The 144,179-nt window shown below is 33.8% G+C and overlaps 1 pseudogene; it reads left to right on the top strand.

Moving 5' to 3' along the window:
- Window positions 1-37,244: 37,244 nt before the first annotated feature.
- LOC145284770 (glycogen phosphorylase, liver form pseudogene) lies at window positions 37,245-39,936 on the top strand (annotated as a pseudogene).
- Window positions 39,937-144,179: the final 104,243 nt, after the last annotated feature.

Genomic DNA, 144,179 nt, shown 5'->3' with positions numbered 1-144,179 from the left:
GACTGAACCAAATATTTTTGTTTTGCTTTATGCCTTTGTGTGGATTACAACTATGGCAGGTTTGTCTGACTGAAATGGTCTTTAGCTTGGCAGATGATTTTCAACGTATGCTCACTGATTAACTCCAAAACATTCCAGTAACAAAGATTGATATAAAGTCTAAAATACAGAAGAGCCTTGTGGGTTATATCCATCATTCGTCGTTTTCTGGATTCACATGATGTTTTCAAGAATATTGTTTTCATTGATGATTATCTAATATTACACTTAAATTACTATACATAAGAAATACATGGATTAATCGTAATCCGCAATATAGACTATTGACATAATATAGAAACGGACATTAAAAACATCCGTCAAAAAGTAGCCTAAACTTCATGTAAGAACAAACGGATCCACGAAGGATTGTTGCTTCCTCACAAGGACATACTCATAGCGACCGTGGTTACGACTACATGTGGATTTTGTCGTACTTATTTATCGCTTTATTTTTCTCTTTATTGTGGATGCCTATTTTAAATGACCGAAAAAGGTTTTGATGGCACATACGAACACAGGTGCTGTCATAACAGTGCAAAAACAGTTATTTAGTTAAAACAGCTTTCCTGATAGAACAGTCCTAAAATAACACACAACGTGATTTTGTGTCATCAATTCTGCAATGTTGCATTTCACTCATCAGATCAACACACTATCTATTAGAATCCAACCGTCAAGCCGAACGTTTTGTTGATACGATTAAACATAAATGCAAAGGGAAGTGAACAACAAAAGAGAGAGTTTATGTCTTCCTCCTTCTTCATCGAACGGTGCTTAATAGTGCAGTGAACAATAGGTTGTTACTTGCGGAGAAACTCCTAAGAAGAAAAATATGTATCATACATGGACGTCTTACAACAGTAGGAAATGCAACAAAGTCAGAAAAAAAGGTGTAATTTTCAGTTAGCACATTAGTGTTTCCCAGACTGATTAGTTGACACTATGCCAACATCGAAGGATAAAGCACTGAGACCCCGACTAGTCATCGTCAAGACTGACGGACTGCATAATGATGATGATGATGAGTTGACACTATTTGCCAAACAATCTAGCAGTTCATATGAAAAGGTCAGTAAAAACTCAACATCCAAATAGGTCTTATATGTAGAAAAACATCGCAAGAGTTGGTCAAAGCGCAATTTATTTACATGAGGCACATCCAATTAATATCCAATGTGATAGGTACAGGGTCGTACTAAAAAATGGAGTTGCTATGCCCAGTAGCCTAAGAAATTTTTCAGGGTACAAAATTGTCCTTATTGCATCTCATCAAAAGTTTAAAAAGAAGAAAAAGGACAAAAACATGTAAACATTTCTGTGGAAAACTTTTAACTATAGAAATACATTGCATGCTGGGAATGTTGTCTGACATGCTAGTATCGTTTTCAACACACCTTAATACGTGAAACGAATGCATCTGGCAGATTTTTACACTAGCTTTCTGTGACGGGAGTGATATGCAAAAAAATAATTGCACATTGCTTTTTATTATAGAGTGAATAATTCAATGTTAAGTTAACATTTTCATAAGAGTTATATATTCTTAATTCGTTGACGTAGTCAGCTACGTTATTGCTTTTACAAGCGTGTGAATGCACACATAGCGACAGATAAAATAAATAAAGAGCTCTCGGATACTATGAAAAATGTTTACGTTTGTGGAGATTTAGATTTTGCTTGCATTGGGCAATGCTGATAAAGCTATGATGATAAAGCCGGGATAGAGAAGACTCTCAGTTCGACGGTGTAGTTTCGATCCTGGCTTGAAGCACTTGTTTATCTAGCTGCATTGATGAGGTGTAAACAGAAAAACAGACTGCCTGTGAATGATTATTGCTAAGCGTAAGGCAAAGCTCTTTGTAAATAAACAAACAAATCGATCAGTGTGAAATAGCGGCCAAGTGTTTACATAAATATATATTTGATGATACCCTATATGCCAGAGGATAGAACTGCCGAACTGGGTTTCTCTGTGAATGAATATATATATATATATATATATATATATATATATATATATATATATATATATATATATATAAGTGAAAGTGTCTGTCTCTGTGTGAGTCTGTCTGTGGACATTTCCCTACGCAATAACTCTGTCAATTTTAAGTCTATAGACTTGAAATTTGAGATACAGGTACTGAGATTTGGGAAAATCTTTGTAATCCGTTTTCGGCAATAAATTTGGCTGTTAAGGGGTCAAAGTTCAACGATTTGACCTTTGCGAACTCATCCACCAATTTTGGGTATAAACACTTGAAACTTTTGATATAGGTTCCTTGGGCATGGATCTAACTTAATAAATTGATTTGAGCCCAAAACAATAAATGTTAAGGGGTCATAATAGGAGTCAAAATTAAAAAAAAAAAAATTAACCGCTTCGGTCTCTACCAAATTACTCAGACAATTTCTTGTCTAAACATTTGAAATTTTACGTAAAGGGTATTCAGAGATATAACAAGCTTTTTAATCGGTTTGGGTCGAAAATTTGAGCTATTAATGTATAAATGTATGTATGTTTGCATGTCTGCCTAAAACTTTCGACAGAGGCGACGGATTTTCACAAAGTCAGTATCGTTTTTAAGCTCGACCCTTCAGAGGACAAATACCGAAAACTTGGCTAAAAACATTAATTCCTTCACCCTCAACTGGGCACTTTTCTACAGGGAAGGTTCGCTTTTTTCAGCGATATTTTCGAAAGTCATCCCCTCTTTTCGATTGTCTAGGTTTAATTTAAACCTACGTCACTTCCGGTTTGGCGGTAGTCGTAACAGCAAAGACGTCAGGTTTTTTTCCGTTCTTTTCCTCCTTCGCAGTACGGGTTCGATCCTGCATTCCTACTACCACTTTTTTTTGGGGGGGGGGCTTACCACACATCTCCAAACACCCGGGCAACGCCTGGGCACCATGCTATTATATATATATATATATATATATATATATATATATATATATAGAGAGAGAGAGAGAGAGAGAGAGAGAGAGACAGACAGACAGACAGACAGACAGAGAGAGACAGAGAGAGAGAGAGAGAGAGAGCTAAATAAACGTAAAATTACAAAGACGTCAATTGATATATGTGTTGTTTTACTTCCTTCACTTGGCTTTTTTGTAGATTTATTCTTTCTGTCTTCTTCGCGTATTTTTCTTCTTCGATGTTCATTTGATGTACGTAACGGGCTCGTCACGGCAGGTCACGTGGACGAGAGCTATGCCGCAGCGAATAAATCTCTCGATTTCAATTGGTCGAATTTGACAGATTAATGTAATGGCGCTCATCAATTTGATTTAGATCAATGAAGCACTGCCTTATCTCACCTGACATATCACCTTGCCGTCGACCGAAGATCGAGAAAACTGTCCACCCTACCCACTCCGCCATTAACCGATCTAGGGGAATCTATTTCAGTAGTACCGGCCGAAAGCTGGGGTTAGGGTTAGCTGCTGAATTTAGGGGGTGGCGGCTTGGATGCTGAAACCGAAAGAGGTGGCACCAATAATGGTTTATTTGTTTTATTTTATTTGCGTTCATTTGGAGAAAGGTTTTATTTGGGGTTTTATTTTTGTTGTTGTTGTTGTTGTTGTTGTTGTTGTTTTTGTCCATGACATTTTTTCACATAGATATGTGAATGTATGAGTGCAAAAGAAAGAAGATAAGGAGGTACAATAAAAACAAATAGTATATCAAACAAACATCGATGTACAAGTATCCATACACACAGATGATTTTCAAATTATAACATATATATCAATACAGATATACGCATATATATATAATAAGTATATAAATATATATATATATGTATATATATGTGTGTGTGTGTTTGTGTGTATCTGCGCGTGTCTTTTAGAGTAGGAAACGATAGCAAATATTAGTATCACTTATATGTGTGCATGTGTATGTATTTTTAGATTAGAACATAAAATGTGTCTGAATAAGTGTGTTTCAAAGTACAGAATAATAAAGTAAAATCAGATTATTGCTTAGTGTATGTGTGTATCTATTTGTGGTAGTTGAAAAGCAATATGTGTGTGTGTGTTTATGTATATATATATATATATATATATATATATATATATATATATATATATATATATATACAGGGTGTCCACAAAGTCTGGCTATATTATGTAGTCAGACTTTGTGGAAGCATCCTGTAGATTATGTAGCCAGACTTTGTGGACACCCTGTGTATATATATATATATATATATATATATATATATATATATTTGTGTGTATGAGTGTTCGTGTGCATGAGAGATAGAGTTACTAAATAATATTTAAATACTTTTGTAAAATATTCCAGTAATTATTTCCAACGTGCTCATTATATAAGAAGAACGTTTTATAACTACTACTAATACTACTACTACTAATAATAATAATTATAATAATAATAATACAGCAACTACTACTATTATTACTACTACTACTACTACTACTAATAATAATAATAATAATAAATATAATAATGATAATAATATACGCTAGAGATATCAGAGGGCATGAAACCGCCCACCCATGAGGAGATGGGGACGCTTGTTGAACATGATAGTTACAAATACTCCACGTTAAAAGGAATAAAGCGAAAAGGGGATTAATAAGTGTTGAAAAGTACATAACTCGGAACACAGAAAGATTGGTGATCCCAGCAAGAGACACTGTTAAGAAGGACAATGCAGAAAGTGATAAAACCGAGAAACACCACATAAAAAAGAGGAAAAGGAAAGAGCTTCATCGACAATTTATATATAGTTAGCAGACAAGAGACTCTCGAGAATATTTGAACATGACTAAAAACGGACACATGAACAGAGAAACAGAATCTCTACGGAGAGTTGCACAGAATAACGCGATTAGAATTAACCACATTAAATATAAAATAGATAAAGCCTAGGAAAACAGTACATGTAGACTCTGTGGGCAAGGAAATGAAACAATACACTACATAATAAATGAATACAGCAACTAACTCAAAATATAAAGGTATTAATGACTGCCTGGGGAAGCAACAACTGCACTTCGAACATAAATGGTAATAAATGGTGCAAGTACAAACCGAAGACAATACCGTAAAACGGAAACCACAAAATCAGTTGGGTGCAAACTGATAAATTCATATGGGAGATCGGATATCAAAATAATTGACAAAAATCGTAGATTTTGCCATCCATAACAGGCCACGAAGTAAAGATCAACGATGCAGAAAAACGAAACGAATAAGCAGAACTTGTAAAAGAACTGAATGGACTGTGGAACATGAAGAAAATCAATATAATACAATTAATTCAGTAAAATTACAAGCAGTTCCAACGTACATAGATAAAATACTAGTGATGCGACGAGTAATCAGAATGGGAATCGGGAATCAGAAAAATTCGGAATTTTTTGAGATACTGAAATCGGTATGGGAATCGGAAAAATTATAGCTTAATTTCCGATTCCAAACCGATTCTTCTATATATTTTTTACAATAGAAATGAAACAAGCACAAATTGTTTTTTTTATTTTTTTTTTATTATTATTATTATTATTATTATTATTATTATTATTATTATTATTAGAAGCTGTTCATTTACAATATAAGACTGAGAAGGATCACAGAATGGACTATAAATCTCATTTATAGATTTAAGGTTGATTCATAGAGCTATTTTATTTATTGGTCATTTTTGGGAGATAACTTGCCTATTCCCTTTGTAAAATTTTCGCATCTATTCGGTAAATGTCGAGTCCACTTGATTATTATTAGGTTTTAAATGCTTTGAAGGGTCTTTTTTTATTTCGTTGCCGCAAACTGTAAATTGCCGGTGTCTGTCATCGGCTTCTTTTGAAATAATTGAAGTTTTATGACGCTTTTCGTTGGACACAAGTAAAAAATATAGATGAAAATCATCGACAAGTTTATCAAAATCTTGGATAAACTGCATAAAGAAAAAACTTTCTGAAGATTTTCTTAATTTAAAAGGAAATTACATCTGCATTTAAACTTCCTCAGAAAGAAGAATGGAATTATGACATTTACTACTATAATTAACAGAAAAAGAAAGGAAATGATAAACAAATGTGCAACAAATAAATGTCACGAAAGGAAAGACTTTTATACATACCTGAATAAATTTATTTGTTTAAACTTTTTTTAAGTGTGTTTTTGGTTTAAAACAAACTTTGTGTCTCCTCTTTGAGTGATATTTTTAAAATGGCTGCCCAATAACACTAGCAGTATTGATAAATTAAACAAATGCTGGTAGAAACACATAAATAAATGTTAACAATCGATTGAAAATGGTGCGCTATACAAGTATTTTGTTTATTTTTCGATTTTTGCGCGATTAAGCAAGAAAAGGACGGGAACATTTTATGTGCGAAAGTTTTTCTACACAAAATTTTTAAATAATTGTTTTCTTTCTCTCTCTCTCTCTCTCTCTCTCTCTCTCTCTCTCTCTCTCTCTCTCTCTCTCTCTCTCTCTCTCGTTTTGCCACATAATCATTTAAAAATGTAGAATCCGATTTTGCGGAAGTGATTTAGCTTAAGGGATAATTATATTTTCTGCCGTTATTGTTATTATTATTATTATTATTAGTAGTAGTAGTAGTAGTAGTAGTAGTAGTAGTAGTAGTAGTACCTGTTATTTGTTTTTCTTTAACATTAACACAAAACAATCTAATAACCGACCAGATGCGTATAATTGTTAGAAAAAATATGAACATTTTTCAAAGAGGAAAAGTACAGAATAGTTAACAGAAACTCCTCTTGGTGTTAAAAATGCCTTTTTTAAATAGTATGTTATTACTTAGAAACGCATTACTGGTATGGGAAACGCTTTATTAACAAGTCTCTCCCTACACTGTTTTATCTATTTATTTATTTATTTGTTTATTTTTTTTTGCATACCAGTCGTCGGGTAATTACTTTGGGACGCTAGCATGACAAATTTTAATAAAGTACGCCCAAATGTACAGCAGAGCGCCAAATTTTACTTCGTCATAAAAACAAATTTCTACAGAAAAAACTTATTTTATATTTTTTTCTAGCGAATAGATATAAAAGTACATATGAAAAAACACGTCTATTATTTTTTTTAAATCTAACAACGGAACTGAAATCGATGTTTTGCTTCTAAAACAAAATTTACTTTTCTTTTTAATACCGAGAAAATATTTTTTCTAATCAATAAAAATGAAAAGAAATACTATTTTATAAGAACCTTTATGCATTTATCTAGCCAACAAATATAAATTATATGCAAAAATACGTCTATTATATAAAAATCCTATAAAAGTCCTGAAGTCAATCTTTTGCTTCTAAACCAAAATGAACTTTTTTGATAAATCTCTGTATGGCGTACCGAGAAAATATTTTTTCTAATGAATAAAAATGAATAACATTTATTTTTACAAGAATCTTTAATCGTTGGTGGATTTAAAAAATAATAAACGTAGCTTATATGTAATTTTTAGATAAAAATGTACAGATATTTTTCTGTAGTACTTATAGCGTACGTTTTGGCAAACCAAAATGGCGAACTGAAATCTGGCGTCCTTGTATCTTCGCGTCCTCGCACCCCCAAAACGATTATTTTACGTTTAATGAATATTTGAAAATCATCTTTCACTCTAAATACTAAAATTTTAAGAATATGTTTAAGAACACGTAATCATCTATAAAATAATATTTCTTTATGGGAATGGGAATGTAGCTCAGAATGTTAATCTAAAAAGTTGTCATTATTATTATTATTATTATTATTATTATTATTATTATTATTATTATTATTATTATTACAACATACTACCAAATGTTATTTTTCACAACATTTGACGGAACTTCCTGATATTAACCCCCAGTGACAAAGAAAGAACTGATATTTTAATTGAAAACTTTGCTTTCGTATAAGCTATATCGCCTGAAGAGGTCTCTATTTACTAGTAACTAGCTGATCAAAACATGCTTATGACTGATTTAGCATTTGTTTGCGTAAAATCAAATAAAGTGTATACCCAACTCTACTTCGGTATTGAGCACTCGTAAAACTTCATTGGTTACTTACCCTCTGGAAAGCAATAACCTCAGATTATATATATATATATATATATATATATATGTGTGTGTGTGTGTGTGTGTGTGTGTATGTGTGTGTGTGTGTTGCTTTAGTAAAATGTGTTTTTGCAATTATATTTCACTCTCTATGTACGCCAATCTTTTTTTATTTAGAAGCTGAATGTATATTAAATATAAAAAAGAGCGTATATAAAAGAATAACACTATAGTAACATTAAAAGATCCATTTTTTTTCATGCAAAACATCTCCTTAAGCAGATTACGATTTCAGTACATTCTTTTTACAGATCCGTTTCGTTATGAAGAAAGAAACGGCTATTATTATGGCGAGAGTTTCTCTATTCGTGTATATACTCTTCAGACAAATTAGCAATTCTTTGCTTTGCTGCATGACAATGCAATGCTTCAAGAAGAAGAAGAGTTCATAGAAGACTCAACATCGTGTGCTTGTTCCGGCAGCCATCTGTGTTGCTTTGGAGTCCCGATAGGCAGACAGTAAAGCACTGCAACACTTTTCGCAATCCCGCAGCTGTGCTGGCTTCGACCGTATTCGATTGCCTTTCCGCCTGACTTTGTTAGTAACGCCGAGAAAAGGACTTTGGTAACTGGGCAAACCAAGGTCTTCTTATCACCTGCTAAGACTTGCATTTGAGGATCAACTCTAACTTCCACTGAATAGCCACAGCAGATGCTGTAGTGCATCAGATACAGAAAGCGATTGTCGCTAGAGAGGGCATCGAATATATATATATATATATATATATATATATATATATATATATATATATATACGATAGCAAACTTCTGTCTAACACTAAATTACAAAATATATATGCGTGCATATATATTGTGTAATATAGAAGAAATATATATTGTGTAATATAGAAGAAATAACCATAGTGCTCAATTTCTTATGCAATTGAATATATATGTATATATCATATTTTCAGTACTCTCCAACATTTTCGATAAATTTTTCAAATGAATGTGCATTATCTTGCAACAACCATATATAATTGAACCCTATTTGTGAATTGAGAATAAAACCGTGAATTGGCTGCGAGCATTATTCACTAATTGTTCGAATCCTCTCGTCGCTGGCTGAACTTGTGAAAAGTCCGCTTACAAGTCTTCATGAGCATCTTAATTCACTTTCATGTAAGGGTTAATTCCTGATAGCTTAGAGGATTAGACGCCGGACTGCATATTTTGGTTGAATTCGAGTCTCACGGCTAAAAGTAATTACCACTTCCTGTACTGATTCTTTCATCAGCATTAAACACTAGTCTGTAGATGGTTTTAAAATTATTAATATTTATTGAAAAATATTATAGTTATACGCACACACACGCGTATAGATATAATGCTTATTATCTGGAGATGAGCCTATTTTAAAGTGATACACGATATACCATTGGCGTATTAAGCGATGCTCTTCGTGTAATCAAATCGAGCTTAGGTATTCGGACTGATTGGCGTAATGTGTCATACGGGCGGTCGGGTTTCGATCCTTGCTTGAGGTAGTTGCCTGTCTAGCCACACTGATGAGCTGTGATACAGCGAAAGAGTACTGTATGTGGATGACTACATATATATATATATATATATATATATATATATATATATATATATATATACAGAGAGAGAGAGGGAGAAAGAGACAGAGAGAAAGAGAGAGAGGCAGGGAGATTTTCATCGAGACTGAAATAAACAGTTGAAGAGAGTCTATCTTAAGCGGTCAGACACTTTTGATTTCGTATATATATATATATATATATATATATATATATATATATATATATATATATATATATATATGCGTGTGTGTGTGTGTGTTTGTGTTATTTCTTTATATTCGTATTCACGATTGCTTTTCTGTACAAAGAGGCAACCAATAAATCCGTATTCCTGAAATTCTGATTTTATTACCCTAATGTTTTCATGGCGACCTTTTATAATGTTTAGTCTGCGTGATTGATGGATGGGTGTTGGGTTAAGTGCATTGACTCAGAACAAAATTATGATGGAATATTAATTTGTGCAAAAGAAGTGGTTTCCTTTCATCGTTAAGGTACACACATCTATAAATTGCTTACATATAGACATATGCCTATAAACATTAATATGTGAAAATGTATACTTCTATAAAAAATAGACATAAAATATAGAGAGTAATTTATATACGTCCTAGAGTTGGCATTGGGAATTATATGGCCATGCAATAACTTGGTTTTCAACCATTCAACCAGTTTCCAGTATTGTTATTCGACTGTGTATAACATATTATTTTTAAGGAATTAGATAAGCTGGCATTATGCCATATATTGTTACAGGCTTGATTCAACCTGGCCGCGTATTTCATGTAATGTAACCGCTCAACGAAAGAGGAATTAGTTGATAAGCTAAATAAAAAACTGGCTGTCGTTTTCAAAATGGAGAAGCAACAGAAAACGTTGCTACCTCCCCTAAAAATATTTAATTTTCACAAATAGAGATACTGAAATGGTTTTCTTTATACAAATCAAGAACGATCTTAATTGATGTATATCTTCAATTTCTTTAGTAAAATCGTTTTGTCTGTTGGACAAAAACTGAATGTTATCGAGTAGGTGCCAATTTTTCATATGATATTACGGGAATTTGGCAGTATAACTTTTTTTTTTTTTAAATAAAAAGTTTTGTTGAGACATACACTTTTGGAATAGTAAATGACGATGATATAAACAATTCATAGATATACATATACATATACATGCATATACATATACATAAATATCATTTAATCATAAAATCATTGAACAATAAAAATTAAGTGTTAGTTTAAATTCTTATTAAATACACTTCAATTTTTCATATGATATTACGGGAATTTGGCAGTATAGATAAAACGAAAAGTAATAAAAAAACAAATATATAACAAATAACTGTTACCAAATGCAAGATAAGTTACTCTGAGTAAGGTTTGTTTTGTTTTTTAACTTATTTTAAGTATTTATTTCATTTGAAAAAGTGATAAGTCTTAAATTAGAGCAAGAAAATTACTAACATTAGACGGTTATCTAAGGAGTCTTTATATTCGCTTAAAGATTTTTTCATTATAAAAATATGTTTGAAAAATTATTTAAGTATTTTAGCAAGGTTTTACTCTTTTGTGAAAGTTTAATGCAGTATCATCTCTCTTCGAAATTCTAAATAGGTGTTTGCAAATGAATACAGAATAATCGAGTTGGCACACTGGTTTTCATCGAAGTAAAACAACGTTGAGCTTGGTAAATATCGAGTGGGAATGCCAAGGGCTGTAGGTGAGAGGGCATGATCTCCTCGCTAAAGAAAAACTGAGCAATCTAACGTTGTAAGAATGCGCCCCTTTACCGGGATGTATATGAGGTTGGAGTCAAATTAAAAATTTCATAGAAACGTCCTCTTTGATGAAGATAGTGGGCTCAACGTACTCAGTGTAAAAGAAATTAGATTATTTTGCACATCTAACTTGGACTGTCAATTGACGTTAAACATATATGGAAAACTGAACTCACTACTTGAATCTAACCGATGATTGTTTTTTCAGAACGTCAGTTTCATAATTTATATGATCAATACATACATTATATCGATTCTCTAGATAAACGTTCTGGAGATATCCTATGCATCTTATTTCTGAACTACTTTTGTGGACTACTTTTCAGGCCTTATGAAACATTTTTAATATGCATCTTATATATAATAATTTGATTGCAGAAATTCCCCGCTGGACCAAAGTACACTACACAAAGTACAGTTTTGTTCAAACATACCACATGCAAATTTATTATGTTTAGACTATTAGCCACTATATTATGTAATTGTGAATATCATCTTACACACATTTATTCGCTATTTTAAAACCCTAGATTACATCATACCATCATCACAGCCTCGAAAATCTACAATTGGAGTAGTTGTTATTTTTCCCTCTAAATAAATTTTTTTCCCTACCGCTCTCATTCGTCACCACGAGGTATTATGCATTTGGGTCAGATAAGGGATTTTCCCCTCAATAAAATTAAGTGTTAGTTTAAATTCTTATTAAATACACTTCTGTTTACAATAAACGATATATCGGTGTCGAGACTATTAGCCACTTACTGATTACAGCGTCCTATGATATTTGTACCACGGAAGATGTACAAAGGCGTTATAGTGTAGACACGTTGGCCGGAAGTAAAAGATCAGCTGATTTGATTGCGTGTGAGTCATGTGATCAGGTTAGCTGAATCGTTGAGATTTGGTTTGGACACATAAGACAACGGACGGCTTCCCGTTGTCTCCTCCTCTTCACTGGGGGGACGAACGCTGACGTGTGTAGAAGAAGAACTCACACAGGCCGATTTCACTTTCCACCTTCTGCAGGACATCTGGGAAAAGTGAAATAAACTATAGAACTAATTCCTTGTCTTGGAGTGATTGAATCTACATCCAAAAACAGGTATCAAGTCTCCCTCCAGGACGAGAAATTCCAGATGATCCAACATCGAAGAAGCAGCGGTAGGTTCTGAAAATACGATTCCCTTTATGATACAACATAAATATATAAGATAATCAAACACTCAACCCTTTATTATAGATACAACGTAACACGTCTAGTATATATTTCTATCGTTATAAAGTTTTGGCAGGTTTATATGTTTATGTTATGCCTTAAAAGAGTTGTGTGAGAAATAAGCTGAGGAGGTAGTTATTTGTGTGAATTTTTGAAATTATACTAATAATTTAGATTATTCAGACACTTTTCTTATCTGGAGTATTTTTTTCATAAAGATTTGGCCGATGTAACATCCGACGTTCTTCAAGTGTATTTTGTCGAAATTGGTAATTTTGAAATCAAGAACCTGTGGCGTAATGGATAAAATACTAAGTAAAATTCAGTTCTTAGTGACCTTTTCTGGAGTTTAAATGTTCAATTCTCAATTCATGCAACACTAAGAATACAATTGCGAATTATTTAAAACTTCAATGCAGTTATGACTGATTTCTGAATTCGACTGAAAGATTCTCGAAATCGTCAAGACACATCTAAGAAGATAAGAGGACACATCGACAGAATTTTTTTAGAATAAATCTGTGTCCCTGTGTGTTTGTATCTCTCTCTCTCTCTCTCTCTCTCTCTCTCTCTCTCTCTCTCTCTCTCTCTCTGTTTGTGTGTGTGTGATCGCCATTATTACTATTTATATTAATGGGAAAATTTTGTTTGTAAAAAAATTCTAAAATTTAAGGCTTAAACCTGAGTGAACTTAAGAGGAAATTGAAATTTAGGAAATCTTGCTTAATTATTTAACTTTTTTTAATGGAAAAATTGTGTCTATACTATGCACCGTGAAAACCTGTTAAAATACAAGAAATTGAAATTAGAAGCAAATTTGTCATTTCATAACTAATATCTATTATAAACATGTCATAAACTCGGATGTATATATATATATATTTAGAAAAGACCTAGACCATTTTTTGTCCTTTTGAATATTAATAAATTAAACAAAAGATTGTAAACATTATGGTCTCTCATGCCTAAATATAATGATCGGTTAATTAGTTTAGGAGTAAATCATGTGTATACGAATTCATAAACATATACACACAGCTTTATATAAATAGAGACATTTTTATTAAAAAATCTCTATCATATTTAATAATTTCGATTACGTATTGTTTATAATATTTAATAATGTGAAAAATAATTGTATATAATCTGTTAAATTATTTCAAAGAATCTGAAAATATAAGATTCGACAACAGGAAATCATAAGAATTGATATTGCAACTTAACATGAAGCAAAAAGGAAAAGGCGTTAGAATCGAACCGAATTGATACTATTCTTTTGTTTTCTTCTTGAAGTGTTTCTAAAATAGGATCCATAGACGCAGCTTCCACATTGAAATGGTCGCAGGAACTTACATAAAAATGGAGACATACAAAAGACTTGTAAATTTTTCCTCGGTAGTCAGTTGAATTAATTCAAATTAGTAAACAGGGCAGCCTTTTTAGAGGGAAAAAATGAATTCATCTCAGGGTGTTATTTCTACAGTGAATCGAAAGGCCTACATTTTTCTTTTATCTTGTTTTGAGAAAATAAAGGAAAATATTTCATTATTGTTATTTAATGATTGCTTGAACATTTTATGATTTTTTGTTCATGTTGACATAATTTAGGATGAGATTCACTTAGGCAGAAATATTGTGAGATGTTTGTTAAATGCAAACGACTAGTGTTTTGTTTGTTTAGAACGTATGTTTAGAATGTGTGTCAATATCGTGCTATGGAAGAGAGTATTAAAACAAAATACACGTACATACATATGTTTACTAAGACGCTATTGGAAAATGTGTATTGTATGTGTGCACGCATGCGTCTATTATTGTACGTTTGTGCAGATATATTTCGCAGTTCTTTATATATCAAGATAGATTAAAGTTATTGTAAAACATTGTAAAATACTAATTACTTAGTATTATAGTAATATTAAAATATTTGCCCAATAATACAAATAATCATATATATATATATATATATATATATATATATATATATGTGTGTGTTTGTGTGTGTGTGTGTGTGTGTGTGTGTGTGTGTTGCGGAGAAGTCCACGATCGAATGTTCAAAAATTAAGATATTATTTATTTTCTAAATTCGTCTATTTTTGGCTCATTGTCTTTGCAGTTACGTATATTTTTATTTTCCTTAATTTTCTTTTATTTTTCTTTTGTAGAAATGAGGAAACGCGAGGCTATTATCCAGCTACATTGCGTGGAAAAGACAACCCCAGAGATTGCCAAGCTCTTAAAAGCTCCCAAATAACATTTCGGGATGCACTAACGTACAAGACTTTGGGACAACAGATGTGGATCAGTCATTAGGGAACGAATAAGGAAGAACCCCAAAAGAAGCGTGTGGAAAATGGCTAGGAGCTTGAAAATTGACAGGAAACCCCGTTAAAAGCATTATTAAAGAACATCTCCAGTTGTCCTGCTTGAAGATGACGAACAGACAACAACTCACGACATTGCAGAAACAAAGGAGGTTGGAAAGATCCGAGATTCTCTTGAATCGAATGAAGGATGGCACGGACGCTGGTGAAATCATCTTTTCTTACGAGAAAATTTTCACTGTCAAGGCCAAATTCAACTCGCAGAATGACAGAATTTTGGCAAAGAGCGCGGATAGCATTCCCTATTTCATGAAATCTGTTCCCGTTGCCAAAATCCTGTCTCGATGATGGTTTGGGCTGCCATCTCTGGGAGTTTGAGATTATCTCTCATTTTTGTTAAAGATTGCGCAAAAATTATCGCAACCTCGCACATCGAGGATATTTTGATTCCTGCAAATGTCAAAATGAAGACTCATTTCAAGGATGGGCCTTTTAAATTTCAACAGGACGGTGCGCCTTCTCACACTGCAAATAAAATGCAGAATTGGTGTGAGAGGAAATTTTGATGCTTTTTGGAAGAATGAAATGTGGGCTCCTTTATTTCCAGACTAAAACCCTCTGGACTTTTGTGTCTGGTTCATCTTTGAAAAGGAGACCTGCGCTACAGCTCATGATAATACGGAATCTCTGAAGAAGTCCCTTACGCAAAAATTGGCCAAAATTCTCCAATAGACCCTCCGTGCAGCATTAAAAAGCTTTAGGTGAAGACTTGAACGAATAATTCCAGCCAAGGGTGGCCATATAAAAAATAATTCAGTAGAATTTTTAAATGGGTTACTAAGAAATTGTGTGATGCTTTTATTTAGAATTCAGCCTTTATTAGTTGTTAAATGAACATTTTTACAAGATCGCAGACTTCCCCGCATCATATATATATATATATATATATATATATATATATATATATTATAAAGCCGTATTTCTGTTTGTTTGTTCGTTTGTTCATAATGACGTCATAATATATATATATATATATATATATATATATATATATATATAGTATAACGTCATAAATGTCGTCGTAACAGAGGGGGTAATACATGCCGTCATAGCTCAGGGCAAGTTGTGTGGAAAATATCTAGGAGACTTGCATACTGACCTTCAGTATCGGGCACACAGGTGGGTTCGCGAACAATTTTTGTGAGGTCATAAGTAATGGAGAAATCGTGACAGAAACTCCCCTCATCATCTGTTTTATTTGAGTGGGTTAACTATTCCACATTGTGAACATTGAAGTCTCCGCAAACGTCAATGCTAGCCGAAGGATGAGCAGATAGGATGTGGTCAATTTTCTCATGTTCTTAAAGATAGTAACTCCGCTCTTGTGGGGGCGATAGAGGGCAAATATAAACGCAATCATGTAAGCAAATGCAACCTGGAAGAACATATAGGGTAATTTAGGATCTTCTCTGGAGATATCCTTACCACATGGAAAACCATCTTTAATGTAGGCACATATTCCATGCCCATAGCGATCTTTGGGGTCAGATTTAGATGTTAAGTTAGATTATCCTTTAATTCAAAACTCTTCTATGGAAATTGTCGATCCAATGCCAGTTTCGCTTAGGAATAATAGGTCTGGTTTAGTCTCCTGTAATTGTGTTTCAACTTCTGGAAAGTTGGAACGTAGACCCCTTATGTTGGAAACGGAGACATGGTAGTAGGGGTCTTCGTTGGAAGTTGAAGATCTGGGTTTAATCGTGTTTTTTTCTGGAAACATTTTATGATGGTTATTTGGGATTTGTGAAATAGGTCGACAAACTTGCTTAGAGCAGGGCAGAGAGGGAAAGTAAGAGAGAAAAAGAAACGAAGTGGCTGTAATTCTCTACCTATAAGAACCAGGTACGTCCAAGGATGAAGTATTGCTGCACATCTATGCAGAAGCTGCTAGAAAGGTCATATCATGCCTTGACATAGTTCAGAATAGACTTCGTAGCTTAGTGGGGGATGCCTTTTTCTCTTCCCTGCAACTTCTTTCTCACAGAAGAGACATTGAGACCCTGTCTCTGCTTTATCGTTATTTCCATGACAGGTGCTCGTCTGAGCTCCAATCTATGGTCCCTCTTTTTCAAATATTCGCCAGAAACACTTGTTTGGCTCTAAACACTATTAATAATTTCCCCACTCTTTATCTGTGCCTAAACCTAAACGTAAATTCAATGAACAAAGTTTCTTTCTAAGAACTGCACACTAGTGAGAACTCTTTTCCGTTTACCTGCTTTTCAGCGGACTATAATATGGCCGTCTTCAAGTCCAATGTAAACAAGTTCTTGGGTAGCCGTTCCTCTTAAGTAATCCTATTTACCAAATTTACACTTCACACCATTACTATGATTTTGTCTTTTTGACCACTGTACACTCATTAATCCTTATCCTCGAGTGGCCCATGGGCCTTGATAAGTCGTGATTCCTTTGTAAAAACAAAAGAAAAGAGAAAGCGAGAGCGCGTAAGAAAGATCAATCAATCATTTTTTCTCCTTTCCATCGCGAAAAGATGTGACGTATGGTCGTGGGTGGAGGATTTAAAAAGCCACAGTTAAATTTAAAGAGCACCCTGAAACGTTTTCAGCATACCTCGGAAGTGACGCATCAAGTGAATAGTGAGGAACTAATACTGTCTTCAAGAGAGAAGATAAAGCTTTGGAAAGTGACTTCTTAGAGTTGCACAGAACCATATGCCAGCCTGACAGTAAAATATCCGTGACAAAGAAATAATTATTAAGAAATATTTCATTGCTTGAAAGAGTATGATAACATAAGGGGAGAAGGAACAAAAGAAGACACGGGAATAGAAAAACAAACGTAAATATAGACAAGACTAACATTGTGAATCTTGTTATCGTTCTTGCTTGTCATAGTACCTATTAGATTATGTCATGAAAGGCAAATGACCTAAGTAATGATCACAGTAGTAAGAGACGGCGAAAGGTAAAACTAATTATACGACAAAAAAGCATATATGGCATGCGAAGAGGAAAGAGGAGATATAGTAGAGACAAGAGAGGGAGGTGATCAAAACAAGAGCAGGTGATTAGATAGACACAGAGAAAGAAAAAGTGAGAAAGAAGAAATACAGAAAGATAGAAAAAACAGGGGGGGGGAGCTTTCGACATTCATCATTTATGACGTCACACTACTTTTGACAACGAATATTTGTTTTTCATACTTTCGGCAACTACCATTTATCTATTATGACGTCATCCATTATCAACTATTTATATAGACATACACATACATTCAACACGACAGAGTTATTCTTTTTTCCGATTTTCCTCGATATCTTTTCCATTCGCCGAGCGGTCTTTTTGTTTTCATTTCAGTTTGCGTATAGTATAAATATGGCTTCTAGTAATTTAGGTTGTCGTGTACAGTTATTAACGTATCAAATTTTAGTATTGTTAGTTAAAATATTTCTAGTGTATGACGACTGTAGGGTTTTTTTGGGGGGTTTTTTACACAGTGGTCACCACTTATAAAGGCCCGGAAGCCACTCAGGGATAAGGGTTATTGCAAGTACATTACGTTAGTGTGGGGATTTGATGAAGTGTTTACTTAAGGGGGCGGTTCATTAGGAATTTGTTAACGCTGGACTTGAACATATCCAATTTGTAGTCAGGTGGGAAGCAGGCAGACGGAACAGAGTTCCACAGGCGCGCAGTTCTAAGAAAGAAGCTTTGTTCATGGAATCCACATTTTGATTTAGGCACAGATATAGAGTGGGGGAAATTTTTCACAGTGGATTCGGCTAGACGGGTGTTTTTCGTGAAAGATTGGCGAGGGGGGACCAGAGATTGAAGTTCAAACGAGCACCTGCCATGGAAATAACGATAAAACAAGGATAGGCTCGCAACGTCTCTTCTGTGGGAGAGAGGTTGCAAGGTAGAGAAAAGGGCACCCCCCACTAAGCCACGAAGCCTATTGTGTACTCTGTCAAGGCAGGATATGTTGTTTTTAGCAGTTCCTGCCCAGATATGACAGCAGTATTCCATTCTTGACCGTACTTGGCTTTTATATAGATAGATAATTGCATCAGTGGTAAGATATCTTCTGGAGCGGTAAAAGGATCCCACCATCTTTCCAGCGACCTTGGCAACAGACTTGATGTACGTGTTCCATTTCAGATCAGGAGTGAAGGTCAAACCCAGAAGCTTGTCAAAACACGGGGCCTCTCCCAGACGAGAGCCATCCATCATAATTGATGCCAGATGGGGATCAAAGCGTTGATGATGTAAGGATAGGAGTTTGGTTTTAGATGCATTAAAAGTAACCAGCCACGTCTTCCCCTACTGAACCACGCGCTCGAGATCAGAGGAGAGAGAATCAGAGAGAACTTTGTTATTTACAGCCTTTGACGTGTTGCCGTAGATGGTCATGTCATCAACATAGATGTCAACGAATGATTTAAGTATGTGTTTAGGGAGGTCATTGATGTAGATCAGGAATAGAGTTGGGCCCAGGATTGACCCCTGAGGGACTCCAGCATTAATACTGCAGGCCTCTGATTTTTGTCCTATCGGAAAGAAATGATTTAATGATTGAGAAAACATTTCCAGTTATACCGTAGCTGGAAATCTCGTGAAGAAGACTCTTATGCCATACCTTATCGAAGGCTTTTGATATGCCAAGAGCAATTACCCTAGAAAGGAAGCCTTTGTCAAGAGATTCACTAATCCTGTGAGATATAATCGTCAGCACCTCTGCGGTAGATCTTGCAGAGCGGAAACCATATTGTGTGTCACTAAGAAGGTTGTTTCTGCTGAGGTGGTTGACTATTTCTCTATTTAATATGGATTCCAGCAACTTACTCATAACACATAGGAGAATATTCGTCTGTACTGAGAGGGAGATGACTTATCACCTGAATTCTTAAATACAGGGCTAACTGATGAGGTCTTCCAGGGAGTCGGAAAGCACTTATCCTTAAGGCAGCGCTTAAATAGTTTTGTAAGTATGGGAGCAAGTTCTGGTTGAAGCTTTTTTAACACTATAATTAGGATGCCGTCAGGGACAGTTGCTTTACTGGAATCAAGGTTCTTGATTAGCTTGGCGACCTCATGCACGGATATTTGTATGTTCCCTAGCGTGTTCTGTGTTACAGGAGGAAATATGGGGGAGTTGATGGGCTTCGTCGCATAGGGTAGAATTAGCTGCAAAGTTCTTGGCAAATAGTTTGGCCCTGTCTGATGCTGACGAGATGACCTCTGGTCCATTGATAATGGTTGGGATAGAACGCACACTTCTGTTCAGGATCCTATTTGTTATTTGCCAAAATTGGTGGCAACCAAGCCGCTGATCAGCTACCTTGGATTTAACAGACTGGGCATATAGCTCTCTTGCATTTTTTATTACTCTTTTACAGTGGTTGCTGGCAGTACTGAAAGCAGCTTTAGTCTGAGTGCATCTATTACGTTGGTAGCTATGGAAAAAGTGATTTCTGTGCGCGATAGCAGCAACACATTCGGGGAGAATCATGGCTGGCTGTTAGGTTTTTGTTGGAATGTTTTAGATTGTATGAATTGGTCTACGCCTACAATTAACCATTCGGTCAGATCTGATACTATAGAGGACACTTCCTTTTTAAACATGGAGTGCAGAGGTAAATCAGATATAAATGTACGGAAGCTATCCCAGTCAGCCATAGAGTATCGGTATACGGTACGGTGGAGGGGTACGTCTGGAGATTTATTAGGAGAATGAACGGAACATGAGCATAGCTCAGGGGAAGTTAAGAGAAAAAGGTCTAGGAGGCTTTTATATTGACCGGTTGTATCGGGCACACGGGTGGGTTCGCGAACAATCTGAGTGAGGTCATAAGCAATGGCAAAATCATGACAAAACCTACCCTCATCATCTGTCTTATTTGAATGGGTCAGCCATTCCACGTTATGGACGTTGAAATCACCACAGATGTGAATGTAAGCCGAGTGATGTGCAGACAGGTCTATTTTCTCAGATATGCTCTTAAAGATAGTAACTCCGCTGTTGTGGGGTCGATAGAGGGCAAATATAAATGCAGTGGTATTAGCAAGTGCAACCCGGAAAGCCCATATAGGATCTTCTTTAAAGATATCCCTGCCACACGGGAAGCCATCTTTAATGTAGGCACATATTCCATGCCCATGGCGATCTTGGCGGTCAGATTTTGCTGTTAAATTAGGGTATCCGTTAATTATGAACTCATCTAGGGAAGCGGTCGACCCTATTCCAGTTTCGCTTAGAAATAATATGTTCGGTTTCGTCTCCTGTAATTGGGTTTCAACCTCTGGAAGGTTGGAACGTAGACCCCTGATGTTGGAGAAGGAGACCTGGTAGTAGGGTTCTACGTTGGAAGATGGGGTTCTAGGTTTATTAGGTTTTTTTTCTGGAGATATTTCATGTTGAGGTTTTGGGAATTGTGGAAACAGGTTGGAATATTTGGTTAGAGCAATACAGAGAGGGAAATTAAGAGAGAAAAAGACAGGAATTTTTTTGTAGCTCACGAAAAGGTAAAGCCGTAACAATTACCCACTAGCATGGTATCAAGAGGCCCAACCAGAGAATACTGCATGGTCCAGATCCACTCACCAAATGGCAATACAGCAGCCCCAGTACTTTACGCCTGCTGATAGGACAGCCTCCTTAGTGGTTAATCCAAGGTTCGGGTCTCTGACTATCAGGTGGATAACGTCAGCCCAGACAAAACGTTTACCTCCAGCACCCTTACTAGTGACATGGCCACAAGGATAGACATAGAGACAGAAAAATTTCCGACATCACAGACTACTGTTCATCAAGTACTACCAACCTTTAAGCAGCTTTTTCTTCACCCTTTGTCAGAAAAATCGCTCATTGAATGAGGACTGAGGGACAAAAAAGGAGAAACGAGAGTTACTGGAGCTGCCGATAACACATCCACTGTATTATCTACTCTCCTTTAAAAAAGGGGGAGGAGGGGAATGGGTACAAGTGACTTATTTATATCTAAGTAGTAAGTCCGGTGCTAAGTTCAGGACACTTTTGATGATAATCCCCCCTCCCATATTAATGGGTGGAAGTTTGTCGTTATCTATCTCGAGTTTGAATAATGGAGATTCACCCTTATAATTACAATCCAATAATTAACTTTTATCAATTTGTAAAGTCGGCTTAATATTAATTTACATTCGAGTTTAGATAATTATTCAAGGTTTTAATTTAGGAGGTTCGTTTTCATAGGTGACTTTTTCTTTGCTAATGTCACTGTATTATATTTCGAATATAATAGAAAATAAGACTAACTATATTAGATGGTTTGATTGGCTAGCCAGGGAGCAAGTATTTTCAATATAGGCAAACTTGCAGTAATAGTATATATTAAGTATATTACTTAAATAAAGTCCTAACTTTATCTACTCTAATAGAGAAAAATAATTCACGGCATTTTGTTGTTTTTTATCGCTAGTTTCCTTTGTCGCATGGGGGTGACGAATAAGACAGGAAATAGATACAAATAAATACAAATACATAAATAAAAAAAGAAAAACAAGTTTAAACAAGGTAAACATGAAAAACATTTAGAATGAATGAATGATATGTTAGTTGTTATCAATGAATGGTATGTTAGTTGTTGTTTTATGGCACTATTGTCAGCTAAATGATAGGTTAGTCGTCGGGAGAGTGTTGTTGTTGTGTAGCCTATGTATGCGTTGTATGAGTTTAGAGTGAGTTCGGGGACATTCTCCGAAGGTGCAAATAAATTCATGTACTAGATTAGTTTGATTTAGTATGGTGTTAGTATTGTTATTGCTTTTAATTATTAAATTGGAGATTTTAAATTTAGTATAATATATTATTAGTTTGATCTTTTTTCTGGTCGGTGGGCCTAGTGTATCTTTTAATTAAGCTTGCTATTATTTTTTCATCTGTTTTATAGTTAGTGTGTAACTGGTTATTATGGTATACGTTTGTGGTGTCGTTTTTGTTAGGGATAGGGTTTCTGTTTTTATTGTGGAGTGAGTTTGAATAGAGTTTTATGCTCCTGATGATAATCGGACGCATCGGTAGAAAGCGCTTGAGAAGAATATGGCTGAACAACAACATTTCAGTGCCATTCTATAGAATACGCCAGCTGAAATAAAAAAAAATACCGCTCGGCGAATGGAAAAGATATCCAGAAAAATCGGAAAAATAATTCTGTCGTGTTCACACACATACACACACACATATGTATATATATAGTACGTGTGCGCGTATATATATAAATACACACACGCACACACACATATACTATATATATATATATATATATATATATATATATATATATATATATAGAGTGACACCGAAAGAAAAACAAAAGCTAAATGGGGGTCATCTAGAACATATGCCGTAGAATGGAGAACAAAAGCTACAGACTCTAGTGTTTTGATGTGATGTTTTGAATATAATAAACGAGTTATGACCAAAGTGTCATTTCATTCGGACAAAATACTAAAAAACGGGACCTAGTTAGAGTTGGGGGGTCACCCTGTATATATGCGTACAGTGGCGTTAATCAGTGAAAGTATAGCACAAAGCCAGAACTTATTCGATAAATCCTCCCCTCTCTGAAAACAAATCAAACTACGTTTGTCAAACCTTAAAAAATAGGGGACACAGTTATGATGATTAGTGGCAGCTAGCGGAAGCCACAGACTGTCATTTTCAGCACTGGAGGTCATTGGTGATTAGTGTTAATTTGGGAGGATAACTTGCGAGTACAAGCGGGTACTGTTGAGCACTCACTGCCTTTTCAACTAGTAGTTATTTGCGGCCAGGATTAATGTCGAGCAACAATAGACTGCTCTGAAATGAAATTGCCTGTTTGCAATATTCGTGCACTCTCATCCATTGCGTGGTACTGGCATCCAATGCCGATCACTTTTGGTCATTAGCGGTTGTGACAGTGATAAACAGTGATTTTGAAGTGGGCAATGTCACTTGCTGATAGACGCAGGTACTGGCTGAAACTGGCAGGCAAATCGCGTGTCTTCAATTGTCGGGTACGAGCACTGCCATCAATAGTGGCCAATGCTTTTTTAACTTAGCTACTGTTACCATATGGCACTAGCGAGCACTTGCGGGAATATCCGGGGTTTAATTGGCACTGACGGGCCATAATGGGTATTGTCGAACCCTGGCGCACCCTCGCGATCTCTGGAAGCCACTAATGGGATTTAGCGGATGGTTTGTTCGAAGTCTGAACTGAGCAAGAAGCATCCTATTCTAGTTTCTACGCAGTCCTGGATTGCTGCATCGGCGACGACTGCTGTTACGATATCTGCTTTATAGCATGTTTAGTGTTTTAATCGCGCAGTGTGTAAACAAAAGATTTTTTAGACTAATTGTTTATCAGCGTTTTGTAAAATAATGGATCAAAACGCGTTTAACTCGCACTATGTGTAAGCAAAAGGTTTTCAAGACTAATTGTTCAACTACGTATTTTATAAAATGATAAATCAAAATCGAAGAAAAAGTCGAAGTATTTAAATGTTAAGTGAAAGTAGAGAATAATGGTCGAATACGATATTGCGAATTTGTTTTTAGTGTTAAGGTTCATGATGAACAAAATCCATCTTGTCTAGTCTAAAGTATCCGTGTGTTCCTGTTGTATTATGCCGTTTTGATTAGGCCCTGAATGGTGTCATTAAACTCCTTTTTTCTGCTAATCGCGTAATATGATGAATGCATTCAAACAGCGAATGAAATTGTCAGGAATTGCCGGAGCTTGCGTAGAGAGCGGTCGTTATTTTAAGTAAATGTAGTAGTAATTCTTCTAATGCACTCATCTCCAAAAAACGGAAAGTCTGCTCTGTTTGTTGTCAACACACAGGAGTGGGAGAAGAAGAAGAGGAATAACAAGAAGCAGTAGACGTCGTTGGTTTTATGGGAAAGAGAGTGAGACTAGCCGCAAGAATTCCCTAGAGTTGAGAGGAATAAAATACCGAACTCAGATGGATAGGCGACTGTGCTTTTGCTCAAGCAGTAAAAAACGGTGAGAAGAGAGAAAAGTCTCTTCTTAAAGAAAGTTCCGGTTCGCAGTGAGAAAGAAAGTGGGGCTGAAGGACCCAGCAGATTTCAGGAAAGGATTAAATGTGAAATATATCGGAAGATGATGGTAAGCACGTGCGGCCCTTGTACGAAAAAATATGCCAAATGTAGAGAAGTTACGGGTTATGTTGAGGAGAGGGGGCAGAAAAAAATTAATAAATTCAAATCGTGCTAGCACCATTAAATAACACTTGTTCTGGAATGTGACTCTTATACGGAAAAAGATAGGAATTTTGAATTACGAATGAAAGCGACGGGTAATATTTAGAAAACCTACCTCAGATAATGGCTAGTAGTTTGACCATTTTGAATTTATATGTGGCGTCACTATTTGCAAAGCTATAAGGTTTTTCCTGGTCAAGTACATTGTTTCTGTTTTATATCTGCATATAAAATATTTTTAAAATAAATATCAACAATTATTTTTATACTTACATACACATTCTTTCCCAATTATTAACGTAGAAAGTGATAATTACTGCTGATCGGGAAATTCAATCGCAGTCACAAAGTTACTCTTAACTTCGTAGACTAGCATTCTATCTCAATGCCGCTGACAATTGACACAAGAATTGAGGGAATTAAATGCCTATAATTGCTAAGTCATACACAATGACTGGAAGTGGAAATGTTACATATATATATATATATATATATATTATTGTGGAAATATATATTTTTTTCAATTATATTTGACTTTTTCTTATAGTAATCTTTAATTTATGAAGCTCAATGTAAATACAGACAATGGGTGATTTCACCGGTTTCGATGACAAGAAAAATATAGGAGAGCTAAACACTCGTTGATCATCATTCAATACTGGGCAACGTCGAGTCTACCTGCTAGTTTAAGATAAATGCTATGTGCGATCTATGCACAATGATAGAATTTTAATGAGACTAAGCATCCTCTATCGTGCTAAAAAAACTACTTACAACAAGACCACCATTCGTCCATACATGAAGTATTGTTGCCACATCTGGACTGGTGTATCTAGTTTTGCCCTATTAGATAGGATCCCAAAATGGGTATCCAATCTAATAGGCCCCAATTTACAAAGAGAAAGTATCTTCAAACGAACGTGAATTGTCTCCAAGATATTCACTGAAAGTCCAAATGAGCACGGCTCAAAACGTTGGATGAGTCAATGCTGAAGTTCTTAGCACGTGACGAGGTTTTAAGTAAACGATCAGCTATTGAAGAGGCGTTATTAAGAACGTGCATTTATAGGTGAACAACATCACCCGATTTTCTCAGGTATGTGCTAGTTGATTTTACTATCCAATCTTAATGTCATTCGACTCACTTAGTCGGCACTACAACTACATTTAAACTAATAAATTACATTATTGTTATGATGGTGGGAATTAGATGGTCTTTCGAAAAGATGCTATTAACAGTTTTGTAGAGAACGCAATGGTTCTCTTTACTGAACAGAATTTAAATTTTTCTTCTCTGAAAAATTGCACTTTACGTACAACTATATTTATGAAGAAGACAGTAACCCTACTTTAGCTTTCCTTGATGCAAAGGTAACAAAACCTCAATCGTGTTATCTTACATTCATCATCATCATGATGACGGGCTCCTTGCCCGGACCAATGTGACTCTTCCTCTCCAGAGTTTCCTGTCTTTCACCAGTTCCCTCAGATCTTCATGTTCACAATTAACGTCGTGTGCTATTTGTTGGATGTACGTGGATCTAGGTCGTCCTCTGCTTGCGCGTCCGTGTCGTGGATTCCATAGCAATACATCACTCACGAATTCATGCTTGCTCCTACGACAATGGCCGGAAAATCGTAGGCGTCTTTCTCTGATGGTATTGGATATGGCAGGTAGGTTGCCATAAAGTTGCTGCTTCGTGGGATGATTTGGCCAAGATATATTTAATATTGTTCTTAGCATACGGGTGTATGTGCCGTCTAGTTTTCTTTCCAATCTTTTGGTGAGTTTCCATGTTGTAGCACTGTAAACAAGAACAGACTCTACCACTACCCTGAAGAACTGCCTTTTCAGTTTGTCAGCCAGTCCCGAAGTCCACACTGAATGTAGCCTATCCAATGCGGTCCATGCTTTTGAGATTCGAATTTCGATATCTCTCTCTGTGGAAACTATGTTGCTGCCCAGATACGTAAACTCAGCGACTACTTTCAGTGTTGATCCAACCAAAGCCCTGAACGCTTCTTTAACATTGAAAGTCATAAACTTTGTCTTATCCGCATTTATGTGGAGACACATTGTCATTTGCAGACTTTTCTAGCTTATTTAACAGTGTTTGCGCATCAGCAGTGTTGTTCACGACAAAAAATTAATGTATGTGTAATATGCATCAGTTATGTGTGCTGATTGATGACGTCTGTTTCTGGATTCATTTAGAGTGAAGCCTAGCATATTGTGTATATCAACAGAGGTGCGAAGTACAAAGTCAAGACAGACAATGAAAAGAAAAGGGGCAAGAGTATCTCCTTGTAGAACCCCAGTGCGGATGTCGATAAATTTAGTGTCCCTATCTGGGGACCTAATCATTGCTCGAGTGTTCTCATATAGCATCATGATAGCATTAATGACTTCATTTGGAATTCCATATGCTATTAATATGCTGGCCATTTTTTTGTACGGAGTCGAATGCTTTGGAGAAATCTACAAAGATCATGACTGCCTAATGTTTTTTGCTTTGACTCCTTCAGTCAGTCTCCTAACAGTATTTATTTGACTAGTAGTAGAGCGATTCTTTCTAAATCAATTTTGGTTCTTCCTGAGTATTTCTTCGATCTTAGGTTGGATACGGTTGAGAAGCATGGCATTGTAGATTTTTGCTGCAATTGGAGTGAGTGTTATTCCTCTGTAGTTGGGTGTGGATCTAAGGATCGTGCTAACAAGAAATAAGATCGGTGTGTAAAAAAATGCATGTCATACGTTTTTGATAAATAAAAGGGGGGAGTATTATGTTGGTAGTCTACCGGCAAACATTGGAATCTATTAAAATGGCCGATTGTTACAATGAAATTATAATCGTCAATTAATTATGATGATAAAAGTATATTGTAAGATAGAAATATTTTAAAGACGTGAAAAGTTATTTTAAGTTGAATATTTACATTTAATAGTTGCCAGGAATGTTAACTTGATGTTAATTTGGCAGAAGGAATTTAAACTAACCATAATACAAGCTATTATACGTGACGAAACCCAGCGAGGATCTTTAGACTACCTGTAGTGATGACGTCATAAAAATATAGATTTTGAAATGTAGAGGTAGTTATGTGGGAGATCAGTTCAAGCCGCAACACCTTAGCAGACAGATGGGGTTTATGATAGGATGCCCATGGAAGTCAGAACGGGGTCGATTTAGAAAAATGTAATCTTATACAAGCATGCCAACTCTGAAAAAGAACCCAGCAAAAAAAAAAAAAATATTATATCAAAATATAATTTCCGTCTGAGAAACACCTTCAATTTCAGGACCCATAGAAGGGACACATGGAAGGAAGATTTGAGGTATGTTTTTGCTGATGTTCTACCGAAAACGACATCTATAAACTGTTAATGTATGTATACATACATCAACACTTAATAGAGTTTACACAAGACGAATTACACATCAGAACGTTAATACTCATACGTTAAGAGAGACTCACTATAGAACACATATCTGTTATACATACAACCCCAGTATATAACATAAACATTTGATGCCGTTTCAAAACACCTTTATATAACATGTCCCGTTCTGACCTCCCGCTATACAATACTACAATGACAAAAACAAACAAAACGATTTTCCTCTTAAGAACAGTCAAATAAAATACCATAATTAAATATTTGGATATGAAAATAACTTGGTACATAAAATCTTTTTTTCAAAATTATTGGATTCGGTATCAAATAAGACAATAAGGGTTGATATGAAGTAAAAGAAAAACAATCAAACCAAACCACCGACGTTGTAGATGGAGACATAGATTTTATGGCTACTTTCCTGGACAGGATGTTAATTAAAAGAGGTGATGTAAATTTCATGTCTTGCCCCATGCTCCACTGGTCAGGTCAGTCGTACCATGAATTAATTATGGCTCGGTTGAATGTAATAAATAAATCTAAGCTAGCTATCAACGAAGTGAGTAACTGGTTAACTGGTTAATGATCTTCATACTGTTATATTCGCATATCCCTCTATATTTACATGATAAACCAGAAAAGCAGCAGCAGCAGCTGCATCAGTCAATAATGGCGACGCTAAGACAAAGATGTTCGCCGAGTTTATACAAATGAACTCAAACCAGAAAAGCAGCAGCAGCTGCGACAGTCAATAATGGCGACGCTAAAAATTCGCATATCCCTCTATATTTACATGATAAACCAGAAAAGCAGCAGCAGCAGCTGCGTCAGTCAATAATGGCGACGCTAAACAAAGATGTTCGCCGAGTTTATACAAATGAACTCATACCAGAAAAGCAGCAGCAGCTGCGACAGTCAACAATGGCGACGCTAAAAATTCGCATATCCCTCTATATTTACATGATAAACCAGAAAAGCAGCAGCAGCTGCGTCAGTCAATAATGGCGACGCTAAAAATTCGAATATCTTCTATCTATCTTCTATCTATATATCTATAAAAACAGAGATGTGTGTGCTACAGACGATTTCTGATTGGTTAATCCAATAATCACATCTCCTAAAAAACTATGGTTCCTACGCTCTTAACTTTACCATAAAATATTATGGTCTTATTTATTGTCCATCTTGGAAGGGTTTAATTTTTTTCTAGCTTGCCATTTACAAATTACAAAAATACGAAACTTACACCAGCAATCACAATCCAACCTCCGACACCATGTCCGCCATATAAAAATACATATTGTTTGTCTGGTTCCTTCTCGCCACCACACGCTTATTCATAATATAAAAATACATATTGTTTGTCTGGTTCCTTCTCGCCACCATACGCTTATTCCTAATATAAAAATACATATCGTTTGTCTGATTCCTTCTAGCCACCATACGCTTATTCCTAATATAAAAATATATATTGTTTGTCTGGTTCCTTCTAGCCACCATACGCTTATTCATAATATAAAAATACATATTGTTTGTCTGGTTCCTTCTCGCCACCATACGCTTATTCATAATATAAAAATACATATTGTTTGTCTGATTCCTTCTCGCCACCATACGCTTATTCCTAATATAAAAATATATATTGTTTGTCTTGTTCCTTCTCGCCACCATACGCTTATTCATAATATAAAAATACATATTGTTTGTCTGGTTCCTTCTCGACACCATACGCTTATTCATAATATAAAAATACATATTGTTTGTCTGATTCCTTCTCGCCACCATACGTTTATTCATAATATAAAAATACATATTGTTTGTCTGGTTCCTTTTAGCCACCATACGCTTATTCATGATATAAAAATACATATTGTTTGTCTGGTTCCTTTTAGCCACCATACGCTTATTCCTAATATAAAAATACATATTGTTTGTCTGGTTCTTTCTCGCCACCATACGCTTATTCATAATATAAAAATACATATTGCTTATCTGGTTCCTTTTAGCCACCATACGCTTATTCATAATATAAAAATACATATTGTTTGTCTGGTTCTTTCTCGCCACCATACGCTTATTCATAATATAAAAATACATATTGTTTGTCTGATTCCTTCTCGCCACCATACGCTTATTCATAATATAAAAATACATATTGTTTGTCTGGTTCTTTCTCGCCACAATACGCTTATTAATAATATAAAAATACATATTGTTTGTCTGGTTCCTTCTCGACACCATACGCTTATTCATAATATAAAATACATATTGTTTGTCTGATTCCTTCTAGCCACTATACGCTTATTCATAATATAAAAATACATATTGTTTGTCTGGTTCCTTCTCGCTACCATACGCTTATTCATAATATAAAAATACATATTCTTTGTCTGGTTCCTTCTAGCCACCATACGCTTATTCATAATATAAAAATACATATTGTTTGTCTGGTTCTTTCTCGCCACCATACGCTTATTAATAATATAAAAATACATATTGTTTGTCTGGTTCCTTCTCGCTACCATACGCTTATTCATAATATAAAAATACATATTGCTTGTCTGGTTCCTTCTCGACACAATACGCTTATTCATAATATAAAAATACTTATTGTTTGTCTGGTTCCTTTTCGCCACAATACGCTTATTCATAATATAAAAATACATATTGTTTGTCTGGTTCCTTCTCGCCACCATGGGCTTATTCATGATATAAAAATACATATTGTTTGTCTGGTTCCTTCTCGCTACCATACGCTTATTCATAATATAAAAATACATATTGCTTGTCTGGTTCCTTTTCGCCACAATACGCTTATTCATAATATAAAAAATACTTATTGTTTGTCTGGTTCCTTTTCGCCACAATACGCTTATTCATAATATAAAAATACATATTTTTTGTCTGGTTCCTTCTCGCCACCATGGGCTTATTCATAATATAAAAATACATATTGTTTGTCTGGTTCCTTTTCGCCACAATACGCTTATTCATAATATAAAAAATACTTATTGTTTGTCTGGTTCCTTCTCGCCACCATGGGCTTATTCATGATATAAAAATACATATTGTTTGTCTGGTTCCTTCTCGCTACCATACGCTTATTCATAATATAAAAATACATATTGTTTGTCTGGTTCCTTTTCGCCACAATACGCTTATTCATAATATAAAAATACATATTGTTTGTCTGGTTCCTTTTCGCCACAATACGCTTATTCATAATATAAAAATACATATTGTTTGTCTGGTTCCTTTTCGCCACAATACGCTTATTCATAATATAAAAAATACTTATTGTTTGTCTGGTTCCTTCTCGCCACCATGGGCTTATTCATGATATAAAAATACATATTGTTTGTCTGGTTCCTTCTCGCTACCATACGCTTATTCATAATATAAAAATACATATTGTTTGTCTGGTTCCTTTTCGCCACAATACGCTTATTCATAATATAAAAATACATATTGTTTGTCTGGTTCCTTTTCGCCACAATACGCTTATTCATAATATAAAAATACATATTGTTTGTCTGGTTCCTTTTCGCCACAATACGCTTATTCATAATATAAAAAATACTTATTGTTTGTCTGGTTCCTTCTCGACACCATGGGCTTATTCATGATATAAAAATACATATTGTTTGTCTGGTTCCTTCTCGCTACCATACGCTTATTCATAATATAAAAATACATATTGTTTGTCTGGTTCCTTTTCGCCACAATACGCTTATTCATAATATAAAAATACATATTGTTTGTCTGGTTCCTTTTCGCCACAATACGCTTATTCATAATATAAAAATACATATTGTTTGTCTGGTTCCTTTTCGCCACAATACGCTTATTCATAATATAAAAAATACTTATTGTTTGTCTGGTTCCTTCTCGACACCATGGGCTTATTCATGATATAAAAATACATATTGTTTGTCTGGTTCCTTCTCGCTACCATACGCTTATTCATAATATAAAAATACATATTGTTTGTCTGGTTCCTTTTCGCCACAATACGCTTATTCATAATATAAAAATACATATTGTTTGTCTGGTTCCTTTTCGCCACAATACGCTTATTCATAATATAAAAATACATATTGTTTGTCTGGTTCCTTTTCGCCACAATACGCTTATTCATAATATAAAAAATACTTATTGTTTGTCTGGTTCCTTCTCGCCACCATGGGCTTATTCATGATATAAAAATACATATTGTTTGTCTGGTTCCTTCTCGCTACCATACGCTTATTCATAATATAAAAATACATATTGTTTGTCTGGTTCCTTTTCGCCACAATACGCTTATTCATAATATAAAAATACATATTGTTTGTCTGGTTCCTTTTCGCCACAATACGCTTATTCATAATATAAAAATACATATTGTTTGTCTGGTTCCTTCTCGCCACCATGGGCTTATTCATGATATAAAAATACATATTGTTTGTCTGGTTCCTTCTCGCTACCATACGCTTATTCATAATATAAAAATACATATTGCTTGTCTGGTTCCTTTTCGCCACAATACGCTTATTCATAATATAAAAAATACTTATTGTTTGTCTGGTTCCTTTTCGCCACAATACGCTTATTCATGATATAAAAATACATATTGTTTGTCTGGTTCCTTCTCGCCACCATACGCTTATTCAAAATATAAAAAATGCATATTGTTTGTCTGGTTTCTTCTCGCCACCATAAGCTTATTCATAATATAACATTACTGAAAAATTAGAAATCCTTATGCAGCGAGATCTAGTAAGACCAGTAAGAGAGTGATATGACTTCATATTATCGCCAGAAATTTCTCAAGGTTCTGGTTGCATTTGTTCCTCTCCTAACGGATGTGTTCAATTATTGGTTTGATCAGGAATCTATTCTCAGTCTGGATCACATTCTGAACAAAAGAAATGGGCATAGAGAGGATTGAAATGATTTTAGAGGATGAGGAATTAGTTCAGTCCTAAGCTTTGGATAGGGACGACCATCATATCCTGGGATCTCTTGTAAAGGCAACCTGTTTTAATCCGGGCTTATGTAGATGAATCTCTATCCTGAATCGCCAACCGAAGATAGTGGTGCAGGTAAACAGAATGTCGGAATTGTTCGCTGTTTCTTGGTTTACGTCAGGGTTGTCTATTGTCCTTGCATTAAAGCTGTTCATTCGCTGATTAAAGTACAGGGAAGTGAGACTAATTCTACGTAGTTTTGCTCTATGTGGTTGTCCGATAATGTAACTGTTTGTCCGTCAAGCTTTCGATTCCTTTTTCTAGTGACAAAAGCACTCAAATGACAGGTAAACGTTACAGGGTCTGTAGTCAACTTCAAAAAATTCAAAAAAGTTGTCTGCATGGAATGACTCGTCTGCTCTGCTGAGCGGTTTCAACTAGTTTGATAACGCTGTTTAGATCCTCGGCATTTGGTTCTGATCAGGTCTTCAGTTTAAAACGAATTGGTCGGCAGTACAGTTGAAGGTCGAGGTGTCTGTAAGGATTTGGCTTAGAAGGGGGCTTTCTCTTAAAGGTCGAACAATGGCGTGCGTCAATTATCGCTTTTGCTTATTTTTTTATCGATTTGCTGTATTACCTTTACTTGCGGCTAGCCTGACGGTTTATATGCACTAGCTCCTTTCACTGTTGTGAAACGGAAAGAAGCCAATAGATCGTAGACAGCACTGTATTCAATGTCTTAATGAAAGGGACTTGGCTGCGGTATGTCTAAATAATGTATTTCTTGGGTCAAACTTCAATACAGGAGTTTGCGTGCGGTTGAAAACGATTTTCCAAACATCACCTTTGACAACTTGGTTGAATGCAGACGTGACAATTTAATGAATCGCTCATAGTAATGCCGGGATCCAGTAAACTTGCACGGTCTTCAAAGACGCAATATAGGGAATTCGTGGTAGGTATCACTTCGTGTCGGCTGAGAGAGAGGCTGGCATGTTTGGAGAAGGAGATCAATTTTCAATGGATTTGGGCGTCAGGTGAAAGTCATCTCTACAATTCCCAGTTTTCACTAACCCAGCAATTGTTCCAGAATGCGCTGTATCTCAATGACAGGCCCTACAAGGCTGAAGTGATCGAGAACAAGTTTTGTTTGTGAGGCGAAGAAGATAAAGAAAAAACAGCTAATCACGCCTTCTTCAACTGCAACAATTTTCGTGAGTTTTGGAGACGTGCTAACGATGTGGCGGCCGGTATCCTTCCTGAAAAGTATGCTTTAATGCAGCATCTGATGTCTACAATGTGGCCAATTTTCTGTCCAAGAGCAAGTAATTGTGTTTCTCACGATACTAATTGTCAAGACTAGTAGTGTTGACTACGTCTAGATATGTAGGTGGAGTGAATCGAAGTCAATTGATGATTTAATATCGTACGTTTAACATCAGCTTAAAGTTAAAATTGGGTGATGTATAGATTACACTATTTGAATGAAGGTAAATACACACTGTTAGTTTATTGTATTTGGACAAAAAAGTTTGAGTACTGTTCGATACCTAGTCATGGCCAGGGTTTTTAAAATAACAGCCCGACCATAAAAGTTGTTTAGCTTACAGTACTTACCTTAGAGGTCACTAATATGTCTTAAATGGTGTGTCTCTCATATATTTTATACTCTAAGGAAGTAACTTACTGTCCTTGAAAATATCCAGAAAAACAATGAATATTCTATACTTTAGATAAGTATGGGAGGGCCTTACTAAACCATTTCATTTAGCATTTTATTTTGTTCTTTCATTTTTAAGTATTAATTCAGTCTGTAGCTACTCAAGACCTTATCATCTCACAAAATTGCGAAATTTTGTATACAAAAAACATCGTGGAACATTTATGTAATAGTGTGCGGACCGGTGTATGGCAGTAGCAATAGTCAACGAATGCAAATACGAAACCGTGTGCAAGGTTACGTCATGGCGAGAAATAAGGAAAGAAAACATTATAAAAAAGAAAAACGTGGAACCTGGAGGTTAGATAAGACAGAAAAAGATATACTATACAGGTGTCTCAAAAGCAACAGAAAAAAAACGCGTATTAAACATCGCCGAACAGGGAATGAGTTAACGTGTTCAACACAGCATAGCCTTGTGAAGCACATTTAAGTGCAAGAGGACTTTCGAATTAGAGACAAGACGTTATTCTGGGAAGTACGTGTAAATAAATGACTGCTGTTTCATGGAAAATGAGTGAGTTGATATTTTCATTGTCTTCTTTTATTTTTGTCTGTATACAACGCGTTGGTCTCGAGTATTGAAATGTAACATCTATGAATATTATTTGCTGACCTTCGACCAGGTCTTTTCACAAGAAAAGGGTTCTAAATGAAAAAAAAAGAAAAAGGTTACCACAAAATAAAACGATCGCAAAGGAAGAACTTAACGCCGGATCAAGACAAGAGGTTAAACTTGGAGTAAAAAGAAAAATGAATTGCACTATGCTGTGAGTATATTCTTAGGTTTTATCTTTTTCTTTTTACGGTTTTATATTTTTCGACCTTTTCTTATTTTCTCAGTGATAGTTTTAATTACTCAAGCGTGTTTTGTAGGGACTTTAGATCACCATGAATATCATTTTTAATGTTTAAGACAAGTTCTAAAGGTTGAATTATTGATCAGTTATATAATATTATAGGAGTCAAATTATCCATGTTCATTTAATGCAATGTTCATTTAGGAAAGGGGTTATACAAACTAGTTTGATCAAGAATTTCGAAGAGGGATATTACTATAATAATAAAATATTATTAAAACATTTATTTTAAAAAATAGATAAATATTTATTTATATATAAAGAAAAATCGTATATCGTTTTAGCTGTCTTAAATTTCAAATTTAAATAATCAGTAAGCTGTTAAGAATATAGATATCTCTTATTTTATTGTATTCCCCAGCAATGAAAATCCCCTTTTAATTTCTCATGCTCAAATAGAATTGTCATTAGGAAAAGAAAATGCAGCCACTTTTGGACAATTTCCGTCATTACCGCTTGTAATTCGATACAACAGAAGGACTTCCAGTCGTGTCTTCAAACTTTATTCTATGATATCAGCAAATTATACGACATTACTGCAAGGGGCATGTATATTTGCGGGGGCCACGGTTAAACACATGGGATTCCATGGAAATGAAAACAGATGTTCTTCTTTATTTGGATTATCCGGTCAATAAATTCCTAAATCAATAATAATAAGATTGTCTCTTTTGAGAAGGTAAAGAATATCATGTGATCTCTAACTTCTTTCCTAAGGATTCGAACTTATACCCAATTATGATTTTTAAAAATTTTTTTGTATTGAAATCAGTATGCATATAAATCATCAGATACACCATTTGAAACTAATTACCGTCAAAGGATTTGCTATTTGCCTCGTCTCAAACTTGTTCTTTTAGTCTATCGCATAAGCGGTTTGGCCGCATATACTAAAATCCTAAATATGAATAAAAAAAAGTATTGTTCGTTAACATTTTTTTATACACAAATAACATGAATATTATTAAACAATAATATAATTACATATTTTAAACAGTCCATTTTGTAACGTCAAAATGCTTCGTTTGAAAGTGATGACGTAATAGAATAAACAAGGATGTGACCATTTTATATTTCGTTTCGCGTTGCAGCAAAAGACACATAAAAAGTAGATGAACTTATAAAGAAACGCGTTGCATAAAAAAGGCAACAAAAACTAAAACAATTACCTATGGAACGGCGAATTACAATCCATGGTCTGTTGCAAGATGCAACGGTCGAGGCTATCAAAAAATCTTTCAATCGTCATCTTCATTTTACATGCATGAAAGACAGAACTACGGCAACGGATAGAGACTATTATTATGCTCTAGCTCTTTCGGTCAAAGACTACCTTACCGGTCGATGGATTCGAACCCAGCAACATTACTATGAGAAATCTTCGAAAAGAGTCTACTATATATCTATGGAATTTTACATAGGGAAGTTCTTGGAGAACGCAATGAGTTGCCTTCGTAACTACGCAGCAAACGATGAAGCCATGAGTCAACTGAATTTGGATATACGTACACTGATAGACGTTGAAGAAGAAGCTGGATTGGGTAATGGAGGTTTGGGTCGTCTAGCCGCTTGTTTCTTGGACTCGATGGCGACACTGGGGATTGCTGGATATGGCTGTGGGTTACGTTATAATTATGGTATATTCAAACAGAATATACAAGATGGCTGGCAGTGTGAACACGCCGATGATTGGCTGCTTTACGGAAACCCGTGGGAGAAATCGCGACCAGATATCAGGATCCCAATAAGGTTTGGCGGTCGGGTAGAATTTAAAGACGGGTCTTACCAATGGGTCGACACAGAAACGGTAATTGCGACTCCTTATGATTATCCAATACCGGGTTTTGACAATAACAGAGTTAACACGTTAAGACTGTATTCGGCAAGAGCACCGAAAGAATTTAATTTGCAATTTTTCAACAATGGTGATTACATCAATGCTGTTATAGGCAGAAACTTGGCCGAGAACATCTCTTGTGTATTATATCCGAACGACGCCTTTTTCGAAGGACAAGAGTTGCGTTTAAAGCAAGAATATTTCTTAGTAGCAGCTACACTTGTTGACGTGATGAAACGTTTCAAGAATGATATGATCAAACAGAAAAAGCTTGAGAAAAATATGTTTATTCACTTTTCTGATAAAGTTGCTATTCAGCTGAACGACACTCACCCCGCCATGGCATTACCTGAACTGATGAGGATTCTGATTGACCAGGAAAATCTTAATTGGGATGATGCGTGGGCTATCTGCACCAAAACTTTTGCTTATACAAACCACACAATGATGTCGGAAGCCTTGGAGCGATGGCCAATACCGTTGGTCGAAAGGTTGCTTCCCCGGCATTTGCAAATAATATATAATATCAACCACTTACATTTGGAAAACGTTGGCAACCGCTGGCCCAAGGATAACGACAGGAGGCGAAGGATGTCGATTATTGAACACGAAAAGATAAATATGGCCTTCCTCAGCATTGTCGGTTCGCATACAGTCAATGGGGTGGCCGCACTGCATTCAGAATTAATCAAGCACGAACTATTTAAAGATTTCTACGAATTGACGCCGGAGAAGTTTCAGAACAAGACAAACGGCATAACCCAAAGGCGATGGCTCCTGATGTGTAACCCATGTCTTGCCGAACTAATAAGAACTTACATTGATGAAGATTGGATAACTGACCTAAAAGAACTGCGTCGTCTTGAGGAATTACAGAACAATGCATGTTTTATTCGTCAACTCAGTGATGTCAAAATGGAGAACAAGGAAAAGCTAAGTGCGTATATTCTTTCTAAATACGGAATTCAGGTCAAACCAGAATCATTGTTCGACGTGCAAGTGAAACGAATCCACGAATACAAACGCCAGCTACTCAATTGCCTCCATATAGTAACCAGATACTGTCGAATTAAATTTAAGAAAGAATTTAAAGTGGCCCGCACTGTTATGATTGGTGGAAAAGCAGCGCCCGGCTACAGAATGGCTAAGTTGATCATCAAACTGATAAACAGCATCGCAAATATCGTGAACAACGATTCGGATATTGGCGACAAGTTAAAAGTCGTCTATCTGGAAAACTATTGTGTGTCTCTCGCAGAGAAAGTTATACCAGCAACTGATTTAAGCGAACAAATCTCGACGGCCGGTACCGAGGCTTCCGGAACAGGCAATATGAAATTCATGGCGAATGGGGCGCTCACAATTGGCACAATGGATGGGGCTAACGTAGAAATGGCTGAAGAAGTTGGTAAAGAGAACATGTTCATTTTCGGAATGACCGTAGAGCAAGTAAGTCAGTTGAGAAAAACCGAATACAAAGCGTCTACTTATTATGACAGTAACGCTGAGTTGCGCCAAACCATGGATATGATAAGAGATGGCTATTTCTCACCGGAAAATAAAGGTTTGTTCATAGATATCTTTGATAATCTATACCATCACGACCATTATTTGCTTCTGGCCGATTACGAGGACTATATGAGAGCGCAGAATGAAGTTGAAGAGGTATTTATTAACCGCCAAGAATGGTCAAAAAGGGCTCTTTTAAACATTGCGGCTTGTGGTAAATTTTCGAGCGATCGTACAATTAAAGAATACGCTGCCGATATTTGGAACGTCACAGCGGATGAATCTAAACTTCCTCCTCCGTGATTTGAAAAGCCATTCTTATATCAATTAGGAAATTACCATTTAATTTCATTTTATTTAATAAAGATGTTTAATTTTGTTATCTTGATGATACCGCTGAATTCAAAATCGCCGAATTTATACTTATCGAATTATACTATATATATATATATATATATATATATATATAGAGAGAGAGAGAGAGAGAGAGAGAGAGTTAGATAGATAGATAGAAAGATAGATAGATAGATAGATAGATAGATAGATAGATAGATAGATAGATCATATGTTATACAGACGTCCCGAATGACGGAGCTATCAAAAAATATTCAGACATTTGGAGAATGACTTCAAGGTAATAAAGGGAATGAAAACTTACTCTACAACTTGCAATAAATATGTCTACCTAAGATTGTTTATTCTTAATTATCCAATTTAGCAATGACTTTTTCTATCTTTCCCATTTTAATATGTACACACACACTCAAACACACAGACACACACGCACACACACTCAAACACACACACACACACACACACACATATATATATATATATATATATATATATATATATATATATATATATATATATATAATTAAATTCCACAACGTATAGTAGATAAGACCATATAAAATAATCATCTTGTTTTTTTTTCCTGATTAATATGTTTGGACTATATTTATACACAGTAATCGGGTAGTTTGTGTATCGCCAGCTCTCGTTACTCTCGCTTCTCCTTATTTGTACCTCGGTCATCATTTCGAACGAGTGATTTTTCTGACAAAGTATGAAGAAAAAGCTGCTTTTACAGGACGGCAGTACTTCGTGAACAGTAGCCTGAGATGTCGGAAATCTTCTGTTTCTATGTTATCCTTGTGGTCATATCACTAGTAAGGGTACTGGAGGTAAACGTTTCATCTGGGTTGACGTTATCTGCCTGATAGTCAGGGACCCGAACCTTGGATTAACCACTAAGGAGGCTGTCCTATCAACAGGTGCAAAGTACTGAGACTGCTGTATTGCCATCTGGTGCATGGATTCTGGATCATGCACTAGTTTCTGGTGGGGGACTCTCGATGCCATACTAGTTGGTAATTGTTACGGATTTACCTTATCATGTTCAATTTCCTGTCTTTTTCTCTCCCACTTTCCCTCTCTGTCCTGCTCTAAGCAAGTCACAAATCCCAAATCCTCAACATGAAATATCTCCAGAAAAAAATCACGAATAAACCTAGAACCCCATCCTCAAACGTAGACACCTACTACCAAGTCTCCTTCTCCAACATCAGAGGTGTACGTTCCAACATCAGGGGTCTACGTTCCAATCTTCCAGAGGTTGAAACCCAATTACAGGAGACGAAACCGGACATATTCTTCCTAAGCCAAACTGGCATAGGGCCGACCACTTCCCTAGATAAGTACATAATTAAAGGATACTCAACATCTAAATCTGACCCCCAAGATCGCCATGGGCATGGAATATTAAAGATGGCTTTCTGTGTGGTAGGGATATCTCAAGTGAAGACACTAATTTACCTTATATGGTCTTCCGGGTTGCACTTGCTTACACCGCTGCATTTATATTTGCTCTCTATCGCCCCACAACAGCGGAGTTAATCTCTTTAAGAGCATATCTGAGAAAATTGACCACATCCTGTCTGCTCATTCTTCGGCCAACATCCACATTTGTGGTAACTTCAATGTCCACAATGTGGAACGGTTGACCCACTCGAACAAGACAGATGATTAAGGGAGGTTCTGTCATGATTTCGCCATTGTTTATGACCTCACCTAGATTGTTCACGAACCCACCCGTGTGCCCGATACTTCCGGACAGTACGCTAGCCTTTTAGACCTTTTTCTCACAACTTCCCCTGAGCTAGGTTCATGTTCCGTTCTGTCTCCTCTGGGATCTTCCGACCACTCGTTTGTATCAGTTAAGATAAAAACGAAATGTAATTAAGTCTTCAGACATACCTCTCTACCGTACTGTATATCGATGCTCTATGGCTGACTGGGATAGCTTACGTACATTTATATCTGATCTACCCCTGCATTCCATGTTAAAAAATGATGTGTCCTCCATAGTATCAGACCTGATCGAATGGTTAATTGTAGGCATACACCGATTCATTCCATCTAAAAACTCCAACAAAAACCTAACAACCATCGATGGTTCTCTCCAGAATGTGCTGCTGCCATCGCGCACAGAAATGACCTTTTCCATTGCTACCAACGTAATAGATGCACTGTGACTAAAGCTGCTTTTAGGACTGCGAACAACCACTGTAAAAGAGTAATAACAAATGCAAGAGAGCTATATTCTCAGTCCGTTCAATCCAAAGTAGCTGAGCAGCAGCTTGGTTCCCACCAATTTTGGCAAATAGCAAACAGGATCCTGAACAGAAGCGTGCATTCTATCCCAACCATTATCAATGGGCCTGAGATCATCTCGTCAGCATCAGACAAGGCCAAACTATTTGCCAAGAACTTTGCAGCTAATTCTAGTCTATGCGACGAAGGCCATCAACTCCCCGTATTCCCCCCTAAACAGACAACACGCTATGCAACATACAAATATATGTGCATGAGGTTGCCAAGCTAATCAAGAACCTTGATTCCAGTAAAGCAACTGGCCCTGACGACATTCCAATTATAGTACTGAAAAAGCTTCAACCAGAACTTGCCCCCCATACTTACAAAACTGTTTAAGGGTTGCCGTAAGGAAAAGTGCTTTCCAACACCCTGGAAAACCTCATCAGTATTCCCTGTATTTAAGAACTAAGGTGATAAGTCGTCTCCCTCTCAGTACAGACCAATAAGTCTCCTGTGTGTCATGAGTAAATTGCTGGAATCCATATTAAATAGAGAAGTAGTCAACCACCTCAGCAGAAATAACCTTCTTAGTGACATGAAATATGATTTCCGTTCTGCCAGATCAACAGCAGATGTGCTAACGGTTATATCTCATAGGATTAGTGAATCTCTTGACAAAGGATTCCTCTCTAGGGCAATTGCTCTTGACATATCAAAAGCCTTTGATAAGGTATGGCATAAGGGCCTACTTCACAAGATTTCCAGCTACGGTAAACTGGAAATGTTTTCTCAATCATTAAATCATTTCTCTCTGATAGGCTCATAAGAGTAGTGGTTGATGGACAGAAATCAGAGGCCCTCAGCATTAATGCTGGAGTCCATCAGAGGTCCATCCTGGGCCAAACTCTCTTCTTGATCTGCATCAATGATCTCCCAAAACACATACTTAAATCATTCGTTAACATTTATGCTGATGACACGACCATCTATGGCAACACATCAAAGGCCGTAAATGACAAATTTCTCTCTGATTCTTTCTCCTTTGATCTCGAGCGCGTGGTACAGTGGGGGAAGAGGTGGCTGGTTACTTTTAACGCATCTAAAACCAAGCTTCTATCTTTACATTATAAACGCTCTGATCCCCATCTGGCATCAATTGAAATGAATGGCTCTAGTCTAGGGGAGGCGTCATGTTTTGATAAGCTTCTGGGCTTGACCTTTACTCCTGACCTTAAATGGAACACGTACATCAAGTCTGTTGCCAAGGTCGCTGGAAAGATGGTGGGATACTTCTACCCCTCCAGAAGATATCTCACTTCTGATGCAATTCTCTATCTATATAAAAGCCAAGTACGTCCAAGGATGGAGTACTGCTGTCACATCTGGGCAGGAGCTACTAAAAACAGCCTATCCTGCCTTGACAGAAATAGGCTTCGTGGTTTAGTGGTGATGCCCTTTTCTCTTCCCTGCAACCTCTCTCCCACAGAAGAGACGTAGCGAGCCTGTCTTTGTTTTATCGTTACTTCCATGGCTAGTGCTCGTCTGAGCTCCAATCTCTGGCCCACCCTCGCCAATCTTTCACGAAAAACACTCGTCTAGCTGAAACCACTGTCAAAAATTTTCCCCACTCTTTATCTATGCCAAAGCAAAAGCGTAGATTCCATGAACAAACCTTCTTTCTTAGAAGTGCACGCCTGTGGAACTCTGTTCTGTTTGCCTGTTTCACCCCTGACTACAACCTGGATGTCTTCAAGTCCAACATAAACAAATTCCTGATAAACTGCCCCCTTAAGTAAGACACTTTATCAAATCTCAACACTAACGTACTGTACACACAATAACCCTTATCCCTGAGTCGCTTCCGGGCCTTGATAAGTATTGATCACCTTGTAATATATATATATATATATATATATATATATATATATATATATATATATAGATAGATAGATAGATATATGATAGCATGAAGCCTGAAAGTTGCCCCGGATTGAATGATCACTAGTTTTTCCACGCTTCCAATACTTTTATTGTTATCGAAATCAGTGAAATCACCCATTTTCAATTAAATCGATTGATTGCCTGCTCTTTTCGACGACCCACCATATCACACTAAGAAGGAGCTTTATATACCTCCCCGCAGTTACTTAATCCATAATTCATTGTAGTTTATATTGCAGCATAGAGAATCTGTTGATTTTATAAAGTTATTTTATACAATGCTTTGGTTCAACTGTGCTTTAAACAGAAACATTCATTAGGAACGCAGCTTTGTCTCATCAAAGACCTTACTGTTGACTTTATATGCCAATCTATTTTGCTTGTTTGGTGATAACATTTCTGAAATGCCTTTCTATTTTTAGGCTGTATAAGAGTGTTAACTTTGGTCCAAATCGCCTTTTTTCTTCCTTGATCAGATTTTTTGTATTTTCGATATTATCGAAGGTATTACAACACATAACCTACTTAAGAATATGCCAAGACTCATTTGTGTGAATATAAAAAAAAATCGGCCAAGCCGTGTTGGAATCTATAGGGAAAACACACAATCATAGACATAAAGCGCATTATATATATATATATATATATATATATATATATATATATATATATATATATATATATATATATATATATATGCCAGTAAAACTACGCTCCGGTGATTTTTACGGTGTTATTTTATTGTATTCCAATATTAAGGAAATTATTGTGTATGCCCTCGTCAAATTTTAATTAGAAAAAATAACATAAGAACTACGGGGTGGGAAAAGGTAGAAATGTTTAAAAAGGTCGGTAAAAATACATGTTCATCTTTTAAGTGACCTTTGAACATGTTCCTCTTTGAAATGACCTTGGAACATGCTTATATTTGAAATGACCTCAGAGAGTCAGCTAATAAAAGACAGATGCAAAGCATTTACTTGTGTTAGTAACACTAGCATGTGTCAAATGATGGACGTCATATGTTTATTTTAAGAATATCTCTTGTCTTTTCTCGAGGATTATGACGATTAATCAGAATTAAAATCGAGGATCAGAAAAATCTGATCTTTTTTAAATATCGGAATTGATAAAGTCACAAACTTTGAGCCTAATTTTATATTTGCAAAACAATTACTAAAGTAGTAACTTAATTTTCTATTAGTGATACCAGTATAAAATGATAATAATCGTAAACGACTATTAAAATTAAAACGTATACATATTAATAACATAAAATTCGATGTAAAAAGAAAGACATGACATGTGTGCTTTTCCTCGGTGTTTCGGGTTCTTCAGCATTTATTATCCTGACAAGAAGTGTCTAAAAATATGAAAACAAGACTTAATTTTGAAGTTGAATTGGGTATAAATGTACTAATGAATTTAAACATGTTCACGGCTTTTCGCGTAACTACACTTTAGCAATAGTTCTTCTTTGATTTTAAGCTTTAATGTCTGTTAACTTGCTGTAAAATTATATTCTAACTAGATAAATGTAAATTGCAGCGGAAATAGCAAGCCATGAAATCAAGACTCAAAAATGATTCTTAGTTATAACTGTTATTGCAAATGTTTGGCAGTTCAGTTCATTTTCCTTCTACTGTGTTGACACAAGCACTTCTTTCAGACAATGTGAAAGACTATCAGTGTCAGAAATCGTAAGCAAAAACTCGTAGTAAACACTGGAATATTTAGACTTACTGTCTTTCGAAGCTTATAAATTCTTGAAAATGTAATTCAAACCCTAATTTTTTTAATTACAGGAGCAAAGACCAAAATTTAAACAAATAACATGTTTAATAGCAAATTATGCAATATTTGTTTTTAAATCGGTTTTCTTTAAAAAAGATTTCAAGAAAATCAACGAAATTTTACTTACTTCGATTATAAAAATATATATATATATCCCAAAAAATCACTTACCAATAAGAAATACTATTCAATGAGTACTTCCATTGTTCATTGTTAAGAATTTATCTATATGTATACTTATATTCCATGTCCTTTTTAAATAAAACAAGGATAAAAAAAAATGCGAATTTTCACTGCTCATGTAAAGGTAGACAAATAGCTGATGTTCTTCACGTTTATCTTCCGGTGACTTCTTGCCGTTAAACAAAAAAAAAGCCTACCGGTTTTTTTTATTCTCTTAATGAAATACATGAGTTTTTGATTGATATATTTTAATGCTTCTTTATCGAGTGTATTGAACGAAATAGAAAAATTTGTTGTAAGCGTCCGATATTTACTTTACATTCTAAGCATAACATAAGCTTCCATTTAAAAAATGATCAACGTGTTTTTTTTTTATAAGATTTTACACTTTGGACTTTACAGGTAAATTTAAAAAGAACATGTTTTTTGTTTTAAATTATAATATTTTATTTATTGATCATTTAACTTCAATTTGTGATATATAAAACTTTAGTACGTAAATTAATTATTAAAATTTTAAAAGACATTTCAAAATCGGGGGGCATTTAAAAAAAAAACGTTTGTCTAAAATACTATATTGGAAAGAGCATAAAATTTCACATTGACCCGGAAAATATCGTAAAAATTGAACCAATAGAAAAAATGTGATAGATCTTTCAATTTCAAAAATTGAAAATATTTAACTCGTAAAATTCAATTTATTTCATTACGTAAAAAATGACTGCATGAAGGCGCGCCGGCACTTTTTAAACACTATTTTTTTAATAATAATATATAAAAAAAATAATATTTCTATTATTTTTTAAGCAACTTTAATAGTTTATTTTGGAAGTATATTCTATCAAGAAAATAAACCACCCAATTTAAAAAGAGAAATTACGAATTTTTATATTTTATTCGCAGTTTTATGTTAGGGGGTGTCAAAAATTCCTCCCAAATTCTGATACACCTAGTAAAAGACAGTGAAAATTTGCTTGCCAACATAAACATCTGAGTGCGTATTTTTTTAACTATTAAATGTGCTTTCCGAATTAAAAATAAATTTGTACAGGTCTTATTAACTTTTGTTCCATATTTCAATTATATTTTAATTTATTGTTAAAGTATGATTTGTTTGGGGGTTTTGTTATTTTTATAGAAGTAACGACTACTTCTACTAATTATTATTATTATTATTATTATTATTGTTATTGTTATTATTATTATTAATTATTATTATTATTAATTATTATTATTAATTATTATTATTATTATTATTATTTATTATTATTTATTTATTATTAATATTATTTATTATTATTATTGTTAAGTTTTCAGACATTGTGTTGAACAAAGATGGCGGCGTAGTTCAGATCAATAAATAACATAGCGGCCAAGAATCAAATGCGGTCCGTGACGTAGTTAACCTCTTAAGTTCTGAGATATTGTGTTGAACAAAGATGGCGGCGTAGTTCAGATCAGTAACCAAGATGGCGGTGTAGTTCAGATCAGTAACCAAGATGGCGGCCAAGAATTAAATGCGGTCCGTGACGTAGTAAACGGCGAACTGATTGAATCCAAAATTCGACAATTTTTATAATAATTTTGGGACGTTTTCATTGGTTCTTTAGCACAGCCGTTGGTTATAAAAATGATTGGCGAATCCATTCGTCTCATACCCCCATCACTTCGTCTGATGGGGATCGCTGTTTCGGCCTCTTTTGGCTAGGATCGAGGTGTGGTGTCTGTTACCACTATCGCTGCGTCGGAGACTTCCAGTTGTTTTTGTTGGCCACTGCAAGGACCAGCCTCTCCTTTGGGGATTGGACCCGCAAGGACTGGTTTCTTTATTTGTTATTTGCTAGATTGTTTTCGTTATTGCCCTCGGGCAACTTATTAACTGTTTTTTTCTCCCTTTTTTTTTTCGCAGATAGTCCGGGGTCCAGCTAGTGCTTAAGCAGCCGACAGGGCCAAGGGAAACCGACGTGCCTTTTTAGGCGAAGGCCCCATTGGTTTCCGAATCGGCGGGCTCTAGTTGGACTCAGGACAATCAAAGGAGATGGAGCAGGCAGCTGCTCCTGCCACCTTGGGGGACGCCCCAGGTGAAGTGTCCAAAAAGGGTTCGAGTTCCGGTCCGGGGGCTGCCAACCCCAGTTCAAGTTCGGTCGTGGCGATGGTCGATCTGGGCTGTGAGAGCCTTAATCAACCATGGATAATGCCCTCAACCGTGGTGGCAACGACCAGAGAAGAAGGGCTAGCTGCGTGGGAAAAATTCGTCCAGGGAACCCCAGAAGTTGAAGAAGCCTGGAAGGCCTCTCAGAAGAAGCGGAGAAAGCCGATCAAGAAATGGTGGGTCCCGGACGAGGAGTCGCAGACTCAAACTCAGTCAGAATCTAGCAGCCCTCGGAAGTCGACAGTTGAAGGTCTGCGAAAGAGCAGATCTTTAGACGTGATCGTGGTGGATGGGTGCTCCTCGGAGGCGGGGGTCCCAAAAAATTTGACGCCAGCCAGTGCGGTGGAATGGCCAGCTCTCACATCAAGCGAGTCATCCCTGATACCACCAGGACAAAGAGTAAGGATGGAGACGCAGCGGCCAGCCGAGACCAGCATGCCAGGGGAACCCAAGACGACTGGAGGCGCCTGGGGCAGGAAGAAAGGCCCGAAGAAAACACCAGAGTACTATAGAGCCCTCTTTGAGGAGAAATACAAAGAGCACGTCCAGGGTAACACGATGATGGCGTTACCTGAAACCCTGGACGACATCAAAGACAGATCGTTGTCTCTTGTGACCCTGGAGGCCAATGGGAAGGGGCTCGTTGGGGTTCCTCTGGAGAAAACGTTAGAAGTACTGGGTGACCTTAAAATCCCGGCCCAGTACTTAGTAAGAAGATACCAAGCGGCGTGGGTTCTCCTGTTGCCGTCAAAGGGAGAAGCTGAGAGGTGGGCACAAGGGGACCTCACATGGAAAAACACCGGCTGCGTCCCGAATATCAATCAAAGACGCGAACAGTGGTATCCGTGATGGGATAGCGGTATCAGAATTTTTGTAGGAATTTTTGACACCCCTAACACGAAACTGCGAATACAATATAAAAATCTCGTAATTTCTCTGTTAAAAGTGGGTTATTTATTTTCTTTATGGATTATACTTCCAAAATAAACTATTACAGTTGTTTTAAAGTAATAGAAATATTTTTTTTTAAAACAGTAATGAATTTTCCGAACTCAATATTTTTCAATTTTTAAACTTTAAAAATCTATCAAAATTTTTCTATTGATTCTATTTTTACGATATTTTCAGGGTCAATGTGAAATTTTATGTTCTTTCCAATAAACTGAATATAATATTTTAGACAAACGTTTTTTTTTAAATTCACGCCCCCCCCAAGTGTCACCCATTTTGAAATGTCTATTAAAAAGTAAATAATTAATTTATTTTGAATAGTTTTACATATCACAAATTGAAGAGAAAAGGTCAGTAAATAATATATTCAAATTTAAAACAAAAAAAATCGCTTTTTTAGAAATTTACCTGTAAAGTCCGAAGTTTAAAACCTTATTTTATAAGAACACATTGTTTTTTTTTTGTATTTTTTGTCTTTTTTTTTTTAATGAAACCTTGGTCCTTGCTCCTTTAATTGAAAAAATAATTAGGGCTTGAATTACATTTTTCGAGGAGTTATAAGCTTGAAAAGACAGGGGGTCGAATAATTCACGCCTCTCATTTTGAAATGTCTATTAAAAAGTAAATAATTAATTTATTTTGAATAGTTTTATATATCACAAATTGAAGAGAAAAGGTCAGTAAATAATATATTCAAATTTAAAACAAAAAAAAATCGCTTTTTTAGAAATTTACCTGTAAAGTCCGAAGTTTAAAACCTTTTTCTTTTAAAAAAACACATTGGTTTTTTTTGTTTTTTTTTTAATAAAACCTTGGTCCTTGCTCCTTTAATTGAAAAAAAGAATTAAGGCTTGAATTACATTTTTCGATGAGTTATAAGCTTGGAAAGATGGGGTGGAATTATTCGCTATTTTCACGAAATTTCTGACACCGCTAGTGATGGGAGTCCCATGTTTCATCGGGGAGGACCAACTGGGGCCACCCTATCGCAGTATAGGGAAGTGGAGGGTCTGCAACCGATAAAAGGCCCCCGAAACATACTGACCGGTACATATAAAGTGAGCATGAGGGTTGACCGAAAAAACTTCTAAAGTATCCCCGCTCGGCTCACTTGTGAGGGCTGGCAGATGACTATCATCGTGGAAGGCAGGAGACCGCTCTGCTGGCAGTGCCTGAAGCCCGGACACATCTCCCGTTTCTTCCCTCTAAGAAAAGAGCCGGCTCCGCCAAAGCCGGAGGGAAAGGAGAAGCCGGTGGAGGAAAGCGAAAAGACGGGAGGAGAGAACTAAAAAGACGGAGAAAGTTGGAGTAAGGCCGTCGCCAAGAAAGGGAGGAAGAAAGGGAAAGAGGCTCCTCCAGCACCAACAAGAGCGACAACGGCGACGACCAAACGGAAACTGAGAGGAAGCTCCTCCGAATCAGAGGGTGAGGAAACGGGGAAAAAAGAAAAATCCAAGGAAAAAAAGGGAACGGAAGGAGACTCCCAAAGAGGCTTCCCAGGAAGAAATGGATGACGAGAACACTGAGCCTTCGGCATCACCCCGCCCCCAAGAAGATGCTCAGCCAACCCCTCCCCTATTCAACACTCCGGAGCAACCAGCAGAAGCTCCAGCCAAAGAAGCTCCAGCTAAGGAAGTAGCGGAAACAAAGAAAGTGGCGTCGGCGGAAAATAAGAAAGTGGAAAAGACGCTCCCCAGAATGGAAAAGACCAGGAAGTTTCCTTTCTGGCCGGGGGAGCGTATCTGTGAGGTGGAAATGGCGGGTGACCTCGCCGGAACCCAGAGAAAATACCTCAAAGTTCTGGAAGGTCTAAAGGAGGTGGATGGGAAGGAGGTGACCAACCCGAAGAACTTCCCCGACGCCCCACACCTCATAACGTTTGTGAGGCCGAATAGGGGAGGACTTGCAAAGGCGCTATGGAGGATGTTGGAGGCCGGGAAAACCGCTTCAGGCTGATGGACGGGGAGCACCCATCGTTGACGCAAGTGGCAAAGCGCTGCGAGGGGCGGGTCCCTATTTACGTTCACCCCTCCTTCTATAGGGCGATTAAACTGACGTCCCCCTTGAACGTGGGGGGTCTGGCCAAAGACGGGCGGCTTACGCCCGACCTGCTTACGGGCAGTCTCGGCCAGACTTTTGACGTACTGACCCCCGAGGATTTTAGACCCTTAGTTGACGAATACTACTAGTTAGGGGAACATGGCCACGGGCTTGAACCTAGCTAGTTTGAAGGCAAGAGGCATGAGATCCCGAAGCAAGGCTGCTCGCGTGCTGAGGGATCTCGTGGCCCTTGAGGTAGATGTAGCTGCACTACAGGAGACCCCCTTTGTTGGGGCTGGGGACTGCGATGTGCTTGTAAACGATTTTGATGTTTACTCAGCATATGGAAGCCTACAGAGACGGAGGGGGGTTCTGTACTAATGAGTCGCACTCTGTCTGCGACGGTTACCGTGAACACGCGGACGCTCATGGGAGGCTGGTCGTGGTCGATGTTGCCGTTAAAAGCGGCGCGTTCCGGATGGTGGCAGTTTATGCGCCCAACATCCACAGCGAGAGGGTTTCCTTTTTTCGGCGGGTGGAGGTGTTTCTCTCTTCGGGTCCGAAGCGGGTAGTCTTAATGGGGGACTGGAATGCCGTCCTGGACCCCAAGATAGATAAGGTCGGGGGGGGGAGTTAGAGGGTCGGGGCGGGGTGATGACGGTCTGTCTGACCTGATGGCCGCGTGCGATCTGGTCGACAGGTTCCGTCTGGATCATCCCGAGAGGGAGATGTGGACGTGGCATGCTAGTTCGGCCGCTTGTTCGAGTACATACTTGGACAGGATGTTAATTAGAAGGGGTGACATGGATTTCCTATTTTGTCCCACGTTCCACTGGCTAGGTCATTCGGACCACAAACTCGTGTTGGCCCGTCTGAAATTAGGTAATAGGCCTAGGTTGGCTGGCTACTGGAAGTTTAACGTCTCCTTGTTGGAGTCGAACGACTTCCAGGAGCAGCTGACGTCACTAATTCAGAGGGATTTAGTGGGGGCGGTTACCAGGAGTAGCTGGTGGGTTAGGCTTAAGGTCAGCATTAGGCACTTTTGCGTCCAATACAGCCAAAGCCTCGCGTTAACTAGGGCTCGGACCAAAAGGCACTTAGATGATAGAGTGACCCGGGCAGTGGCAGGGGGGATTCCCTAGAACTAGCTCTAGTTAAGGGGGACCTGGATCGCTTGGCTAGCGAGCGATACGCAGGTCAGGTAGTTAGAGCTAGGTTAGACAGAGTCGCCAACGAAGCCGTGAATGTTGACGCTGGTGAGCGTAAGGCCGCCCTGAGATGCGGCTTGGATGGATACATTCGGGAGGTGAACAACCTGGAAGGGCGCTCTCTTGTTTCGGCACAGGAGATCTGCAATGGGTTTCGGCAACATTTGGAGGAGCGCTTCACCCAACTACCCAGACTCTGCGGCCAGGAGTTTGGCAGCTATTTAGCTGGCTCGCTCCGCCTTACTGCGGCCCGAGCGGCTAGCTGCGAGGGGATGGTTACGGAGCGTGAGGTCATTACTGCGTTGAAGCAGGTTGGCCGCAACAAATCTTCAGGGCTCGATGGTTTGCCCTACGAACTGTTCTTGAGGCTGTCGCCCATGTTTGTGCCGCTTCTGACGGGCGTGTTTAACCACTGGTTTGCCCAGGGCTCGATCTCGAGGCAGGTTACCAAAGGAGTGGTAATGCTTCTGAAGAAGGGGGACCAACATGGAGGAGGGAATCTAGACGACTATATGCAAGATATCAAGATTTTGTCCCGCATTCTTGCGAACTGACTGAAGGTCGTTCTCGGTGACTTGATCGAACCGGATCAGAACTACACTGTGAAGGGTCGATGGATTCAGAACAATTTGCACTTGGTTCGCACGATCATAGAGGGTTTAGAAGACGATACTGAAGCCGCGCTGATCAATTTAGATCAGTCCAAGGCATTCGATAGGGTGGACCATGGGTTCCTGAGATCTGTTGTGGAAACCGCCGGCTTTAGCTTGGTCCGGACTTCCGTAAATGGGTCTCCGCCCTGTATCGTGATCCCGCGGTAGTGGTGCAAGTAAACGGTAGGTTGTTGGAGTCCTTTGGGGTCTCCAGGTCGGTGCGGCAGGGTTACCCGCTGTCGCTTCTGTTGTATGTCCTGGCGTTGGAACCCTTCCTTCGCAAATTAAGGGACGAGGCGTCGAGACCAGTCCTGCGCGGCATAGCTCTACCTGACGGCAAATTTGCCAGGGTGTCCGCGTACGCTGATGACGTCACCGTGTTTGCTGCAAGGCGTAGCGACGTTAGAGCGGTGATAGAGGCGATCGCTGAGTACGAAGTTGTCACAGGGGCCGTGATCAATCGCAGCAAGTCCGTTGGCCTGCGGTTGGGCGCCTGGGCCGGGGTAAACTCGCTTCCAGGTGCGTTCGGCTGGACTGATGGCCCGGTAAAGGTCCTAGGAGTGTGGTTCGCCCATCCGCTGTCGTGAACCATTTAAAAACAGATAAATACCCGGTAGCTTCCAACCTATCAATTTTTCAAGTTTGACCCCTAAGCAGCATTTTTTTGCGGAGTAAAACAGATTAAAGTAGTCCATTGTCTGAAATACTCTATATACCGAAATTCGAGTGTGTAGATAAAAATTGGTGAGTACGAGGGGTGTGCAATAAGTAATGCGTCTGACCCACTTCCCATAGAAGTCTATTATAAAGATGATTAGTCTTTCTCTACATAGGAACCACCCAGAGTTATGCATTTCTCCCATCATTTGATGCAGCTCTGGAGATCATTTTTGTAGAACACCTCAGGTTGGTCCTCCAACCACGACGTGACTTCAGAAATCAAGGCTGCATCATCTGAGAAACGATTTCCTTTCAAAAACAACTTCATGGCTGGGAAGAGGTGAAAGTCAGAGGGTGCAAGGTCAGGAGAGTAGGGAGGATAGAGTAAGATTTCATAACCACACGCCCGTGTTTCTGATTTGGCGACATGCGAGATGTGGACCTGAGTGTTGTCCTGCAAGAGGAGGGTAACTTTGCTGATCTTGCCCCGCCTCTGGATTTTGATAGCTTACCTTAATTTCCTCTAAAGTGAGGCATAATAGGCTCCTGTAATTGTGGTACCCTTTGCCAGGAAATCTGTCATCACTACTCCGTCCTGGTCCTAGAAGACTGAGCATGACCTTGTCAGCGGAGGGCTGCACCCTTGCCTTCTTTGGAGGTTGTGAGTCCAAGTGCTTCCACTGCATTGGCTGGGCTTTTGTCTCTGGATCATAGTGATGGACCCAGGTTTCATCCTGAGTAATCAGTCTTTTGAAAAACTTTGACTCATACAAATATGACACATCTCCAAGTTCATCCTCGAACACTCGACACGTTCTCGATTCTGGAATGGTATGAGCCACCTGGGAATCCATCTGGCAGACACCTTATGCATATGCAAATGGTCATGAATGATAGTTTCCACAGACCCTGTACTAATCTTGACATCTTGGGCTAGTTGGCGAATAGTAATGCGCCGATCTTCCAAAATGGCAACCTCAACTTGACGGACAGATGCCTCGTCAATGGCAGAAGGGGGTGACCAGGTCTGGGAGCTGTTTCCACAGACTTCTGGCCATGTTTGAATTCACGATACCAGCGTTTTACAATGTCATATAATGGGACATTATCACCATAAGTTTCTTTCGTTTCATCAAAAGTCTCTGGTAGTGTGCGTCCTTTCAAATACAAAAACCGGATCACTGCTCGAAATTCAACAGGCTCTATTTCACACCTGACTCAGCTCAAACACCTGTAAACCACAATTAGTTCAGAGCTGTAATTTTCCACGTGTAGAGATATAAATCATTGCACATGCAAAATTTCAGTTAGATCAGACAACTGGAAGTGGATCAGGGAATTACTTATTGCACGCCCCTCGTATATAGGTCGAGAAGTGTCCTCACACACACATCCTCACTTATATATATATATATATATATATATATATAGAGAGAGAGAGAGAGAGAGAGAGAGAGAGAGAGAGAGTACTCAACATACAGTACTGTTTTGCTTTTTCACAGCTCATCAGTGCGGCTAGACAAGCAACTACCCTAAGTCAGAATCGAAACCTGCTCGCCCAAACGACAGTCAGAGCTTCTAACCGTTGCGCTATACGGCTTGTGCTATGCGGGCAGTGAATTAACACTGTTTTGACATAATCCAAATGCCTAAGATCAATTTGTTTACACAAAGAGCATCGCTTCATACGCTAATGGTAATTTGTATCTCACTTCCCAAATGCTCAACCTAAGAAAGGGAGCATTATATAAATAGTTACCAATACATATACATACATACATATATATATATATATATATATATATATATATATATGTGGGGGGGTAACATTTTATGTGCATATATAATTTAGGATATGTTAGAGTATAATGTAAGAATATCATCTAAATAAAAACGGAAAGCTTTTTTTTTATTCACTTTGCATTTTCTTCATCGTTGCGTCGTTTACACAATTCCATATCAAAATACAAACGTGTGCATGCACATGAAAGTACCCACTTGCTGAACAGACAACTGAATAAAAAAAGTATTGTGACTGAATGTAAGTAATAAAAATCATAAAAATTATCACTCAGAAATATATAAACCGTATGATGTTATAATGCTGGTCAATAAGATGAAAGCACACCAAAAAGTAACAACAAAAAACATCTCGAAATCATAAAAAAACGAAGTAGCAAAACTGATAAGATTTGTCGTGAGAGAATTCTTTGACATGAGATAAGAAACGGCACATTATGCTGGTTTGCGAGTAGGATATTTTGGGGGAAGTCAATTGTGTTTAGGAAAAACATGAGAAAAATCTCAAGAGACAATATACTGAATCACACAAGAGGTGAGCGGGTTGTATCTATAAAAATTAGACATGCAAGATAAAGTAGGTGAGAAAATGGATCAAGATTAATGAACTAAACAATTCGACCCGTTAATTTTACTTCTTTATCACAACTTTTGAATCGACAACATCTCTTGACGAAGTAGTTAATGGTATAGACAAAGTTTTATTGTACGGATATCAATACAGTGGATCAAGCAAAACTTTGATTTTTCATAAAGATGCCTTATGTTCTCTCTTCTTGTCATTAATTTATTGTATTGTATATAAACCAGATGTATTTCAGTTGAACTCATATAAACTAGTGGGGAAACCTTACGGTGTCCGGGAGTGAATGAGGATCAACGAATGGTCTACGCCTCCAATACGTTTATTATCATCGAAATCTGTAAATTCGCTTACTTTTTGATCAAATTGTCGACTCTAGTCGGGGACCCAACGCGATGCACTGAGAGCAAGCTTCACATGCCTCCCCGCAATGACTTGGTCCTCAATATATTGTATTCTACATTGCCATGTAGGCAACCTACTGTTGATTGTATAAAATTATTTTATATGCCTTCATTTAAAGTTTAAAATGCAAAAGCCAAATATTATGGTTCAATTGCGCTCTAAATAGAAAGATTCATTTCTAACGGACCATGTTTTATCAAACAACCGAGTGTTGATTTTATACGTCCGGCTCTTCTGTTTGTGCGGTGATAAAACTTCTCAAATGCACTTAGAATGTTAGGCTGTATAAGTGTGTTAATTTTGATTAAAATCGGACTTTTCCTCTTTTAATCAGACCTTTTCGATTATCGATTTTCGATAATTATCGGAGTCATTCCGAAATCAAAACTATCTTAGAACACACCCATAATCATACAGTACATGTGACATTTCTAAAAGTTTTTCCCAGGGTTTCGGAGTCGATAGAGAACTTACACGCATATTGTATTTAACAGCGCTGACTCAAGAGAGGTGTAGTTGGAGAGGTTGAAACAAAAATTTCACGCGCGAATCATAGCATCATCAGTGATGCTTCGTAGTATTCATTGAAATCGACAGACATCATATACGTTCGAGGGTTGTTTAAAAGCTAATGCACCATCTTTTTAACTAAAACGTTGAAAAGATGCAGAGATCGGAGTTGTACCATTAAAACGAACGACCTTTTGTGCTCTAGAATTTATTTATCTACATAGTCACCACGATTCTCACTGATTATTTGCTAGCGATTAGGTAGTGGCTTTGCATAGGTGTCCAAAGCTCGCCTTGACACTCACATCTCTATCGCCATTCTGAAATCGACGGACTTATCTCCTAACTGTGCTGACATCAACTGGGTTGGCTTCGTAAGTGTAAAACAGGTGCCAGTAAATGTTGATAGGTTCAATGTTTTCAGCAGTAATCCATGACAGGGGTTACAACAAACCGTCAATATCTGTAACAGAGAGATAAAACTTTCAGATCATGAAGTCATAACTTCAGTCATTATTACAACGCAATTTGAAATCTTCTCTGATGCACTACAACGTAATAAAAAATACGAGGCATTACTTTCAAAATGTCCCTCGTATATGTATATGTATGTATGTGTCTAGTTATGTATGTATAAGTACCTGAGTTTATGCATTTTTGAATATGCATATGCAGGTAATTAGTAGGTGTGCATGAATGTGTATTTAAGCGTGTATAAATGCTCGCGAATATATGTGTATATGATTGTTTATGTATATCTAGACACAAATATATATATATACACACACACTTATATATATGTTATTTGCGAGTGTGAATATATTCAGTGTATGTGTACGCACGCCGAAGTTTAAAAGCAATCATGTACCTTATTATATATATATATGTGTGTGTGTGTGTGTGTGTGTGTGTGTGTGTGTGCAATATAAAGCTGAATGTCTGTGTGTGTGCGTGTGTGTCTGGTCACGAATAGGCTCCTATATGGTTGACTATTTTAAAAAAACTGATTACATATAATGATAGAAGATGCATCGAGACACAGGAATTGGTATGTTTGATCTGGCAGAACGGTGGTTCATTAAGATTGTGGGGTCTGCGTTCGCGCCTGGTCCACAAAGTATGGAAACAAAAAATTTAAAAATTAAAAAAAAACGTTTACAAGTGTTTTTGATATAGATGTACATAATAATACTTTGATAAGTCTGTTTTAACGTAAACAGGGATGGTATAATAGAATTGTGGGGCTGCGTTCGCGCCTGACCTCCATGGAATGGAAATAGACACAAACTTTGATAAAGACTTTTCATATCTATCTGCGTAAGTATACTTTGATAATTATGTTTCAGTTTGAAGTAATATGGTATGTTCGTTCGCACCTGATCTCCATGAATGGAAATATGTCACAAAGTTTAACAAGGTTTTTTAAATATAGATCCACAGAATATTGTGATAAGTGTTTCAGTGTAAACAGGTATGGTATAATAAATTATGTGGTTTATCTCTTTTGTTTTTACTTTCATCATATTTCGCTTTGGTTTTGATACCCCCAAATTCGAAGCTATCTCTTTACAACCCTTCCTTTTCATAACCAATCATACTTTCATAAATCAGAGTCCATTTTCTGTAGGCTGTTTTTGAACCCAGTCAACGACGGGTACTCTTGCTAGTATATATATATATGTAAATATATATATATATATATATATAGAGAGAGAGAGAGAGAGAGAGAGAGAGAAAGAGAGAGAGAGAGATTACGTGACTATACCTATGCGTATTGTATGAGTAGAGAGATAAAACATCAAATTTGATTTGGACACAAACAAGGAATGTTCTTCGCTGAACGTCACCTCTATATATATATATATATATATATATATATATATATATATATATATATATATATATATATATATATATATATATATATATAGAGAGAGAGAGAGAGAGAGAGAGAGAGAGAGAGAGAGTATTTTTTAGCCCATCATGGGGAACTAATGGTTGACTGGACGTAGAGGAAACAAACGAATGAACCTGAACATATGTACAGGGAAGCAAATTTTTACATTATATATTTATATATAGAATCTCTGACCATCTCTTCGTTGCCATCCGTGTTAATGTCCAAAGTGACTTGTCCATTCACTATGGCGACCGTACTATAAATACAAAAAAAAATGACGGGGTGGTTGGTTAGCCGTATCATGTCCAGCAGCGTTAAGGGCAGTGGGTTGGAGAACCGTGAACTTGTTATTGGCACTTGTCAACACAGCTTGAAGAGATAAAGATATTGAATCGGGCGCCAAGCGAAAAGGAGAATGAATAACGGAGGTGGGTGCTGGCCTAGCGGTTGTGAATCGTCGCCGGGAGGCTTTTTAAAAGGTGGCTCCATTGGGCTGGAGTAACTCGGACGTGCCGGGGGTACTAAGAAGCAGGCTGTATCGGCCACAGATTTGATGGTTCCTTGTCACGGCCATCTGATACACCACGTTTTTTTCATTTTACATTTTTTCTCCAATTTTCACTCGTCTCTATTCTTTCCCTCTCTTTCTATTTATTCATTCATTTTTTGTGTAGGGTAAGAGGTAAAGTGTTCACTCTTCTCGGACCTGATTTCTTTCTAGAGATGTACGAAGGTTACGGGTTGGACTGACGGGTAAGGGCACAAGAAATTGAACTTGAATACCGGCTTTTCAACCCTGGCAATATTGTGGAGAGGCAGGTTATGACAAAGGGGGTGATTTATTTCGGCATGAAATGCATTAACTCATTAACTTACACAAGCTTTATTACACACGCTAACTGATATAGAGAATCACATTTTATCACGAACATCAAAACACATACATTCACATACATACACACACACACGCATATATATATATATATATATATATATATATATATATATATATATATATATATATATATATATATATATATATATATATATACACACGAGTCAATTAACATATATGCATACATATGCATGTAGTCGCATTCAGCGAAAATGCATGATTAGTCTAATGTATATCGCCACGGATTATAGATTTAGTTATACTGGCATTTTTTGTCGAAATCATTCTGTTACACACTAACAACATTAGTTGAAAGGTATGAAACGGCTATTCCATGCTTAGTTATGGGTAAAATAAAACTGATCTTCAGTTAATCGCAAAGAATAAATGGTTTCCCTTAGGTATTATTTTGGGACATTAAATGTGCCATTATACAGAACATCAAAACATCAAATCCACAAGGGACTAAACTAAAAAAAAAATAAACATAGTCTTATAAATACATACACACGCATATACACACATAACTCCACATACATACCTACATATGTGTATACATATGATTAGCATATCTAACAGAACTCACAGTGTACACATTCACGTACACACATTTTCTCACACACACACACACACGCGCGCGCACACACACACACACACACACACACACATATATATATATATATATATTCTTACGGTTATATGGAGACATAAGACGCTTTCCGACGTATGTTTTGAATACAGATATTCATAAGCACTGAAATGCGTGTGTTTTTTAATTTATATTTTCGCAGATTTTACATATCTCCATTTCCTTTCTCTTCACAAAATTCTTTCTTCATTCCATATAAAAACTTTCAAGCATACATTTGTCTATTAGATGATTAGCGGGGTTCCTCTATTCAACAAAACTCGTGTCAACGTATATATGAAATACAAAAGACTAAAGATGTATTAACTAAATACAACAAATAAAGATGTATTTAAAACATACAAAAGACTAAAGATGTATTTACTGAATAATAAAGACCAAAGATGTATTTATTAAATAAAAGAGACCAAAGATGTATTTACTAAATACAAAAGAAAATAGATGCATTTACTAAATACAAAAACTAAAGATGTATTAACCAAATACAATAGATTAAAGATGTATTTACTAAATACAAAAGACTAAGATGTATTTACTAAATACAAAAGACTAAAGATGTATTTACTAAATACAAAAGACTAAGATGTATTTACTAAATACAAAAGACTAAAGATGTATTTACTAAATACAAAAGACTAAGATGTATTTACTAAATACAAAAGACTAAAGATGTATTTACTAAATACAAAAACTAAAGATGTATTTACTAAATACAAAAGACTAAAGATGTATTTACTAAATACAAAAACTAAAGATGTATTTACTAAATACAAAAGACTAAGATGTATTTACTAAATACAAAAGAGTAAAGATGTATTTACTAAATACAAAAGACTAAGATGTATTTACTAAATACAAAAGACTAAAGATGTATTTACTAAATACAAAAGACTAAGATGTATTTACTAAATACAAAAGACTAAAGATGTATTAACTAAATACAAAAGACGAAAGATGTATGTATTAAATACAAAAGACAAAAGAAGTATTTACTAAATGCAAAATACTAAAGATGTATTTACTAAATACAAAGACTAAAGATGTATTTATTAAATACGAAGACTAAAGATGTATTTACTAAATACAAAAAATAAAGATGTATTAACAAAATACAATAGACTAAAGATGTATTTACTAAATACAAAAGACTAAAGATGTATTTACTAAATACAAAAACTAAAGATGTATTTACTACATACAAAAATAGAGATGTATTTACAAAATAAAAAAAGACTAAAGATGTATTTATTAAATACAAAGACTAAAGATGTATTTACTACATACAAAAAATAGAGATGTATTAACAAAATACAAAAGACTAAAGATGTATTTACTAAATACAAAAGAATAAAGATGTATTTACTAAATACAAAAGACTAAAGATGTATTTATTAAATACAAAAAATAAAGATGTATTAACAAAATACAATAGACTAAAGATGTATTTACTAAATACAAAAGACTAAAGATGTATTTACTAAATACAAAAGACGAAAGATGTATGTATTAAATACAAAAGACAAAAGAAGTATTTACTAAATACAAAAGACTAAAGATGTATTTACTAAATACAAAAGACTAAGATGTATTTACTAAATACAAAAGACTAAAGATGTATTTACTAAATACAAAAGACGAAAGATGTATGTATTAAATACAAAAGACAAAAGAAGTATTTACTAAATGCAAAATACTAAAGATGTATTTACTAAATACAAAGACTAAAGATGTATTTATTAAATACAAAGACTAAAGATGTATTTACTAAATACAAAAAATAAAGATGTATTAACAAAATACAATAGACTAAAGATGTATTTACTAAATACAAAAGACTAAAGATGCATTTACTAAATACAAAAAATAAAGATGTATTTACTACATACAAAAATAGAGATGTATTAACAAAATAAAAAAGACTAAAGATGTATTTACTAAATACAAAAGACTAAGATGTATTTACTAAATACAAAAGACTAAAGATGTATTTACTAAATACAAAAGACTAAGATGTATTTACTAAATACAAAAGACTAAAGATGTATTTACTAAATACAAAAGACTAAGATGTATTTACTAAACACAAAAGACTAAAGATGTATTTACTAAATACAAAAGACGAAAGATGTATGTATTAAATACAAAAGACAAAAGAAGTATTTACTATATACAAAAGACTAAAGATGTATTTACTAAATACAAAAGACTAAAGATGTATTTATTAAATACAAAGACTAAAGATGTATTTACTAAATACAAAAAATAAAGATGTATTAACAAAATACAATAGACTAAAGATGTATTTACTAAATACAAAAGACTAAAGATGTATTTACTAAATACAAAAAATAAAGATGTATTTACTACATACAAAAATAGAGATGTATTTACAAAATACAAAAGACTAAAGATGTATTTATTAAATACAAAGACTAAAGATGTATTTACTAAATACAAAAAATAGAGATGTATTAACAAAATACAAAAGACTAAAGATGTATTTACTAAATACAAAAGACTAAAGATGTATTTACTAAATATAAAAGACTAAAGATGTATTTATTAAATACAAAAAATAAAGATGTATTAACAAAATACAATAGACTACAGATGTATTTACTAAATACAAAAGACTAAAGATGTATTTACTAAATACAAAAGACGAAAGATGTATGTATTAAATACAAAAGACAAAAGAAGTATTTACTAAATACAAAAGACTAAAGATGTATTTACTAAATACAAAAGACTAAGATGTATTTACTAAATACAAAAGACTAAAGATGTATTTACTAAATACAAAAGACGAAACATGTATGTATTAAATACAAAAGACAAAAGAAGTATTTACTAAATGCAAAATACTAAAGATGTATTTACTAAATACAAAAGACTAAAGATGTATTTATTAAATACAAAGACTAAAGATGTATTTACTAAATACAAAAAATAAAGATGTATTAACAAAATACAATAGACTAAAGATGTATTTACTAAATACAAAAGACTAAAGATGTATTTACTAAATACAAAAAATAAAGATGTATTTACTACATACAAAAATAGAGATGTATTAACAAAATACAAAAGACTAAAGATGTATTTACTAAATACAAAAGACTAAGATGTATTTACTAAATGCAAAAGACTAAAGATGTATTTACTAAATACAAAAGACTAAGATGTATTTACTAAATACAAAAGACTAAAGATGTATTTACTAAATACAAAAGACTAAGATGTATTTACTAAACACAAAAGACTAAAGATGTATTTACTAAATACAAAAGACGACAGATGTATGTATTAAATACAAAAGACAAAAGAAGTATTTACTAAATACAAAAGACTAAAGATGTATTTACTAAATACAAAAGACTAAAGATGTATTTATTAAATACAAAGACTAAAGATGTATTTACTAAATACAAAAAATAAAGATGTATTAACAAAATACAATAGACTAAAGATGTATTTACTAAATACAAAAGACTAAAGATGTATTTACTAAATACAAAAAATAAAGATGTATTTACTACATACAAAAATAGAGATGTATTTACAAAATACAAAAGACTAAAGATGTATTTATCAAATACAAAGACTAAAGATGTATTTACTAAATACAAAAAATAGAGATGTATTAACAAAATACAAAAGACTAAAGATGTATTTACTAAATACAAAAGACTAAAGATGTATTTACTAAACACAAAAGACTAAAGATGTATTTATTAAATACAAAAAATAAAGATGTATTAACAAAATACAATAGATTAAAGATGTATTTACTAAATACAAAAGACTAAGATGTATTTACTAAATACAAAAGACTAAGATGTATTTACTAAATACAAAAGACTAAAGATGTATTTACTAAATACAAAAGACTAAGATGTATTTACTAAATACAAAAGACTAAAGATGTATTTACTAAATACAAAAGACTAAGATGTATTTACTAAACACAAAAGACTAAAGATGTATTTACTAAATACAAAAGACGAAAGATGTATGTATTAAATACAAAAGACTAAAGATGTATTTACTAAATACAAAAGACTAAAGATGTATTTACTAAATACAAAAGACTAAATATGTATTTACTGCATACAAAAAATAGAGATGTATTTACAAAATACAAAAGAATAAAGATGTATTTACTAAATACGAAAAACTACAGATGTATTAACTAAATAATAAAAACTAAAGATGTATTTACTAAATACAAAATACTAAAGATGTATTTTCTAAATACAAAAAACAGGGATGTATTTACTAAATACAAAACACTAAATAAATATTTACTTAATACAAAAGACTAAGATGTATTTACTAAATACAAAAGACTAAAGATGTATTTACTAAATACAAAAGACTAAGATGTATTTACTAAATACAAAAGACTAAAGATGTATTTACTAAATACAAAAGACGAAAGATGTATGTATTAAATACAAAAGACAAAAGAAGTATTTACTAAATGCAAAATACTAAAGATGTATTTACTAAATAATAAGACTAAAGATGTATTTATTAAATACAAAGACTTAAGATGTATTTACTAAATACAAAAAATAAAGATGTATTAACAAAATACAATAGACTAAAGATGTATTTACTAAATACAAAAGACTAAAGATGTATTTACTAAATACAAAAAAAAAAGATGTATTTACTACATACAAAAATAGAGATGTATTTACAAAATACAAAAGACTAAAGATGTATTTATTAAATACAAAGACTAAAGATGTATTTACTAAATACAAAAAATAGAGATGTATTAACAAAATACAAAAGACTAAAGATGTATTTACTAAATACAAAAGACTAAAGATGTATTTACTAAATACAAAAGACTAAAGATGTATTTATTAAATACAAAAAATAAAGATGTATTAACAAAATACAATAGACTAAAGATGTATTTACTAAATACAAAAGACTAAAGATGTATTTACTAAATACAAAAGACGAAAGATGTATGTATTAAATACAAAAGACAAAAGAAGTATTTACTAAATACAAAAGACTAAAGATGTATTTACTAAATACAAAAGACTAAGATGTATTTACTAAATACAAAAGACTAAAGATGTATTTACTAAATACAAAAGACGAAAGATGTATGTATTAAATACAAAAGACAAAAGAAGTATTTACTAAATGCAAAATACTAAAGATGTATTTACTAAATACAAAGACTAAAGATGTATTTATTAAATACAAAGACTAAAGATGTATTTACTAAATACAAAAAATAAAGATGTATTAACAAAATACAATAGACTAAAGATGTATTTACTAAATACAAAAGACTAAAGATGTATTTACTAAATACAAAAAATAAAGATGTATTTACTACATACAAAAATAGAGATGTATTAACAAAATACAAAAGACTAAAGATGTATTTACTGAATACAAAAGACTAAGATGTATTTACTAAATACAAAAGACTAAAGATGTATTTACTAAATACAAAAGACTAAGATGTATTTACTAAATACAAAAGACTAAAGATGTATTTACTAAATACAAAAGACTAAGATGTATTTACTAAACACAAAAGACTAAAGATGTATTTACTAAATACAGAAGACGACAGATGTATGTATTAAATACAAAAGACAAAAGAAGTATTTACTAAATACAAAAGACTAAAGATGTATTTACTAAATACAAAAGACTAAAGATGTATTTATTAAATACAAAGACTAAAGATGTATTTACTAAATACAAAAAATAAAGATGTATTAACAAAATACAATAGACTAAAGATGTATTTACTAAATACAAAAGACTAAAGATGTATTTACTAAATACAAAAAATAAAGATGTATTTACTACATACAAAAATAGAGATGTATTTACAAAATACAAAAGACTAAAGATGTATTAAATTAAATACAAAGACTAAAGATGTATTTACTAAATACAAAAAATAGAGATGTATTAACAAAATACAAAAGACTAAAGATATATTTACTAAATACAAGAGACTAAAGATGTATTTACTAAATACAAAAGACTAAAGATGTATTTATTAAATACAAAAAATAAAGATGTATTAACAAAATACAATAGATTAAAGATGTATTTACTAAATACAAAAGACTAAAGATGTATTTACTAAATACAAAAGACTAAGATGTATTTACTAAATACAAAAGACTAAAGATGTATTTACTAAATACAAAAGACTAAGATGTATTTACTAAATACAAAAGACTAAAGATGTATTTACTAAATACAAAAGACTAAGATGTATTTACTAAACACAAAAGACTAAAGATGTATTTACTAAATACAAAAGACGAAAGATGTATGTATTAAATACAAAAGACAAAAGATGTATTTACTAAATACAAAAGACTAAAGATGTATTTACTAAATACAAAAGACTAAAGATGTATTTACTGCACACAAAAAATAGAGATGTATTTACAAAATACAAAAGACTAAAGATGTATTTACTAAATACGAAAAACTACAGATGTATTAACTAAATAATAAAAACTAAAGATGTATTTACTAAATACAAAATACTAAAGATGTATTTTCTAAATACAAAAGACAGGGATGTATTTACTAAATACAAAACACTAAATAAATATTTACTTAATACAAAAGACTAAGATGTATTTACTAAATACAAAAGACTAAAGATGTATTTACTAAATACAAAAGACTAAGATGTATTTACTAAATACAAAAGACTAAAGATGTATTTACTAAATACAAAAGACGAAAGATGTATGTATTAAATACAAAAGACAAAAGAAGTATTTACTAAATGCAAAATACTAAAGATGTATTTACTAAATAATAAGACTAAAGATGTATTTATTAAATACAAAGACTAAAGATGTATTTACTAAATACAAAAAATAAAGATGTATTAACAAAATACAATAGACTAAAGATGTATTTACTAAATACAAAAGACTAAAGATGTATTTACTAAATACAAAAAATAAAGATGTATTTACTACATACAAAAATAGAGATGTATTTACAAAATACAAAAGACTAAAGATGTATTTATTAAATACAAAGACTAAAGATGTATTTACTAAATACAAAAAATAGAGATGTATTAACAAAATACAAAAGACTAAAGATGTATTTACTAAATACAAAAGACTAAAGATGTATTTACTAAATACAAAAGACTAAAGATGTATTTATTAAATACAAAAAATAAAGATGTATTAACAAAATACAATAGACTAAAGATGTATTTACTAAATACAAAAGACTAAAGATGTATTTACTAAATACAAAAGACGAAAGATGTATGTATTAAATACAAAAGACAAAAGAAGTATTTACTAAATACAAAAGACTAAAGATGTATTTACTAAATACAAAAGACTAAGATGTATTTACTAAATACAAAAGACTAAAGATGTATTTACTAAATACAAAAGACGAAAGATGTATGTATTAAATACAAAAGACAAAAGAAGTATTTACTAAATGCAAAATACTAAAGATGTATTTACTAAATACAAAGACTAAAGATGTATTTATTAAATACAAAGACTAAAGATGTATTTACTAAATACAAAAAATAAAGATGTATTAACAAAATACAATAGACTAAAGATGTATTTACTAAATACAAAAGACTAAAGATGTATTTACTAAATACAAAAAATAAAGATGTATTTACTACATACAAAAATAGAGATGTATTAACAAAATACAAAAGACTAAAGATGTATTTACTAAATACAAAAGACTAAGATGTATTTACTAAATACAAAAGACTAAAGATGTATTTACTAAATACAAAAGACTAAGATGTATTTACTAAATACAAAAGACTAAAGATGTATTTACTAAATACAAAAGACTAAGATGTATTTACTAAACACAAAAGACTAAAGATGTATTTACTAAATACAAAAGACGAAAGATGTATGTATTAAATACAAAAGACAAAAGAAGTATTTACTAAATACAAAAGACTAAAGATGTATTTACTAAATACAAAAGACTAAAGATGTATTTATTAAATACAAAGACTAAAGATGTAGTTACTAAATACAAAAAATAAAGATGTATTAACAAAATACAATAGACTAAAGATGTATTTACTAAATACAAAAGACTAAAGATGTATTTACTAAATACAAAAAATAAAGATGTATTTACTACATACAAAAATAGAGATGTATTTACAAAATACAAAAGACTAAAGATGTATTTATTAAATACAAAGACTAAAGATGTATTTACTAAATACAAAAAATAGAGATGTATTAACAAAATACAAAAGACTAAAGATGTATTTACTAAATACAAAAGACTAAACATGTATTTACTAAATACAAAAGACTAAAGATGTATTTATTAAATACAAAAAATAAAGATGTATTAACAAAATACAATAGATTAAAGATGTATTTACTAAATACAAAAGACTAAAGATGTATTTACTAAATACAAAAGACGAAAGATGTATGTATTAAATACAAAAGACAAAAGAAGTATTTACTAAATACAAAAGACTAAAGATGTATTTACTAAATACAAAAGACTAAGATGTATTTACTAAATACAAAAGACTAAAGATGTATTTACTAAATACAAAAGACGAAAGATGTATGTATTAAATACAAAAGACAAAAGAAGTATTTACTAAATGCAAAATACTAAAGATGTATTTACTAAATACAAAGACTAAAGATGTATTTATTAAATACAAAGACTAAAGATGTATTTACTAAATACAAAAGACTAAAGATGTATTTACTAAATACAAAAAATAAAGATGTATTTACTACATACAAAAATAGAGATGTATTAACAAAATAGAAAAGACTAAAGATGTATTTACTAAATACAAAAGACTAAGATGTGTTTACTAAATACAAAAGACTAAAGATGTATTTACTAAATACAAAAGACTAAGATGTATTTACTAAATACAAAAGAATAAAGATGTATTTACTAAATACAAAAGACTAAGATGTATTTACTAAACACAAAAGACTAAAGATGTATTTACTAAATACAAAAGACGAAAGATGTATGTATTAAATACAAAAGACAAAAGAAGTATTTACTAAATACAAAAGACTAAAGATGTATTTACTAAATACAAAAGACTAAAGATGTATTTAATAAATACAAAGACTAAAGATGTATTTACTAAATACAAAAAATAAAGATGTATTAACAAAATACAATAGACTAAAGATGTATTTACTAAATACAAAAGACTAAAGATGTATTTACTAAATACAAAAAATAAAGATGTATTTACTACATACAAAAGTAGAGATGTATTTACAAAATACAAAAGACTAAAGATGTATTTATTAAATACAAAGACTAAAGATGTATTTACTAAATACAAAAAATAAAGATGTATTAACAAAATACAATAGACTAAAGATGTATTTACTAAATACAAAAGACTAAAGATGTATTTACTAAATACAAAAAATAAAGATGTATTTACTACATACAAAAATAGAGATGTATTAACAAAATACAAAAGACTAAAGATGTATTTATTAAATACAAAGACTAAAGATGTATTTACTAAATACAAAAAATAGAGATGTATTAACAAAATACAAAAGACTAAAGATGTATTTACTAAATACAAAAGACTAAAGATGTATTTACTAAATACAAAAGACTAAAGATGTATTTATTAAATACAAAAGACTAAAGATGTATTTACTGCATACAAAAAATAGAGATGTATTTACAAAATACAAAAGACTAAAGATGTATTTACTAAATACGAAAAACTACAGATGTATTAACTAAATAATAAAAACTAAAGATGTATTTACTAAATACAAAATACTAAAGATGTATTTTCTAAATACAAAAAACAGGGATGTATTTACTAAATACAAAACACTAAATAAATATTTACTTAATACAAAAGACTAAAGATTAATTTACTAAATACAAAAACTAAAGATGAATTTACTAAATACAAAAACTAAAGATGAATTTACGAAATACAAAAGACCAAAGACGTGTTTATTAAATAGAAAGACTAAAGTTGCATGAACTAAATACAAAAGGCTAAAAATGTCTTTATAAAATACAAAAAAAAGATGTATTTACAAAATACAAAGACTAAAGATGTATTTACTAAATACAAAAAAGATGTATTTACTAAATACAAAATACTAAAGATTAATGTACAAAATACAAAAGACTGAAGATGTATTAACTAAATAATAAAGACTAAACATGTATTTATTAAATACAAAAACTAAACCTGTATTGACGACATACAAAAGACTAAACATGTATTTACTAAATACTTAAAACTAAAGATGTATTTATTAAATACAAAGACTAAAGATGTATTTACTTAATACAAAACACTAAAGATTAATTTACTAAATACAAAAAACTAAAGATGTATTTACTAAATACAAAAAACTAAAGATGCATTTACTAAATACAAAAACTAAAGATGTATTTACTTAATACAAAAGACTAAAGATGTATTTACTTAATACAAAAGACTAAAGATGTATTTACTAAAACCAAAAAACTAAAGATGTATTTTCAAATACAAAAAACTAAAGATGTATTTACAAATACAAAAGACTAAAAATATTTTTATTAAATACAAAAGACTAAAAATATATTTACTAAATACAAAAGACTAAAGATGTATTTACTAAATACAAAAGACTAAAGATGTATTTATTAAATACAAAGACTAAAGATGTAGTTACTAAATACAAAAAATAAAGATGTATTAACAAAATACAATAGACTAAAGATGTATTTACTAAATACAAAAGACTAAAGATGTATTTACTAAATACAAAAAATTAAGATGTATTTACTATATACAAAAATAGAGATGTATTTACAAAATACAAAAGACTAAAGATGTATTTATTAAATACAAAGACTAAAGATGTATTTACTAAATACAAAAAATAGAGATGTATTAACAAAATACAAAAGACTAAAGATGTATTTACTAAATACAAAAGACTAAAGATGTATTTATTAAATACAAAAGACTAAATATGTATTTATTAAATACAAAAAATAAAGATGTATTAACAAAATACAATAGATTAAAGATGTATTTACTAAATACAAAAGACTAAAGATGTATTTACTAAATACAAAAGACGAAAGATGTATGTATTAAATACAAAAGACAAAAGAAGTATTTACTAAATACAAAAGACTAAGATGTATTTACTAAATACAAAAGACTAATGATGTATTTACTAAATACAAAAGACGAAAGATGTATGTATTAAATACAAAAGACAAAAGAAGTATTTACTAAATGCAAAATACTAAAGATGTATTTACTAAATACAAAGACTAAAGATGTATTTATTAAATACAAAGACTAAAGATGTATTTACTAAATACAAAAGACTAAAGATGTATTTACTAAATACAAAAAATAAAGATGTATTTACTACATACAAAAATAGAGATGTATTAACAAAATACAAAAGACTAAAGATGTATTTACTAAATACAAAAGACTAAGATGTGTTTACTAAATACAAAAGACTAAAGATGTATTTACTAAATACAAAAGACTAAGATGTATTTACTAAATACAAAAGAATAAAGATGTATTTACTAAATACAAAAGACTAAGATGTATTTACTAAACACAAAAGACTAAAGATGTATTTACTAAATACAAAAGACGAAAGATGTATGTATTAAATACAAAAGACAAAAGAAGTATTTACTAAATACAAAAGACTAAAGATGTATTTACTAAATACAAAAGACTAAAGATGTATTTATTAAATACAAAGACTAAAGATGTATTTACTAAATACAAAAAATAAAGATGTATTAACAAAATACAATAGACTAAAGATGTATTTACTAAATACAAAAGACTAAAGATGTATTTACTAAATACAAAAAATAAAGATGTATTTACTACATACAAAAGTAGAGATGTATTTACAAAATACAAAAGACTAAAGATGTATTTATTAAATACAAAGACTAAAGATGTATTTACTAAATACAAAAAATAAAGATGTATTAACAAAATACAATAGACTAAAGATGTATTTACTAAATACAAAAGACTAAAGATGTATTTACTAAATACAAAAAATAAAGATGTATTTACTACATACAAAAATAGAGATGTATTAACAAAATACAAAAGACTAAAGATGTATTTATTAAATACAAAGACTAAAGATGTATTTACTAAATACAAAAAATAGAGATGTATTAACAAAATACAAAAGACTAAAGATGTATTTACTAAATACAAAAGACTAAAGATGTATTTACAAAATACAAAAGACTAAAGATGTATTTATTAAATACAAAAGACTAAAGATGTATTTACTGCATACAAAAAATAGAGATGTATTTACAAAATACAAAAGACTAAAGATGTATTTACTAAATACGAAAAACTACAGATGTATTAACTAAATAATAAAAACTAAAGATGTATTTACTAAATACAAAATACTAAAGATGTATTTTCTAAATACAAAAAACAGGGATGTATTTACTAAATACAAAACACTAAATAAATATTTACTTAATACAAAAGACTAAAGATTAATTTACTAAATACAAAAACTAAAGATGAATTTACTAAATACAAAAACTAAAGATGAATTTACGAAATACAAAAGACCAAAGACGTGTTTATTAAATAGAAAGACTAAAGTTGCATGAACTAAATACAAAAGGCTAAAAATGTCTTTATAAAATACAAAAAAAAGATGTATTTACAAAATACAAAGACTAAAGATGTATTTACTAAATACAAAAAAGATGTATTTACTAAATACAAAATACTAAAGATTAATGTACAAAATACAAAAGACTGAAGATGTATTAACTAAATAATAAAGACTAAACATGTATTTATTAAATACAAAAACTAAACCTGTATTGACGACATACAAAAGACTAAACATGTATTTACTAAATACTAAAAACTAAAGATGTATTTATTAAATACAAAGACTAAAGATGTATTTACTTAATACAAAACACTAAAGATTAATTTACTAAATACAAAAAACTAAAGATGTATTTACTAAATACAAAAAACTAAAGATGCATTTACTAAATACAAAAACTAAAGATGTATTTACTTAATACAAAAGACTAAAGATGTATTTACTTAATACAAAAGACTAAAGATGTATTTACTAAAACCAAAAAACTAAAGATGTATTTTCAAATACAAAAAACTAAAGATGTATTTACAAATACAAAAGACTAAAAATATTTTTATTAAATACAAAAGACTAAAAATATATTTACTAAATACAAAAGACTAAAGATGTATTTACTAAATACAAAAGACTAAAGATGTATTTACTAAATACAAAAGACAAAAGTGTAATTTACTAAATACAAAAACAAAGATTTATTTACCAATTACAAAAGAGTAAAGATATATGTACTAAATACAAAAGACTGCAGATGTATTTACTAAAAACAAAAAATAAAGATGTATTTACTTAATACAAAAGACAAAAGATGTATTTACTTAATACAAAAGACAAAAGATAAATTTACTTAATACAAAAGACAAAAGATGAATTTACTGAATACAAAAGACAAAAGATGAATTTACTGAATACAAAAGACAAAGGATGAATTTAATAAATACAAAAGACAAAAGATGAATTTACTGAATACAAAAGACAAAAGATGAATTTACTGAATACAACAAACAAAAGAGTAATTTACTGAATACAAAAGACTACAGATGTATTTGATAAATACAAAAGACAAACAATGAATGTTCTAAATACAAAAGACTAACGATATATTTACTAATTACAAAAGACTAAAAATATATTTACTACATACAAAAGACTAAAGATGTATTTACTAAATACAAAAAACTAAAGATGAATTTACTAAAAAATAAAGACTACAGGTGAATTTACTAGATACAAAAGACTAAAGATGTATTTACTTAATACAAAAACTAAGATTAAGCTTTTAAAATTAAAGTTTTTTTTTGCCTAATCCAGATTGTCGATTTTAGAGGCTTGATTTTTCACCCTATACCTCGTGTATAATCCTGCCCTCAAGATGAAACGAGTATAGGGTGGAACATAAGATTGTCTCCCTAGAAAAGACGGCATGATTCCATGTTAGCTTGATGAAAATCGGTTGTATTTTTAGTTGTAGACCATCTACTAGTTGGCCAGTTGTGTACAAATCCCAAGAGAGATAGGAACCTTCTATCATGTCTGAATGTGACTCAATGTTCAATGAGCGAAATCGAAGATTAGCCGCTGCACAACCCATGCTCTCTATCGATCCAACTATGACAGGGGAACCATTGCCAGCACCCTCAAAATGGAAACCTGAATGGTTCAATGCTCGGGGACTCAGCTCACTGAAGTTTCCAGCCACAGTTATAGTGTTTGGTGTGGTTTCATCTTCATGCTCGGCTTGAAATTAACACTAAAGAGTACCTGGATGTGCTAAAAAGTGTAGCGATCCCCTGGTTCAATCAGGTGACCACTGATAGATCCTGGGTGGAGCAGCAGAACTCAGCGCCTGCCCACAAGTCCAAAGAGACCAAAGCTTCAGAAAGAGTGCTACGACTTTGTATCCTCCTCTTACTGGGCTCATTTCTCCTACTAAAATCGCTGGACTACTTTGTTTGGTCATACGTCGAAAACATCACTTACATGACCTCCCATAATACCAAAGCCAGTTTGAGCGCCGCCATCCGCCGAGTATGTGGAAAAGGTATGCTTCCCGTCTCAGGCCCGTATCGCGGCGGTGATTGAGACTTATGGCGGCTACATTAGATAGATGTCAGATCTACTAGATAATCAAGTTACCTGAATAGATTTTTTTAATAAAAATTTATAAAATAAAGCTGTAGTGTTTTCTTCTTTAGGGCGACAAATATTTCGTTCCACCTTGTATATAATCACCTAGAGTAAATTTCCATAAAGATAAGGAACTGATAGAAATATCAATGTTTCTCTACCAAAGGTAACTTTGGTGCGAGTTACGCTCCAACGGCAATACTTGATGCCCATAAATCTGCAAATCAAGCCAGTTTCAATCTGCACTTTCCCCTTTTTTTTCAAAATATGTGTGAGATCAGCCGATACATTTAGGTTTCAAGCTCATATTTTCATTCCGAAACTCCGACGGAAGTTTCAGCATCGCATAGCACGTTTAATGGTCTACTGAACAAGCAAAGTAAATATATTAAAGACATTTATATAGAATATTTTTTAAAATAAATAAAAACTGACATGTTACTTGACTATTTACGATATAAATCAATTTAATGGATTGCATTAGGTATTATTTTTCGTTTCTTATTTAAATTTTCCCCCTTTCTTTTCTAATATTTCTAAACTGCCTTCATTTTATGTTTTCTTCAACTGTTTTTTTTTTTTTTTTTTTATCATCGCATTTATTCACCAACAAGGAGGTTATGCTTTCGGTCGCTTATTTGTTAGTTTCTCACTTTGTTTGTATATAGTCTAACGTCTACACCAGTTGACCAATTGCCATCAAAAGATGTCAGATTATTGATCAGAGTTTAACTTCAGGGATTCTGTTTAACACAAAGATTCGCTACTTGGCGTAAATATTTAAAGCAATGAATCCTTGTAAAAGGAATAACTGGGCTCAAATTTTGACACTTGTAGTGGGAAGATTTATGAGAACTATCGGGATTATTTTTTTTTTACTCGCGCCATCTATATTTCAGGCTCTGGTCTATTGAGAGATTTCTTAGATGTATTAGCCAAGTAAAAATAATTGAATACTCTCTGTTTTTAGTATCGTAAACTATATATATATATATATATATATATATATATATATATATATACTAGCATGGGTACCCGGCGTTGCCTGGGTTGACATGAAGTTCCGTTTGAAATACGCCTGCTATACTAATCATTTTCATCATGGGTAACGTGGATACCCCCACAGCAATTTCAAAAATAAACGAACGGATAAAAACATGTAAATGTAATCGCCTCCAAAAAGAAGTATCTAATACCCTCTCAACAATATATTTCGGCAGAAGGGATCACTGTACTAAGGAAACTCACGATTTCGTGAACCTAAAAATAACGTTTATAAACATTAATGTGTGCATTTTTTTTGGTAAATGTGTAGTTTAACGTCGTAAATTATTTGCCAGACAAAAAAATATAAATAATATTTATTTTTACATAAAACACATTTTAGACCCAAAGGCTGAACTAAAACCAGAAAAATTTCGTTTTTATTATTTTTTATCATTTATATTTATTATGCGAGGCCGCTATATTGCTTTTAAAATGTGGCCTTTCTAAGGTTTGGCAGATTTGGCTCTTTCATGAACTATGTTTTTGGCCGCCATATTTTTTTTGTAATGAAAGAGCGCAAAAAGGCCAAATTTTACCTTTAAAAAGCCAATCTGCCAAACCTAAAAAGGCCAAATTTTAAACGTGTAAAGCATGCACATTAAGTCTAGTAAAAAAATGATTAAAAAAATATATAATTAATTTTTTTTTTTAATTTCAGCCTTTGGGTCTAATAATGTTTTATATAGAAATAAATAATTTTTATAATTTTTTTGTCTGTCAAATAATTTACGCCGCTAAACTACACATTTACCTGTATTTTTTGTAAGGACAATTTTTACTGGCTTTTTCTTTTTTGTAAATAAAGGAAATTTTAGATTTGCTTTTTTAGGGGGGGGCTTTTCGATTTGCTTTTTATTTGTCGTTTTATGTTTCTAATGTAATCCCCCCCCAAGAAAAAAATGAATTTGTCATATTTTGGGTTTTGTTTAATTTATTAAATTGTAAGGTGAAAGTAGAGAAATAAAATTTATCGTTATTTTATTTTTCCAATATTATCCCATCCCCAGATATTTCCCACCCCCTCAATCGCCAAACTTTTAAAAAATGCTAGAGGTGACATGTCTCGTTGAATGCTTAGTGGATAAAAATGGGTGCTCATTTTACGTTAAATTTATACAGAAAAGTGATCACAAACTCTAACATGTTATTTTTTTTTCAAAATTTCTTCTCTCCTAATATTTATAAAGGCTGTTTAAATGTATTAAAAGTAGATCTCCATTTTGAGGGGTTAAACGCCGCTAGGTCACGTCGTATAAAGTTACCTTTGTAATTAGAAAATTAAGTTGGTAATCGATGAAAAATTAAGTTGGTAATCGATGAAAATTAAGTTGGTAATCGGCGAAAAATAGAAAAATGTGTAAATTGTGGAATTTAGAGGGGGGCAGTATATCTTCATTTTTTTAGGTATAATTACGTGGTAAAATTTACCGATTTCTGTATTGCCGCAAGGAATTAAATAAAACAAACAAATGAAATCTTTTTAATATTAAAAAAAAAACAGTAAAAGCCAAAGATTTTTTCTAGCAACACGGAATTATTTTTCCAGCTAGAAACTTAATGAAATTACCAAATGATATTTGGTAAACGTTTGTTTTTTTATGGATAGTATCTAGGGGGAAAATAACTCTAAAAAAAGGTTTTAAAAAATGTCGCTGTTGGAAATATGAATTCCAAAATAAATTAAATTAAATATATTATCAATATAATTGCTGTTTAAAATGTATTAAATTACAATTTTAAATAGAATAGTTAAAATAATTCTCTCACTAAAAACATTAACTAAGATACCGCTATTTAGTAAAATCAATGTTTCTTAATGTCATATACAAATAAGGTTTTGTATATATTAATCAAATTGTGAACAAACAAACAAACAAACAAACAGACAGGAATACGGATATATATATATATATATATATATATATATATATATATGTGGTTGTTTTCAAAATCTATTATTTGTTTAACTCAAAAAGTTGAAGAGCCACAAAGACAGTATTGGTACCATTAAAACGAGCGATCTTTTATGCTTCAAAATTTATTTTTCCACATAGTCACTATCATTCTCAAGTCACATTTGCCGGAGATTGAATGACGCATCTCTGCTTCTCATCTAAATGTCCTCAAGTCAGTGTTATGATTATATTTTTATATCTTTATATTTGTATAATGTTGGCCTTTTTTTCTCTTCTGATGAGAAGCAAAAAACTTCGAAATGTCATAGCCTAATTTTTTTTATTTTTTCTCCTCTTCCCTCTTTATTGATCAGATAATACAATTAAATTCAATGTAATTTTATTCCTCATCTTTTATGTATATACTAGCGGGCGGGGGCTGCCCTTGCCCTGTTGTAAAATGTGATAAACTATATATCAATTCATGCAGATCTCATTTTAATCAATTGAGTCATATCTCTATTAAGTATTATGTTAAAATAAAAATAAAACCGTAGAATTTTCCTCAAAAACTGAAACTCAAGATACAAAAACATCTTGAATTTCAGTTTTCAAGAGAAATTATTGGTCTGAAGACGTAATCTCCCCAATAACGGGTGATTACAGAAACATGTATGCACATATGTCGCCATCAATGTTTGTATAAATAAATTTAATATACCTGATCTGTTAACTCATTGAGCACTTTTTGGTAGACACATGTCTTTTCAATGGATGATTTATACAAACGTCTACAATTGTCTCAGCTGCGATCAAGTTAAAAATCCAGCCTCCATCATGTCATTGTACCAACTGAACTATGACGATTAAGAAAACAATTTTGCAACACTTAACACTTTTCGTTTTGGAGAATAGAGATGAAGAGGAAAGAATGATCGTGGATGGACAACATATCTATACGCCCTCACTCAGTTATCTTTTGTTATGTGCATACTTATTAGTACATACATATTCATAACATTTATCTTTTATTGTTACCATATTAATTTCCCTGTTAATTACTTTCTATATGTTTCATTTTATTTTCTCATAATTCTTTAGATCATGTTTATAATTTCAAGTCTTTTTGTCTCTTACCCTATCGCAGTTGGTGTAATTTACCTCAAACAGAGAAAGAGACATTGTGATTAAATTATAAGCTCTCTTCTGGAATAATACTGGTTATTTATTTATCTAACAAAAACAATAGAAAATAAACAAATAAATAAATTAAATAAGCATGAATATGCATAAACGATCACACATATATGTATGTATATATATGTATATATATATATATGTGTGTGCATATATGTGTGTACACATATGTATATTTATATATATAAAAAAGGGAGGAAAAGGTCTGCCTTAAACCACTAACCTAGTTCTAAAGCAGATCCCTTGTTCGATAAAATGCATGCCCATTGGCTGATAGGAAGGTGCGCGGTAGATACTAGAAAATCCTCAATAGAAGAGGACCATATAAAAACGAGAAACAACCACAGAATTCGCGCATGAGCCTGACGAATCCTAGAGTGGATGAAACGCCGAATATTCAGTGTAGCTTAATCGCCATAGATATTTTATAAATTACTAACAAGCTCTACCTACGTATTGAGCACTTTTGAAGTAAATACTTAAAGTTTACGCATAAATCTATACTTTCGTATATTAATTTTATGTGAGTAAATTGAGTAGTTATATATATATATATATATATATATTTGCGTGTGTGTGCGTGTGTGTTTCTCTTAGCTCTATCTGTATATGTAGGTACTCATTCCTGTCTTTTGATCTAATAACTTAAAATAAGTTTTTTGATTACAGTTACGTTGTTAAATATATGCTAAGTTATATACATGTATGTATATATATATATATATATATATATATATGCATATATATATATATATAATGGGGGGAGAGAGAAATGCATACGTATATACTCGTTTTTTTGTTTTGTTTTTTTCTTATATAGATTTGATATCCTTCTAGAACACGAGTGAATACGTTAAAGCCACCGTTACGTTGGCGACCGTTCTTTACTTAATGGCCTCTTTTTTCGTCTTCCGTTGAGACGTGCTACATTGTAAGGTTGTATTTGTAACTCACACTAAATATGACACCCATGTTGTACACAGATGGTACGTAACGAAGAATTTTCCTGGCATTAAATCAATGCCATTCTCTTGGCATTGCCACCCAACAATGACGAAGGATAATAGGTGGGCGGCGCCAGGACAACACGACGAGAAAGAAAGAAAACTCGTTAGACAATGATGTAATAGACACTATCGATATTATCAGAACCATCACATATATACACCCCCTCCCAATTTGATAGTGTCATTACTTTTCAATTTCTAATAGTATCTTTATTCACAGTTCAATCTCAGATGGTGTTTGGGATTTGGGAAATGATAAGATTTGATTTTTCTGACTTTTAGAGATGAGAATTGATTATTCGTATTATTTTGATTCTTCTGTCTACTCTTCTCATCTTGAGTCTTCTCTTCACAACATTTCGGCCGATTTCTCATCTGACCTTCTTCACGTATATCTTGTTGATCTCGGGAATCTGATCAGAATTTTGAACGGACTCATTTATTCAATCCACAAGGATAGTATTCTCTCGTTCCGTCAACCATAAATGAGTAGAAGTCCCATTAGTATTTTGAGTGTCGCCTGCACTGAGGCTTGTAACCTTTAACATTAAGAAGTATGACTACAACTGAATTTTACCAAATTCTTTATCCACTACCCCATGGGTCCTTGTAAAAATTATTTTTGGAATTTGCCAGAACAATACAAAACAAAATTTTTTAAGCAATGCCATAAGCCTGATGAGAAATGCACTGATATAGATTGTTTCGAGAGATCGTTTGTTAAAAATAAAACAGCAGAATATAACCCCGACTTCCTCCAAAAAATAATGGCATGCGTGTAGTGCTATGAATCGTTATGTAATCTATTATTGCATAGAACGATCGTTTCATTAATTTACATAAACTCAACCATTCTGCGATATGTTCAACATTGAAGTTTTTTCTCAATTTTAAACAGAACAACCATAACTCTAACAGCAATTTTCACACTAACCTACATCTAATCCTATCCCTTACAGTAAGCAAACGTTAACCCTAACCCGAATTTTACTTTAAGCAGGAGTCCTAAATGTATGCCAATGATGTGTGCGCGTACTTCGAATTTGTGGTGGAACTATTTTTTCCTCTTAGTTGTGATACTCTTCTCTAGAGAACTCTTTTAAAAATAAAATAGATTTATTCATAAATAATGTCATATGAATCCATGTACGAATGAATTTTGGGATCTATCTGATAAAATATGCGAATTGTATCGGTTTAGTTTTTTTATATTTTTAGCTAGTAAGAATAGTCATTCTACTGTGGGTACACAGCACTAAAGAAAAATTTGGTTATTTAATCAAAATGCACCGCCCAAATATTTCAAAGCAATCAATCATTGATTACAACGAAGAAAATATGTGTTTATAGTAAAACGCATGTGCTAAGAAATGGCATGTGTAAGATTTGACAGTTTCGTTTCTGATTTTATGAGATGAAGATAAGTTATTCATATTATTTGGAATCTTCTGGCTACTGTTCTCATTTGGAGTGGCATTTTGATGTAATCTCCGATCTTTTTCATGTATATTTTGTTGAACTCAGGAATCTGGACAGAATTTAGAACAGAAACTTTTATTTACTTCACTGGGATAGAATGATCTCGTACCACCAGCTACGATTGAACAGAGGTATTAAATAATTCGCATTTGTATTATTCTAATGCTCAGACTGAGAATTGAACCTTCACCTTTCAGGAGTATATTACCGTGCAATTTATTTTTTCAAGTACTCTAACCACTGCAGCACAGGTCCTTGCTACCAGTTTTAGTACGAATTTTAGGAACCTTAAACCTATTTCATTGCCAATTGTAAATATCACTATTTATTGCTAATTATTATTACTATATACATATATTACATATATTATTTACTTATTACTGTATATATTATATAGTATTTATAATTAACGGTTCTCATATCGTGTTAAATTCTATACAAGGTCTACGTAATAATTTATCGTCGCCCAGCATATGTGCAGCTTCTTTGAGCCCACTCACTCTCCACCATTTTTCTGTCTACAATTTTTACTTTATCCCAGAAATATAGCTGGTGTCCCTTTTCCATTCAGATATGGTCAGCTATACCCGATTTTTCAGTCTCTACGTATTACGGCTTTTCGATATTAGTCTAACCGTACTTTTAGTGAACGACATGTCTCACCTTTGCAGTTTTCCACGTTTACATGGGATTTCATATGCACAGATCTTAGTCATAATTTTTTGTAGGGGCTTGACTCGCACAAGTAGAGTGTTTAATCACTTCCGAATACGGTCCTGATGTCATATAGATAGCATATTCTTTGAAGTCTTTCCGATAAGCCCTTCATATACCGTATACAAACTGTGGCGAGTTTTCGGGTGGTGTCCTTTATTGTCGGATCCAGATTTCTTGGAGCTTATGTCATGCTCTCTGAATAGTTGTCATGGATTGCTCTTACTACTTTTGTTTTGTGCTGTAGGCAAAGGACGACCCTTTTTTATTATATATGGATAGTGGGAGTTAAAGTTTATGCAGTGTCCAGCGAAAGTTGGCTTTCAACACACAGATGGGATATGTAACGGCATTCGTCGGTCACTAGTGTGATCACCTAAGTGTTACACAAACGTCCTTTGAACGGCTACCTATGTAAGTTTGCCGGCAGGGAGTTACCTGGTCGTCATTTGGGATCCTTATTCTCGGGGGGTGGACGACTCTAGATCACGCCGGTGCTAGCAAAAAGTATTTCAGAAAACAATAAACATCCATCCGTCCGTTGGGTTTCTGTTGTAGACCCGTGCTAGAGGTTACAAATGAAAGAAACCAGAAATAGTGTAAAGTGTATGAAACATAATATGTATTCATCATAAAGAATACAGGAGCCACTAAAGTGGTATGAGAGAAACGTGTTCGTAGAATTCGGTTAAACATGGTATGAATGTCTCCATTTAGTCTCTGAAACCAGTGGTATTCATAGGACTGGTTGGTTTTACTTAGTTCTCAAATAGGGGTGATTTGTACCTCACAACACCCTCCTCCCGAGCTTTTCATTTCCCCGGGATGATCTCGATCGGGTCGGTCATTTACCTTTTTCTGGATGAATGTCGTTGTCCGACTGCTTCTGGTGTTACCAAGTCGAACGTGTCATATATCTGGTCCATTACTTCTTGTTCAGCAGGTGGTTGTATTTTCGTCATCAGTTATACGTTTCCGAATTTGGTTTAAATGTTTCTTGTGCGTAAAACTCGAACCTTCGATAATGTAGACCATCCGCCCGATCTTTTTCTGGACCTTTCCTTGTTCGTACATCGTGCTATTATTTTTGTGTACCTGGGAAAATACCTTTTCACCAGGTAAATACCTCTTTTTAGGAACTATATTATTTGTCGGTTTCACCTGTTTTGTAAAAGCTTCTCGAAGACAAGCCTAATTTTCCTCGCGAACATTAACTGCCGGCGACATCTGCGATGGAGTCCTTTCATCTGGCGTAATTCGGTAAACTTGTAAAAACTATTGTAATTCAGGGCTCTTTTAAACGTGTCTACAAACCCTTCTGCCTGACCGTTCGATCGAGGATGATACGTTGGTGTCGTTATGTGGTTACCATGGAAATCCTCGCAGAAGCTTTTAAAATCTGCTGAAGTGAATTGTGTGCTATTGTCTGACACTAGACAATCAACCAAACCAAACCTAGTGAACAATTCATGAAGAGTACCGATTGTAAAATCCGTTGTTTAAATTTTACATCGAAATACCTCAGGCCATTTTGAAAAACTGTCTACAACTATTAAATAATAGTTTCCATCAAGTGGGCCTGCGTAATCTACGTGTATTCTTTGCCATGGGTGGCCCGCTTTAATCCCCGGGCTAAATTGTATTGGGGACGCTTTTGCAGCCAATGCGCATCCCTTACACGATTTTACCGTGCCTTCTATATCAGTGTCCATACTCTTCCAGTAAACGTAGGACCTCATGAGGCTCTTCATTCGCGTAGCCCCAGGGTGCCCTGTGTGAAAATCCTTTAGAATTTTCTTTTATAGTGTAGCTTTCTCGGTACAACAGTATCTCATTGTATATAGAATTAACTTCCACCGCTGATTCATCCGATTTAATTCTTTGTTTCATTTCTTTGATGAACCTATCTTTTCAGCCTTCCTCATTATATCTTCCAAAGTGACTCGTAGTTCCTTGATCGTATTACTTAGTATTTCTGCATAGTCCTTTCCACTTTGTAGTGACGCTATTACTCTCTCTTCTAGTCGGTCCCTTGATTTCGGGATTAATCGCGACAATCCGCTTGCGTGACTTAACTTCGCAGATGTAAGAAATTCCATACTGAACTCGTAATTCAGTAGAATGGTCCACCATCTTTGCAGTCTGTTAGTTGTGTAAGTTGGCAGACCTTTTTAGAACCAAAAATGGTTATACACGGCTTATGGTCAGTTTGCAATTTAAATTTACGACCGTTTAAAAATCGGTGGAATTTTGTAACACCAAATATTATCCCCAGTGCTTCCTTTTCGATGTGGGAGTAATTCTTCTCGGCAGGAAGTAAAGTTCCTGGCGCATGGGCGATCGGCTTAGTGGACCCATCAGACATCTTGTGTAGCATCCACGCCCCGATCCCAAAGAACTTGCGTCAGTTGCGACAATAATCTCTTGTTTCGGATTGAAATGAGTCAGAGATAAATCTGACGTTAATACATCTTTTAATTTCTTAAACGCTGGCTGGCAATCAGACGACCAGTCCTATTTTTGCTCTTTTTTAATAGTACATTCAATGGCGCATGCATTTCATGCATGTTCTTAATGAACGTTTGATAATAGTTCGCGAGCTCTAAAAACTCTGCAATGTAGTTACATTATGAGGTTCTGGCATGTCTTTTATAGCTGTGGATCTGTCTGGATCGGGTTTCCTCCCGTTCTTATCTATGATATAACCCAGGTATTTAATCCGTTCCAAAAAAAAAATTGCATTTTGCTTCCTTCAATGTGAAGCCGTATTCTTTTATTCTGTCAAACACTTGAAATACATGATCTCTATGTTGTTCAACATTTTGACTACGCATAAGAATAGCGTCCAGATAGCCTATTGCGAAATTCAAATTGCTTAGCAAAGTATCAATTACCTGTTGGAAAATTCCAGGTGCTACTTTTATACCAAATGCTAATCTATTGAATTTATTAAGTTCTTTGTGTGTTGAGATACACAAAAGTCTCAAGCTATCTTCCTCTACTGCTATTTGTAGGTACGCTTAAGTCTATTTTGGAAAAATATATTCCGCCATTGAACTTAGCGAATATTTTGTCTGGGTTTGATAGCGGGTAGTAATGGTCCTTGAGCGCTGCATTCAATCCGGTCGAAAAGTCCGCGCATACTCTAATCTTTTTAGATTTTTTTCATGTATACGGTGGGAGCTCCCCACTCACTATAGTTAATAGGGGTTAAAATCCCAGTGTTGACTAGTTTTTCTAATTCTTTTTTCTATTTTTCCCCTCGAAGCGAACGGTACGCTCTGTAGCTTTTTGAATATTGGTTTTGCTTGCCCAGCAATTCGAATCTCGCCTTTATTTTTGTGTAGCATCCAAGCTTTTCGGAGAAAACACTGGGGAAAGATTTTTTGAGATCTTTTTTGAGTTTGTCGGCTTCGGTCGTTAGGTTTTCGACTTTGTGACAAAACCCACTCATTGGCGAGTCCCATAATTCAAATTCCTGAATCCAATCGGTCCCGAATAAGTTCGTTGCGTTCCTTAGAACAAACACTTTTAGCTTTTTGTCGTTCTTTTTAGTGACACATTAATAACTAGCTCACCCCTCCCCCCCCAAAAAAAATTATTTTTGCACCAGTTACCGATCTTGCGATTTTATTCGTCTTTGTCAACGTAGGCTTTCCTATTCTCTTCCACGTGTGAAAGTTTATAATTGATAAATCCAACTCTGCAGTTTCACTTCTTTATTTCTGATTGTCACCGTAACATATTTCCTTATGTTCTCTGTTGATGAATGGGTCAATTTTTGCAGGTTTTATGTAGCTCTTTTTTGCTACTTTTGTTCTGCAATATAAGGCCTTGTGCACTGCTTGCTTGCATAGGTCACATGTTATTTTCCTTTGGTACTGACATGCATTGTTCCCATGAGGTCCTCCACATTTGCTACAAGGGGTCCTAGGATTTTGTCTATCCTGGTAATTTTGTGAAGGGTTCTTTTTCTCTTCGTTGATAATTGTGGGCAGGCGGATGTCCTTTATTTTTGAAGCGTATTTTTTTTTAATGTGAGCGATACCTGCTTCCTCTATGTTTCGGGAATCTTGCTTCATTGCTACGAACCGCTGACAATCTTCAGCCAGTTTCTGAAGTGTCAAATCAGGTTCTAATTCCAATTTATTTAGAGCACGACGTCTTATATCAGCGTCTGTTATGGCTATCAAACCTTGTGTGAATAAGCACTGTAAATTGTCCGCCGTTAATGATGACAATTTGAAATCGTCACAGTGCTTGGCCTTTTGGCCAAGATCAAAGTGTAGTATCTGTTCCGGCAGATGCTGCGCTTAAGATGGTTTGTGCCAGTCAATGGAGGGGAAACCCTCTATACTGGGACAATTATTATTTTTGGTAACCAGAGTGCCCCCTTTTTGCCTACTTTAAGGGGAGCTGGTTTTTACCTCACATTAAAAACGGCCTTGTGCCTAATTTGCTCAGTGGGGGAGCAAATAAACACCATCTGTTCCGGCAGATGCTGCACTTAAGATAATTTGTACCAGTCAATGGAGGGGAAACCCTCTATACTGGGACAATTATTATTTTTGGTAACCAGAGTGCCCCCTTTTTGCCTACTTTTAGGGGAGCTGGTTTTTACCTCACATTAAAAACGGCCTTGTGCCTAATTTGCTCAGTGGGGGAGCAAATAAACACCATCTGTTCCGGCAGATACTGCAAGCTATGACTAGCTATGACTAGCAAAGACCAGATGTGGGGGCAACCCCACATGCCTGACCATTAACCAGCTCCCATTTCCCACCTCTCGGGAGCTGGTCCCCTTTTTCCCTTCCCCCTCCCTTCACTCCTCACATTAAAAATCGGCCTTGTGCCTAATTTGCTCGGTGGGGGAGCAAATAAATACCATCTGTTCCGGCAGATGCTGCAAGCTATGACTAGCTATGACTAGCAAAGACCAGATGTGGGGGCAACCCCACATGCCTGACCATTAACCAGCTCCCATTTCCCACCTCTCGGGAGCTGGTCCCCTTTTTCCATTCCCCCTCCCTTCACTCCTCACATTAAAAATCGGCCTTGTGCCTAATTTGCTCGGTGGGGGAGCAAATAAACACCATCTGTTCCGGCAGATACTGCACTTAAGATAATTTGTACCAGTCAATGGAGGGGAAACCCTCTATACTGGGACAATTATTATTTTTGGTAACCAGAGTGCCCCCTTTTTGCCTACTTTTAGGGGAGCTGGTTTTTACTTCACATTAAAAACGGCCTTGTGCCTAATTTGCTCAGTGGGGGAGCAAATAAACACCATCTGTTCCGGCAGATGCTGCACTTAAGATAATTTGTACCAGTCAATGGAGGGGAAACCCTCTATACTGGGAACCGCCTGGGTAATACCTAGGAGGTCCACCCTCCCAGGCCTTGCCACCGGGCTTTCCGGTGGGGCAAGTTTATTGCTTGCTGCCTGAGGCGCCCCGACCGGGGAATGCCGACGGGGTTACTCAGGCAATTTTTAAAATTGCAGGAGTGCCCCTCCTTTAGGGGAGCCTGCGGCTTCCCACTTTCCGGCCTTGTGCCACATAATGCTGATGTGGGCAGCATTTAAATAAAAACCCCACATGCCTGACCATTAACCAGCTCCCATTTCCCACCTCTCGGGAGCTGGTCCCCTTTTTCCATTCCCCCTCCCTTCACTCCTCACATTAAAAATCGGCCTTGTGCCTAATTTGCTCGGTGGGGGAGCAAATAAACACCATCTGTTCCGGCAGATACTGCACTTAAGATAATTTGTACCAGTCAATGGAGGGGAAACCCTCTATACTGGGACAATTATTATTTTTGGTAACCAGAGTGCCCCCTTTTTGCCTACTTTTAGGGGAGCTGGTTTTTACTTCACATTAAAAACGGCCTTGTGCCTAATTTGCTCAGTGGGGGAGCAAATAAAAATCATCTGTTACGGCAGATGCTGCACTTAAGATAATTTGTACCAGTCAATGGAGGGGAAACCCTCTATACTGGGAACCGCCTGGGTAATACCTAGGAGGTCCACCCTCCCAGGCCTTGCCACCGGGCTTTCCGGTGGGGCAAGTTTATTGCTTGCTGCCTGAGGCGCCCCGACCGGGGAATGCCGACGGGGTTACTCAGGCAATTTTTAAAATTGCAGGAGTGCCCCTCCTTTAGGGGAGCCTGCGGGGTTCCCACTTTCCGGCCTTGTGCCACATAATGCTGATGTGGGCAGCATTTAAATAAAAAACCCACATGCCTGACCATTAACCAGCTCCCATTTCCCACCTCTCGGGAGCTGGTCCCCTTTTTCCATTCCCCCTCCCTTCACTCCTCACATTAAAAATCGGCCTTGTGCCTAATTTGCTCGGTGGGGGAGCAAATAAACACCATCTGTTCCGGCAGATACTGCACTTAAGATAATTTGTACCAGTCAATGGAGGGGAAACCCTCTATACTGGGACAATTATTATTTTTGGTAACCAGAGTGCCCCCTTTTTGCCTACTTTTAGGGGAGCTGGTTTTTACTTCACATTAAAAACGGCCTTGTGCCTAATTTGCTCAGTGGGGGAGCAAATAAACACCATCTGTTCCGGCAGATGCTGCACTTAAGATAATTTGTACCAGTCAATGGAGGGGAAACCCTCTATACTGGGACAATTATTATTTTTGGTAACCAGAGTGTCCCCTTTTTGCCTGCTTTTAGGGGAGCTGGTTTTTACCTCACATTAAAAACGGCCTTGTGCCTAATTTGCTCAGTGGGGGAGCAAATAAATACCATCTGTTCCGGCAGATACTGCAAGCTATGACTAGCTATGACTAGCAAAGACCAGATGTGGGGGCAACCCCACATGCCTGACCTTTAACCAGCTCCCATTTCCCACCTCTCGGGAGCTGGTCTCCTTTTCCCCTTCCCCCTGCCTTCACTCCTCACATTAAAAATCGGCCTTGTGCCTAATTTGCTCGGTGGGGGAGCAAATAAATACCATCTGTTCCGGCAGATGCTACACTTAGGATGGTTTGTACCAGTTAATGGAGGGGAAACCCTCTATACTGGGACAATTATTATTTTTTATAACCAGAGTGCCCCCTTTTTGCCTACTTTTAGGGGAGCTGGTTTTTACTTCACATTAAAAACGGCCTTGTGCCTAATTTGCTCAGTGGGGGAGCAAATAAACACCATCTGTTCCGGCAGATGCTGCACTTGAGATAGTTTGTGCCAGTCAGTGGAGGGGAAGCCCTCTATACTGGGACAATTATTATTTTTGGTAACCAGAGTGCCCCCTTTTTGCCTACTTTTAGGGGAGCTGGTTTTTACCTCACATTAAAAACGGCCTTGTGCCTAATTTGCTCAGTGGGGGAGCAAATAAATACCATCTGTTCCGACAGATACTGCAAGCTATGACTAGCTATGACTAGCTATGACTAGCAAAGACCAGATGTGGGGGCAACCCCACATGCCTGACCTTTAACCAGCTCCCATTTCCCACCTCTCGGGAGCTGGTCCCCTTTTTCCCTTCCCCCTCCCTTCACTCTTCACATTAAAAATCGGCATTGTGCCTAATTTGCTCGGTGGGGGAGCAAATAAATACCATCTGTTCTTCAGATGCTGCACTTCAATTTCTTGTTCTCTGTCAGTGGAGGAGAAATTCTTCACGACTGAGACAATTTTTATTTTTGTTCCTTTTCTCCACGTTAAAAAACGACCCTGGTGTCTAACTCTGTCCCGTGGGGAGGCATTGTAAATAGGAACTATGGACGCAAATGTCGTATAGTCCTGACTCTCTTTACGTGTAAGATTCATACATTTGCATCTTTTATGAAAAAGGCTTCTTTTTGACAGTATAACTCCATTAACAGTTTGACTGCTTCGTCAAACGTTAATTCGTTGTTTTTAATTGGTAAAATATAGTCCACGAATTTGCTATGTTCGGATGTACCTAACTTCCGTAGCAATAAACGAAACTTCTTTTGCACTGCGATCAATTTTAAAAAGGTCTTCAAATCTTCTGAAATATGCCTGAACGTTAGGTCTTCCTCAGAGCATAGTGAAATGTATCAATAGCTGACCAGATCGCATTTTGGGAAAAAAGCCGTGCTGGTTTCTTCTCCGCTGTCCTTATTCACTAAAACTTGCGTTATCAAATCCATTTTTTATCTGCTGGTTTTGTTGCTCTAAATGTAATTTTTTCAATTTCAATATTTATTCATTCATTTCTCTCCTTTCTCTTTCCTGTTTTTCCTCAGAGAATTTCATTAAATCTAACTGCTTTTCCAATATTTGTTTGTTCATTTTTTTCTTTTCTCTTCCTCGTTTTTCTTCGAGATATTTTATTAAATTTAACTGTTTCTCTTCGTTTTGTTTCTGTATTGCCAACTGTTTCTCTTCGTTTTGTTTCTGTATTGCCAATTGTTTCTCTTCGTCTTCTGTATTGCCAATTGTTTCTCTTTGTCTTCTGTATTGCCAATTGCTCTTCTTTTAATCTTTTTTTTTCAAGTTCTAATTGTTGACTTTTTTGGAATTTCACTATTTCTAAAAATTTGTTTTGCAAACTCGTCCATTTTTTTTGGGGGGGCGGTATGGAATTACTTAATATGACAACACAACCCAATTCGTTGATTTACTTTTCCTATAGTACTAACTCTATAGAAAAAAAACTTTACAAAATTCGTACCTGGTTATTTAACGAATTTTTCTGTCATATATTTATTTCCTTGTGTGACAATTTTTCTGAGAAAATAATTCGGCGTTTGCATTCATACAGAAAGCAGTAGATTTTGTTTGTCATTTTTCAATTTTCGTAACGTGTAGGTACTGGGTTCAATTCCTTGTTGATCCTACACTTTTTTACTTCTTTTTCCCCCTAAAAAGAAAAAGGTACTTATCTGTGAAAGAGAGTTTATAACATTTATTTAATATTGGCATTTCTTTTTTATCCATGTGCACAAAAGAATGCCTTTTTCTCATTAACATTTTATTTGTCGTGCTTAGCAAAATCGTTTTTTTTTCTTCTTCGACGTGCAGTCCCGTCGACCAGTGAAAAGTTTATTTTAATCGGATTAAAATCGTACATCTTTTTTTTATTTGTGCAAATACTCGCTTTAGCCAATAAAATATATCATTTACTTTTGCAGTTTTTCCCCGTTTTTCCAAGACTAATGCCTTTTAACCATAAGACGTATTAACAAGACATGCTTTTTAGAAGGACAAAGTTTTTTTTGTACTTACTGAAAATTTGGTCTCGTTAAATCAGTTGTAATAATTCTCCACGCAATTCGTCTTATGAGTTCTATTTCAGCTCGTAAGTTTCGTTTTAGTAGCGTTTTTAACAGCAAGATAAAGCTTTTGGACGACGTCTTTGTAAAATCCTTTTTTCTGCAAGAATTGTTGTCTTTTTTCGAAGTGTTTTTCATCCCGTGTTTGTGGATTTTTACGCTCGAATGTTGTTTTTTTCCCCAACGTAGACAAGTAGTTTTCCCGTACTTCTTCGAACTTTTGAAAAATAAATAATTTTGAAGCTTTGAATTTCCCCCGAGCGTAGGAAAAAATTATCTCGTATATCCATGTGCGTTTTTTTTCTTGAATCATTTTGATCGCAACTGCTGTCTTCCATGGCTGTTTTATTTTTAGAGTGAATTCTTTGCCCGAATGTTTGTCATTCAGTTGTTGTTAGCAATTATTGTAGATTAATCCGGGAAGTTCTTAAATCATCCTCGTCAGACAGTTGTGCTAGGGGTTATAAATGAAAGCAAAACCACAAATAGTGTAAAGTGTATAAAATATAATATGTATTTATCATACAGAATACAGGAGCCACTAAAGTGGTATGAGAGGAAGGTGTTCGTAGCATGCGGTTAAACATGGTATGAATGTCTCCATTTAGTCTCTGAGACCAGTGGTTGATTCCACTTAGTTCTCAAATATGGGTGATTTGTACCTCACAACAGTTTCCTTCTCTCCATTACTGTTCACAATGCAACACTTCTGACGAGAATAGGAAAGTTTCTTGGTTTTCACCTACTAGCTCCCGGCTGTAATCCTCTAGAAAATTAAATTGTGGCGTACCTCCTTTGTTCGGCTCTCCATTTCTGTAGGTGACTTCTTTCTGTTGGTGTCTCTCTGAGAAGGGTAGCCGACCTCGCCTTCATCTTTAAAACAGATTAACAACAACTATTTTATTTTACAAAATATATATTCACAATATATTACAATTTAAATATATATTCACAATTTATAGCAATAAATTATGCTTAACTAACCTAGATATTCTAAACTAGTATTGGAACGGAGGGGTGCCCCCTTTTACAGAATGACAAAATATACGTGCTCACTCCATGCTGTCGGCGACGAAAAGACAACGAGTTCTATCGAATTACATTGTTGTCCTCTTTCCCCTGTATCCTTCCACGAGTGACCGAATGGGGGGGTGATAACGCAGTGGCACTTACGACATAGGACCACACATAAAACCTCTGACAAGTGCAGATTATTTGCACTTCTAAGAAGATATTTTACGTTCTTTTTCCAACGTCAACTGTATTGATGGATGGATAGAGTTTTCATGGTCTAGTAATATTTGAACATTTTTCTAGTGGTGTCAGAGTATCAATATCTCACCCACATATCGTAGTCACATTGTTGGCTTCAGTGGTAAGTGCAATTTCTCAAAGTATTCTATTGGTCATCACTGGGTGCAATAGTGATTCCATCACTAGACCTTCTTCCTGTTTATATATATCACGAAGTATATAGTTTCTACACAAAGATCAACATCTTAAATATATTATCAATTGGGATGAAAGTACGTTCCTTCCGTGAAGCATCCGAAGTCAGCTTGATCCGCATTATTGTCAGACAATTGTGAATTACTTAGAACATTTATCTAGTCATGACTGATGGAGCGAGAGTATGCTTCCGCCGTGAAGTGAATAAAAGTTTCTGTTCGAATTTTGTCCAGATTCCTTAGTTCCTCAGAATCATTCTCGAGGTCGACAGGATACTCCTGAAGAAGGTCGGAGGGTACATCGACCGAAACGTTGTCAAAAATGAAATTTCTTCTATTATATGAATACTAGGTTATCAAAAGAATATTCATTTATTTTAATAACCTTTATTCTTATATAGACTTGAATGTTTACGGCTGTATTCTTTATCTTAGTTATTTTCAGAATATTTTTGCCCGTTTTACTGTACAAACTTCTTACATATTATGTTTGTGTTAAGAACTTGTCTTTTATTATGTGATGGAAATTACAAATAACAAGCCTCCCATTAATTGAGCATAATTCTTTTAAAAAACCATTATTCTTTTAAGACATTCTTATTCTTTTAAAAAAATATTATTCTTTTAAAAAATATTATTCTTTTAAAAAATTATTATTCTTTTAAAAAATTATTATTCTTTTAAAAAAATTATTCTTTTAAAAATTATTATTCTTTTAAAAATTATTATTCTTTTAAATAATTATTATTCTTTTAACAAATTATTATTCTTTCAAAAAATTATTATTCTTTTAACAAATTATTATTCTTTTAAAAAATTATTATTCTTTTAAAAAATTATTATTCTTTTAAAATAACTGGAAATGTTTTCTCAATCATTAAATCATTTCTCTCAGATAGGCTCATAAGAGTAGTGGTCGATGGACAAAAATCAGAAGACTGCAGTATTTATGCTGGAGTCCCTCAGGGGTTAATCCTGGCCCCAACTCTCTTCCTGATCTACATCAATGACCTCCCTAAACACATACTTAAATCATTCGTTGACATCTATGCTGATGACACGACCATCTACGGCAACACATCAAAGGCTGTAAATAACAAAGTTCTCTCTGATTCTCTCTCCTCTGGTCTCGAGCGCGTGGTTCAGTGGTGGGAGACGTGGCTGGTTACCTTTAATGCATCTAAAACCAAACTCCTATCCTTACATCAGCAACGCTCTGATCCCCAGCTGGCATCAGTTGGAATGGATGGCTCTCGTCTGGGAGAGGCCCCGTGTTTTAACAAGCTTCTGGGTTTGACCTTTACTCCTGATCTGAAATGGAACACATACATCAAGCCTGTTGCCAAGGTCGCTGGAAAGATGGTGGGATCCTTCTACCGCTCGAGAAGATATCTCACTACTGATGCAATTCTCTATCTATATAAAAGCCAAGTACGTCCAAGGATAGAATACTGCTGCCATATCTGGGCAGGAACTGCTAAAAATAGCCTATCCTGCCTTGACAGAGTACAAAATAGACTTCGTGGCTTAGTGGGGGGGGGTGCCCTTTTCTCTACCTTTCAACCTCTCTCCCACAGAAGAGACGTTGCGAGCCTGTCTTTGTTTTATCGTTATTTTCATGGCAGGTACTCGTCTGAACTCCAATATCTGGACCCCTTCGCCAATCTTTCACGAAAAACACCCGTCTAGCTGAATCCAATGTGAAAAATTTTCCCCACTCTTTATCTGTGCCTAAATCAAAACGTATATTTTATGAACAAAGCTTCTTTCTTAGAACTGCATACCCGTGGAACTTTATTCCGTCTGCCTGCTTCCCACCTGACTACAACTTGGATGTGTTCAAGTCCAACGTTTAAAAATTCCTAATGAACCGCCCCCTTAAGTAAACACTTCATCAAATCTCCACACTAACGTAATGTACTTGCAATAACCCTTATCCCTGAGTGGCTTCCGGGTCTTGATAAGTGGCGACCACTGTGTAAAAATAAAAATAAAAAATTAACGTCATCAAATCTTACTATTGGAAGTATATGTATTCTGACTTTATTCAATTATTTTTGTTAAATGTGTTTTAAAGCTTTTATAGAATACTAGCATTTCAGCCCGGCGTTGCCCGGGTGTTTGGAGGTGTATGCTGAGCAAAAAAAAAAAAAGAGTAATTTTTTTTTTTATTTGACCCCTTAAAATTTATAGTTTCTGGCTCAAATCACTTTATTAAGTTAGATTCAGGTTCAAGGAACCTATATCTAAAATTTCAAGTGTCTAGACCCAAAATTGTCGGAGGTGTTTGGTAGAGTTCTTAAAGGTCAAATCGTTGAAATTTGACCCCTTAACAGCCAAATTTCTGGCTGACACCCGTCACATCGATTTTCCCAAATCTCAGTACCCGGTATTTCAAATTTCGAGTCTATAGACTAAAAATTGACAGAGTTATTGCGTAGGGAAATGTACACAGACAGACAGACAGACACGTTCACTTTTATAGATATATAGATTCTCTTTGTTTTTGCCATTTAATTTACGTGAATATCATTTGTTAATGTCTTTTCGCTGCCAGATTAATTACGATTAAGTTTCATCATATTTCTTCGTTTATTCCTGAGGGAAGTCAGAATGAGTAAAACGGGGATGATACCAAATAAATAAGACTGGAAACTGCTTTTCAACTTATTTGAAATATGTTACTAAATACATGTTAACTCGCTTTTCAGATTTATATCATCAACTACCACTACTACTACTATTATTATTACTACTACTATTGCTATTATTATTATTATTATTATTATTATTATTATTATTATTATTAATGTGATTATCATTGTCGTTGTTACTGCTGTTGTTGTTAATGTTGTTGTTCTTGTTATTATACGAGAAGGCATTACACGTTCTTACTCGTACATTATTAACTTTCAAATAGATTTGTAAAAATGAAATCTTCTGATTAGCAAATGCGAAAATTGGTTATGAATGTGATATCTTTAAAGTACAAAATCGGGCTTTACGTATTTTAAAATTCATCGTTTCAAAATTTACTTATCTCATCTCATCGATTAAAACAATTTAATTTTAAGTAACTTTCCAAAGAATGACATTCATTTCCAGATGTCAATCATTTAGTTATTTTCCCCGGAAAAATCCACCGGAAAAATATAGAAATGTACGAATATCAAGGAACTGTAAGGGTAGTAGGCCTATGGCACACCTCAGATCCTGTGATGAAGTGTGGGGACATTACATTTGAATGTAATGTCGTGATTTTTAATCCTATTAAGGTCAGACTCACACGGGAAAAATGAGTTCATTTTATTTATATAGAGAATTGATGATTATTAAACTTACAATTGCAATCATGTTTACGAGAGAAATTATTTATTTCCCATGATTTTTAGCCTGGAGGACATTTTTTTTTTCGAAAAAATATTATTTTGATTAGTATATTATTTAGGTTGGCGTCCGAAGCACTGTGGAATTTCTACATAGTCCAGATATTAATTATTATTAATTATTATTAATTATTATGATGAACTAACCACGCTAAAACAGAAGAGAATTCGAATAATGGGCGATGTTGAGAAAACAGATTAATACCATGAATTATAAATAAAGAAAATGTATATAATAATAATTATTATTATTATTATTATTATTATTATTATTATTATTATTAGCAAAGATGGATGCTATTTCTGCGCACACACACGCACACACACACACATATATATATATATAGAGAGAGAGAGAGAGAGGAGGGAGGGAGAGAGACTTAGATAGATAGATAGATAGATAGATAGATAGATATACATACTTGGGAGTGTATGCGTGTGTGAGAGAGTGTGTGTGAATGTGCAGAACAAGCACACATCTTCTACTGTATGATAAAATGACTGCAGAAATTTCCCTTTTGCTTTAGAGGACCGACATAATATAAAAGTAGGTAATATACTACTGTATATTACCTACTTTTGAAAACATTAAAAGAAAATTGTCTTTTATATTGCTCGCATTAAATGAAAATGAACACGAATTAATGTAAATCAGTTGCTAGAGAGTCAATGCAACGATTCAATGGCGATGAAAGTTCTGTCATGGGCGACCACACCGATTGAAATCAAACATTTGCGTCGGATTAGAAAATGTTTTCGAAATGGAACATTGTTTTGAATACAATTTCATTCTCATCATAAAAATAAAAACTATGATAAGAAAAACATTAAACATGGCACAAAATAGATTTTTCTTTCTTTCTTTATTCTTATCTTCTACTTTTTTCTATCTATCTATCAATCCATCTATGTTGTTTTTCTTCTTCTTCTTTTACTTTTTATCTACTATAAAATAAAATAATTGCAGAAATTTATCTCAGAACCAAATACCGTAGGTTAGTAACAGCATATGCCACATACAAATTTATTATGTCTAGATTATTAGCCACTATCTTATAAAACTTTAGAAAGGTATTTAAGACACATTTGGTCGTTATAATAAAATTCTACAGTTTGATCCTACGAGCAACATCCTCTCAATCGCAACATCTTTTGGCGAGGTAAATCCTATTTATCCTTCTAAATTTACAGTCCTCTTACCGCCCTGACTCATCACCGGGATTATATACACACCTTATAACTCTTTGCTCGCGGTGCCCTTCGTAACTGGTTCATACACTAATACACATACCATTATCTGTTCAGTTACCAATGGCAAAATAATAATGTCTCCCTTTGAAATTTTCATTTATTCTGATTGGCTGAGAACTGACAGATCCACGATTCGGGAATACACCAATTTATTTCAAAAACAAAAGCGTCAGTCCTTCATAAACATGGGGTCTCTCTACACGAAGCAATCGTTTTATAAATATTAAACCAACTACAACAAATCTTAAATGCTCATAATCGTAATTTTACGTATTATACCCTTACCGTTATCTACACAGACATTATCACCACAAAACTAACCCCCTTAAAAACATCCCTGATACAAAAATAATTAAAATTTACGGTGAGCATTGTTTTTATGCTTCGATTCTTCGCACCAAATAGTTAACGATGCTATTTTTTGTTTTGTTTTTATTTTAGTTTGTTTTGTAACGGGTCGTTCACTTTTCCGTTTTTTTTTTTTAATTTTTAAAAAATTTTTGACTTTGAATGCTTTCCAGTCAAAAAATACAATCCATGAAAAATATAACATTTACGGTTAGCATTGTTTCGTTTCCTACTTCGATTTTCCTTACCAGACACTCAACACTGCTATTTTCTTTGTCTTTTTTTCTTTACACAGTTAACTATAATGCTTGACTCTAACATTTAATCATTACCGTAAATTTACATTATTTGCACTTTAAAAATCTCCCTATGTGTGATTTTAAAGCCTTTAAACTGTCTACTCCTTACTATTTTCGAAGTGTGTGCGCCCGTGTGTTTCTGCGTGTGTGTGGGTGTGTGTGCGCGTGTGTGTTCACTTTGTGTGTGCGTGTTTTTTTTCCGTATCTGCGTGACTTTGGTTTTGTATGTATGTGTGTGCGTTCGTGTGTTGTGTGGTTTATGCGAGACTGTGTGCGCGCGTTTCTGTGCATGTGTTTGTTTGCGTGTTTGCGTGTCGGCGTATATATGTGTGCGTCCGTATGTGTGTGTTTGTGTTTTTTTGTGTATGCGTGTGTTTTGTGTGTGTGTGTGAGTTTTTGGTGTGTGCTTCCGTGTGTGTTTACGTTTGTGTTCGTACGTGTATATGTGTGCTTCTTTGTATGTGCGTGTGTGTGTGTGTTTGTGTGTGCGTGTGCGTTTTCCCGTATGTGTGTGTGTTTTTCTTTAGTTTGTGCTTCCGTGTGTGTTTGTGTGTGTATACGTGCGTGCGTGTGTGTGTGTTTGTTTTTGTGCGCGCGTGTGTGTGTTTCTAAAACTTGTGCCAATCAGACTCAGACACCGCAACGCGTGGGCGGATACAATCAGTTGCTAATAATATTAAGAATAATTATGCATGTACATCTCCATGTATACATACATACATACATACATACATACATACATACATACATACATAGACAATAGATAAAGAAAGTTAAAATAAATAAATATCAAATAAGGAAAATAAATTTTTAAACTCGGACTATCTAACCCTCTAATCAATATACAAAATATAGCTGTAAATAATTATATTTCTCATTAGGAGAGTAATTGATATAGATATCAATAATTATCCGAATTTTATTGATATCAAAAGTGGATTAAATTTATCTATGAGTTAAGGTTGATAGGATGGTTTTAGAGAAAACAGATTAGAATAATACGTAACAAACTAAAACATAGAACGGTAATATTACAAGAGAGATTACTTCTATATATTTTATAATTGAATTTATTCTATTAAATTGTATTGTTTTGGATAAATTACTTTAAGCAAACATTTTGAAAAAATAAAATTTAATAATTTAATATCGGCTTGTGCTAATAAATATTAAATATTTAAAATATTAGAAAAAGAAATAATTAGAGAAGAAATCTTCCTATGAAGGTTTGAATAATTGTTTATTTACGTAAGTGATTACGTGTCTTCATTAAAAGTTAATTTGTCTTGTATGTGAGTTTAGTTTCGTACATGTCACTTTAAAACTTTCAATAAGCTAGGAAATCTAATCAAAACTTGATTTACTTTACTTTTTATTATAAATATTTTAGAAATAATATCTTATATGATTTTGTTCGGCTTATTAGTTTTAATCTGAACTGAAATACAAGATGTAGTAAATATAGCAATAGAATTTCTCAATAATAAAAGATGGAAAAAGGCTGATTTTACACGTGTGCATCGAATTCAATGGCTTTTCCTTACGGTAGGTGCCTATAAGCACCACAGTAATCAAGTGTTTTTAGTTCTTATGTATCTGCGAATTTTAAATATTTCGACTTCATGTTATCAACATATTATCTTACTAAATACTTTTGCATTTCAATAGAAAATTTTTTTCAACATTTTTCTGCTGAATATATTTTTGTCTCCGATGCGTTTTTAGATGATTTCTGCTATTCAACGAAACACGAAAACAAGACACGCTTTCAAAAATATGAATAAAATAATATATATATATATATATATATATATATATATATATATATATTAGTTAACGTTATAGAGATATATATAAATATCCATGATGCTTAAATAAATGCATTATTTTAAGAAGATCTTAATAAAAAGCGACGTAAAGGGGTAAAATAAAAATAATTACTAAGCTGATATAAAATAATATATTTCCGTAAGAATAATTAAAATATTTTTATCTGTAAGATTATGCTTTCATTACATGCGTATTGACGCTGTATCTCCATTACAGAATAATGCGTTCTCTATAAAAAAAAATGCCAAACCCCATTTCGACAGCAAACGTTGCGATAGAATTCTGCATGATTTAGATTGAAAATCTGTGTTGGTTTTCAAGTGAGTTCTGTAAAGGGCACATGCTCTCCAGATGTCATGCGAGCGGCATTTTGTTTATGCATTGCTTTTTCGCGTGTTTGTGTCGACTCTTAGTTTATTTTCCCCCTGAGATGTCATAAATTTCGGTAATTTTGATGGCTTAGGCAGTTTTGATACATGTGCGATGACGTCGAGAGCGTTATATGCTCCAGAAGAGGTAAGCAATTCTTGAAGTTTACTTCTCATCCGAACCAAATGATTAATAGCTTTGCACACACACACACACACACACACACACACACACAAATATAAAAACAAAATCACACATATATATACGCACACGCGCGCAAATCGCCCCTATATATATACTAGACGTTTTGTCAAATTAATACATTTTTCATTAAATAATGTTCACTATTACTCCCTATTAATTCCAAACTTTGCATCGAACAGATATCATAATACTTAGTTCTATGCATAAGGAATGTCCAGACAAAATGTCAGCCAGATCGGCCCAATCTTGTCATCGAAAACTTCTAGACTAAACGTGGTATCGCGGTGAGTTATTCTTATGGATATTGTAATATTTATGCATCATATCACAATATACATGCATCATATCATAATATACATGCATCATATCATAATATACATGCATCATATCATAATAAAGGTACATACAAAATGTAACCCATATCGTCCCACTAGTTTCCGAGGAAAAGTTGAACAGATAAACAGGCAGATAAACTAAGAGAAATATAATCTCCCATATATATATATATATATATATATATATATATATATATATATATATATATATATATATATATATATACACACACATCCTACCCTCTGATGAGAAGAAACTCCGTGGATTAATGGATGTCCACTTATTTAGTGTTTCCTTTTCAAATTAAATATGTTTTTAACTCTTGTTCAAAGTGTTTTAACATGTTTTATTAACTATTTGCTCATATAATGACTAGATCACTCTGACAGACGTAAAAAGACATTTAAAAAATAAATGTTTAAATTCGATAGTATTTCTCGTGGTTAATGGTGGCCGAATGGATTGGGTCCTTGCTAATGAAGCCAGAGTTGGCTTCTGTTGCCAGATTCGAATCTATCGAACGGTGTTAATCGTGACACTTTGCACTGATGATTCCCGAAAGGATGAAACACTAATGTCTGTAGGTATTAAATGATTATTATAGCAAATAATCATATTGGGCTCTTTAACAAACTCATTTCTGATCGTTGAGTACTTTCAGTTGAAATAAAAATAAAAGTTGGTCTTTAATAATTATTATAGTAAATAATTATAATTACATATATATATATATATACATATATATATATATATAATTTTCGAGAAGGTATATGCTGCTTAGATCATTAACAGAGGTTTATATATATATAATTAGTTCTTCTTGGAAAAAGAAATCCACAGTGCTCAATCATAAGGAAAATTTGAAAATAAGAGCGTATTATTTATATTTTGTTTACAGAAAGTTTTAGATGTAATAAGTCATTGATACCGCTAGTTTAAAACGCGATGATTAGGGGCCGTTTTAGATACCTATATCAAGTTCTCTTCAGTCAATACTCATACTCAGTGATGAGTATTGGCTAAAGAGAGCTTGAAATTGGTATCTAAAACGGTCCCTTATTATCGGGTTTGAACAGACGGTACCAATGACTTATCTCATCTAAACATGTAAACAATATATAATTTATTAAAGTAGAAAGATTTTCGGGATCTGAGAATCTTAACATTCAGGGGTGTGATTTTGTTGATTGTTGGGGATGTCCATGTTGCAAGTGCAACAATTGGTGTGAGCGCATTCCACTTAAGTACAAAAAGTACAATATTGCGGCGATAGGGGTAGAGGTTTAAGCTTGATAGATACTGTTGGACCTCGTAGATTAGAGGTTCTTATTTTGACACAATAAAGATATAATAGGAAATGGACTAGTGCATTAGCCCAGATGTGACAACAGTACTCCATATTTTGCTTAACCTTTATATTTTATAGATCTTTAGGTTTTAACTTGCAAGGCGTTATTCTGCCGAGGAAGTCAAATAATACGCTATGGCAATTTCACTTTCAAACTACAATAATGTCTTTCACCCCTTTTATCAAAGATGAGATCTTCCAATCACCGAAGATGCACCTATATATATTTCATCTGATGTTGGAGTTGCATCGAATGTGAAACTTGAACTAAAATATACATTTTTAACCTTCGGGCTAGATTCAAAGTGTAGTATCTATTTTGTTTAAAAATGATACAATAACATCGTAGGGTTCGCGATCGCGCCGGGCATTTATAGAATGTTAGTATAATATATCATAAATTGCGACAAAGATTTGAAGATAGACCCGCTATAACCAATTATACTGTGAAACTACATTAATCACAGTAGTTAGATAAATACCGTCCAGGTTGAACAAAGATGGTACAATAATGTAGTGGAGTCTGCTTTAACATCGAAAGTAATATACAACCGATGAAGGCTACGACTGTGGAATGTCCACGGGTCCCGCTAGTACAATTTATCGTTACCAAATGTGTAAAATATAAAGAAAGACATTATTGATATGCTTGAGACCATGAGATTAATCAAAGTCTATTAAATAAATAATCTTAAGTACTCTAAAATATTTGAACAAATGAGAAGTTCATGATATATTGTGTTATATATTCAAACAGACACATAGGCGAAAAAATGTGAATGCTCAACTAATATTCATACATTTTGTTTTATCATTCGGTTTAGTAGTTCCTGTCATGCGCAGTAACGATGGGGTACGAGCATCGTAAGGAGGAGTGCCTTCCGGAAAGATGGCCATTATTAACAATTACTGGTGGAAAGATTTAAGGGGTTTACTTTGCCAGTTCGCCTCGAAGTAAATCTACAAATCAAAAACGATCGAATGATGTAGGAATGGGTTGATCGTGTCATAAAACAATATGGTAGATGATAGGTTGTCTCGCTGCTGCAATGGAAAACCTGAACGAAAGATCTCGGGTGTAAACAAGCCGGAAATTACACAGGACATAAAACTAAACAGAAATGACAGATACCAACACGATTTCATCGGATTCAGAGTACATATATAGAGGCGTATGTAGATGGATACGTACACATATATATATATATATGCACATGAGTGCATCGATGCAAATATTTTCATAATCACACACATACGCGTATATGTATATATATATATATATATATATATATATATAAGTTTAGTGGTTAAAGTTAAATTCTGAAAATCAAACATATAGGCACATATATTCGAGTTAAGAATTTATTGTTTGTCACAAGGAATATATAGAAGGGGGTTATGTTAATTTCCTTAATCCATGGATTTTCAATAATGGCTCATATCATCAGAGGAAATGAAATGCGGTTAGCAAAATGTTCAGCTGTGATTAGACACGTATTTTGCTTTTCAGTAAATATTACCTCAAGTAATATCTATCAGGATTTTCATCTGATTTTTAATCTGTGTCTTATCTCGCTTATATATATATATATATATATATATATATATATATATATATATATATATATACACTAGTAAAAGTACCCGTCGTTGACTGGGTTAAAAAACAGCCTACAGATACTGGTTTATGAAAGTATGATAGGTTATGAAAAGGAAGGGTTGTAAAGAGATAGCTTCGAATTTGGAGGTATCAAAACCAAAGCAAAATATAATGAAAGTAAAAATAAAATAGATAAACCCCATAATTTATTATACCATGCCTGTTAAGATTGAACCACTTATCACAATATTCTGTGGATCTGTATTAAAAAACCTTGTTGAACTTTGTGACATATTTCCATTCTATAGGGGTCAGGCGCGAACGAACACCCTATAATTTTATTATACCATATTTCCTCAAACTGAAACATAATTATCAAAGTATATTTACGCAGATAGATATGAAAAGTCTTTATTAAAGTGTCTGCCTATTTTCATTCTTTGAAGACCAGGCGCGAACGCAGACCTTACAATTTTAAAATACCATCCCTATTTAAGTTAAAACATACTTATCAAAGTATTCTTATGTACATATATATCAAAAACCCTTGTAAACGTTTTGTTTTTTTTTTTCATTTTTTATTTCCATACTTTGGGAGCCAGGCGCGAACGCAGACCTCACAATTTTTATCAACCACCGTTCTGCCATATCAAACATACCCATTCCTGATCCTCGATACATCTTCTATCATTATATGTAATCAGTTTTTTTTTTTAAATAGTCAACCATATAGGAGCCTATTCGTGACCAGACACACACACACACACACACACACACACAGACGTTCAACTTTATATTATAGATATATACTCCTATAAATTTAGTCTGTTGTGTATTGATATTCAAGGGGTGTGGAATTGCAGTCCCTTGCTAATATTCATATTCTTTTAATCATTCATTTAAATTAATCCCTTGTTAGTTTTTTAGGTTTTCTTATGGGATGATCACCTTTAGTTTACTGTTACCTGATATTAAAGTTATGCAGGAGTTCTACATGATTCATACTTGCTTAGTATTTGCTTAAAAAGTTTATATCAAACAAAAACCTCTTTCTATATATATTTATGTATGTGTATATATATTTGATTTTAAAATATTTCCTAACAAACTCCTCTGTCAGTTTTTTATCTGCAGACATGAGACTTAGTATATAGGGTAGTCGAACCCATGCGAAACTATATTTGGCTTTTAGCCGGGGAAAATTGATGCAAAAGTGTGATTTTTTTTAAATGGAATTTGCTAGGTGGAGGTTGAACGACGTCATTATGAATATGCATGCGTAACTTAATAGCTATTGGTTTATGTTTTAATTTTTAATCCTGCAGCAAACATGCCTACATAGCTCAGGCATTAGTGTCAAAGGAAAAAGTAATTCGTGGACTAAAAGTTTTGGTTTCGATCCTCGATGGTAGTACACGAGTTATTCTTTTTAAACTTCTAAAACCATTACTATATATTGAAACCAAAATAATTTAATAATAAATACATAATCTTCATTAATCAAAATATCATATTTAAGCCTTTTTACGCCCGGGCATTGCCGCGCGGCCTGCTAACATATATATATATATATATATATATATATACTAGCATGGGTGCCCGGCGTTGACCGGGTGTTTAGAGGTGTGTATTGAGCAAAAAATAAAAAAGTGGTAGTAGGAAGGCAGCCTCGAACTCGTACCGCGGAGGAAAAGAACGTGAAAAAAAAACGTGACGCCTTTGGTCTTACGACCACCGCCAAACCAGAAGTGACGTAGGTTTAAATTAAGGCTAGACAATCGAAAAGAGGGGATGACTTCCGAAAATATCGGCGAAAGAAGCAACCCTCCTGTAGAAAAATGCCCAGTTGAGGGTGAAGAAATTACTGTTTTTAGCATATTTTTCGATATTTGTCGTCTAAAGCGTCGAGGTACAAAACGATACTGATCTTATGAAAATTCGTCGCCTCTGTCAAAAGTTTTAAGCAGACATGCAAACATACATACATTTATATATTTGTAGCTCAGATTTTCGACCCAAACCGATTAAAAAGCTTACCCGATCTCTGAATACCCTTTATGTAAAATTTCAAATGTTTAGACCGGAAATTGTCTGAGTAATTTGGTAGAGACCAAAGTGGTTACTTTTTTTTTTAACTTTGACCCCTATTAAGACCCCTTAACATTTATTGTTTTGGGCTCAAATCAAGTTATTAAGTTAGATCCATGTCCAATGAACCTATATCTAAAATTTCAAGCGTTTAGACCCAAAATTGGTGGAGGAGTTTGGTAGAGTTCTCAAAGGTGAAATCGTTGACCTTTGACCCCTTAACAGCAATATTTATGACCAAATCTCAGTACCCTGTATATCATATTTCCAGTCCGTAGACTTAAAATTGACAGAGTTATTGCGTAAGGAAATGTACACAGACAGACAGACAGACACGCACACACACGTTCACTTTATATATATATATATATATATATATATATATATATATATATAATCATAATAACAATTAATGAAACTATAGACAATGCAGAGGTGTTTACGAAAACAATATTTTCATTTCCTTTTTTTTTCAGTTTATCCTGTTTTAATTTGATAGATCTTTTTACTTTTACGATTTAAATAGATTATTCGCAAAGATTGCATTTTTTTAATGTGTTTTTACTACCTAAACTATTTAGAACGTAAAGCTGGCGTCATATATTTTGCAACTGCTAATTATTTTATATTTGATTAATATAAAGTTATCCATATCATGGAATTTGATAGATCAGATCATTTATATTAATAAGATTAAACATATTGTTACAGAAATAAACAAAACCTACAAAGTCTTTGAAATTCACATGTTGTATGACGAATGCTCTTGTTCGGATCGAGAAGATGAGAGATATGACGGTTAGAATGATTGACCTTAGCAGTTAAATGGAAATGAAGAGCTTAAACTCGTTTTCTAATAAGGTAAATTACCATTTTTCCTGCATAACCCTTAGGTAAAAGCGACAAAGAAAAATTAACGCTTAACCCTTAAGGCTTAAATGCGGAGGTATGGGCGAGTAATATAAGCTACTATAACAGAAGATACAATTGTCAATTTTTTCTCTCAAACAGTGTGCAATCTCTGGATGTCTGTCTCGTATAATCGTATTGATATAAAAATAAATCCTCCATTGAAAAATGTTTCGTGTGTCCGAGTGAATTTATCGAGACGGCGATAACGACGACAAGTACAAGGCTTGAGAATTTCAAAACCTAACTTCTCTTCATATTTCATACACAGCAAAGCGAATCAAAGCATGACTTCGAGTTTTTTTTTATTTGAGTTATAACTCTCAAAATTTTAATGCATTAAATATTACTTTTCGTAATTTTAAGTAAAATGTCACGATTAAGATATTGAAAAAGTCTGTTTATTTACATTTTAAATACTTTAAAACAAATAAAGACTTTGAAATAGAGGAACACATATTTCTTTTATGTTTATTATAAAACGCTATAGCTGTTTTGTTATCCACATATCTTCAAAAAAAGATCTGTCTAATTCATAAATAAACTATTTAATGAGATCCTTCAAGTACACTTTTCGTATTAATTCACAAAGACTTGTGACATAATTGTTACAGTTAATATAGAGCCACATGAATAAGACAACTAGGACGTTAATTCCTGTGTGCAAGTAATCTACAATGTTCTGGGTTCAATCCTAAGCAAAAGCAATAAAACGATTTAATAAATTAAAAATCATAGAAGAAACTAGAGAATGTAATGCGAATAGTGTATCTCTTCTAAATGTTGCTGAATTCGTCATAAGACACATAAAGAAGGACAAAAGCCAAAACATCTTAATTATTGTGATGTAGAAACAATTCTTAAAATTGAAATGAATAAATGATAAATCTGGTCTATTGAATTTACTGTGAACTCCAAACGTAATATTTCAAGTTAATTCAACTTTAGAAAAGTATAGTATCCTATCTATCAACATACCGTTTATATATAGGCGCAATCAAAAAATATTTTATCAACTATCTTTGTTATTGTGTTTAACTTAGTGTTTGGGTTTACATGTAATAAATAGTTCTCTGGATAAATTGTTTGTTTTTTTTTTATTTCGTAGACAAAATTTTAACACTTGTGTTCCAATGTTCCTGTCCGACCTTTTCTTTAGGAAGATGAATTTATTTTCATCAACTTTCAATCTATTTCTAAATTATAAGTAAAAACTACCCATTCATCGCCTAGGAAATAGATATATTCTTTCTATTCCTTCCGCTACAGTCATATTTAAAAGATGAATAAATTTGTATCAAAATGACAAACGTGAAATATGGATCTATTATTTTTGTTCAGTGTTTACAGTAAACGTTATGAATGAATTTTGCATTGTTTAAAATTACGTATTCAATATAACAAACTTTGCGCAGCGAGAGAACAGCCAGCGATACCAGTAAAAAAAATCCCATACTCTCAAACTGGTATCGCTTATGTTATAAGCAATAAGTACATGACGATTGGAAACAATGCCGAGAAGTGAGAGGTGAGTATTATCTCACAATTTTCTACTCCTAGATTAGTTCTACCAACATGGTTTGGTAGACTGATTTACTTAACATTAATCATTAACTGGAGAGTGGATATATGGATTCATGCAGTTCTCAAGTGTATTAGTCGGTGATAGGACAGACTCGAAATAAGGCGAACTAGATACAATAAGTGCAAAATCCGTGCACTAATATATATATATATATATATATATATATATATATATATATATACAATTATATAAATGCAACGTTGTTTCTCTGTGTGTGAGTTCGTCCCTCATAGACTCCGAAACGGCTGAACAGATTTTCTTTAAAATTTACAGAACTTTAGTGTATAAGTCTGGGAGTGATCTTAGATAAGCTTTGTCTCAAAATACCCACCGATAACCGAAGCCGTTATTTTAATTTATCTACCATGGGAAAGCACACATTTTCCATGTCGTTGTTTAGCAACAATGATAGAACAACGGGCCGTGAAATTTCTACTGCGGGTAAGTTGATAGTGTGTTTTTTTTGTTTTTTGTTTTTTTGCATGACGTGGTCTGTAGGTTCAAACCCCGCGCATAAATTTCTTAATGTTCTTTTTTTTTTCGTTAACTGGAAAGAAGTTTACACATATATATATATATATATATATATATATATATATATATATATATATATATATATATATATATAGCACATCTTTAATTGAAATTAAAATATAAAATTTTGTTTATAAAAGACCCCCGAGAAAGATCGGGTGACACTAGGAAAGATCTCGAGAGTAAAGTTCGATAATTCACCTTTAAAGCGAGGTGAAATAAAATACTTTGTCAGGAAAGAAAGAGCAAAGGGTTCACCGGGAATAAACGGTATTTTTATAAACTTTATAAAAGATGCCCTAAGGTATTGACATTCCTTTGTTACGGACAGCATACGCTAAGAAATTCGTAGAAAAAAATTATGGACCGGCAGATGGAATCCATATATCAAAAGAAAAAAACAACCCAAACCCTAGACCAATTTCGACCAATTTGCTTACTCAACCTAGATCTTTTTTGGTGTTATTGCTGATGGCAAGATTCGTACTAGACAATGGCTATGTTAATTCTTCAATAGAGAAGGGTGGAATTCCTGGCTTCCCAGGTTGTATCTAGAACATACCGCCATATTGTGGAACCGAATTAAAACGGCTAAAAATAATAAATCTCCGAACTTCATATCATTTGGCTAGACTTAGAAAATGTGCTTGGCTCAGACACCAACTACTTGAAATCGAGTATTTTTGGATTCCGGAAGACATTAGAAATCTCATATTAGCGTATTTAAAATGTACATATAGGATATTTTCTAATAATAAATATTAAACTAACTGGAAAAAGCTGAATATTGGCATTATGATGGGATATGTTATCTCTCCACTACTTTTTGTGCTGGTAATGGAGATGATATTGCGTAGTGCCGAAACAACACCAATAAGAAAAAGGCCCCTTCTATGAAGGTGTTCATGGATGGCCTGACATTAGTCACAGAATCTAGATCCCACATGAAACAAAAGATTGCCCACTTACAGGAGCTGTTTAAATGGGCTGCGATGAAAATAAAGCCATTAAAATGTCGCAGTTAATCAATATTTAAAGGAACCTGCTGAGAAACAACATTCTTTGTAGACGGAAACAAAATCCTCACAATTCGCTAAAAGAGCATTAAAGCCTTGGTCGCTGCTATTCTCTACGTCTGACTGATCGACATCGTTGGCAGGACCTGCATAAAATGCTAAAAGATAGAATACGCTAATTGATAAGTGTGACATCCTTAACTAAGACAAGACATTGTGCATTTACTTTGGATTAATTACCAAGTTACCATGGTCAATGCAGATTTATAAAATATTACTTACAAAAGTTAAAACCATGGAACGTCTGATCAGCAAGTTTATGAAAAAATTTAGCTTTCTTATAAAAGAATCTCTGATATCTTACCAACACCAGTTAACCTTCATGCCTGGGGGTAAATACATCCAATCGATGCTAAGCATATGGAAAAACGCCAATCTCAAACATATTCTCACAGGATGCGAGCATTCCTTAAAAAGCTACACCTGAAGACACAATGAAGTATTGAAGACTGTTGCAGAAGCTACGAAAATATGTTGTGTGACAGCCAATAACGCTCAAAATATCACCAGTAGAGCGATTCACGTCGTAAAGAAGGAAATAATTCCAAACCTTTATGTAGAAATAGGTAAAGATCGTCATTGTTTGGTGACTGCATGGTCTGGCGCGTTGCATTCGACTTAGAACGCCGACTGTATTTCCAACTGAAACAACGTTAACGGATCAGCGTCCTAATATCTTCATTTGGTCCGTTAATTTGAAATAAGTTTTTCTCGTTGAATCAACGGTTCCATTTGAAGAAAAATTTGACTAGACACATAAGCGCAAGTTTGAAAGATATGAAGATCTGCGAGAAAAATGTATCGGAAAATATTTGCTATCGAAGGCGGATGCCGAGGTTTTATTGCGAATTCAACTTCAATGGTCTTTAATAATCTTGGTCTTTCTCCGTCAAACACGAAAGAGTACATAGAAATACATGAAGAAAATACAAGGCTCTATCTACATCATTGTAGATATGGGAATCCCACAGATTGACAACAATCTAACAAAGTCTGGTGGTATCCTGAGATACTGCTGGGGCGCTCTGGACTAGTGGTAATGCTGCTTCGGTACCGAAACCATGTCTGAACCAGGAGTCATCATCTGATGAAGGCTTTGTTGGCAGCAATACTGCTGTAAAAGAACCAGTTATTGTATAAACATTTTTATTTTCTACAAAACAGACATTGGTATAATATTGCACATTGCAAGAAACGTTAACCCCACTCTCTGATTTAAAATGTCCAAACTGCAAGTTTTTGAAACTGGGAGGTATAAGAGTTCGTAAAGTATATCGGCGTTTTTTGTTGTTGTATTTTTTTATCCAACATGTATGTACTGGATAATCTCTACTCTGTGCGTGTGTATGGACTTCAGAATAATCAGACCGATTTTTTAGAAATTCACACAAATGTACTTTATGTGTCCGGGAGTATTCTTAGATAGTTTATGTATTGAATTACCTATAGGTATCGGAAATCGATAATCGAGAATGTCAGATTAAAAAAGGACAGTACGATTTTGACTAAAGTAAACACTCTGATACAGCCATAGGTTTTATTACTGCACAAGCAGAATAGCTCGGCGTAGTAAATAAACAGTATGTTATTTAGTAAGACAGAAGCGCGTTCGAACTGAATGTTTTTGTTTAGAGTTCTATTAAATCATAACACTTGGTTTTTGCCTTTTAAACTGTAATTCATTATATAAAAAAATTATAAAATCAATAATAGGTTCTCTACAGTGCAATGTAGACTACAATATAGTGTGCAGTAAGTCGATGCATAGAGGCATGTAAACCTTCTTCCCGCTACATCGTTGTGAGTCGTCACCGAACAAAGCAGGCAATCAATCATATGGATTGAAAAATGGGCAAGTTCACCGATTTTAACGGAAATAAAATATTGGAACTGTAGAACATTCGTTGGTTCTAATTTAGTCCCGGGCAACGTCGGGTTTTATGTTAATATATATATATAAATGCATATATATTTACACACAAATATATATAAGTATACACACACATATATACATATATAGAGAGAGAGAGAAAGAGAGAGAGAGACAGACAGACAGACAAACAAACAAAGAGAAAGAGAGAGATACTAGAACATCTCCTGGCGTTGCTCGGTCGTAAAATACGCTTACGTATATTTTAATTCATGCGGATTTCGTATTTAATATTAATTAGAAACTCCTCTACTGATTATTATATTGTACTCAAGATATGGTAGGGGTTGAAAAAAAAGATTTGGCTGTCATAAGCTAGAATCGAAACCAAAAACATTGAGCTCTCATGCAGTATTCGCTACCATCTGAGCTGACGACACCCGCATACCAGAACTTGATAAATTAACGCAATTGATGTATAAATGTGTATTTGTGCATACGTACAACATTGTGTTGAATTAAGTCTGCCACTCTCCAATGCTTCAATTTAGAATACTTAGCAAATATAAACCAAATTTATTTCATTACACAGGTCCGAATGTCTCATATATTAAGTTTAAATACTGTAGACTAAAAATTGATAGATAGTTAAAGGTCGTTCCACAGACAATGTTACTTTTATAATATATAGAGATAATTATGCACGTTTACATGTTTACATGTTTTTATGTACAAGATACATTAATTAACCGATCATTATGAGTTTAAGCTTCTAAATCTGATCGATGTTTCATTGAACATTATGCGAAGAAAATAAAAAATGGCGGAATCCTTTAGACAAGATTTTTTTGAATTTTTGACAATGAGACTAAGGCACCAATTAATAAATATTACCCAAATATTGATTTCTTTGGAATATATGAATGGTTTTAAGATGTATAATATGGACACATTTGCCATCTTAAAATTGAGATATATTAGATTTTCATGGAATTGCATCCATTATTATTACGCAATTATTAAAAAAGGTTCTCTTAATTTCGTTTTTATAAGACTGTCTAAGCTTAAGCTTTTCCCCCCCATTTTCCCCCCAAATAAGGCACAGTGACACTTTGAAATAGGGGGCTACTATTGGAGGCATAAGTTGCAGGGATATTATGAAGGGAGATAAGAAGCAAGATGTCTGTTCACATTACACTTGAACTTCTGCATGTCAGTACAGTTAGTTGGGAAACAGAATTCCGGAACGGAGTTCCAAAGTCTAGCATTTCTGGGGAAGAAACTATTGGAATAGAAGGCTTTCTGACACCTAGGGATCTCTACTGTGTAGGGGTGGGATTTAGCTGCTTGTCGGGGGTATTTACGTCGAGAGGGTACAAGCGCCTGTTGTTCTTCAGAGGATTCACCATTAAAATACTTATAGAACAGTCAGAGGGTGCAACATTCCGTCGATGGGACAGAGGCTGAAGCCTAGATGACAGTTCAGGACGTATCAGGTTGCCAACTCTCTTTTGAGCCCTATTTAGGTGAGAGAGGCTAGTAGCAGATGCGCCAGCCTAAATATGACAACATGGGCGAATGGTGGCCTTATTAAGGTACAGGATACTTTCAGGCGTAAGTAGCTTTCTAGCACAGTAGAGAGAGCCCATCTCATTCGCAGCAGCCTCGGAAATGCTCTCAATGCATCTGTTCCTACTCATATTCCCTGTAAACGTTAGGCCGAACAGTTTAAAAGTATTTTCAGGTAATGTGTTCTTGGTTATTGCTATTGGTGGTAGAGAAGGTTTGTTGTAATTATTGAAGGAAACAAGCTTTGTCTTAGCAGCATGAAATGTGACCATCCGTTTTTGCCACTAAAGATTGGAGGTCTTCCTCCAGTTTTTCTGCGATTTCCTTAGATATGTTTCCACTTGTTTTACTCTCGTGCCTGTTATAGAGCGTGGTGTCATCAGCAAATATACCCATCTCAGAGACAATTTTATCAGGTAGATCATTTATGAATATTAGGAATAATAAAGGTCCAAGGATAGACCCCTGAGGTACTCCCGCATTTATATCATATTGTTTAGATATGCAACTGTCGAAGACAACCTGGATTCTCCTCTTGCTTAAGTTAAACTTGCTTAAGCTTTAACTATTACACGTTTTCTACAATAAAAGTAATGTACTGCGTTTTGATTAAAAAGAGAAAAAGATTCTAGTTTTCGTAAAGGAAATTAAATCGGTGAAGAACTGTTTTTGTTTGAGGGATTACCTGTGATTTAAACATTTCAACGCGTAAACTCAGACTCGTTGCCAAATATGCATATTAATAAATAATGCATTTGATATGAATATTAATGCAATTAACAAAATTCAAATTTAATTAAAAGCAATACATAGAGTATTTGACTATTTTTATGCTTCGAAAATTCTTTATCTTTTATCGCTAATATATTCTCGGGGCAATGTATTTCGCTAGTTTCCTATCCGCCTCAAACCAAATTTACGTGTTAAAGAAAGAGTAGACTAATGTGCCTTAGTAAAAAGACGATACTTAGCTCCGTAGTATATCTATTAAAAATAACTTTTCAAACTTTTTTCAGATCGATTTTTCTCAGATTTTTCTATTATTTTTCTATGATTTTGCTCAGATTACCCAGGAGTATCAGAGAAATGTTTATACGAATTTTCCCGTTTTTAATTACGAAATTCTCACACACTTTAGCGATCTAATTACTGATGAGACTAAAAGTTGTCTTTTTTTTTTTTACTCAAGTCACCCAGCAAGGGCCAATCTTTTTACCATTATCGCTTGCGAGATAAGGAAGTGATGAAATATACAAACCATATTTATTCATCGATCAAGGTCACCTGTTATGTCAAGGGCTTAGTTTGAAATATTCATAAGATAGATTAATTAGTAAGTAGCAGATGTGGCTTGTAGTCACTTGTCTGTAGTGTAAGTTTGTGAAGATCAGAAAATGCTAGAAATTTATAATGTAATAATTCGATCGATGGTGATTTTATTCAGAATTAAATGAATTAATGTCAAGCCAGCTCCCACTTACAAACAGGAGAACAAAGATTGATTATTTGGATTCGCTTGATTTAATATTTGATCTTCTTCGGATTTATGCTGTTCAGGAATTATTTTGTCGAACTTGAGAATATACACAGAATTTCGAACGGAACCCTTTATTTAATCCACAAAGGTAGAATGCTCCCGTTCCGTAAGCTATTACTGGACAGAAATCTTAAGTAATTCGCAATTGTATCTTATATATAAATATATATATATATATATATATATATGTATGTATGTATGTATGTATGTATGTATGTGTGTGTGGTAAAATAATTATATATATATATATATAATAATTATATATATATATAATTATTTTACTATATATATATATATATATATATATATATATATATATATATATATATATATATATATATATTATAATAATTGTTAATAACCTACAGACACTAGGGTTTCATCCTTTCGAGAATCATCATTGCCGGGTGTCACGATTAACACCGGTCGTTAAATTCGGACCCGGCAACAGAAGCTATGTCAAGGACCCAATCTATTCGGCTACCGCTAAACGCGAGAAATACTGTTGAAATTTAAACATTTATTCTTTTTAAATGATTTTTAACCTCAATCAGAGTGATCTAATCATTATATGATTATTTGAGCATGTGAGTTAAATTGACAGACTTTTATTTCAACTAAAAGTGCTTAACAATAAGAAACTAGATTTTTAAGAGAGATGACAGTATTAATTTTCTATAAAAATTGTTAAATACTTACAAACACTAGTGTATTATCCTTTCAGAAATTATCAGTGCAAGGTGTCAGGATTAACACCAGTCGATAGATTCGAACCCGGCAACAGAAGCCATCTCTGGCTTCATTTGTAAGGACCCAATCAATTCGGCTGCCATTACCCATTAGAAATACTATTGAAATTTAAACATTTATTCTTTTTAAATGTTTTTTAACGTCTGTCAGAGTTCTAATCACTATATGATGATCTGCGGATATAAACTAATTTGATCGACGTTTAACTGAAAGTGCTCAACAATAAGAAGCTAGTTTCTTAAAGGGGCTGACATAATTATTTTTCTATAATTGTTAAATACCTACAGACACTAGTATTTCATCCTTTAGGGAATCATCAGTGCGGGTGGTCTCGATTAACACCAGTCGATAGATTCGAACCCGACAACAGCTCCTGATGTCGAGTTCGAATCTCTGGCTTCATTAGCAAGGACCCAATCCATTCGGCCACCGTTAACCGCGAGTAATATTATTGAAATTTAAACATTTATTCTTTTTAATGTTTTAACATCTGTCAGAATGATTTAATCATTATATGATATATATATGTGTGTGTGTATGTGTGTATGTGTGTGTGTGTGTAACAACATAGTATTCTGAATATCTGTTACTGTAAACATACTAACACAAAATTATTATTCTACTAATGATGAAAATAATGGCGTAGAAAAAGATTGACAAGAAGAACGGAAGTGACAAAAACTCGCAAAGGAATTTGTACATGGCCACCTGCTTTCTTCTTCCTTCTCTTTTATTTCTCATGAATTATTTTTATTGTGATTTCCATCATTTAGGCGTATAAGTTTTTTCTGTCTAAAATGAGTTATTATTCCATTAGCATGCGCTTCCATGACTTTTTGTTCGTAACCTACCAATACAAATTTGCAACCGCAGCTGTAAGCTACCATACTCTTTACGTACAGATTACTCTTTAGTTAAGATTAATGTGAAAACAGGTGCGATATAATATGACAATTACAAATAAGAATGAAATAAATGTTGATGATCAGTCATTAAAAAATATTGGTAATTTATCAAAAATACATCATCTACATAAGCATCTCTGGGTGTTTTTCTTCTTCAATAAGAATATACTAGTTGGCAAATTAGTTTACCTGTTGGACATACGTCCGTGAATATTAAGTAGCTTTTTATTGACTCCACGCGTAGACGAGTATATATATTGGCTTTTATTCTTATTAACTCTGTAAACTGGCGAATTGAATAAACCAGAATGAATATTTACAAAAATAATGTATTTCATTCTGCAAACAAATTGCTTTGTTCATTAGATATTCCTAAAAACTTGGTAAATCATTTACTTTTTAAGTTCCTCATGACAATAGCATTTTCATGACCGACCCTGATGTCTGGTCGACTTTCTACTTTCTTTGTTTCGACTCATTTGACTGGTTGCGTTAGACGTGTCCATTAATTCGCTTTTTTGATGCCTCATTGTAATACAGTTTTAAATTCCAGTAGCTTCTTCACGTGTGAAATGCTCTTCCTGCTAACTCTTTTCCTCTTATCAACATTTTCAAGACGAATAGAAATCGTCTGTCTTTGCAATAATAATCTTCCATTCTTGATAGCTTCTTACAACAAATAGCTTCACACTTTGTCTTGGGCGATTACTATATCTATATCTATTACTATATCTATATTGTCCTTCACAAATTTACTACGTCTCTGACATTTTGGTCAGAGGCGAAGTATAGTAACTGTTCTAACACTACACTTAATCATTTTTCTTGTTTATGTAATCTTTCTAGACTGAGATAATTGTATTTTTGTGCTTATGCAGAGTTTCTCTATTTTTAAGGAGCTTAATTTTTCTATGTAAAAAACGACCTTCAGTCTAAGTCTAGTCTCATTGAGAAGAAAGTAGACAGGAACTACTTAACTGTTTATTCTTTCGAATATTCCATGATGTGATTTTTTTTGCTAAATCATTTCGTCGCGACATCACTACAACATAAACACCTTTATTATTTAAGATACGTCAAATCTATATAATTATAAAACTCAAATGACCTTGTAACGAGTGATGTAACCCACTTTCCGGTTTACGACATCCGGTTGTACATCCGCACATAAACATTAATCCATAACAACGTAAACAAATAAACACAAATCGCTTCTTTTGCAGATTTTGACCTGCGCACTGAAATAATAACGTTATTATTTCGAAATTATTATTTAACAGGGAAAGAGTGGAGGTGTTTTGCAACTATTCTTTATTACAGCTATACTGTCGCTATTTTCTTACAACTAAACAACTTTTACCCATTGATAAACATAAGAACATTTGTAGTAAAGCCAAGACTACTACTACTACTACTACTACTACTACTACTCTCTATCCGTTTCCTTCCTTCCTTTTTTATTTTTTTTTACATTTCTAGATACAAAATAGTTGTGTGAGAACGGTGAATTTGTTGACACATTTACTAATCTGTTTCAATATTAGTTTTATTTTATTTTATTTATTTAGGTTTTATTTTTTTGCTTCAGGTTTTATTAATTATATTTTTTAGATTTTAATTTTCTATAACTTGGTTGAAGTATTCCAATATGGGTTTTTCATTCTTATTTTTCTCATCGGTAGGTTCATGTGTGTTTTTGCTGCTAAATGACTTTCGTCGCTGTTCGATTCGTAGGAAAATCATGTTTAATTTTCGATTTTTGTGCGATTATTCGGAAAAATAGGTAACTTTACACGAATAGGGGGGATTTTTTTCATGTTTGAGTGCTCCGTCCGTGATTTTTCATTTTAATATACTTTCATAGAAATGTTCCTGTTATGTCAAAAAAAAACTATTTTCTTTACGTCACAAGTGTTATGCTCATACATGAATTTCATAGCTAATATAACATACTGACCCAACGGGTCACGGTTAGTCTAGTAATATTTAAAAATAAAAATGTTTTCAGTAAAAGCTTCATGTTTCAGAAAATGCGATCATCTTAGATCTTGATATCTTATTAACCTAACGTTCAATCTTTTCAATAATACACACAAATAACATATCAGGTGTATCGTGGTTTTTACTTTCGCTGAATTAGTTGCCTCATCAATTTTATACAAAACGCAATACTATTTTCCTGAATATCTTTGGGCAACAAAAAGAATGAATACACGAATGCTACCAACGTGTTTATCTTGAGCAGTATTCCCTACCGTGTTGAAAACGACATTTTGTCGGTAACCGAACCGTTTAGCTTTGGGCAGTACTCAGATTATTCGTTGTTTGTGAATACTAGCTGAAATAAGTCTGATAGTTATTCTAAATCCACTTTATCAAATAACCAATGAAAAGATGTATTCGAGGTTAGCCTTACAAGCCTTGGTAAAGAAAGACCCCAAAGTTATTGAAAACTCTTAAATAAAACGATACCTTTTCTGTTTATCTGTATTCCTTCCATTCACCTTGAATTTATATTTACCGCTACGTGTTCAGAAGTTCAATTACTGATTGGACAATCTCCATTCCTCCACTATAAACTATAAACTTTTCATTGTGAATCCATTCGTACAAGGAGCGTCCATAGACTTTAAAGACTGTAACGCAATGTTATCCAACACACTACGACAATACTTGAACACAAAACGCCAATTTTACAGCAGGTCTAGAACTCTTTTCCTCACACAAACTGATATCACTTTTCATAAAAAGTAAAGTCATTAACAATTGGTATTACAGAAAATGCATTCGTTATTGTTGAGGAGAATCCAGTTCAGAGCAGATGTTGACCATTGAATATACAAGAACTTATGAGATGAAGAAAAACTAAAAATCGAAATAAATATTTGGCAAATAAAAAACGTATACAACTAAATATAAATGATCACATTTTGACAGACACATCTACGAATACGCCGCATCATCAAAACTAAATTTTACTAGAAAAGTGATTAATAAAATCCAATAAAATCCAAATTACATATTCGCTTCAATGCATGTGTATTTTATGTTCCAACACTTTCATGTTGATTTATGGCAACGTTGTTGTTTTCAATGATGTTTAAATATCGGCTTTAGTCTAATGTTATTTTGTTACGTTTGTAACATATTGTTTTGCACGATCTTCCAGCGTTGGCATAAAGCATTGTGATAAGGGGAAGTGGTTCGTTGTTATATATGGATTTTTATTTCAAGATCATTAAGTCAGAGTTCTGTTATAGATTTCTGACGTAATGATCTGGAATATTTTTACCTCATTACATGAGTCACAATCACAAATCTTGTATTTTTTCAAAGTATAAAAACACAAGTACAAGCATTTACTTACACAAGTTAGTTCTACCTGAAAAGAATTATATTCAAATTAACTTTCTATAAAAATAACTCTTGTATTATAATATTTACTGCGTACTGAATTTAGCATCAGTGGGCAGCTCTTTGATCAGATGATAAACTGAAAATAACTAAAATAAAAAAGCTGGTTTGTGAAATGTATGGCTTGTTCTATTATGCTCAGATAGACATGTCAATTCCCAGACGTCAGCTAGTTTTTAGTCCATAAATAGAAAATCTATTTTTATTATTAAGCAACTAATGGAGCCACTGCTATCGTGCCAATTTAATTCCACATTAGTCAGCATAATAAATGAACTCTTTTATTTATTTTCTTTAAAAACGAGTTAATAAATATTTATTGAGTAATACCTATCTGTTTAAAATGACATATGCAATGTCCTAATTTATCTTGTCAACTACATTTGATATGCACGCAAGCATTCAAAATAAAATAGAATAACATTTAAGATTGGATGATTTAATTTTTACCATATTTTTATTTAAAAAATATTCAGATTTATGTTGATGATTCATATCGGCTAGAAAATAACTGAAACGCTATCGAAAAAAAGGACAATTATAGTCCATAATACATACAATATTGGAATGAAATACCAACCATTTATCGACAAGACTATCGATCTTATGATTATTTTGCCGTGTTCACCTGCGTAAATAGATTCAGTACTGGAATATTTTTACTTAATTGCATGAAAATAGCGAATTTTTCTAAACTAAATAAACAAATTAATCTGAAATAAAACGATCTTCTAAACCTACAAATATATTAGTGAATAAATATTAAATAATGTTTGTTATTTTTTATTTAAACATATACAGTAAATGTAAAATAAAGTTTATCATTTTCTCATTTAAACATTTAATAAATACCAAATAGAGATTATTATTTTTTATTTAAATATATTCAGTAAATATCAAATAATGTTTATCATTTTTACTATTAAAATATATTCAATGTTTTTTAACATATTCAATAGATATCAAATAATGCTTATCATTTTTATTATTTAAACATATTCAATACATATCAAATAAAGTTTATCATTTCTTATTTTAAAAATTCATTAAATATCAAATGATTTTTATCATTTTTTATTTAAACATATTCAATAAATATCAAATAATCTTCATCATTTTTATTTAAACATATTCAATACCTATCAAATAATGTTCATCATTTTTATTTAAACATATTCAATACATATCAAATAATATTCATTATTTTTATTTAAACATATTCAATACATATCAAATAAGGTTCATCATTTTTATTTAAACATATGCAATACATATCAAATAAAGTTTATCATTACTTTCTTAAACATATTCAATAAATATCAAATAATATATATCACTTTTTTTATTTAAAAATTCAATAAATATCAAATAAAGTTTGTCATCTTTTATTTAAACATATTCAGTAAATGTCGAATAAAATTCATCATTTTTTATTAAAGCATATTAATCGAATAAAGGCTAACATTTTTTATTTAAACATATGCAATAAATGTCGAATAACGTTCATCATTTTTTATTTAAACATATTAAATATATGTTGAATAAAGGTCATTCTTTATTCAAACACATTAAATAAATGTCAAATCAAGTTCATCATTTTTTATTTAAAAATATTCAATTAATGTCGAATAAAGTTCATGATTTTTTATTTAAACATATTCAATACATATCAAATAAGGTTTATCATTTTTTATTGAAACATATTCGATAAATGTAAAATAAAGTTTATTATTTTTATATTTAAAAATTTTCAATATATGTCGAAATAAGTTTATCATTTTTTATTGAAACATATTCAATAAATATCAAATAATTTTCATCATATTTTATTTAAACATATTCAATAAATGCCAAATAAAGTTGTTCTTTTTTATTTACACACATTCAATAAATGTCAAATAAAGTTCATCATTTTTTATTTAAACATATTCAATGAATGTCGAATAAAGTTTATTATTTTAATTAAAAAATATTCAATTAATGTCGAATAAAGTTCATCATTTTTTATTTAAACATATTCAATAGATGTCAAATAAGGTTTATCATTTTTTATTTAAACATATTCAATATATGCCGAATAAAGTTTATCATTTTTTTATTTAAACATATTCAATAAATGTCAATGTATGTATATATATATATTTGTTTGTATATATATATATATATATATATATATATATATATATATATATATATATTTCATTTTGAATAATAAATTTAAGGACATTAGATCGAAAGTGTTGATTCCAAATCTGGGGGTTAGTTTGGCACTAATATGATCTATTAAATGTTGTTTTTGACACACACATGCATACAAGTTAATATATTTATATATATACTAGCATGGGCGCCCGGCGTTGCCCGGGTGTTTGGATGTGTATGTTGAGCAAAAAAAATTTTTTAAAGTGGTAGTAGGAAGGCAGGCTCGAACCTGTACCGCAAAGGAGGAAAAGAACTGGGTAAAACCTAACGTTTATGCTGTTACGAACACCGCCAAACCAGAAGCGACATTTTCTAAAATTAAGGCTAGAAAATCTAAAGGAGAGGATAACTTCAAAAATATCGGCGAAAAAAGTGACCCCCCCCCCCCGTAGAAACATTCCTAGTTGAAGGGGAAGAATGTTTTTCCCCAATTTTTCGATATTTGTCGTATGAAAGATCGAACTTTAAAACAATACTGATCGTGGTAAAATCCGTCGCCTCTATTGAAAGTTTAAGGCAGACATACAAACAGACATACATATATCCATTTATATATTGCTAACTAAGAATTTTCGACCCAAACTGATGAAAAAGCTTGCCTTATCTCTGAATACCCTTTATGTAAAATTTCACATATTTAGACCAGAAATTGTCTGAGTAATTTGGAATAGACCGCAGCCCCTTAAAATTTATTGTTTTGGCTCAAATCAAGTTATTAAGTTACATCCATGTCCAAGGAATCTATATCTAAAATTTCAAGTGAGTAGACCCAAAATTGTCGGAGGAGTTTGGAAGAGTTCTCAAAGGTCAAATAGTTGAACTTTGACCCCTTAGTCGCCAAATTTCTGTCCAACAACCGATCACATCGATTTTCACAAATCTCAGTAACCTGTATATCAAATTTCGAGTAAGTAGACTAAAAATTGACAGTGTTATTGCGTAGAGAAATGTAAACAGACACACAGATACACAGATATACAGACACTTTCACTTGTATATATATATATATATATATATATATATTATATTATATTAATATATATATATATTAATATATATAATATATAATAATATATTATATTAATATATATATATATATATATTAACAGAAGAACGCGCATCCATTAAACACAAAACAGAGGCAGTTAAAAAGTGTAACATACTTAAACGTTTTCATCTTTGCCCTCTCTCTCTCTCTCTCTCTCTCTCTCTCTCTCTCCTTCTGCATCTCTCTTCTTTCGATCTCTTTTATTTTATACCATTCGTCTTTCCACTTCCCTCATTGTCTTAAGTCTATATAGAGTTAACCAAATAAAATGTAGGTTACTTCTAGTGTGCTACTAAATCCACGCAAATAAAATATAGGAGACCTCTAGAGCAGTAATAAAACCAGCCCAAAGAGAAAGAAATGAATGTTAGCTAAAGGGAGAGAAATGCCGAGAGACAGAAATAGATAGATGGATAGATAGATAGAGAGAGAGAGAGGGGGGGAGCTGGAATATTAAAAATGAGCACAAGCCAATTAGTGAAGCAATTATGCTTGAATAGCGATCGGAGACCCCTGGCCAATTAAATGTAAACCTTACCGACATTTCTGAATACCTAAGGGTTTAAAATTTGAAATAAGAACTTTTAACCTTATTGATTCGCTTATTACTCAGTGGTAATCCTAATACTAAGTAAAACCACTAATTAAATTAAAATTTCGGTTGTTCTAAGTTTCAACATACATTTTTAACTGGCCTAATCTTTTATTCAATAAGTTTGATTTCGTGTTATTTTCTAAGAATCTAAAATCTGATATTGTACCTAATACTAACTTACATCTGATTCCTATATTGCCCTGTAAATATATTTTCTTATTTCACACACATACACACACATACCCACACATACGCAGGCAGACGCCTTGATTATACTAAATGTGAGTTTATTAGCATCTGTTTCACTAATATTTTGATCACACAAAACATCTGAGTTTTTGGATTGAAGTATGTTTGAAGAGATGTCCTAATTAGCTGTAATTTATAAGTTAGAAAACAATGGTATTCTTTACATGTTGGTATCTAATTTTAATATTCTGTGTGTACACACCACAAACACGCGTGTAAATTAGATTGCAAAATTGTAAGTGCCTTTATTTCTATCTTTGTGAAATACAATAATGATAACTGGTATTATTTCTATATAATAATAATAATAATAATAATAATAATAATAATAATAATAATAATAATAATAATATGGAACAGTACATTGAAGCCGCATATCTGTAAGTTCTCGACCCCCCCCCCACCTATATTACCACATAACTGACTCCCCCTTCCTTCAGAAAAAAGAGACCAAATAGCCAAGTAGAGTCAAGGAGGAAGTAAAAACCGAGGAGAAAGCACTGACCAGATCTTCGCTGGATAAGTGCGAAGAGAACTGGGATATTGGGGAAGCTTATTCCCACTTAAATTTCAGTGAAGACCAATAGCCGCTGCCAACGGGAAATCAATGGCAAGCAGCTGTTGCGATAATGCAAATTTATTTGTAAATACTACCGAAAGAGGGGGAGACTACTAGTATTCTGGAGAGACTTGTTGTCACTCAGCTTCCACATGCTGTTTTCAAGAAAAGATCCTTGATAATCTGTGTGAAAGCTCCTTGTGAGCCAATAATATGTAGAAGAAGGAGAAGAAAAAGAAGAAGAAGAAGAAGAAGAAGAAATCAGTCGCATCACTGAATACCTCCGTTTGACACCGTGAGGATAAAGTCAACGTTTTATATGGGTTCTCTCCATATTGTATAAACCAAACGTTGATAACTCAAAACTATTTATCTAAAAAGGCCGAAATGCTGCATGCTAGTTATTGTTAAGGAAGAAGTATCAGATCCATACATTGAATTTGAAAAGATTGGAAGTTGAAATTCCGTCAAATATTTTAGCTGGATTGAATTTTGTAAGGTCGAGGTTAAAGGTAAAGGTCAAATGAAATGTGCGATTTCATTGCCTCGAAAATAGGCAAGTAGAAAGCATTTACTATAACTACAACCGAAGTTATCGTCAAACGTTTGACTCAGTTTTCGTGTCCTTGGCCTACATTTTACATGATTTCGAAGTTAGACCATGGCCGCTATTTAGAATCAAATTTAGTGACGATTGATCAAAAGACGTAGCCTACATATACAGATAAAGAAAGTGGCAAAAGATCTCGATAGAAAACATAGCCGCCGCGTTGGTAAAGGTAATAATATTAATGACAAAGTAAAAGGACTTGTTTTTTGTTTGTTTGTTTTTTGTTTTTCTGTTATTATGGCAAAATATCATAACAGATGTATAAGAATTTATGAATTATTGGAAGAAATCGAAGTAGAATAAATAGTGTGAGTGGTTGAGACCCAGCAGGTTACGGTACATATGCCTTGACAACATAATAGAATAATTCAATGAAATTTAAAAGAATTAAAAAACACTCTACCAATTATTTCATAAGAACATTAATAATAAATAACCTTTAATAATCAATAATAAATAACCGTTCATTTCTTGAATTGTCAAAAAAGTAATGTTTTATGTCAGATTAGGTTCCTCAGCGAAAGTAAATTAAGAAACGAACTCTTGATTCTCGGGCTAAGTAAAATTTAAGAAGATGTATTTTAAATTATAAAAATGAGTGCCAATACCAGGAAACATCCAGAATCACACAATATATGGGTGTTCTTTACTTATAAAATAAAAGATGAAAACTGCAATCATACACGACCGTGCGAGTAGGAGAGCAACATACATACAGAATGCGAGCAGGTGAGCAAACCAAATCTAATCCGGCCTCCGAAATTAACGTTCTACTTTTTTATCCAGATTTGCATATTTTTAATGATTTTAATGCAGTATTCGTTTGCAGCATACCAGAAAACCTATAAATGTCGTAATTTTATAAAAATGATTAAGATGGAAAGTATATAAAAATTTACAATAAAGAGTACATTTCAGACAGTCCAAAGACAAAACAAAAAATCATCATCACTAGTTAGCTATAAGTTGGTGCTCATTTTACGTTGAATTTATATAGAAAAGTGATCTTCACTTTTTGAAAATTAATTTCTTCATCTCATGAAAAGTATTTCTCTGTGTCACTTTTAAAGGCTATATTCGCTTCCAGCACCCCCGAAAACCTTTAAACGTCGTCATTTTAAAGCTTTTTTCAGTTGGAAAGAATGTAGACGTTGACCTTGATAACTAAGAAAAGGTTAGTATCTCCTGCCAGATACGAACGAAAGGAATGACTATTGACGAGTAAGTTAAAAGATAACCAATTTTGAATACCTTAATCGCTATGCACAGTTCGCATGAAACATTGGACAACGCGAAAACAGCAAAAGTTTTCAGTAAGAAGTTCTTCGTGCCAATCAACAGAAAAACAAGAAGTATCATTAATTCTGGCAATTCTTTAGTGAGGTACTCTTTTACCTGGTTTTGATGCGTTTGATTAGTTTGTTTTACAATATATCAACACGTTTTAGAGTTATTCAATGACGAAATACTATACTTAGAGGAAATGATGTGCACAAATTACCTATAATATAAATCCCAAACGTTTGTATGTTTCGCAAAAACTTTTGTCATCCGCATAAGACCGGTTCCAGTCTGGTACTATCTGAAAGAGCGATCCTTCGGCCGCATATGATTTAGAAAATTAGAGAATTGAATAAGAATTAGAAAAAAATGGTCAATTATTTCGTTTAAAAATAAAGTTTTAAACGGAGGAACATTCAGTGAAATTGTCTTTTTCTAAACGACTTCAAAAACTGCACGTGCGCTTCAGGAATTATTTTTTGAATTGTTTGAATAAAAGAATTTTCACTGCTATTTCGCAATCAGAGTTGTGGCCCAGTCAATTAGGAGGTTGCCTCGTAAGCTTTAGTTTTAACGTTCACGTAACAATGGCTTTTTAGACTGGTTGTTTGGAAATTTTTAATTAAAACAAAAAAACAATTTTCTTATTTTGATTTTTTATCATAAACTTAAGGTTAAAATTCTGATCCAATGACGATAAACAGAAACAGAAAAAACGCCTATCATTTACATAATTTTACAGTGTTAACAGTTTAACAGAGTTAAAGGATTTTTATTTTGGCATATATTTTTAATTAAAATAAAACACGTTTCTTATTTCTAGGGTTACGTAATGTGTGTTTTTACATCGTAATTGCTAATCTTTTTTTTTCTTTTAACACAGTATGCAATAACTAATTATTTTTAAAATGGTTATTTCGCTTAACACAAATTCTATTTATTTTTAAAAGTGAATTATTTTCAGTTTGTTTCCATTGCAACAGACCATAACGAGAAATCTTTCTAGACTGAGGCAGCATTAAAGAAGTTCGCTTAAGTGTTCAATATCCGGAGAATTGTTTCTTCTATTCGTATCCTTCTTCTGGTGAAGACGTTTTCAGTACTTCTGGGCATTTACATTTTCGTGTTTTTATCCGTTCTTTCCTCGCGAGCTCAACATACGTTTTAAATGCGTTATTGCTAAGGCTCGTAGTGTCGTTAGTGCGCCGTGAGCGAAACGACTAAACCATTTGTTTTGTTTTCACCCCATTTTCCTCTTTCGTGTATCACGTTCGAGCCTGAGTATTGCGGTATTGTTTGCGCTCTCACGGGTTCTCACGGGCATTTATTTATTTTTTAGGGGTTGATTGCCCAATACCCTTACTATACCACTTCCTCACACCCGGGCAACGCCGGGTACCCATGCTAGTAAACTATAAGTTCTTAATTTACTAATAACTGAAGGTATTCTCTTACGGCTTTTTCTGTTGTTAGAGTGTATACAAATATTATAGATCTGATTTATAATAGATTCCGATTAACCTACTCATTGCAATACATAGTTAACACATGAATTAGAATAGTAGAAACTTTATTATACAACTATCGTGCAATGATTTTTACCCATGAAAACGTTATCAAGACATGTAGACACATAATTACAGACCCGGATTATAGAATTAGTGAACACAGTTCAAATCCAGTGCTGGGTTTACATATGTTCATAATTTTAACAAGAATGTTATACTGTTAGGTCGCCTTTTCTAAAGACCAAAGACAATCCGAGTTTAAAGGATGGGATTGTTTTCATTTGAAACAATGAAGAATATTGTGAAAGAATTGAAATATAGAAATGATATGAAAAAATTGAGCTGCTTTTTAAAACAAGCAATAGCACGTCGTTTGATATGCATACGAATTATGCCAAAAAGGATGAAACAGAAACCCAAGAAAGAGCTAAAATGTATGACATATGGATCTTCAAGTTTCGTTCAACTATAGTTAACAATAACATGGTCAATTTGTGATCAATTAATCGAAATGCATCTGCATATGGTACACGAGACCTAACTGACGTTGTGCCTAACGTCGTGCAGAATAGGTAAATAATGACACGTCTACTCACTAAGCAATGGCAATCAAAATGATTAAATGCGTCAAACGTCTTTACTGTCAAACACTTTCGTACGGAATGTGCAGCTCTTATTCATATCAACACAAAAACATCAATAATATGAAAAACCTTTCCGAAAAATAACAAGATAGAAAATATATTACTTTTCTAAAAGAAACAAAACATTATCAAATCATATAAACTATAGATTGATCAACAAAATTATCCAACCCCGAAATCAAAACTAAATGATCCACAAAAGAAGTAACATACGCTGAAAGAATAATTTTCACAATATAACCATTTTTACCTTTTAAATATGAAAGAAACTCAAAACAAATTGTAATAATGTAAAAACCATGTTAATCAAGCGTATCATTACTAGCATAAATTGTCCGGTTGATATGGCGCATAGCAGAGAAACAACAAAAATACAAGAAAATCGGAATTCTAATGCCAACAGACATTAGCAGATTGCTAAAGTTACTCAATAAAGAAAAAAGTTAAAACAACGAAATATGAAGTAGAATTACAAAAAGGAAGAAAACAAGAGAATAAAAGGTAAGTAAGAAATAAGTAAAACTGAACAAGTAGAGAAAGAAGAAAAAGGGAACAGAAGATAATACTAACAAGGGAAAGAGCAGGATTGCAAAAGAAAATATTCAAGAAGAATTCGTATAATAAAGGATGGAGAAATAAAAATAGAATAAATACAAAGTAGAAAAGAAAGAATAAGGAAAAAGAAAGAAAAAGGTACGAATAAGAAAAAATAAAAGAAATAATAGAGAAGACGAAGAAGAATATAACAAGAATAAAATAAAGCAAAGTAAAATTATGAAATATAAAGAATAACAACGAAGAAGAAACGTAATGAGAAACTGAAATAATAAAATAATAAAAAACGTAAAAATGAAGGACTATAGAACAGTGTAAAAAATATACAAGAAATGTTTTGTCTCGTTTGGTTCAATGCACTAATTATGTTCTTCTTGTCATGTTTCCATTGTTTACAATAATTCATTTCAATATTATTTTTAAGCAAATTTATATTGGGCATCGAAAGCGAGAACACATGCATTGTTCTCAAGAAAATGACCATATCATGGTTTATTTATTCGTTATGGAGACAAATGTCATTTTTTTTTATTTGTCTGAAATACTTTTTAAGGAATAATGGAAGAATGAATATCAGACGAAAACCGGTGTTTTACAAGTAGGGGTCATTTTTCCATCGATTGCTTTTAACATTTTTTTTCCAATTGTGAATTTTAAAAAAATGAAGCTATTAAAGAAACATTAAACTGAAATTATTTTGTCACAAATCAGATTGAAGTTTATTGTTTAGGCATAATTATGACGTGTTTTTGCCTAAACAATAAAAAAAATTACAATTCTTTTAGAATGACGTTCTCGCTTTGTTCCCGCACCAATTCATAGTTTTTTTATGCATTGTTTCATTTAATACACATAATTGACCTTCACATTATGCATTATTTTCTTTTTTATATTGTCAAATTTACATTATTTTCCAACAAATGCCTATCATAAATCAGAGCCCGTTACTTATTATACTGCTTATTCCAATACAATAGACAGATAATTTTAATCATGCAGAACAATTTATTTTGCACTTGCTTACCTATGAGTATTATATGCAACTAAATAAACAACATTTTATTCTAATAAAATCTCGAATTTAAATTAGGCTTTTGAACTTTTAGTAAATAGGACTATAAAATATGGAACTCATGTGTTTGATCAGAAAGACAATAAAGTATCAGCCATGTAAAATAATAAATCTAATTAATTACACTGAGATACATTGTTTGCTTTATTACATCGACTGAAGAAAATAATAAAAGTAATAAAACGGGGACTGAAACAGAATATATATTAAAGAAAAGCAGAAAAAATAAATTTTCATCGAAGGAGAAATAAGAAACAAGGAAAACAAACAAGAAAAATTGGGTGCAACACTCGGTAAAAAAGAGAAAGCCTATTGGAACAGAAATAAAGAATAATATGAGGAACAATATAAATACATGTTAATCTTAAACATCATAAAGATGACGAACTAACCAAAATGACCGTGCGAAATGCTGGAAATGAAACGAATTATGCGGAGTTTAGAGAAAACGATTAAAAAAAAAACTAAAAAAAAGTAAGAAACCACACTTATATTGTGGATTTCGATATAATCAAATAAATCTGAGGTTAAATAATTAATCTAACAACAGGTTGGGTAGCACAATGATGTTTCTTGTACGAATAGTGCAAAAAAAGAATATAGTCCAAGAAAGGGTATATATATATATATATATATATATATATATATATATATATATATATATATATATATATATATAATATTGTAATATATATATATATAGAGAGAGAGAGAGAGGGAAGGAGAGATATATAGATAGATAGATAGATAGATATTAGATTGGTGAAAAATAATGTTTTTGGCGTTAAACTATACATAAAACGAAATTATTTTTGCATCAATCTAATAGATAGATAGATAGATAGATAGATAGATAGATTGATTGATTGATTGATTGATTGATTGATTGATTGATTGATTGATAGATTGATTGATTGATTGATTGATTGATTTATCGTTTGATTGATCGGTTAGTAAGGTTGAAAGATTGTTTCACCGACAAAAGCGCGTGGAGTTATATTCTTTTGCCTTCCCCGTCTTCGTCAAACTCTCTTCTTTTTCTAGCTTTCATTCAGTCGTCATCTCAGACCATTTAGTGTTAAAGGGGTGCTAGATTTTTTCATTATAACACGCGCAAATTGCAATATAAAAGAAAATACACGAAAAACGGGTGTAAATAACGAAGGCATGAAAGATAAGGAAAATCCAAATAAAAATGAAAAAAATACAACAAATCGAGAATTGATGAAACAAATCAATAACACCGAGAAGATCTGAAAAGGAGAAAAAAGGAAATTAAATGGAAGAAATTTAAGGGACGTGTGCCACGCCAGGTTAAAGATGTTACTTTAAAGTGTTTTGTAATGGGATATTATTTTGGAGATGAGCCGGATGCAGAGAAATATTTTCAGCAAAATTATTTGCAGAGTTTATAATCAAATGCGAGAAAATCAGAGATATTATCACACGGTAAACAAAACAAAAGAATGAGTTGAGAAGGAATTAACAAACGAGATATTTTATATATGTTTAAAATGGGGATTTACAGCAGCTTGTAAAAATAAGGGAGATTCATTAGCTGAAATATTGAAGAAGTTTAAATCGATTAAGAACTGTGAGTTACTTAGGTAATAAATATCGTAACGGGGTTGATGTATAAACATCAGCCACTACAGAAAAAAGAAAATAAAGAAAATAACGTAAAAACGAAGAATGGTGTAAAATTAATAAAAACTAAAACCAACAAACAATCAAAATAACACATAAATGTAAAACTCCTATTTAATATTTTAATATATTTACAAATGTACAGCAATATTTATTTAATGGATGCTTTCCCGTGAATATGCATTCCATAAAACAGATACATGTATTTCATAACAGAAAAATATGTATTTTATAAAACATTTTGGCAAGATTTGATAATCATGTTTCAAGAGAGATATGTGGCGTCGGATGTTTATAATTCAGCGTCCGAAAGAAAATGTTTCAACTCGTTTCAGCGCAGACAGATTTGCGCAGGCATCCACCTGAATTAATAAAAACAAGTCATAGTTTGGACAAATTAGAGAATGTTCTGATTTTTTTTTAATGAACTTTTGGAGCTAACGCGATCTCATAAAAGCCAGATTTTTCTTCAATAACTATTAGCTAAGCCGTCGTTCATAGACTGGAGTAGACTAGACGCCCCTCTTTTGAACCTGGAGCCTACTACCACGTTTAAACTCACGCAAGATTCACATACAAACATTAACGAACATACAGATACCACATTTAGCCCTTTCATTATCGTCTGCCAATGTGTATAAACTTATTCATTGAAATATTCTTAATCATTTTCATTGACATTTCTTTCTAATATAAAAACAAATGAACATCGACTCTTATTAATAACTTTTAATGAAATATAATTTGTATCATAATTTTCAGACCGTGTAATGCATGATTCTTAAACTATCAACTCTGACTTCTTCGATACCTCGGCTAATGAATTTCCCTTGTTTTAGAAGGACTCTAAAATATTCACAAACATTCTATGTGTTTCCTATTGTGGTAAACTTTCATTCGAAACAAATAAAATATCTCTTTTTTAATGTATGCCTCTGAACTCATTATTTATTTTGTTTATCGACTCATATGTCTCTAATTTTCGCATGTTTCATTATAAAACTAAAATGAAAAACTTTCTCCAAAATCGGCTCATATCAAAATACTCCGCCTAAAAAACCTTTCCAAAAATAGGAACCCCACAAAAAATATTTCAAAACGATAAACTCTACTTTCTATAAATAACAATTTATTCGGTATTGTTTCATTGTTATTGCATCAACTACGGTTAAAATGAAACAAATAGTTAAGAAATAAACAAAAGTACAAAAAATATTTTAGTATGGAGATAACACATCACTGATTAAAAATCACTATTAGTCGAATGTAAATATTCGCAGTATTATTAACGGAATTCCGTCTTTACAATCACATCATCATGAAAAGAATCGCGTTATTTAATAAACAATAACGCGATTTTTTTTCAAGGTAATGCATAGTAGAATTGTCTTTCATGGCGTAATGGATATAAGTGCTAAGTTAATCAGTTCTGATATTCTTCGTAGGGTTGAAAAGTGAATATTGTTGTTCAGGCCATACCATGAACATAATCGTGAATTAGTTAAGATCTGGTCATAGCTGGTAGAACAAGAATACACTACACCCATGGATTTAACGGAAGGGTCCGCACAGATCCCCGCGTTAGATGAAACTAAGATTTAATAATAATAATAATAATAATAATAATAATAATAATAATAATAATAATAATAATAATAATAATAATAATAATAATAATAATAATAAATATTCGTTCAAACTATTTCTTAACAAATCTTGACTTCAACTACAATCTTCACCGTCCACTCTCACTCTCTCTCACTCTCTCTCTCTCTCTCTCACTTTCTCTCTCCCCCTCTTTCTCTTCGGCTGTCTAAAAAAAATCTGCTTTGTACTTTCCCATTCGTCCTTTTCACAGTCGGTACTCTTCTCATATAAAAATTAATACCATATGTATATTAATAAGCTGTCTATAGAAAAAAAAGCATGGTTTCTTTCCTTCCTTGATTTCGTCACTGACAGGATAGACAAAGGCGCCGTCGCTTGTGTAAGTCACGTTTTTCATTACTTTTACCATAGCTATACCCGAAGAAGGTAAGAGGTAACATCGGCCGAAACGTTGACAATAAAATCCAAGAAGAGAAGAATAGTTTAAATAATCGGACTGATGCAAGTGAAACATGTTTCATTAACCTTTAGAATATCGATACAATTTGATAATAAAGAGGGGAGGGGGTAAAAATATTCGGGAAAATAAATGAATACAATATTTTATAGTTTATAAAGCGTTTATTATTTTAACTAACACCATAGCTAACTTTTCTCGAGAGAATAAGTGGTCATAATAGTATTTGAACTAAACCAAATACATAGGTCCCGATGACGATTCTTCAAACCTTGCAGATATACATTGTTTTGACCTATTGGATGATTATTAACCCAATTAATCTCTTAAGTAAAATTCTATGCAATTGATATATGCTCATGCAAGTCTAGGCACAAAAGAAAGGCCAACACTCGATTCGAAAATCGGTCACCTGATAGTCTCGTTTCCATCATTGTCGCCGGATGGCCTCGTCTCTATCATTTTTCGACAGGCATCAGCCATATTTATAGAAATTTTGTTCTCGACGGCTATTGGACGATTGCCCATGACAAAGTGGCAGTTTTTTTCATTTGGGTATTCAATAGAATTGATCTTTGACCAAGTTCTTAGCCAAAATAATTTACTCTTTCTCTTCAAGCCCACTCTCTTCTTCATTGATGCGTCTGTATATAACATCGTCAAAACTCTACGCGTTTTCAAGCTTAAAGAAGCAAAAGAGAAGCAAAACTGTGAGAAAAACGAAATAAATTGCTCCGTCATTTTTCTATTTTACGCCCTCACTCTATCCTATCACACTGCCTCTGACTTATCTGTGCTGATTTCAACCGCGTGAAAAAATTCCGTTTTTTTTTTCTCTCTGTTTTTGTTCTCCTCTTTTGCTTTCGCTATTTTCTAAGCATTTACTCAAACACATTATATTTAAAATTTTGAATCCGCATTTTTCCTTCTAGAATTACACACATACGTATATGTTATAAGATTTTAAATATAACATCGTCCTCTAATTTTTACTAGGAGAGGTGTAGTTATTGGATGAATTTGAAATAATCGAAATCTCACATTTAACATCAAAACATTTCAAATATTTTATTTCCAATGTTGGATAAAACGTCTCCATATTTTGGAACACATACATCAAAACCGTTGCCATGATAATCAAGAAAAGTTTTTTTTATAATTCCAGTAGATATCTCACTGCCAATGTAAACCTCTATCAGTATAAGAGCAAAATGCATCATAGAATGAGATACTGCTGCCACATCTAGGGAAAAACTGCTCAAAGCATCCTCTTTTGCATCAACAGGGTGCAAAATTGACTTCGGCATCTAGTGTATGATGTCTTATTCTCCTCTCTACCTCTCTCTGCTCTACAGTTAGTTTCATGGCAGGTGCTCGGCTGAGCTTTACTCTATGGTTCCTCCGATAAGCCTTTCGCAGCAAACACCGTACAAGCTACAACTACTATGAGTAATTTCTCTGTGCCGAAATATAAACGAAAATTCTATGAGCAGGATTTTCCCCCTTAAAGATGCTCGTCTGTGGAACACAATACTAAAAAGCTGCTTCCAACCTCACTATGACCTGGTTGTTTTCAAGTCGAATCTGAACATCGACTAAAACGTCGTTCTCTAAAATAAATTATTATCAAATTTCCATTACGGTACCCATAAACCATTATCCATGAGTTGCCTCCAGATGTTTATGAGTGGTGTCTATAGAAGAAAAAAAGAAAGGAGATCGGACATGATAATATTTAAAAAAAAAAAGAAAGTGACCTGCCAAGTCTTGGTTTTCGCCGTCCCAATAAATAAGTTTAAAGATCAAGAAGAAATTATTGTTATGCACTAATTGTAGGGGCAGTAAAACACTTCCGAAAAAATTGCAGAAATTGAAATCAAATAGAAAACTGGCCTAATGCAACACAAGGCAGCCAGAAATACAGCTGAACTGAATAAACAGTTCTTAAAATAGGAAAACTGAGTCACATACTAATGCACTCCATCTATCGATATATCTATAAAAGTGAAAATGTCTGTGAGTGTGTCTAGCTGTTTGTGTACATTTCCCTACCAAATAACTCTGTCAGTTTTCGGTCTGCAGACTCGAGATTTGATATAAGTAGTATTGAGATTTGGGAAACTCTTTTTAATCGGGGTTCGGCCAAAAATTTTGTTGTTAAAGGGTCAAAGTTCATTTATTTGACCTTTGAGACTTCTACCAAACTCCTCCGCCAAATTTGGGTCTAAATACTTGGAAATTTTAAAATAGGTTACTTGGACATAGATTTTGATTTGATCCCAAAACAATAAATGTTAAGAGGTCAAAATTGGAATCAAAGTTAAAATGTTGACCTCTGCGATCTCTGCCAAATTACTCAGCCAATTTTTAGTCTAAACATTTGAAATTTTATATAAAGTGTATTCATACATAGGGCAAGCTTTTTAATCGGTTGTTGGTTGAAAAGTTAGCTGTCAGCCGTCAAAGTTTAAAAGATTTGACCTTTGCAATCTCTAGCAAACTATTAAGCCAATTTTGCGTCGAAAAATTTGAAATTTTACATGAAGTGTATTTAGACATGCAGAAAACTTTTTAATCAGTTTTTGGACGAAAATTTGGCTGCCAAGAGGTCAGAGTTGAAAGAGTTCACTTTTACAAGCTCTACAAAACTCCTTCGCCAATTTTGGGTCTAAACACTTGAAATTTTTTATGTGGGTTACTTGGATATGGGCCAAATATTTTAATTTGATTTGAACTCAAAACCTTAAATGTTAAGGGGTCAAAATTGGTATCAAAGTTTTAAAAAAATTTACCTATGCTGTCTCTACCAACTTTTCTCTATGCTAGTTAAGGAAATAGAAAGGCGTTACCGTACATTCACGCTTTTTAATATATATGCACATAAAGTTATGAGCAGTACGTAGGGCCCGAGCAAAGCCGGGTGGAACTGCTATTATATCTATGAAAGTGAAAATATCTGTCTATGTGTGTGTGTTTCTGTGCGTGTACATTTCCCTACCAAATTACTCTGTCAAATTTCAGTCTACAGTCTCGAAATTTGAGATAAAGGGTTATTGAGATTTGGGAAAATATTTTAAATCGGTTTTCAGCCAAAATTTGACTGTAAAGGTGGGTCGAAGTTCAACGATTTGACCTTTGAAAACTCTACCAAGCTCTTCTGCTAATTTTGGGTCAAACACTTGAAATTTTAGATGTAGGTTACTTGGACATGGATCTAACTTTATAATTTGATTTGAGCCCCAAAGCAATAAATATTACGGGGCCAAAATTGGGGTCAAAGTTAAAATAATTTGACCGCTCAGCCAATTTTTGGTGTAAACATTTGAAATTTTACATAAAGTGTATTCAGACATGGGGCAAGCTTCTTAATCGGTTTTTGGCCCAGAATTTGGCTACCAAGGGGTCAAAATTCAAAAGATTTTACCTTTGTTTTCTCTAACAAACTATTCCGCAAATTTTGGGTCTAAACATTTGAAATTTTATATAAAGGGTATTTAGACATGTAGCAAGCTTTTTCATCAGTTTTGGGGGGATAATTTAGCTGCCAAGAGGTCAAAATTGAAAGGACTGATCTTTGTAGACTCTAACAAACTTCTCCGCCAATTTTGGGTCTAAACACTTGAAATTTAAGATGTAGGTTACCTGGACATGAGTCAAACTTTTATATATATATATATATATATATATATATATATATATATATATATATATATATATATATATATATATATAGTGGAAATGGTAATTAATAAAAACTGAAGAAAGGGAGTGTGGGTATGTATCTTTGCAGATGTATATAACGAGAGCATATGTGTGTGCATATGTGTACGCGTGTATACATGTATATCTGTGTACATGCATGCGTGTGCGGACGTGCATCTGTGGGTATGTATATGTATGCGGAGGAGTACGCCAGCGCTCCCGTGTGCACCCACATCTAACCATAAAAAAACCCACAAATGAAAATGAAAATATTATATTATATGTATATGACCCTGGGAATGAGTTTATGCTCATATCTATGTATAATCATGTCTACATCAAACGAAAGTATTGCGCCTATGTACCCACACATGAAATTAGATTTAAATCTATCTGGACGAGTATGTACCAATAACTGTATGTATAACTTGGTGTGTATGTGTGTGTATGCACGCACGTGTACATCCACGTGTGCGTCCGTGTGTACAAGCGGTACCGATGAATATGTGCACGTACCTATGTATACGGGTGTGGATGTGAGAGTATATGTGCCCGCTGCCTGCTGTCCACATACGTGTGTGAGAGCGTGCAGTTGTGTATATATGTCGATGTATGTGTTCACGAGTATTGGTATCTGTATGTGCACATGCGCTTGCATGTATGCGTGGGGTTCAGATATGCCTGAATCAATATGCGCATATGAGCCCGTATATACGCCTCCTTGGGAGCAGGGGCCCCGATTTGTGTATGTATCGGTGTATGAGTGAATCCATGCCTGCGCACACGTACCCAATTTTAGCACCTTAAGGAAAATTTGACGTAAGCGGGAGCAACGCGGATGTCTATGCATGCAGGCGCACATGTGCATATGTTTGCATGCCAGGGCGGGGATGTATGTGTACATGTGAGCGTTTCTTTAAGTAGATATGTGTGTAGGTGGGCATGTGTGTGCTCGCGCCCGCGACCACTAGCTAACCCTCTCCAAACAATTAACAACAAAATAAAAACTAAATAAATAAACCGAATCATAGCCCCCCGCCTCCAAACATAAGCGAACACCCAACAGGTCAAGATATACTTACCAAGAAATCATCTCACCAACGAGACGCCAAAAATTTTAACATTAAGACTCGAATTTTAAAATAACATCCCTCCTCCTATCCCCACCTATTCCCCTTTACCTCCCATGTATGACTATGCCCTCAGCCACACTAGAAATAAACTTCCCAGACCCCCCCCCACAAGTTACTTAAACTCCAAAACTAAAACATTACCGAAATGCCAACCGCCCTCTCCCACCTTCCCCCTTATTCCCTTCCTCTCTTTCTTCCGCCCTCCTCGCACCCCCTGACCTTATTCACTCTTTCACTCTTTCATCCCATAATAACGAACATTTCTGTAAAAGTCTGAGGAAGCTACAGACGGCCAAAAAACGGCCGGGTAACTGAAACAATAATGTAACTTAACAGAAAGATACGGTAATAAAAAATAAAACGTATATATATATATATATATATATATATATATATATATATATATATATATATATATATATATAAGCATTAACCTAAGTAACTGAAACTGACAAACACCACATCATGTGACATCCGCCACACACACAAAAAAAAACATAAATTAAAATAAACATGATAGCACGTATTATACAGGGTGGAACGATAAAAGTGTCGCCTTAACGAAAATATACTGCAGCCATATTTTAAGAATTTTATTGAAAAAAATTAATTCAGGTAACATAATTATATAGTATAGCTGTAGCCTCAATATCCTCCTCGTTACAGATTCGGAACTGAGAGCATGCCTTTTCCACAAGCGTCAGTAAATACTCTGTGATTAGGCTGGCTTTGGTATTTTAAGAGGTCATGTGGGTGATGTTCTCAGCGTACGACTAAATGAAGTGGTCCATTATGTTCTAGTCGAGGGAGAAGGGACGCTAGTAAGGTCTGGGTACAAAGTCGTAGCACTCCTTCTAAAGACAGGCCTTGATCTCTTTGGCCATGTGGGTCGGCACCGAGCCATGCTGCCATACCCGACGGTCTGCCAACGGCCAGCTGATTGCACCAGGGTATCACCATATGCTTCAGCACATCCAAGTTCACTGTTGTGTTGACTTTCAAGCCGACTTCGTAGATGTGAGGTGATATGATGTAGCCCTCACTTGAAATCATACCAAAAACAATAACCGTGGCCGGAATCTTTGTTTCCATCACCCTAGGTACGTCCTTGTTATTCGTGGCAATCTAATGATGCATTTTGAGGATGCTTGTCGTCATAACTTCGGTAGAGAGCATGAGTTATACAGCATTGCATCTCTAATCTTGCTCATTGAACATTGTGTCAATTTCAGACATGACAGAAGGCTCCTATCGAACGTGGGATTTGTACACAACTGGCCAACTAGTAGATTGTCTACAAAAAAGGAAAACCGGTTTTCATCAAATGGAAATCGAATCATGTTGTCTTTTCTGGGGCGACAATTTCGTTGTTCCACTCCGTATTCGTAAAGGGTCAAGGAAGACGGAAAGATCAAGGAGAAAGAGCAGCGTCAAGGCATCAATAGAGGAACACAGAGTACTAGAGTTTTAGAGAGACTTATTGCTATTTAAATTCCAGAGAACGTCTCTTGTTATTATCAGGACGAAATTAATTATAAACGGCTATTGCAGGGAGGCAACATGATTGTTAATGCTTATCAAAAGAATCGGTAATGATCGAAATCTATAGAGATTTGTTATCATGCTAGTTTCATTAAAGACAAATTCTTATTTTCAGTGAGCATTTACTGATATCTCGTATGCAAACTAGTAGGTAAAAAATTAACAAACGTCACTAATAAGAAGAAGAAAAGAAAAAGAAGAATTAGAAGAAACAGCACTACAGTCTTGATCATGAAAGATGAGGCAAAAGGTAGTGAAGTGAGAAACTTTAGACCAACCACTTGTCTCTCAGTAATGTGGGAACATTTTACTATTGTTTGAAAGTATCTATGGTATTTTGGACCAAAATATTGCTACTTGAGGTAGAGAAAGTCTGTCGATAGGGATCACGAGGCAACAAGTATCAGCTTCTGATACTAAGAAACTGCAAACCAAGATCCATTAACCTTTTTATGAACTGGGTAAATTATAAGAAGGCATTTGACATGGTGCCCTATTCATGACTACTCAAATGCTTGAAAATTTTCAGAATATCCCCCAGCATACAAACATCAAAAAGATAGAAAGCATTGAAGAACAAATTTAACGTCAGGAAATGTTGCAAAGTGAAAATTAAGAGCAGGATTTTACAGAGCAATAGTCTTTCCCTTTGCTTCTTATAACCAGCTTGATCCCGTTGACACTTTTACAGAATGTGAAACCAGAATATTAACTCAGAAAAGAACTTCCTACAGGCAATTAACTACGATTCATGGACGACCTTGAAGTTTTTGGGAGTAACAACTTGCTTGATACCGTAATGAATACGATCATATTGTTTAATAATGATCTAAGATGTGCTATTCTTGTGATAAAAAGAAGCTAGCTCGTCTACTCAGACAGACTTGAACGTCCAACAACTGATATGATAAAGAATGTTGATAGGGAGAGAGGCTACAAGTATTTGGAGATATTGGACGTCGATAAGATTAAGAACATAGAAATGAAAAACTAGGTCTTAAATCGGATCTCCACAATCGAAATACAATATATACCCTCAATGCCAGAGCAGTAGTTATCGTTTTATATATATACTAGTATACTTGACTGGAATGTGGATTAATGAAAATGTTTGGATTCAAAAACACGTACAATGTTTACAATTTATGAGTCTTTTGCTAAGATAGATAATATCTGCCTAGAAAAGACGATGGACGGGGTTATTTTGTGTTGAAGAAGTGGTAAATATAGATAAATAAGTTGAACTTAATATATTTCTGGAAGTATTGAATTTTTTCTTCATTTAAAAAGGGCAAAGATACTAAAATCTAAGGGGGAAAACAATAAGATGGTGCAAGAGGGATGGAAAAGTTATTTCGGAAGAAACTACACAGTGCATTCGTTATGACACCTACATTTAAAACATGACGACAACTGGAATTGATTAGTTAGTGTTCATCTTGTGGTTAAATACAATGACCCCACAACTCAATCTTCACTCTTCAATCCTGCAGTCCAATGCACTTCTGACAGCAATTGCTTCTGCCAAACAAAAAAGACGCCCTCTCTCCCAAATACAGGCTTTTTATAGGACAAAACCGTCCAAAGTTATTTGCATACTCTTCCCATGATCTCTAGTCTATAAATAGACGCAGTGGCCATTCTCTTTTTCTTCTTTCTTCTTTCACTCTCTGAAGTGGGCGTTGCCAGTGGTAAAAGGTTTGCACGATTTTTTTTTTTTTTACTACACATCTTAAAAGAACTACTGGGAGAAATCTAATCGCATCCCTTGAAAAATCAACTCACACTACGTCGATGAAAACACGACATCAACAAAACTGCTGAATCACCGATATGCAGATTGTGTAATGATAAAGGAAAAACATATTATTTCAGAATGATCTATGCTGGCACAACATCAACATAAAAACGGAGACACGACAAGGTCGCTCAGGTCCTATTAAAATATATGCAAGCTATAAATTATACCACAATGAGAAGTGCTATGAACATAAGCAGTAGTAATATAGAAATACGACAATGTCAAACTTCTTTTGGACATGCGCATACCAATTGGTAAAGTCCTTGAACATTTCAAATCTGACATATTTCTAAACAAAAGTTCAATTATTGACAAAGTCTGTCTTTTCGATACGATATGGCAAAGAATATGAATAAATAAATGTCAAGATCTGAAATAGGAACTAGACGATGGAAATGTATGAACGTCAATGTGATTCTCATTGCCATTAGAACGTTTGGGATCATAACGAAAGGCCACGATAAATGGCTTGATCAGATTCACGAGAAAATTTCACATAAAATTTTACAAAAGGATTGCCTGTTAGGACGGCGAACGTGTTAAATTGAATGCATTGAATATTTGACGTCAAAGAAATTGATGTTTGAGGAAAAATTCAACTAAAACATTCAAAAGTTTAGACTACTAGGAGACTAAGACATATTAAACAATGGAACTTAATGAAAATGAAATGAAAAACATCATGCAACTTATAAACGAAAAATAACAAAGCTTCCATTCTTAAGGAACCAAGAATGGAAGAAAGTAAAAGCAGAAACGAAGAAAGTGAACAAACTCATCTCATACATCCCAACAAATAATATTGCATGCTTAAATAATTTAATTTATGCAGGTTCCAAGACAGTAATTAGGAATGTTAAAGCAAAAATATACAGAAAGAAAATGGACCGAGTTGGATGGGAAATGAGGCTGAAAACCCAAATCAACAAACTTAAAAAAGAAGTAAAAGCGATAAACAAGAGGAAAACTACTAGAAGAGGATTCGGGAAGTGGTTCAACAAGAAACATGAAGAATTGAAGCAAAAATAGTAGCAAAAGAAGGGGAATTCAGATGATACCGGTATAAATCTGAACAGTGCAAGCAAAATAGGACCTTTGAAAATAACGAAAGCCAATGTTTCCAGAATGTAACTAGAGGAAAAACAAAAAAAAAAGAACAATCGAACCCGACAGAAACAAAACTCTACTGAAGCCGGATATGGAAAAGGATCATAATAGAGATGCAGAATGGTTGAAAGAAATGAAAGAAGAGTCACAGAAAATCGAAGAAAGAAACATGGAATGAAATCACCAAGGAAACCCTTAGAACAACCCTAGGAAAAATGGCTAAGTTAAGAGCTTCAGGCCATAACGGAATAGATGCGTATTGGTTTAAGAAATTCACAACATTACATAAAAGGCTAGTT

This window comes from Euprymna scolopes, chromosome 9, assembly GCF_053919585.1.
Source record: "Euprymna scolopes isolate OS-2025 chromosome 9, ASM5391958v1, whole genome shotgun sequence".
NCBI lineage: Eukaryota > Metazoa > Mollusca > Cephalopoda > Sepiida > Sepiolidae > Euprymna > Euprymna scolopes.
Note: the sequence above shows the minus strand (reverse complement) of the source record. Positions and strands in the feature narration are given on the sequence as shown.